This window comes from Bos grunniens, chromosome 21, assembly GCF_055505025.1.
Source record: "Bos grunniens cultivar Pamir isolate PY7600 chromosome 21, Bosgru_T2T1.0, whole genome shotgun sequence".
Classification (NCBI taxonomy): Eukaryota; Metazoa; Chordata; class Mammalia; order Artiodactyla; family Bovidae; genus Bos; species Bos grunniens.
The window spans coordinates 31395362-31539540 of NC_141185.1; the positions used below are offsets into that span (position 1 = coordinate 31395362).

General features: G+C 37.3%; 1 long non-coding RNA gene across 1 annotated transcript; it reads left to right on the forward strand.

The window, feature by feature from the left end:
- Positions 1-27172: 27172 nt before the first annotated feature.
- Positions 27173-109264, forward strand: LOC147349334 (uncharacterized). The gene is made up of 4 exons (XR_015150359.1): positions 27173-27632; positions 101650-101755; positions 102151-102300; positions 109151-109264. It is a non-coding gene; the product is annotated as an uncharacterized LOC147349334 (long non-coding RNA).
- Positions 109265-144179: the final 34915 nt, after the last annotated feature.

The window sequence follows — 144179 nt, forward strand, 5'->3', positions numbered from 1 at the left end:
ATGATCTTTGTTTTCTGAATGTTGAGTTTTAAGCCAACTTTTTCACTCTCCTCTTTTTCACTTTTATTGGCTCTTTAGTTCTTCTTAGTTCGTCTTTGCTTTCTGCCATAAGGGTGGTGCCATGTGTGTATCTGAGGTTATTGATATTTCCCCTGGCAATCTTGATTCCAGATTGTGATTCAATTAGTCCAGCATTTCTCATGATGTACTCTGCATATAAGTTAAATAAGCAGGGTGACAATATACAGCTTTGATGTACTCCTTTCCCAATTTGGAACCAGTCTATTTTTCCATGTCCAGTTCTAACTGTTGCTTCTTGACCTGCATACAGATTTCTCAGGAGGCAGTTCAGGTGGTCTGGTATTCCCATCTCTTGAAGAATTTTCCAGTTTGTTGGGATCTACACAGCCAAAGGCTTTGGTATAGTCAATAAAGCAAAGTAGATATTTTTCTGGTATTCTCTTGCTTTTTCAATGATCCAATGGATGTTGGCAATTTGATCTCTGGTTCCTCTGGCTTTTCTAAAACCACCTTGAACATCTGGAAGTTCATGGTTCATGTATTGTTGAAGCCTGGCTTGGAGAATTTTGAGTATTACTTTGCTAATATGTGAGATGAGTGCAATTGTGTGGTAGTTTGAGCATTCTTTGGCATTGCCTATATGTTCCTTTGTGTGTATACTTAAATTACATATTGGCTAATACATATTGATACCATTTATTTGCTCAGTATATCCTTTGTCATTTTTCAAAAGTCACTGGTAATAAGCTATTTTAAAATAGTAATTAAAAATTCTTCATCTAATATATTTGTTCACCACTTTTGAACTTCATAAGGTCCAAAATGACCAACTCACATGAAAAAGTGGAGAAAGTTTAAGTGGTTTTAAAAGTTGAAATCATTAGTTGGATTTTGTTGAAGAGTGGTGTTAATTTTATTTGGAATTCTGCATTCTTATATTTGCATAATGTGGTGCCTACTTTAGAGGAACATATCAGATAATTTCCCAGTGTAATATAATATCTGACACATACCAAAAAATCTATATAATATATAGTCAGGAAGGTAACCATAACAATAAAGAAACAAGAATGTAGCACCCTACTTAAAAACTAGATTATAATTAATATTGTTTTTTGGTAATATTTTATAGGAAAAATAATCCTTTTTGAATTTTTTTTGGTTAATGTCTACCTTCTTATATTTTAACTATTAACTATACAATATTATGAGTGTTATCTTAAGAAATATTTATTTTCTCCTTTTTTAAATACTAAAGATAAGCTTTATTTTGAAATAATTCCATATGGCAAGACCAGTATAAAGAACCTTTTGTCTGACCATTCGAAACTGAGTTATGATATGATACCTCATCATTCTGAAATGTTTATTGTGTAATCTCTACAAACACATTCTCCTACCTAACCACAATACAGTAATCAATGTCAGAATATTGACATTAAAACATCACTACCATTTAATCTGTAGTTCCAATTAACTGTTTATCATTGCCAATAAGAGTCAATCCAAGATCATGCATTTCCTTTAGCTGTCATTTTAAAAAATTTCAGAGCAGCTTTAAATTCAAAGCAAAACTAAGTGATAATATAGAGTTCTCATATATTTACTCCCTGCCGTCACACACTTAGACTTACAGGTTCCTCTTTAGCAACAACCCACACCAGGTTGGTTGTTGTTTAGCTGCTAAGTTGTGTCCGATTCTTTGAGACCTCACGGACTGCAGCCCACCAGATTCCTCTGTCCATAGGATTTCCCAGGCAAGAATACTGAAGTGGCTGCCTTTTCCTTTGCCAGGGAATCTTCCCAACCCAGGGATCGAACCCACATCTTCTGCATTGGCAGGCGGATTCGTTAATGCTGAGCCATCTGGCAGGCCCACACCAACCAGATTAGTACATTTGTTATCATTGATAAATCCATACTGGCATATCATTACCATTCAGAGCCCATTAGCATTGTACATCCTGTGGTTTTTAACAAATATATAACATATATCGCCACAGTATCCTATAGAAAAGTTTCACTGCCCTGACAATCCCGTGTGCTCTGCCTGTCTCTCCAACTAGCCCCTGGTAGTCATTGACATTTTCACTGTCTCTGGGGTTTTGCCTTTTTCAGAATGCTGTTTGTTATACTTGGAATCATAACAGTGTGTAGCCCTTTCAGATTGGCTTCTTTTACATAGAAAAAATGCATGAAACTTTCCTCCATGTATTTTCATGACTTGATAGCTCATTTCTTTTCAGCACTGAATAATATTTAATTGTCTGGATACAGTACCTCAATTTATTATCCATTCACCTATTGAAGGACATTTTGGTTACTTCTGAGTTTTGGCAATTATCAATAAAGCTGCTATCAACATCCATGTGCAGGTTTTTGCATGCACAAAGTTTTTCAGCTCCTTTGGGTAAATACCATGCTGGATGGTAAGAGTATATTTAGTTTTGTAAGAAACTGCCAAGCTGTCTTCCGAAGTGGCTGTATTCTCATCAGCAATGAATGAGAATTTCTGTTGTATCACAACCTCATCAGCGTTTGGTGGTGTCCTGTGTTTTGGATTTTGGTCTAATAAGTGTGTAGTGGTATTCCACTGTTGTTTTAATTTGCAATTACTAAATGATATATGATGTTGAATGTCTTTTAATATGCTTATTTACCATCTGTGTATATTATTTGGTGAGCTGTCTGCTTAGGTCTTTAGTCCATTTTTTAATTGAGTTGTTCATTTGTTTATTGTTGAGTTAAAAGAGTTCTTTGTGTACTTGGATAACAGAACTTTATAAGATCTGTCTTTTGAAAATACTTTCTCCCAGTCTGTGGGTTGCCTTTCATTTTCTTGGTAGTCTTTCACAGAGCAAAATTTTTTTTTAAATGTTATTTAAGTATTATAAAATTTTTATTGATGTATAATTAACATAAAACATTATATTTGTTTCAGAGGTATAACATAATGATTCAATATTTATATGTATTGTGAAATAATCACCATATAAGTCTAGTTAATATCCTTAACCAAACATAGTTACCAAATTATTTTTCTTGTGTTAAGAACTTTTATCTCCTGTTATTTAGTTCTTTGATATATTTCATCAGAACTTTGCAGTTTTCCTCATAGAGGTCTTCTGCATATTTTCTTTTTTTAATTTTCTTTTTTATTTATTTTGGGCTGTGCTGGGTCTTTGTTGCTACAAGGGCTTTTTCTCTAGTTTCAGCAAGAAGGAGCCACTCTCTAGTGGCGGTGCGTGGGCTTTTCGTTAGGTGGCTTCTCTTGTTGCAGAGCACAGGCTTTCGGTGTGCAGCCTTCAGTGGTTGTGGCTCTCGGCTCTAGCGTGCAGGCTCAGCGGTTGTGGTACACTGGCTTAGCTGCTCTGCGGCATGTCGGATCTTCCTGGACCACCTGTATCTCCTGCACTGGCAGGCAGATTCTTTACTACTGAGCCACGAGGGAAGCCCCTTCATATTTTCTAAGATTTATATATTTAAGTGTTTTATTTTGAGGGTGCTAATATAAATGATAATATGTGTTTTTTCCATTTAGTCATTTAATGGTTCAGAGTAAAATTAGTAGTATTACTGTTTTATTGTGTGTTGAAGTCATGTTGCCTCAGTGAAGCAATTACATTCCTAGCATATAGATTTTAGTTTCTAGTGATCATTTCTGACTAAAAGATGAAAATGAGACTGTCCATACCCTTATTTTCTACACTGTGATTTACTGGAACTCATTTTATATGATGTTGACCCTTCTACATTATTCTGCATTTCTCAATTGTTTTTCACAATTCATCGTTGAGTCATTTTATCTCATATTATGATAGAATGCTTCTGTCTTTAAAATATACGTATATATATATTTCAACAATATATATACATATATATTTTTTTCTCAGATTATTTTCCGTTATAGGTTAGGTAATGTGTTTTGAATTTCAATTTTACTTGTTCATTGATGATATCACTTTTTTTATCTTCTGTTTAACCGAAAGAGCCCCTGAGACTTCCCTTGACATTACGGACTTTCTTCACATTTTGAAATTTTCAGGCCGGTTGTTTAGTAGAATGTCTCTTTGTCTGATATTTTTTCATGATTAGATTCAGGTTGTGCATTTTGGGCAGCTAGTTCTCAGAGTGATATTGTGTTCCTCTCATTTCATGCTACCAAGTGGTACATGGTTTCCATTTGTCCCCTTACTGAAGACGTTAACTTTGATCCTCTTGGTAAGCAGGTGCCTGAGACGTTTCTTCACTGTAATTTTACTCTCTATCCTTTTATGTATTTTCAGGGAGACATTTAGATACTACACAAGTTTCCCATTTCCCATTAAAGTGTCACTGAATTTACTTTTCTAATTATCAGCTACTGTGTAACAAATCACTCCAGAACACAGTGATTTAAAATACCTATTTTATCTTTCGCATATCTGTAGGTGGATTGGGATATGTTAGCCCATTCTTGCTTGGGCCTCTCATAAGACTGGAGTCAAATAGCAGTTGGCCTGAAGTGACATGAATGCTTGCCTGGGCTGGATGTACAAGTTGCTCACCCACCCACTCAACATATCTGGGAGTTGAGTCTGGAGGTTAGCTGGATGATCAGCTGTGGCTGCAAAACAGAGTCCTCCAGCCATGGCCTCTTCATGTAATTTGGGTTTCTCATATCATGGGAACTGAGTTCTGAGAGTGAGAGCAAGAAGGGCAGGGGAGGAAGGAAGGAACATACACAAACATAGAATACATAGTTATGCACACACACATTTATCATTGATAGTTTGTGTTCTGCCCTGATAGGGGTATTTCCACAATGTAAAAATGCTCAGGGCTCTTTTTATGGCACCATTGTTTCATTACCATATCATCAAATCCATTTCTACTTTCTATCCCCTACCTCTTTCCACCCCTTCCCACCAACTTCCTGCTTTGAATATTGAACAACCTCCTATCACTAATATTTCCTTTTTCTCTCCAAAAATAACATTCTCCTTCTGGCTAGACTCCACCCAGAGCCACTGCCAAGCCACTTCCCCCTCTACACATGCCTTCTTCCCACTCAAGTGATCTGACGGCCTGAAACTGGGACATACAGGTACTGCTCTTACTTAGCCTCATCTATTGGCTTTCGTAGAGAATCATTCAAAGAGAAAGGGAAAATATAAGAAGAAACCTTTCTTTATTTTTCAGTTGAGACAATTATTTTCTACATGTCGATTTTAAAATTATTTAGTAAATAAGGCATATTGATAATGGGAGAGATTGACATAGAGACTTTGAAAGTCTTCAAAAGTAACTTGGAGGCTATTAGAAAAGTAGAAAGGGTAGCATCTGAAAAGTGAAAATTGTCATTTAAGAAAGAAAGGAACAAAGATTTCTATTGTCAGAAAGGAGCAAATATTTCTGTTTTCTTATTTTAGGGTGCTTTCCCCCCTATAATTGTATAATCTTTATCTTATACCAAACCGTCAAATTAGGAGAGTGATTTTTAACTTATTGAAACACTCAATAACATTTTCCAACTAATGTCTATGAATGGTGTTACTGGATAAGTATTATCATGTTTAAGCACTACTTAGAATGACTATTGAAAAAAGAAATATGGTGAATGCCATTGCTATTAATGTTCTTATGTTTATTTTTTATTTAAATGTAATTGCATGTGATATTGGATGCATTAAAAATATATAGCCTATTGATTTGAGACTCATATATATTGCAATATGATTAGCACCATAGTATTAGCTAACACTTCTGTCATGTCACATATTTATCATTTCTATTTGTGGTGGGAATAACTAAGATACAATCTCTTAGAAAATTTGAAGTTTATAATACAATATTGCTGACTATGGGCTTCCTGAGTGGCTCAGTGTTAAAGAATCCACCTGCAATACAGAAGACACAGGAGATGAGGGTTCAATCCCTGGGTCACGAAGATCTTCTGGAGGAGGGCATGGCAACCCACTCTGGTATTCTTGCCTGAAAAATCCCGAGGACCGAGGAGCCTGATGGGCTACAGTCCATAGGGTCTCAAAGAGTCAGACATGACTGAAGCGACTGAGCATGGTATGGTGTGGCCTTCTTGACTATAATCATAATGCTATGCTGTTGATCTCCAACATTTATCTTCTGTTTTCAAGTCTGTGCCCTTAGACAACAGCTCCTGAATTCCCCCACCCTCCTAGTATTATACTCTCTGTTTTTATGAGTTTGGTTTATTTGAATTCCACATATAAGTGATGTCATACAGTATTTGCTTTTTTCTCTCTACATTATATCACTTAACATAAGGTCTTTAAGGTCCATTCATGTTGTTGCAACTAGCGGCATTTCCTTCTTTCTCATGGCTGAATAATATTTTATATATATATACATATATATATCTCAACTCCTTTATCCATTAATCTGTTGACAGGTGGTTTCCATATCTTGACTATTGTGAATAATGCGGCAGTAAACATGGGAATGCGTGTATCTCTTCATTATCCTATTTTCACTTTCTTCTGGATATATACCCAATATTGGATGGTAGTTCTATTTTTAACTTTTTGATGAATCTCCATACTGTTTTCATAGTGGTTGCTCCAATTTAAATTCCCAGTACCAGTATACGAGGGCTCCCTTATCTCTACATCCTTGCCGATACTTTTTAGTCTCTTGTTTTTGAGATGATAGCCATTTGTATACACAATGTGCAAAATATTTTCTCCTATTCTGTAGGTTGCCTTTTCATTTTTAGTTTAATGTAGCCCCTCTTGTTCATTTTTGCTTTTTTACACTGGAGTGTAGTTTCTTTACAATGTTGTATTAGTTTCTGTTATACAACAACATGAATCAGGTATATACATACATCTATCCCCTTCCTCTTAAGCCTCCTCACCTCCCACCCTACCTCTCCAGGCCATCACAGATCACTGAGCTGAGCTCCTTAATCTATAAAGCATCTTCCCACCAGCTATCTATTGTACACATGGCAGTGGATATATGTCAGTGCTAATCTCTCAATTCATCCCACCCTCTCCTTCCCAAAACTGTGTCCACACATCCATTCTCTATGTCATTTCTGTACTTTTTAGTCTTTCTACCAAAAGTTGCAAAAGAATGAAGCAGGAAATTAGTCATTCATGAGAGAAATGTAAATAAGTAACTTTAATATATCTTACAAATACTAAAAACAGATATTTATAGACTAAACTTATAGTAGATACTGTTAGTGCTCCCCCTACATTTCATCAAGACTTACTACTAGATGAGTGCATGCTAAGTCTTTTCACTCGTGTCCGATTCTTTGCGACACTTATGGATTGTAGCCCACCAGGCTCCTCTGTCCTCGGGGATTCTTCAGGCAAGAATACTGGAGTGGGTTGCCATGCCCTCCTCCAGGAGATCTTCCCGACCCAGGGATCAAACCCACATCTCTTATGTCTCCTGCATTGGCAGGTGGGTTCTTTACCACTAGCGCCACCTGGGAAGCGCTTGCTATTCTATGGCCATTATCAAAAATCTAAACACACTAAATACTGGAGAAGATGTTGAGTGAAGGGAACACTCTTGCACTATTGGTAGGAAGGTAAATTCATAAAACCACTATGGTGAACTGCATGGAGGTTTCTTAGAAAACTAAAAATAAAAGCACCATATGACCCAGCAATTCCACTACTGGCCATATAACCTGAGAAAATTATAATTCAAAAAGACACATGTACTTCAGTGTTCATTGCAGCACGGTTTATAAGGGCCAGGACATGGAATCAACCTAAATGTCCATTGACAGATGAATAGATAAAGACAATGTGGTGGATATATACAGTAGAATATTACTCAGACATAAAAAGGAATGAAGTTAGGTTACTTGTAGTGATGTGGATGAACCTAGAATTTTCCCAACCCAGGGATTGAACCCTCAGTATATTCTAATTGCTTTTAAATGGTATCAAGTTTTCCTCCTGGTTTATTTAATTTTCAAGCTTTTTGCATTGAATACTAAGTTAATTTGTTTGTAATATTCATTGTTTTATTGATTAAAAAAACTTGAATGCTGTCCTCTCTCAATTTTGTACATACAAATGGAGGCACCTAAAACATATTACTATTCTACATTGTTATTTAGGAAGAACTAATTCTGTGTTTCTGGCATGCTTGGGATTGTCAACAATTCTGTATACAGAAAGGTTATTTTAGAATTCCATCCTGAATTCAGATTTTAGAAGAACCAGTTCATCAAGTAAAAGTCACAAAAGACATTTCAAGAAGAAAAGAAAAAAATCCACACAATTACCAGAATTACCAAAGTTTTATTAGGTTGTTCATGGTATAGTATAAAACAATTTTATCATATGATTATAATTTCTACATGGATAATTACATATCTTCAGACATCAGCATTATAAAGAGGTTAGTAATATGGTTATTATCATGGGGCGTCAGTAACTTATAGGAAGTGAAGATCTCATCTGTTCTAAGGAACTAGTTGCGTGTTTTTTTGGTTTATCTAAAATTGTAAAGTGTTTATTAGTTATGAAGTGCATTTTACATACTTATCCTCAGTAGCAGCAAGGTGAAGTACCAGTTTTACTGCCATAAACAGGAACAATGTCTTTATTATCTCCAAGTTCTTCAAAGTTCTTAGAATAGTGTCTTGCATATTGTAGGCTCTTAATGACTATTTGTCGTATTTGAAGCATAGTTGGCAAAAGAGTTATAAGGAAAACTTTACTGTGTTTGAACCTCTATACTTGTGTAAGTCTTAGAACAGGAAAATGAATTTCTGATTACAAAGTTTTAAAAATTTAATGAAGGTATTTAGGGTACATAAACTACGTTAGAGAATATGCATCTATTATAGCTAAGGAAGTACAAAGAGGTTTGTCTTACTTTAAAGGTAATTATGTGAAAAAAGTAGCATTCAAAGGTATAAGAATATCTTTTTCCACATCTGTAGTATATAATTAACAAACTTCTCTACACTGATTCAGGAAAGAAAGTAATAAACCACTTGTAAATAATGGTAGTCTTGCATTCTACATACTTAAATGTCAATAATCTGAACATAAATTTTCTCCTGTTCTTAGTGATACAGCTATGTTTTTAAGATAATGTAGAGACAGGTATCATTACCATTGCTGCAGTTCCATTTTCTATAGATGTAAATGTATTAATGTAAAACATGGAGGATAAATGAAGAGTTCTACTACTATTGAAAACCGGAGTGCATGGAAATTAAATCAATAGGCAGCTTTTAAAACCACAACATGGTGACAGCAGAGAAGTGAGATCTGACTGCATTCCAGGAAAAGAGACAAAAGTGGTAGGTGTCTATTAAAATAACAATCACAGGGAAAAGAAATAAGAACATATTCTTTCCATGTTTTGAATGCTTGATGTTCTGCCCTTTGATTTCTCAGGATTAATAACTCCAGTAAAAAGGAGGCTTTTGTAAAAATGTGTGAATAAGGACTGACTTTAAGAAAATACAGAGGGGGATTTTTCTCCATCATTTGAAATGGACTTGGTTTTACTTTGTAAATTTCTGAGTAACTGAAGTGACATATTCATGTCACATAGGTTAATTTAATGATCAATAACTAATGCCAATAATAGCAGTTTTCTTCTGAGGACCATTCAGATATTTAATAATACCATAGATAAACCATGAAACAAAACTTGTATCCAGACATTAAATAGGAAGAACTAAACTCAGTCCTCAGTATTTAGGAGTTCAGGTGATATCAGTAGTTATGTTACCAGCAAATCCCAATAGTCAATTTAAAGGCTGTAGTTGATGATGGAAGAGTGAGAAAAAAAGTTCAGAGAACAGTGTTAATATGAGTAAGGTTTATAGTAAAATTTAATAGCAAAGTACAATTTATCTAAATAAATCTTCTAACTGAATTATATTCTTAACAGCACTGCTTTAAGCGGAGTATCAGTAAAAAGGGAGATTTAGAATTCCTGTATTAAAAATTTGGTTAGATACTATGCATGATTGGGATTGAACCCAGATCTCCTGAATTGCAGGTGGATTCTTTACCAGCCGAGCCAAAAGGGAAGCCCATTATGCATGATTAATATACTTTTAAGGTACACTAGGGTACTTAATCGGAGAAGGCAATGGCATCCCACTCCAGTACTCTTGCCTGGAAAATCCCATGGATGGAGGAGCCTGGTAGGCTGCAGTCAATGGGGTTGCTAAGAGTTGGACACGACTGAGCGACTTCGCTTTCACTTTTCACTTTCATGCATTGGAGAAGGAAATGGCAACCCACTCCAGTGTTCTTGCCTGGAGAATCCCAGGGACGGGGGAGCCTGGTGGGCTGCCGTCTATGAGGTTGCACAGAGTTGGACACGACTGAAGCGACTTACAGCAGCAGGGTACTTAATATGTTTATACACATTGTATGCACAGTGAGGTATAAGGTATTTCTCAAATTACATTTGGTTATATTTGAAATTTTGAGGTTAAATTGGTTTGAAACCAATTGTTGAACAATTGAAAACAGTTGAAACCAACTGTTTGAAACTTACAGTATCCTTTTTCTCAAATTAAAGTATTATATTGAGATTTTTTATCTTTCTGCCTAATGCAGAAAATAATTTAGACCATAATATAGCTGCCGCCGCTGCCAAGTCATTCAGCCATGTCTGACTCTTAGAGACCCCGTGGACTGCAGCCTACTAGGCTCCTCTGTCCATGGGATTTGCCAGGCAAGAGTACTAGAGTGGGGTGCCATTGCCTTCTCCCCATAATATAGCTTGAATATTGTCAAATAGGAAACAAGTAAAAACAATAAAGTTGCAGAAGTGTAAATTAAAACTGAAAACTAAGATCATGAAAAATTGTTTTTTATTTACTTTTCATTTTAGTGCTCAAGGAGAAGGAATTTCCTTATACAATTAAGGGGAGAAATCTGTAGAATTTCTGAAGGAACTCATGTATATTTTAATAGACTTTTACAGATTTATTGAAGATAGCTATGTTTCTTTATGAATATATTATGCCATTTTCTAACTTATAATTCTCAAATTCTTTAAAACATTGCTAGAACGCTTTTACTCTGTAGTAATTTGCTAAGGTGGCCATAACAGAATGCTACAGACTGACTGAGTGGTTTAAACAACAGAAATTAGTTTTTCTGATGATTCCAGAGGCCAGAGATCCAGGGTCAAAGCTTGATTTCTTCTGAGGTCTTTCCCCTGGGCTTGCATATTGCTGCCTCTTCATATGTCCTTTCCCTGTGCATGCAAATCCTGCTGTCTCTCTGTTTCCACATATTCTCTTTTTATAGGGACACCAGTCAGACTGGATTAAAGTCCACTCTAATGACTTTAACTTAATCACTTCCTTCCATTTATTTGTGTCTTCTTCAGTTTCTTTTATCAATGTCTTATATTTCTCAGTGTACAAGTCTTTCACTTCCTTGGTGAAATTTACTCCTAAGTATTTTGTTCTTTTTGTAAATTGTAATTTTGTAAAATGTGTAAAAATTGCAATTGTAAATGAGATTGTTTTCTTAATTTTTCTTTGTTATAGTTTGTTACAAGTATTGGATTGGCCAAAAAGTTTGTTTGGTTTTTCTACACCATCTTACTGGAAAACCTGAATGAAACTTGAGCCAACTGAATATAAAAATGCACTGATATACAGATTTTTATATATCAGTTTTGTAGCTTGAAACTTTACTGAATTTGTTTATCAGTTCTAACAGTTTTTCATTGGGGTGTTTAAGGTTTTCTATATATATTATTGTTATCTGATAATGGTGTCAGTTTTACTTCATATTTCAATTTAGATGCCTTTTATTTCTTTTTCTTGCCCTATTTCTCTGTCTAGGATCATATATGTTGAATAAAGGTGGCAACAGTGGAAATTTTTGTCTTCTTCCTGACCTTAGAGAAAAAAAGCCTTCAGTATTTCACTACTGAATATGATGTTAGTTGTGGGCTTGTTACATATGACATTTATTAAGACATCATCCACTTAAGAAAAAAGCAAATCTTGCTGGAGCTGAGATTTTGGAAGCAGATGTACCTGTACTTTTGAAAGTTGATTTTGTTGCCTATTAGTCATGAAAACTTGGGCATGATTTTTTTACCTCTCTGAGTTTGGAAAATGTGGATAATATTGTATGTTAATTGTGAGGATTACAGGAGTAAAATATGCATAGAGTATCTGCATTATAGTGAGCCTTTATGAATGGTGGCTATACGAATAACACTGAAAAGATATTAATTAAATTCTTGTTTTGTTGTTGAATATCACACAAGTTCAGAGATATGGTAGACTGATCCTTAGAAATAAACAGACACAAACATAATGATGTGCATTTAATAGATGTGTTAGTTTCCTAGGAGTGCTTTTTAAAATAAATTAGTACAAACATGGTAGGGCTTCCCAGGTGGCTCAGTGGTAAAGACTGCCTGCAACGCACAATCCCTGGGTCTGGAAGATCCCTGGAGAAGGAAATGGCAACTTTTCCAGGGTTATTGCCTGGGAAATCCCAAGGAGAGAGAAGCTTGGTGGGCTACACTTCATTTGTCACAAAAGAGTTGGACATGACTTAGCTACTAAACAACAACGACAGACATGGTGGCTTAGTACAACAGAAATTTATTTTTTTTGGAGGCCAGAAGTCTGAAAAAAAATGTTGGCAACTTTGGTTCTTCTGGAAGCTCTGAAGAAGAATTCATCCCATGCCTGTCTCTTGGCTCCATGACTCACTGTAATCCTTGGTATTCTTTGACTTACAGATTTATTACTATTATCTCTGCCTCTTTCTTCATATCTGCATGTCTGCTCACTTATTCTTCTAAGGATACCTGTCATTGAATTTACAGCCCTCTGTAACTTAAGATGATCATCTCAGGATCCTCAACTTGCTTTGTTCTGCAAGACACTTTTCCAAATAAGGTCATGTTTACAGGTTTTAGGCAGATACCTTTTGGGAAGCTACCACTCAACCCAGTACAATAGATATAATTTAATGAAATTAAAGGATAATTTAGCTAACAATATCATATATATGACAAATTATTTATAACTCACTTTTTTTTTTTTAGCACATTTAAGGTTTGATATTTAAAATAAAGCCTAAAATTAATGAAGGTAAATCTCCTGCTTTTTCAAACATGAATACATTGGAGAAGTTAGACATTGAAATCCACTATAAGTGGGAGAAAGAATTAGAGTAATAATGGCTAGTGATAATGACAATTATTCAGTATTTACTACATGCTTAATACACATTTTTTTGTGAATAAAATGAATTTATATTATAATTATAAAATTTCTCTGAAATTCGTAGTGTCCAGCATATTAATTCTTACTAAATGTAAGGAAAATAGGTGTCAAATGTATTTTTTATAAATAGATTTGTATTATAGTACTGAGCCTGGTTGACACCACTAGCTGAATTATATGGGATTCAGATTTATGGCTGTTTTTTCTTTTTTTTAAAATTAATTTATTTTTTATTGAAGGATAATTGCTTTACAGAGTTTTGCTGTTTTCTGTCAAACCTCAACATGAATCAGCCATCAGCTCAGTTCAGTTCAGTTCAGTCGCTTAGAGTGTCCAACTCTTTGCGACCCCATGAATCACAGCACGCCAGGCCTCCCTGTCCATCACCAACTCCTGGAGTTCACTCGAATTCATGTCCATTGAGTCAGTGATGCCATCCAGCCATCTCATCTTGTCATCCCCTTCTCTTCCTGCCCCCAATCCCTCCCAGCATCAGAGTCTTTTCCACTGAGTCAACTCTTCGCATGAGATAGCCAAAGTATTGGAGTTTCAGCCTTAGCATCAGTCCTTCCAATGAACACCCAGGACTGATCTCCTTTAGAATGGACTGGTTGGATCTCCTTGCCAGTCCAAGGGACTCTCAAGAGTTTTCTCCAACACCACAGTTCAAAAGCATCAAAACTTCAGTGCTCAGCTTTCTTCAAGTCCAAATTTCACATCCATACATGACCACTGGAAAAACCATAGCCTTGACTAGATGGACCTTTGTTGGGAAAGTAATGTCTCTGCTTTTGAATATGCTATCTAGGTTGGTCATAACTTTCCTTCCAAGGAGTAAGCATCTTTTAATTTCATGGCTGCAGTCACCATCTGCAGTGATTTTGGAGCCCAGAAAAAATAAAGTCTGACACTGTTTCCAGTTTCCCCATCTATTTCCCATGAAGTGATGGGACCGGATGCCATGATCTTAGTTTTCTGAATGTTGAGCTTTAAGCCAACTTTTTAACATTCTTCTTTCACTTTCATCAAGAGGCTTTTTAGTTCCTCTTCACTTTCTGCCATAAGGATGGTGTCATCTGCATATCTGAGGTTATTGATATTTCTCCCGGCAATCTTGATTCCAGCTTGTGCTTCTTCCAGCCCAGTGTTTCTCATGATGTACTCTGCATATAAGTTAAATAAACAGGGTGACAATATACAGCCTTGATGAACTCCTTTTCCTATTTGGAACCAGTCTGTTGTTCCATGTCCAGTTCTAACTGTTGCTTCCTGACCTGCATACAAATTTCTCAAGAGGCAGATCAGGTGGTCTGGTATTCCCATTTCTTGAAGAATTTTCCACAGTTTATTGTGATCCACATAGTCAAAGGATTTGGCATGGTCAATAAAGCAGAAATAGATGCTTTTCTGGAACTCTCTTGCTTTTTCCATGATCCAGCAGATGTTAGCAGTTTGATCTCTGGTTCCTCTGCCTTTTCTAAAACCAGCTTGAACATCAGGAAGTTCTTGGTTCACATATTGCTGAAGCCTGGCTTGGAGAATTTTGAGCATTACTTTACTAGCATGTGAGATGAGTGCAATTGTGTAGTAGTTTGAGCATTCTTTGGCATTGCCTTTCTTAGGGATTGGAATGAAAACTGCCCTGTTCCAGTCCTGTGGCCACTGCTGAGTTTTCCAAATTTTCTGGCATATTGAGTGAAGCACTTTACAGCATCATCTTTCAAGATTTGAAATAGCTCAACTGGAATTCCATCACCTCCACTAGCTTTGTTCATAGTGATGCTTTCTAAGGCCCACTTGACTTCACATTCCAGGATGTCCGGCTCTAGGTGAGTGATCACACCATCGTGATTATTTTGGTTGTGAAGATCTTTTTTGTACAGTTCTTCCGTGTATTCTTGCCACCTCTTCTTAATATCTTCTGTTTCTGTTAGGTCCATACCATTTCTGACCTTTATCGAGCCCATCTTTGAATGAAATGTTCCCTTGGTATCTCTAATTTTCTTAAAGAGATCTCTAGTCTTTCCCATTCTGTTGTTTTCCTCTATGTCTTTGCATTGATGAGGTGGCTGAGGAATCATCCATAGGTATACACATATCCCCTCTTGAATCTCCCTCCCATCTCCCTCCCCTTCCCACCCCTCTAGATTGATATAGAGCCCCTGTTGGAATTTCCTGAGCCATACAGCAAATTCCCATTGCCTATCTATTTTACAAATGGTAATATAAGTTTCCATGTTACTCTTTATTTCCCTCTCCCCATGTCCATAAGTCTATTCTCTATTTCTGTTTCTCCATTGTTGCCCTGTAAGTAAATACTACAGTACCGTTTTTTCTAGATTCCATATATATGTGTTAGAATATGGTATTTATTTTTATCTTTCTGACTTACTTCACTCTGTATAATAAGTTCTAGGTTCATCCACTTCATCAGAATTGACTCAAATGCATTCCTTTTTATGGCTGAGTAATATTACACTGTGTACCACAACTTCTTTATCTGTTTATCTGTCGATGGACATCTAGGTTCTTCCATGCTCTAGCTATTGTAAATAGTACTGCAATGAACAATGGGATACATGTGTCTCTTTCAGTTTTGGTTTCCTCAGGGTATATGCCTAGGAGTGGGATTGCTGGGTCATATGGTGGTTTTATTCCTAGTTTTTTAAGGAATCTCCATACCATCTTCCATAGTGGCTGTATCAATTTACATTCCCATCAACAGTACAAGAGTGTTCCCTTTTCTCCACACCCTTTCCAACATTTATTGTTTGTAGACTTTTTGATTTGGAAAACTCAGCAGTGGCCACAGGACTGGAAAAGGTCAGTTTTCATTCCAATCCCTAAGAAAGGCAATGCCAAAGGAATGCTCAAACTACTGCACAATTGCACTCATCTCACATGCTAGTAAAGTAATGCTCAAAATTATCCAAGCCAGACTTTAACAATACATGAACCATGAACTTCCAGATGTTCAAGCTGGTTTTAGAAAAGGCAGAGGAACCAGAGATCAAATTGCCAACATCTGCTGGATCATCGAAAAAGCAAGAGAGTTCCAGAAAAACATGTACTGCTGCTTTATTGACTATGCCAAAGCCTTTGACTGTGTGGATCACAACAAACGGTGGAAAATTCTGAAAGAGATGGGAATACCAAACCACCTGATCTACCTCTTGGGAGAATGGCATTGAAATATGTATAATATCATATATGAAGTGAGTCGCCAGTCCAGGTTCGATGCACGATACTGGATGCTTGGGGCTGGTGCACTGGGACGACCCAGAGGGATGGTATGGGGAGGGAGGAGGGAGGAGGGTTTAGGATGGGGAACACATGTATACCTGTGGCAGATTCATTTTGACATATGGCAAAACCAATACAATATTGTAAAGTTAAATAAAATTTAAAAAAAAGAGAGAAATTTGTATGCAGGTCAGGAAGCAACAGTTAGAACTGGACATGGAACAACAGACTGGTTCCAAATAGGAAAAGGAGCATGTCGAGGATGTATATTGTCACCCTGCTTATTTAACTTATATGCAGAGTACATCATGAGAAATTCTGGGCTGTATGAAGCACAAACTGGAATCAAGATTGCCGGGAGAAATACCAATAACCTCAGATATGCAGATGATACTACCATTATGGCAGAAAGTGAAGAGGAACTAAAAAGACTCTTGATGAAAGTGAAAGAGGAGAGTGAAAAGTTGGCTTAAAGCTCAACATTCAGAAAACTAAGATCAAGGTGTCCAGTCTCATGACTTCATGGCAAATAGATGGAGAAACAGTGTCAGACTTTATTTTTTCTGGGCTCCAAAATCACTGCAGATGGTGTCTGCAGCCATGACATAAAAAGATGCTTAGTCCTTGGAAGAAAAGTTGTGACCAATCTAGATAGCATATTAAAAAGCAGAGACATTACTTTACCAACAAATGTCTGTCTAGTCAAGGCTATGGTTTTTTTCACTAGTCATGTATGGATGTGAATGTTGCACTGTAAAGAAAGCTGAGTGCTGAAGAATTGATGCTTTTGAACTGTGGTGTTGGAGAAGACTGTTGAGAGTCCCTTGGACAGCAAAGAGATATAACCAGTCCATCCCAAAGGAAATCGGTCTTGAATATTCATTAGAAGCACTGATGTTGAAGCTGAAACTCCAATACTTTGGCCACCTGATGCGAAGAGCTGACTCATTTGAAAAGACCCTGATTCTGGGAAAGATTGAAGGCAGGAGGAGAAGGGGACGACATAGGATGAAATGGTTGGATGGCATCACTGACTCGATGGACATGATTTTGAGTAAACTCGAGGAGCTGGTGATGGACAGGGAGCCCTGGTGTGCTGCAGTCCATGGGTTTGCAATAGTCGATCAGGACTGAACGACTGAACTGAACGGAATTGATTCTGACCGGTGTGAGGTGATATCTCATTGTGGTTTTGATTTGCATTTCCCTAATAATGAGTGATGTTGAGCATCTTTTCATGTGTTTTATAGCCATCTGTATGTCTTCTTGGAGAAATGTTTGTTTAGGTCTTTTTCCCACTTTTTGATTGGGTTGTTTGTTTTTCTGGTATTGAGTTGTATGAGCTGCTTGTATATTTTGGAAATTAATCCTTTGTCAGTTTTTTCATTTGCTAATATTTTCTCCCATTCTGAGGATTGTCTTTTCACATTGCTTGTAGTTTCCTTTGCTATGCAAAGCTTTTAAATTTAATCAGGTCCCACTTGTTTACTTTTATTTTTATTTTCATAACTGTAGGAGGTGGGTCATAGAGGATCTTGCTTTGATTTATGTCACTGAGTGTTCTGCCTATGTTTTCCTCTAAGAGTTTTATAGTTTCTGGTCTTACATATAGGTCTTTAATCTATTTTGAGTTTATCTTTGTGTATGGTGTTAAGAAGTGTTCTAATTTCATTCTTGCACATGTAGCTGTCCAGTTTTCCCAGGACCATTTATGAAAATGCTGTGTTTCCCCCATTGTATATTCTTGCCTCCTTTGTCAAAAATAAGGTGCCCATAGGTGCATGAGTTTATTTCTGAGCTTTCTGTATTGTTCCATTGGTCTATATTTCTGTTTTTGTGCCAGTACCATACTGTCTTGATGACTGTGACTTTGTAGTATAACCTGAAGTCAGGAAGCTTGATTCCTCCAATTCCATTCTTCTTTCTCAAGACTACTTTGGCTATTCGGGGTCTTTTGTTTTTCCATATGACTTGTGAAATTTCTTGTTCTAGTTCTGCGAAAAATGCCATTGGTAATTTGATAGGGATTGCGTTAAATCTGTAGATTGCATTTGGTAGTATAGTCATTTTCACAATATTGATTCTTCCTACTCAGGAACATGGAATCTCTCTCCATCTGTTTGTCATCTTTGATTTCTTTCATTAACATCTTATAATTTTATGTGTACAGTTCTTTTATCTTCTTAGGTAAGTTTATTCCTATATATTTAATTATTTTTGTTACAATGGGATTGATTGGGATTGATTCCTTAATTGCTCTTTCTGATTTTTCTTTGTTAGTATATAGAAATGCTGGCAATTTCTGTGTATTGATTTTGTATCCTGCAACTTTGATAAATTCACTGATTAGCTCTAGTAATTTTCTGATGCTATTTTTAGGGTTTTCTATGTATAGTATCATGCCATCTGCAAACAGTGAGAGTTTTACTTCTTCTTTTCTGATCTGGATTCCTTTTATTTCTTTTTCTTCTTTGATTGCTGTAGCTAGGACTTCCAGAACTATGTTGAATAACAGTGGTGAAAGTGGACACCCTTGTTTTGTTCCTAATCTTAGGGGAATGCTTTCAGTTTTTCACCACTGAGAATAATGTTTGCTGTAGGCTTATCATATATGGCCTTTACTATGTTGAGATAGGTTCCTTCTATTCCCATGTTTTGAAGAGTTTTAATCATACATAGGTGCTGAATTTTGTCAAAGGCTTTTTCTGCATCTATTGAGATGATCATATGGTTTTTATCTTTCAATTTGTTAATATGGTGTATCACATTGATTGATCTCTTTATATTGAAAAATTCTTGCATCCCATGAATAAACCAAACTTGATCATGGTGTATGTGCTTTTTGATGTGTTGCTGAATTCTGTTTGCTAAAATTTTGTTGAGGATTTTTGTGTCTATGTTCATCAGTTATATTGGCCTGTAGTTTTCTCTTTTTGTGTTGTCTTTGTCTGGTTTTGGTATCAGGGTGATGGTGGCCTCGTAGAATGAGTTTGAAAGTGTTTCTTCCTCTGCACATTTTGGCAAGAGTTTTAGAAGGATAGGCATTAGCTCTTCTCTAAATGTTTGATAGAACTCTCCTGCGAAGCCATCTGGTCCTGAGCTTTTGTTTTTTTGGAGATTTTTGATCACAGCTTCAATTTCAGTGCTTGTAATTGGGTTGTTCATAATTTCTATTTCTTCCTGGTTCAGTCTTGGAAATCGGAACTTTTCTATGAATCTGTCCATTTCTTCCAGGTTATCTATTTTATTGCCATGTAGTTGTTCATAATAGTGTCATCAGTCAGTCAGTCAGTTCAGTCACTCAGTCATGTCCAACTCTTTGCGACCCCATGAATCACAGCATGCCAGGCCTCCTTGTCCATCACCAACTCCTGGAGTTCAATCAAACTCATGTCCATCAAGTTGGCGATGCCATCCAACCATCTCATCCTCTGTCATCCCCTCCTCCTCCTGCCCCCAATCCCTCCCAGCATGAGGGTCTTTTCCAATGAGTCAACTCTTCGCATGAGGTGGCCAAAGTATTGGAGTTTCAGCTTTAGCATCAGTCCTTCCAATGAATACCCAGGACTGATTTCCTTTAGGATGGACTGGTTGGATCTTCTTGCAGTCCAGGGGACTCTCAAGAGTCTCATAATCCTTTATATTTCTGCATTGTCTGTTGTAACCTCTCCTTTTTCATTTCTAATTTTGTTGATTTTATTCTTCTCTATTTTTTTGTGATGAGTCTGGCTAAAGGTTTGTCAATTTTATCTTCTCAAAGAACCAGCTTTTAGTTTTATGAATTTTTACTATTGTTTCTTTCATTTCTTTTTCATTTATTTCTGCTTGGATCTTTATGATTTCATTCCTCCTACTAATTTGGGTTTTTTTTTTTTTCCTTCTTCTTTTTGCAGTTGCTTTAGGTCTAAAGTTAGGTTGTCTATTCAATGTTTTTCTTGTTTCTTGAGGTAGGATTGTATTTCTATAAATTTCCCTCTTAGAACTGCTTTTGCTGCAGCCTATAGGTTTTGAGTTGTTGTGTTTTCATTGTCATTTGTTTCTAGAAATTTTTTGATTTCTTAAGTAAGCTTTTGGTTATTTAGAAATGTGTCATTTAATCTCCATGTGTTTGTGTTTCTTATAGTTTTTTTTCTTGTAATAGATATCTACTCTCATAGCATTTTTAACACACATTTCTTTAAATGTGCTACTTCACTCCAACACCATAAAAATAAGGTACACAATAGTGAGCTCAGAATAGCTATACAAAGCTTCTCTAATTGGAAAATTATAGTAACTTTGACAAGTATACCAAATTTGGGATAATTCATAAATATCTTAAGTTTGAAATTTTTTTGAATAGTTGCTATGTGCTTAGTCACTCAGTCATGTCCAGCTCTTTGAGACCCCATGGACTGTAGCCCACCAGGCTCCTCTGTCCATGAGGATTCTTCAGGTAAGAATACTGGAGTGGGTTGCTATGCCCTCCTCTAGGGGTTCTTCTCAACCCAGGGATTGAACCCAGGTCTCCTGCACTGCAGGCGAATTCTTTACCATCTGAACCATAGGTTAATGCAAGCATAGTAAGCACTTATCTATAACTATGGCAGGCCAACTAATTGCATGGGGTTTTAATCTCTGGAAGAAAATAACAAGATGGTTTGCTTTGGAGAAAGTCTGATTTGGAGTTTCTGGAACATGAAGGCAATAAATTAAGATGATGCCTTGCTCCTTTTTTCATTTCCCAAGAGACATCTTGGAAGGCACAAGATTTCTTTCGGGCATTGGTTTTGTTGAGAAAAGCAGGGCACTTGATGAAATAATGACATACAAATTGTTTCTTGTCTAGTACCTGGTTGATATGATGAAACCACTAGCTGAGTGAAATATAATTGAAAGGACAATGGTATTATTATTGGTGTCAAATTAAAAGGTTGCAATATCTCTTCCTGTATTGAAATAACTATTCTACTTAAGAGGAAATGTCTTCTCTTTGGGAGATGGGAGAAACTGTGATTCCAGTGGTTAACTCTCAGTATTAGAAGTGGTGGTGGTGGTGGTAGTGGGGCAGCCACAGTAGAGAAGGGTCCTCAAAAGAGCAGTAGGATCAGGACCTGGCTTGGAATAACTAGTGCCTGCAGAGGTGTAGGAGTTGATGATTTGTAGCAGAGTGTTAATTAATAACAGCAGTATTGAGAGCCAACTGGAGTAGGATGTTAATTAGATAAATTGTGATTTTTGCATTACCTTCTTTGTGTAAGGAGGAAATTGTCACTTTCAGATTGTAGAATTGATCTTGGCAGAAAACTTTGGTGTCTGTTGGAGCCAAAACTCTTTTAATGTTATATACTTTTGAAAAGGGACCAGTAGGAGTAAAGACTACAGAAAAGTTTTTTTTTTTTTTTTTTTTTTAAGTCATGTAAGAAATACTTCTTTGGAAGGAATGATGCTAAAGCTGAAACTCCAGTACTTTGGCCACCTCGTACGAAGAGTTGACTCATTGGAAAAGACCCTCATGCTGGGAGGGATTGGGGGCAGGAGGAGGAGGGGATGACAGAGGATGAGATGGCTGGATGGCATCACTGACTCGATGGACGTGAGTCTGAGTGAACTCTGGGAGTTGGTGACGGACAGGGAGGCCTGGCGTGCTGTGATTCATGGGGTTGCAAAGAGTCGGACATGACTGAGCGACTGAACTGAACTGAAGAAATACTTTTCTCCTGAGGACTTGAAATTGGAATTCCCAAAATATTCATGACATCATATTATTAACATGTTAAAAATGATCATATATAATTACCAAAATTGGTGAAAAAACATGATCTTTGTCATTTGATTAGCTTATAATCTATTTGCAAAGTTATGAAGTACCACTTTTATCATAATATAAAGCCTCTTAGTAAATGAAAATGGTGTATTTTGGGGATATAATTTTTTCTTTCTTTCCTCTTATCAAAATATATTAAACTTGCAAATTAAAAAAAATAAAATCAATGAATTCTCTTTGGAAAATTTTGATCTGAGTAAAAATGGAAGGTAACAGAAAGATCACAATACACACCCACCTGGAACTCTAAAGAACAGCTTTACTTGTTCTTGTACATTTATTGCATTCTGAAACAATTCATCTCTAGGACTTATAACAGAAGACTGTTATAAAGGATAATTGTTGAGTAGCTATTTTAGGATAGAATAATTAATTGCTGACCCTACCACATACTTGTTTTTTAATTTTAGTGTTTTTCCTACTCTGTAGGAAAAATTAAAACACCTACAGATTCTTAGTTTGGTAAGAAAAACAACAAATAAAAAAACCCATAGTTATATAATCTACTAATTCGTTTTGTTTCATTTCTTTTTTCCAAGTTACTTCTGAATAATACCTTAATGATACTAATTATGAATCCACATGTAAATATGAAAGAGGGATATATGAGAAAGGGTATTTCCTGAATTCAATTTTGGAATCTTTAAATTTTTATCTGGGGATCTAAGAGGAAAGTCTGATATTAGAGAATGGATATCTTCACTTAAGTCTGAGATATTGTATATAAATTTGTGCAGGGAAACAGGATTTATCATCTATCCCCCATTATCTGGGATAGATGATTTTCTTTACAAAATTGTCAGCTTCCTCCTGTCTTTTCTTTTGTTTGGCAACATGCCACAAAAATCTTGATGTGACCAACCCAGTGTATTCAAAGAACATTGCTGTTGTTATTTAGTCAGGACATCGTGTCCCACTCTTTGCAACCCCATGGACTGCAGCCTGTCACGGTCCTCTCTCCATGGAATTTTCCAGGCAGGAATACTGGAGTAGTTGCCATTTCCTTCTCCAGGGGATCTTCCCAACTCAGGGATCGAATTCGAATTTCCTGCTTGGCAGATGGATTCTTTACCGCTGAGCCACCTGGGAAGCTCCATTCAAAGAACACTACTTGTTCACAATATCTATATATCTATGAATGAAAACTGTGTGGCAGTGGCTGCTAGTTTATGAAAATGGGTCACTTATTGCACTTCAAGTGTTTGTCTATGGACCTTGAAATAAGTGTGAGGGAAAATAACTGATTTTGAAATCGTATTTTTTTTACCAAAAAACCTTATATAATATATTCTATTAGAATAAGGGAATTCTTAAAAATGTTTCCTATAACGAAATTTCAGAATCTCAAGCTTAAGAATCTTTGGAGCTCAGTACAATTTTTTAATACAGAGGAAAAACTGTTCATCTTACTAAGCAGACTTAGAAAAACAACTCTGATGACAAGATATATAGAGTTAGTATACATTTAGTTTAAATCTTAGATGGCAGAGTATATAAGCAGTTGCTAGACAGTCTTTCTCAGTCAGGTGACACCAGCATATTATTAGCCCTAGTGTCTAAACACCTATTGTCTCAAAAAGTCTTGATGGAATAGAAGGACCTGTGCTTATCTTCTCCTGTGAGAACACCAAAATGGCAACTAGCTGTTGAACAACTACTGACAGAAAGATGTTGGAACCCGTCAAAAAAGATAACCCATGTCCAAGGACAGAGGAGAAGCCACAACGGGATGATAGGAGGGGTGTAATCATGATAAAATCAAATCCCATACCTGCCAGCTTGGCGATCCATGAACTGGAGAACAATAATACCAAAGAAATCCTTCCACTGTTATGAAGGTTCTAGGCCCCACATCAGACTTCCCAACCTGGGGATCAGGCAAAGGGACTGGAATCCTCAGGGAATATGACTTTGAAGGACAGCAGGATTTGACTACAGAACTTCCACAGGACTAGGGGAAGCAGAGACTCTTGGAGGGCATAAACAAAACCTTGTGGGTACCAGGACCCAGGGGAAAGAAGCAGTGAGCCCAAAAGAGACTGAGTCAGACCTGCCAGTGCGTGTCTGAAGGTTGGTAGGTGTCCAGTATGCTACTGTGGAAGAGCAGAGAAATAGCTCCAGAAAGAATGAAGAGGCTGGGCCAAAGACATCCCCAAGAAAAGGAAATGCAAGAAGGCAAATTGGTTATCCGAGGAAGCCTTACAAATAGCTGAGGAAACAAGAGAAGTGGAAGGCAAAGGAGAAAGGGAAAGATAGGCTGAACTGAATGCAGAGTTCCAGAGAGTAGCAAGGAAAGAAAGCCTTCCTAAGTGATCAGTACAAAGAATTATAGGAAAATGATGGAATGGGAAAGACTAGAAATCTCAAGAAAATTAGAGATACCGAGGGAACATTTCATGCAAAGATGGGCACAATAAAGGACAGACACAGCAAGGACTTAACAGAAGAAGAAGAGACTAAGAAGAGGTGGCAAGAATACACAGAACTCTACAAAAAAGGTCTTAATGACCCCAATAACCACAATGGTGTGATCGCTCACCTAAAGTTAGACATCCAGGGATGTGAGGTCAAATAGGACCTAGGAAGCATTACTATGAACAAAGCTAGTGGAGGTGATGTAATTTCAGCTGAGCTATTTCAAATCCTAAAAGATGCTGCTGCATTGAGTGATGCTGCACTCAATATGCCAGCAAACTTGGAAAACTCAGAAGTGGCCACAGGACTGGAAGAGGTCAGTTTTCATTCCAATCCCAGAGAAAGACAATGCCAAACCATGTTCAAACTACCAGACAATTGTACTCATTTCACATGATAGCAAGGTAATGCTCAAAATCCTTCAAGCTAGGCTTCAACAGTCAGAGAAGGCAATGGCACCCCACTCCAGTACTCTTGCCTGGAAAATCCCATGGACGGGGAAGCCTGGTGGGCTGCCGTCTATGGGGTCTCATAGAGTCGAATACGACTGAAGAGACTTAGCAGCAGCAGCAGCAGGCTTCAACAGTACATGAACTGAAAACTTCCAGATGTATAAGCTGGATTTAGAAAAGGCAGAAGAACCAGAGATCCAATTGCCAACAATTGCTGGATCATAGAAACGGCAAGGAAATTCCAAAAAAGCATCTGTTACTGCTTCATTGACTATGCTAAAGCCTTTGATTGTGTGGATCACAACAAACTCTTAAAGAGATGGGAATACTAGACTCCCTTACCTACCTCCTGAGAAACTTGTTTGCAGAACAAGAAGCAACAGTTAGAACCTTGCATGAAACAACTGACTGGTTCAAAATTGGGAAAGGAATACATCAAGGCTGCATATTGTTACCCTGCTTATTTGACTTCAATGCAGAGTACATCATGCAAAATGCTAGGCTTGGTGACTCACAAGTTGGAATCAAGATTGCTGGGAGACTGAAGACTAAGGAAAAAAAAAAAAAGATTTCTGGGAGAAACATCAACCACCTCAGATATGCAGATGATACCGCTCTAATGCAGAAAGTGAACAACTAAAGAGCGTCTTGATGAGGGTGAAAGAGAAAAGTGAAAAAGCTGGCTTCAAACTCAACATTCAAAAAACTAAGATCTGGCATTGGTCCCATTACTTCATGGCAAATAGATGGGGGGAAAGTAGAAAACAGTGACAGATTTTATTTCCTTGGGGTCCAAAATATCACTGCAGACAGTGACTGCAGTCATGAAATTAAAAGATACTTGCTCCTTGGAAGAAAAGCTATGACAAACTTAGCATATTCAGAAGCAGAGACATAGCTTTGCTGACAAATGTCCGTATAGGCAAAAGTATGGTTTTTCAAGTAGTCATGTATGGATATGAAAGTTGGACCATAAATAAGGCTGAGCATCGAAGAATTCATACTTTTGAATTGTGGCGCTGGAGAAGACTCTTAAGAGTCCCTTGGACTGCAAAGAGATCAAACTAGTCAATCCTAAAGGAAATCAACCCTGAATATTCATTAGAGGGACTGATGCTGAAGCTGAAGCTCCAATACTTTGGCCAGTGGACGCAAAGAGCCAGCTAACTGGAAAAGACCCTGATGCTGGGAAGGATTGAGGGCAGGCAGAGAAGAGAGCAACAGAGGATGAGATGGTTGGATGGCATACCAACTCAATGGACATGAGTTTGAGCAAACTCCGGGAGATAGTGAAGGACAGGGAAGCCTCATGTGCTGCAGTCCATGGAGATGCAAAGAGTTGGACAGGACTTCATGACTAAACAATAACAAACACCTATTGTGGGAATTCCCTGGTGGTCCATTGGTTAGGAGTCTGTGCTTTCACTGTGGAGGGCATCCATTCCATCCTTTGTTGGGAGCTAAAATCCCACAAGCCCTGTGGCAAGGACAAAAAAGGAAAAAAACCGGAAACCAAAACACAAGTTGTGTATCAGAAACTATAGAAGATGCTAAGTCATTTCTTAGTTTAGTGAGAAACCAGATTTCTAGATAACCATAAGAGAGACTCACTACATTTATTATATAGCAGCTACTAAAGTAGAAATATGAATATTTAAAATAGATATTTTGAGCCACAAGCGTAGAAACAAAAAGTTTTCTAGTTAGATGTGGATTTGGGGGGAAATTGTTAGAGATTTAATACTTTACTTCCCTTTTTGCATCATCTAGAGTTTGGAAACTGTTGACAGAAGTAGAGTTGGGAAAATAGAAATCAAATGTATCTTTATTACCAAAACTGCTTTTGGTATGAATGTTTTTGTTTTGACCACCACAGAGAATATCCATTGGCCTGGCAGGGGCGTGGTCTGGTTTGTGGAGTGTGGGTTTTTTAGGGAAGCTAACCAGGTGCAGGTGGAGTCCACGAGGTGTGCTCTGTGATTTCAGGTGTCCGTATGTAGGATGTGTGGGTCCTGATGGAGAAGAAGAGAATGGGCTGGGATGGCCTGAGGGCCAGGGGCAGCTCAGTGAACTGCCTGAGTTGTTGCAGCTGCAACCTCTCTTCTCAGAGGAAGCCTGGTCTCGTGGGATATCGTGAGATTTACCAAGGCTGGCAGGGGAATCCTGGAATGGAGACCTTTGGGTCCTGGGTGTTGGAGGTTGCTGTTCTGGACTTACTCCTGAAAGAGGAAATGAGCTCTGGCCCAAAAGCTATGCCGAGTTGAGATCCACTGAGGTCAGGAATCATGTTCACTGGTGGGTTTGCTGTCCTTTCTGCTCCACAACTTTAGACCTTAAGACAGCCATTGAAATGGAAAGATTGAGTGTGATAGCTTGTTGCTAGTGGAAGGTGAGTCAGCAAATCAAGGAGAACTCAGAGGGATCTTACCAACCAATCAGAAAACCACCGAGAAGTGAATTGAAGGTAAGTTCAACTGAGAATTGCTAAATTAAGTGGGATATGTACTATACGAGTAACGGTTTTCATCCATAAATGTTAGTTAACCATGTAGGAAAAGAAGGCTGTAATGTGTAGGAAACAGCCAGTAAGACAAAACAAGATATGAGTGAATTTTAGACTGTGTAGCTTAAAGCATCAAATATATGAAATTTCAAGGAGTGGTGGAATCAGTGATAAAGAGAATAATACCAGATTATAATAAAGATAAGTTAGTGACTGTCTACTCTATTAGATGATTTCCATAGCTTTTTTCTGTCATTAAAACAACAACACCTTCTTTCATTCTCATGACAGCAGAAAGGAGATTTTCTATTCCCATTTTTTTTTTTAGATGAAGAAACAGTACCAGAAATTGTAAGTGAATTGGGAGATAATATACAGTGGCAGATAAGATCTTATCTGTAGATTCAGACTGCCTGGATTCACAGCCCAGTTCAGTTCAGTTCAGTCTCTCAGTCGTGTCTGACTCTTTGCGACCCCATGCAGCACACCAGGCCTCCCTGTCCATCACCAACTCCCAGAGTTTACTCAAACTTAGGTCCATTGAGTCACTGCTGCCATCCAACCATCTCATCCTCTGTCATCCCCTTCTCTTTCTGCCATCAATCTTTCCCAGCATCAGGGTCTTTTCAAATGAGTCAGTTCTTCACATCAGGTGGCCAAAGTATTGGAGTTTCAGCTTCAGCATCAGTCCTTCCAATGAATATGCAGGACTGATTTCCTTTAAGATGGACTGATTGGATCTCCTTGCTGTCCAAGGGACTCTCAAGAGTCTTCTCCAACACCACAGTTCAAAAGCATCAGTTCTTCGGCTCTCAGCTTTCTTCACAGTCCAACTCTCACATCCATACATGACTAGTGGAAAAACCATAGCCTTGACTAGATGGACCTTTGTTGGCAAAGTAATATCTCTGCTTTTTAATATGCTGTCTGGGTTTGTCATACCTTTTCTTCTAAGGAGCAATTGTATTTTAATTTCATGGCTGCAGTCAACATCTGCAGTGATTTTGGAGCCCCAAAATGTCACATCCCAAGTTTGTTAAAAATATATTGAGTCACTTTGAGAAATTTAGTTCGCCTCTTTAAGCTGCAGTTTCCTTACTTGTGTTAACACACGTTTGAATGCTGACATGCAGTGTGGTGAAACAAATGGAAACATTGGGGTTTGGAGCAGAGTAAGGGTCATTGTAAGGCCATGCAGGTAGATGAGGTTGCTGCTGCTGCTGCTAAGTTGCTTCAGTCGTGTCCGACTCTGTGCGACCCCATAGACGGCAGCCCACCAGGCTCTGCCAGCCCTGGGATTCTCCAGGCAAGAACACTGGAGTGGGTTGCCATTTCCTTCTCCAATGCGTGAAAGTGAAAAGTGAAAGGGAAGTCACTCAGTCGCGACCCCATGGACTACAGCCCACCAAGCTCCTCCATCCATGGGATTTTCCAGGCAAGAGTACTGGAGTAGGGTGCCATTGCCTTCTCCCAGATGAGGCTGGTTATGCCCTAAAAAATCTTGAGCTTCCCGAAGGTGTTGGCTAAGCATTTTTGACAGCCAGGGGAGGGGAGGGATCACAGAGTAAGTGGTCAGATTTTGCACAATTCTCTGACTGGCTGATGATGAGGGAACAGGGTGAGGTCACAGGGGTTAACTTTATTCCTTCATAGACTCCAGGAGGCTTGGGGCTCTGTGCTCATGGTCACCAAGTAGTTAACATATTGCATTTGGTGGGGCGTTTGCATATTTGAAAAACTGCCCAGGAAAATTTGCACCGAGTACTATTATCGGGTACTTTAGTGAGCAGCTAAAGCACAGGATATGTGGGGAAGTTCTGTCCTGGGAAGGCCCATAGGGTCCTGCTTGGTTACATTTATGCAAGGGGGAAATCTATGTATTGTATATTGATACCTGGGGTGGAAAAAAGTAAATTATAAAAAAAATAACCTTTGGTTATAAGGGAGATCATAATCACAGTATCTGTCTTATTAGTTATGAGGGTTACTCTTAGCACAGGGTCTGGCAAATAGTAAATAGATATTATTATTATTATCGTTACTATCATATCAGAGCTCCATTCTGGGACTGTGTTAAGGCATGGATAGAAGCCAAAATTTGTATCTGTACAACTACCTAGCCCACATTGCTGTCATACACAGCTGCTTTAGTGTATACTACGGGGTAGATGATCAATAAATATTTTTTTGAGCTGGATTAAACTCAGGAGACACTGGGAACATAAGTTGAACATTCCATTGCAGCACCTTTCCATACATTGTGAACACAACTGAGGATGCCCTTCACATTAGGGTCTCTTGCTCTGATGGGCAGTAGCCCTTTCTGAGCTGCATTGTCTATTGCAAAATATATAACCTCATTTACGAGGGCAAAGAAGGCACAAAGGTATGATGTCTGATTCACAGCAATGTTTCCTTGAAATTTCTGAGACAGCTCTTGGCTCTTCTCATGTAGGGGATATCTCACACATTACAGGATGCTTCACTGTCTTAGCCTGTCATTTAAACACCAGGGACATGACCCTGTCAGTGTGACAAAAACACTCCCATACATTTTCAAATACACCCCAAAACAATGGCACTGACCCCAGAAGAGAATCTCTGGTCTAGACCAGTGACTCTCAACATTTTTGTTCATTGTTGTCCCTCTAAGCCGCCCTTCTAGACCATTTATGAAATTATTTTGATATCTTCTAAGAGTGACCAGTTTCCATTTATAATTTCAATCTGTATATGTCTTTATTATGAATCTCTTTTTGTGCTATCTTAAGTTTATACATTGAGACTATGCTTAAAGAAAAACAAAACTGAAACTTTGTGGCTTAAGACATAAAAATTTCTCTTTCACCTAGTCTGCCTTTATATGGGATGGCTCCCTTCTAAGGGCAGACTTAGAAATCTAGGCTGTTTAAATCTTGTGGCCTTGGCTTCTCAATAAGTAGACTCCACTACTGCAGCAGGTGAAGGGAGAGCAAAAGCTTTATATGTCGGCTTTTAAATGCTTCAGTCTAGGATGCGCACACATTAGTTAGATGGACAGTCTGTTGGCCAGAACTAGTGCAATGCCACCACCAAAGTACAGGGTGGGCACTGAAATGTGGGTGAGCATGTGAATAAACAATGTGTAGTAAATGCCTCTGTCATGCAAACAAATGAGCCTAAATAAAATAAAACTATTGATACAGATTATTATCAGCATACACTGTACAATATGGAGATGGATTATAGTCCTTCATTAATCGTGTTGAAAGAATCTGGCCCTTGTACTTGGTCATATTGAATGTTCTTTCAAGAATATCATCCCTTTATTTAGCTATTATTTCTTTCTTTTTTTTTAAACTTTTATTTATTTATTTTACTTTGGGGAGTTTTTTAAATTAATTTATTTATTTTACTTTACAATATTGTATTGGTTTTGCCATACATTGACTTGAATCTGCCATGAGTGTACATGTGTTCCCCATCCTGAACCCCCCTCCCAACCCCCTCCCCATCCCATCCCTGTGGGTATCCCAGTGCACCAGCCCCGAGTACCCTGTATCATGCATCAAACCTGGACTGGCGATTCATTTCACATATGATATTTTACATGTTTCAATGCCATTCTCCCATATCATTCCCACCCTCATCCTCTCCCACAGAGTCCAAAAGACTGTTCTATACATCTGTGTCTCTTTTGCTATCTCGCATACAGGGTTATTGTTACCTTCTTTCTAAATTCCATATATATGCATTAGTATACTGTATTGGTGTTTTTCTTTCTGGCTTACTTCACTCTGTATAATAGGCTCCAGTTTCATCCACCTCATTAGAACTGATTCAAATGTGTTCTTTTTAATGGCCGAGTAATATTCCACCATGTATACATACCACAGCTTTCTTATCCATTCATCTGCTGATGGACATCTAGGTTGCTTCCATGTCCTGGCTATTATAAACAGTGCTGCGATGAACATTGGGGTACACGTGTCTCTTTCCCTTCTGGTTTCCTCAGTGTGTATGCCCAGCAGTGGGATTGCTGGGTCATATGGCAGTTCTATTTCCAGTTTTTTAAGGAATCTCCACACTGTTCTCCATAGTATTATTTGTTTCTTTATAGGAAGTAACATGAGGAGAGTTATAATAATGAAAGTGGGGCCAGTGGGTAAGGAACACAAAACTAACTACTTAAGGGTGTCATAAATTTTATTGTGTGTTTACTTATAACCTTAGATTGTTGTTTTGTTGTTTAGTGTCTTGGTCATATCTAACTTTTTTGAGACCCTATGGACTGTAGCCTGCTAGGCTTTTTAGTCCATGGGCTTTCCCAGGCAAGAATACTGGAATGGGTTGCTATTTCCTTCTCTAGGGCATCTTCCAGACCCAGGGATCGAACCTGGGTCTCATGCATTGCAGGCAGATTCTTTACCATCTGAGCCACCAGGGAAGCCTGTAAGTTTAGATGCTTATTAGAAATATAATAATAAAACACTCTAATTCACACTCAATGTATTTAAATATTTATGTTCTGCTTTATTTTCTACAGGGGAAGACATTACATAATTTTAAAAAATTGCTATCTTATTTTATTTGTTGAATGTGTATTATTGATCAAAATAAAAATATAAAGTTTAAAGCAGTTAGATGAATTTGTTGAAAAATGCAATAAATAAAATGTTTCAAATATTTTTTTAATAAAACTAGACTTTTGAGTTAAGTCTTACAGATGATATTGAAAATAGTGATGATGATACTAATCATAATTAACACTTACTGAATATTTGTAACCTGCCAAACTGTTCCAAGCAGTTTATATGTATTTATATCTCTTAATTTTTACTAATCCCTCTGGGTAGGTTATTTAGTATTTTAAAGATAAGGACATTGAGGCACAGCCATGGTAAATGATTTGCCCAGGGAACAGTGCTTATGTTTATTTATGGAAGGGAATTAAAATTACCTGTCTACCTCTCCACTCTCCTTCTACTGATAAGGCCCCAACTTACTCAAGTTTCCAAAATAGAAATTCAGAGCAATGACATAAGTATCCTGACTCCTTGCTGTTCAGTTGCTAAGTCGTGTCCAGCTCTTCAAGACCCCATAGACTGCAGCACACCAGGCTACCCTGTCCTTCAGCAGCTCCCAGAGTTTGCTCAAATTCATGTCCATTGAATCAGTAGTGCTGTGTAACTATCTCATCCTCTGCTGCCCTCTTCTCCTTTTACCTTCAATCTTTCCCAGCATCAAGACCTGTTCCAATGAGATGCCTCTACACATCAGGTGGCCAAAGCATTGGAGCTTCAGATTCAGTCCTTCCAATGAATATTGAGGGTTGATTTCCTTTAGGACTGACTGGTTTGATCTCCTGGAACTCCAAGAGACTCTCAGGAGTTTTCTTCAGCATTCCATTTTGAATGTATCAATTCTTTGGTACTCAGCCTTCTTTATGGTCCAACTCTCACATCTGTACATGACTATTGGGAAAACCATAGCTTAAACTAGGTAGCCCTTTTCCCGCAAAGTTATGTCTCTGCTTTTTAATACACTGTCTAGGTTTGTCATAGCTTTCCTTCCAAGGAGCAAGCTTCTTTTAATTTCATGCCTGCAGTCACCATCCACAGTGATTTTGGAGCCCAAGGGGAAAAAAAATCTGTTACTGTTTCCACTTTTTCCCCTTCTATTTTGACATGAAGTGATGGGACTGGTTACCATGGTCTTAGTTTTTTTTATGTTGAGTTTCAAGCCAGCTTTTTCTCTCTCCTCTTTCACTCTTATCAAGAGTTACTTTTGGAACTCTTTGCTTTCTGACATTAGAGTGGTATCCTGACTCCTAGATCAGGTTAAAAAAAATCAAGCTTTATAACCAAATAGCTATTATTTAATCTGAAGAAAATGTTTAAATTGCCCTTTTAATTCTTTGAACAAAAATTTTTTTTTCTGAATTATAATACCGCTATGGAATAGGAATTAAGGTAAGGTGTTAGGCTTTCATGAGGTGTGAGCTCTACAGGCAAATTATCAGCCAAAAAAGATGCTAGCTCTAGTGTGATATTTCACTTTGCTATATTTAGAGGAATAAGAAATCCATAACTCATATAGACTCTTGTAAAGGCTTATATTTTTAAAAGATAAAAAAATGTCAAGCTTTAACTGGTTCTCTGTGAAAGTGCCTTGTATCATATCAGTTCAGTTCAGTTCAGTGTCTCAGTTGTGTCCGACTCCTTGCGACACCATGGACTGCGCACTCCAGGCCTCCTTGTCCATCACCAACTCCCAGAGTTTACTCAAACTCATGTCCATTGAGTTGCTGCTACCATCCAACCATCTCATCCTCTCTCGTTCCCTTCTCCTCTCGCCTGCAATCTTTCCCAGCATCAGAGTCTTTTCAAATGAGTCAGTTCTTCACATCAGGTGGCCAAAGTATTGGTGTTTCCGCTTCAGCATTAATCCTTCCAGTGAATATTCAGGACTGATTTCCTTTAGGGTGGACAGATTTCCTAGGGTGGACAGGAAGAGTGGATCTCCTTGCTGTCCAAGGGACTCTCAAGAATCTTCTCCAACACCACAGTTCAAAACCATCAATTCTTCGGTGCTCAGCTTTCTTTAAAGTCCAACTCTCATATCCATACATGACTACTGGAAAAACCATAGCTTGGACTAGACGGACCTTTGTTGGCAAAGTAATGTCTCTGCTTTTTAATATGCTGTCTAGGTTGGTCATACCTTTTATTCTAAGGAGCATTAAACTGTCTTTTAATTTCATGGCTGCAGTCACCATCTGCAGTGATTTTGGAGCCCAAAGTAAAGTCTGTCACTGTTTTCCCACCTATTTGCCATGAAGTGACGGGACCAGATACCTTGATCTTAGTTTTCTGAATGTTGAGTTTTAAGCCAACTTTTTCACTCTTCTCTTTCACTTTCATCAAGAGGCTCTTTAGTTCTTGTTCACTTTCTGCCAAAAGGGTGGTGTCATCTGCATATCTGCGGTTATTGTTATTTCTCCTGGCAATCTTGATTCCAGCTTGTGCTTCAATCAGTCCAGCATTTCTCATGATGTACTCTGCGTTCAGGTGAGAGGAGAAGGGAACGACAGAGGATGAGATGGTTGGAGGGCAGCAGCAACTCAATGGACATGAGTTTGAGTAAACTCTGGGAGTTGGTGATGGACAAGGAGGCCTGGAGTCCTGCAGTCCAAGTGCATAAGTTAAATAAGCAGGGTGACAGTATACCATCGTGACGTACTCCTTTTCCTATTTGGAACCAGTGTGTTGTTCCATGTCTAGTTCTAACTGTTGCTTCTTGCCTGCGTACAGATTTCTCAGGAGGAGGGTAAGGTGGTCTGGTAGTCCCATCTCTTGAAGAATTTTCCACAGTTTGTTGTGATCCACACAGTCAAATGCTTTGGCCTGGTCAATAAAGCAGACGTAGATGTTTTTCTGGAACTCTCTTGCTTTTTCCATGATCCAGCGGATGTTGGCAATTTGATCTCTGGTTCCTCTGGCTTTTCTAAATCCAGCTTGAACATCTGAAGTTCTCAGTTCACATACTGCTGAATCCTGGCTTGGAGAATTTTGAGTATTACTTTGTTAGCATGTGAGACAAGTGCAATTGTATGGTAGTTTGAGCCTTCTTTGGCATTGCCTTTCTTTGGGATTGGAATGAAAACTGACCTTTTCCAGTCCTGTGGCCAATGGTGAGTTTTCCAAATTTGCTGGCATATTGAGTGCAGCACTTTCACAGTGTCATCTTTAAGGATTTGAAATAGCTCAACTGGAATTTCATCACCTCCACTAGCTTTGTTTGTAGTGATGTTTCCTAAGGCCCACTTAACTTTGCATTCCAGGATGTCTGGCTCTAGGTGAATGATCACACCATCATGATTATCTGGGTCATGAAGATTTTTTTTGTATAGTTCTGTGTATAGTTGCCACCTCTTCTTAGTATCTTCTGCTTCTGTTAGGTCCATAGCATTTCTGTCCTTTATTGTGCCCATCTTTGCATGAAATGTTCTCTTGGTATTTCTAATTTTCTTGAAGAGATCTCTAGTCTTTCCCATTCTGTTGTTTTCCTCCATTTCTTTGCACTGATCACTGGGGAAGGCTTTCTTGTCCCTCCTTGCTATTGTTTGGAACTCTGCATTCAAATGGGTACATCTTTCCTTTTCTCCTTTGCCTTTCACTTCTCTTCTTTTCATAGCTGTTTGTAAGGTCTCCTCAGACAACCATTTAGCCTTTTTGTATTTCTTTTTTTGGGGATGGTCTTGATCACTGCCTCATGTACAATGTCAAGAACCTCCGTTCATAGTTCTTTAGGACTCTGTGTATCAAATCTAATCCCTTGAATCTATTTGTCATTTCCACTGTATAGTTATAAGGGATTTGATTTAGGTCATACCTGAATGGTCTAGTGGTTTTCCCTACTTTCTTCAATTTAAGTCTGAATTTGGCAATAAGGAGTTCATGATCTGAGCCACAGTCAGCTCCTGGTCTTGTTTTAGCTGACTATATAGAGCTTCTTCATCTTTGGCTGCAAAGAATATAATCAGTCTGATTTCAGTATTGACCATCTGGTGATGTCCATGTGAAGGGTCTTCTCTTGTGTTGTTGGAAGAGGGTGTTTGCTATGACCAGTGCATTCTCTTGGCAAAACTCTATTAACCTTTGCCCTGCTTCATTCTGTACTCCAAGGCCAAATTTGCCTGTTACTCCAGATATTTCTTGACTTTCTACTTTTGCATTCCAGTCCCCTATAATGAAAAGGACATCTTTTTTTAGGTGTTAGTTCTAAAAGGTCTTGTAGGTCTTTATAGAACCATTCAACTTCAGCTTCCTCAGCATTATTGGTGGGGGCATAGACTCAGATTACTGTGATATTGAATAGTTTGCCTCAGAAATGAACAGAAATCGTTCTGTCATTTTTGAGATTGCATCTGAGTACTGCATTTTGGATTCTTTTTTTGACTTGATGGCTACTCTGTTTCTTTTAAAGGATTCTTGCCCACAGTGGTACATATGGTGGTCATCTGAGTTAGATTCACCCATTCCACCTCATTTTAGTTAGCTGATTCCTAAAAGGTCTACATTCACCCTTGCCATCTCCTGTTTGACCATTTCCAATTTGCCTTGATTCCTGGACCTCACATTCTAGGTTCCTATGCAATATTGTTCTTTACAGCATTGTACTTTACTTCCATCAGCAGTCACATCCACGACTGGGTGTTGTTTTTACTTTGGCTCCATCTCCTCATTCTTTCTGAATGAATTTATTGAATATTCAATCACTCAGCCATATTCCTTACAGCAATACTTTGGAAATGTATTAGTTTCTACTATTAGTTGGTAATTTGGATGGGTACACTAAATAATTATGTTTTATAGCCCCATTTGTATTGATATTATTCCCCCGCTTTTTTAACAGTTACTTATTTTACAAATTAGGAATATATAGTGTAAAATATAACTCACACTTTTGTATTATCAATAAAGATTAACAAGATTAATATTTCCCATTTTTTTTCAAAATCATAACCTTTACTGAGAGATATGAAGTCACCTTTCTACTCCTTCCCAGCACTATATTCTCATTTCCTCTCCAGAGTCAACCTCTATTTTGAATTTGGAATGTGTTTCCAAATTCTTTCATTTTCTCATATTAAATCTTAACTTCTTATGTTTATGCATGAATAATTTAAAAATTATATACATGGTAACATACTACATGTTGATATGTTGAAAATCTATTTGTTTTCATACCTTTCGATATAGTGCCTACATTTTAATTGACCTTTCCTTGAATATATCTCTTTGGAACAAATGGAATTACTGGGTTGTATAATTGTGCTTTTAAAAACTTCATTAGGTAATACTGAATTGTTCTCCAAAGTGGCAGTAGTAATTTATTCTCCCACTAGCATATAGAGAGTTCCTGTGATTTCCAACATATTTGGCAATATTTTGTTAGTAATACACTTTAAAAATTGCATTTCCCCCCCAACTTTTAACTGTTTTCAATTTTTTAATTGATTTATTATATTCAGTTAAAAATCTTTTTCTTGACAACCATATAAATTTGTCTGTTTTTTACCAGGCAACATTTTTATTATGGTAAATGCATGGCAGATATGTTTAAGAAAACTATTCTTAAACATGTTATCCTCTCAAGTTATATAATTAAATTTGATAAATATTTTATAGATAAAATTACCATATCTATTTAAGATTGTGCTGTGCTTAGTCACTCAGTTGTGTCCGACTCTTTGCGACCCTATGGACTATAGACAGCCAGGCTCCTCTGTCCATGGGATTCTCCAGGCAAGAATACTGGAGTGGGTTGCCATGCCCTCCTCAGGGGATCTTTTCAATCAAGGGATTGAACTCAGGTCTCCTGCATTGCAGGCAGATTTTTACCTGAGCCACCAGGGAAGCCCTATTTGAGATTAATTTATTTCAATTCAGTGACCTACATTAAGTCCAAGCTATAGTCTAAATAAATTATATTCTTGCATATTATAAATGAACTTGTTTATTGTGCATATTATCTATAAAATCAATCCATCTATCCATAATTTATAATGAATAATATAGGCAGGTTCAACTTCCAGAATGTTTATTTTGTGTTACTTGTATACTTTGCTTCCTATTGCTGTCCTTCACATTATTACAGTTTGCCCTGAAGATAAATTCACAGCTTGAACTTTTCATTTAGTTAATTGGTACTTGTTTTTGCCACTGAGTTGTTCTCATTCAACTGGGTAATGAAACTGAAAATTGCTTCCTTGCAGAATCTCATTTAATGAAGACAAACCATAAACATGTCAGTACTTTGCTTAAAACTGATATGGAGATAAGATAGCCCTTGACCTTAGATCAAAAAGTCAGGCCTGAGAGTGAACATTTTGCTATGGCAACATGAGGAGGTCAGCAAATTCTTTCCTTAAGAAGCAACTAAAAAGTCAACTAGACATTTTGTCAAAAACAACCATTTCAGGGCTCTGGAAATCTACCAAAGGTGTGCAACAGTGAGAAGTGTTAATTCATGAAAAATGACTGAACTTCAGGAGAGTTCAGTAGGAAGTAGTGACATTCTTGCCTGGGGCTATTCCCCTTGCTTCCCAGTTGGATAATGCAATTATTGTACCAGGGTGGGGCAGGCTAGGAAAACCAGAAACTTCACTTTTGGATGGGTCTTTTTTGATTTGGAATGGAAGGTGAAAAACCTGTACTCAGCAGTGTTGTCAGTAAAAGTAGTGAACTTGATAGCAAGTCACTGGGCCAGCAGCTTGGCTCGACTGAGGTTGTCATTCTGGTTTTAGCAAGAGGCTACCATGACCTAGACAAAATTCTAATGAGAGTATCCAAGAAATGAGGTAGAGGAGGGTTTGATAACTTTCCTCATATCCCTGGCTAACTGGAAGTCTGCATAAATGTTCATGAAAGACTGAACAGAATCCAGACTTTTTATATGTTCATCCACAGATGACAATCAAGATAGTCTGATGTTAGGAAAACCTGGAGCACACCTGAAAACTACTGAACTTTTAATATGCTCCCCAACTTGCACACAGACCCTTGGGCAGAGGTTGAAAGTATTTCTTGGATTAAAGTGTTTGAGTACAACCTATAACCAATATCTGGTTGGTCACAATCTATGTAGATACAAGGCCAATCCCTAGCAAGCCAACCTTAAAAATTAAAACAAGAATTTGAAAATCTCCCTAAGTTTAGACATCAGCAGTGGCATACCACAACTGAGACATATTCAACAGATTTAGTTTAGGCAAGTTACTAAAGCAAAGGATCTTTGAATCATGATAGACCTTGAGCTTACCTGGTATTTTTTTCAGAAAAAAATCAATCCTTGCTAGAATTAGTGAGAAAAATGATAATGCTTTTCCTAATAGACCAATCAGAAGGTGCTGGACTTTTATTCCATTTGAGTAGTAAACTATAAATTCCTATAAAACCCAAAAGATTAATATGGAGACAGATGGAGAACCATTACCATTGCTTTTAGCTACAGAAAGTACTCAATGTGGGGCTTCCCTGGTGGCTCAGCAGTAAAGAATCCACCTGCCAGTATAGGAGACGTGGGTTTGATCCCTGGGTGGGGAAGATCCCCTGGAGAAGGAAATGGCAATGTATTCCAGTATTCGTGCCTGAAAAATCACATGGACAGAGGAGTCTGGTGTGTTACAGTCCATGAGGTCTCAGGAGTTGGGCATGACTTAGCCATTCAACAACAATTACTCAGTGTACAAATTTAGTAGTTAAATTATATTCTTTTCTGCTTCTATATATAAGTGCCATTTGTCATAAGCAGTCATACTGACAATCTGCAAAATTGATTAGAAAGTCACTGGGCTGGCAAATAAGAGTACATGCTTTAGCCTAGATATATCAGTACATGGGCAAAATAGTGCATTGCTAAAGCTTCAGTACTTTGACCACCTCATGCAAAGAGTTGACTCATTGGAAAAGACTCTGATGCTGGGAGGGATTTGAGGCAGGAGGAAAAGGGGACGACAGAGCATGAGATGGCTGGATGGCATCACCGACTCAATGGACGTGAGTTTGAGTGAACTCTGGGAGATGGTGATGGACAGGGAGGCCTGGTGTGCTGCGATTCATGGGGTTGCAAAGAGTCGGACACAACTGAGCGACTGAACTGAAATGAACTGAAGCTTCAGTTCTATATTACAGGGGTAAAAACTGTTACCTATGACCAACTGAAAATAAACAATTTTAAAAACAGCTAGAATGGACTTCCCTGGTGGTGCAGTGAATAAGAATCCATCTGCTAATGCAGGGGATATAGGTTCGATTTCTGGTCCCGGAAGATTCCACATGCCATGGAGCATGTACCACACAGGCACCACAACTACTGAGTCCATGCTCTAAAGCCTGTGACTTGCAACTACTGAAGCCCTTATGCCTAGAGCCTGGGCTCTGCAACAAGAGAAGCCACCAGCAACGAGATGAGCCCATGCACTGCAATGAACAGTAGACCTGCTCACTGCAACTAGAGAAAGCCCTCTCAAAGCAACAAAGACCAAGTGCAGCCAAAAAAATAATTTCTTAAAGTGTTTTAAAAACAGCCAGAATAGAAACAAAACATATCAAAATCCTGATGCCCAGACTTGTAAGGTGTACATGTACTAACAAGATGCTATAGACTGCACATTTGCGTCCTCCCAAAATTTATTTGTTAAATCCTAACACTCAATGTGATATTTGAGTTGGAGCCTTTGGGAATTGATTAGATCATGAGAGTAGAGCCCTCATGAATAGGATCAGTGCCTTTATTAAAAAAAAAAAAAATCCCATAGCGCTCCTTTTTGTTCCTTCTACCATGTGAGGACACAGTAAGAAGATGGCTATCTATGAACCAGGAAGTGAGTTCTTACACTGAATTGATCTTGATTTTGGACTTCTCAGCCTCCAGAATTATGTTAAATAAATTTCTGCTTATAAGCTGCCCAGTCTATGATATTCTGTTATAGCAGTCCATATAGTCCACATGGACTAAGATGCAAGGTACATAGGAAATTTGAAGATTTTGACTAATTTAAAAGAAATACTTAGATATAGGAGATATAGTACAATTTTATTATATGTGATACCATTTGTGATAGGCAGAATTCTAGATGGCCTTTAAGATCTGACCCCTGGTAAACACACACCTTATCCCAATTATTCAATCCAACAGTAATCTAGGTGCTGCTGTAAAGGAATATTGCAGATACAGTTAATGCCCCAAATCAGCTGACCCTGAGATTGAGAGATAATCCAGGTGGGACAACTTTAATCAAACAAACTTTAAAGCAAAGATTTTTCTCTGGCTGGTCACAGAAAAGGAAATGAGAGATATCAGATATCAAGCAGACTTGCTGTTTCTGATTGAAGATGAAGAAGACTGCGTGGCAAGGAATGTGGGCAACCTCTAGGAGCTAAGAGTGGTCCTGGCTGATCAGAAGCAAGGAATAGGACTTCCATAGGAGGACTTCCAAATAGGAGGAATTTTGCCTCCTCCAAGGATAAACTGGCTTTTCCCCAGATCTCCCATACAAGAACTCAGCTTGGCTTATATCTTGATATTCTGAGGAGAGAGCCCAGTCAGGCTAAGCTGGACTCCTGACCTACAAAAAGTAAGTTAGTAAATGGGTGCTGTTATAAGCCTCTAAGTTTGTGATAATTTTTTACATGGCAATAATAACTAACACTTCATTTAATTGGAAATAACAGTTACCATTTTATTTCCCTTTTTAAGGTCCAGGTCTGAAATGATTTCATGATATTTATTAGCCTTTATGAAATTTAAATTAAAATATTCTGTACTATAGTTCACTAATGGAGGGCAAATGGGGATATATAAACACATTTTATATCTCAACATTTCCTTCAGGGCAGTACACTGGCATTTTGTTCCCTTGGGAAATCTATTTTAATGAAGTAACCTTGGTACTAATCCTGAAATATTTATGTTTCAGTCAAAGCTTAATCTATAGACTCAAAAATATTTGATTGCTTATTCATTTGAGAAGGATTATAGCTATTTGAACAGGAAATACTCCCTATGTGCTCTAAATAGAATTGTAAGACCTGCACTATTTTCATGGATGACAACATCAATCTGATTAACTACTGCAACTTACCCTGGGTGTGTGACACTGATTATTCATCCAGGGTCTGTGTTGGTGACATTGACAGCCCTTACTCATGATGACTGATATGAGTCATGACACTGTGACTGATGGAGAGCACTGCCAGAAAGTTTCTCCATGGATCCATAAAGCCTGTAGTTACTGCCAAACACGTTTTTGATTTAAATTTGGAGGTGACTCATTTGAATTAGTGCATGACTACCAATGACTCTCAGGGAAGAGCATGGAAAAGTACAGGACTGTCTATAATCTAATTTAGCCTCAATCAAAGCAACAGTTCTCGTTTAGTCTCAATTAAGGAACTCTCCAATGGTTAGCACTCATTTCCAGGACCATGAAGTTTTGGTTTCCTAGGCTGATTTTTGTAGCAAATTGCTTTGTGACCTTGAACAAGTTAAGTATCTTTTCTTCTTTTAAAATAGTAACAAAATTGAAATATCTGAAGCTCTCTCATGAAGTGTTCTGGGAATTCATTTTTTAAACAGCAGTGAGAGACTCAGAGGGATGAGATGGAAAGCCAAATCATCACAAATAATAAAATTAATAGCTCACCAAATGTTTGTTACTTTTCATGTTAAATCAGTACTTAAAAATAACATTCTTGGCAATAAATGGTGACGGTATCTCTCACAGTGACTGGAAAGAAGGTACTAAAATATCAAGAGAGTTAGCCTGACAGGAATTTCATAATCCATTTAAAATTTTTTAAAACTTTTGTTATAAAAATTTTCAAGTGTAACATTGTCAAGTAGAGGAATAGTATAATGAACTGCAAGCACTCTTAAACCTTAGAAACTCTTCAAGTTTCAATAATTATCAGCTCATTTCAGATCTTGTTGGGAGTATATAATCATCTCAGATTATTTTGAAGAAATTCCTACATGATATCAATTTATCTCAGAGTCCAGCTTGTTAGATAAGATACAGTAAATTCAAATGTGTTTCCAAATGGGTTTCAATATAAAAAAATTATTGCACTCATTAATCATTACTCACTTGAACCAATAAAAATCAATAAAAATAAAAATTCATTAAAAAAAAGTACAGAACCAAGAGATTCTTTTGAAATGTAGAAAATAAGTAGGCAGTACTAAAGATTTATTTATCATGTCATAGTGTAGAAACCACTACTATTCAAGGGAAACCACTAAAAAACCAAATAAACTTAAAAAATTTTTTAAATTGAAGGATAATCGCTTTTCAACACTGTGTTTGTTTCTGCCATACATCAAAATGAATCAGGCATATGTCCCCTCCCTCGTGGCCCTCCCTCCCACCTCCCACTCCATCCCACACGTCTAGGTTTTCACAGAGCACCAGTTTGAGCTCCCTGAGTCATACAGCAAATTCCTACTGGCTATACACCAAACAAAATTTTCAAGGCAAGAAGTAACATCTATTCCAACTATTGCAAGAAAAAATACAATGCTTTTAGTAAATTTTAACTAATGAGACTTTGCTTTGAATTTTAGCATTTGCTTCTTAGATCATACACTTATTTGCTTGCTTACAAACATCCCTGACTTATTTTTATCCACTCTAACTACATAACTTTTAGAATCATGTGGTTCCAAGTTAAATTAAATTCATCCCATATATGTGGACAATAGGAGCTACATACTTTCTATGTTGCATTGCTGTGTTTTCACAGCACATTTTAGCCTGACTTCTCTATCATTAATAAAACATATTTCAGAGTGGTTTCAATGTTAAAAAATTGTTACTAAAATTTTATGTACTTAAATATACTCTTCCTATCTTTATGACAGTTTAAATATTCCTTTTACAAATGAGCACCTTACTAAGATTTCCAAAATATGAACTCAAATCAAAGTCTTAGGAAATAGTTAGGACTTTTATGATGAAGAAGTCTAGTGTACAGGAGATTGCTGGCTCATGGACAAAGTGCCAAAATAGCATTTAAACTAGAAGATAGATCATGGTCAATATTGGGCTAGTTAAATGACATGAAACTGAAATCAAATCCACGTAGGTACAGAAATGAAACTTTCTTTACTCTTCTATAGAAATTTCACTTACTGAATGGAAGGAAATTAGAGTAATTGACCTGCTGTTTGTCCTGCTTGAGTGCAGAGAGGGAGACCCTTTAGGAAAGAGAAAAGCATCAGGTGACCTGATGTAATTTCAGTTGAAATTCTGAAAAATATACTAATGTATTTTTATCTCTGAAATGCTCTTAGCAGAATGTCCCTCACTAAGGATTAACTATCTAAGTAGAACCCAAGGGCTAAGACACGGCTTCCTGGAGAATGTTACCACAAAGGCTTTTCAATACTCTGAAGTGTAGAATGAACTTGTTTTATAATCTAAACATGTTCTTCAATGAAGAACTCCCCAAATCTCATCTATTCTGGGCCAGTGACACATGTCCTAGATGGGGATGGAAAGACATAGGGAACTGCCTTTGATAATTTAGATTTCTGTTTGCTTTAACTGAACCTCATTTAAAACTTTTTTACTTTTGTTGTTATGGTTGACCTAGTCGTAAAGAAGCCCACCTGCCAATGCAGGAGACATAAGACACTTGGGTTCAATCTGTGAGTCAGAAAGATCCCCTGGAGAAGGAAATAGCAACCACTCCAGTATTCTGGCCTGAGGAGTCCCCCAGACAGAGGAGCCTGATGGGCTATAGTCCATGGGGTCGCAAAGAGTCAAATACAACTGAATGACTGAGCACACAATTTTTTAATGCACGTATGGTTGATTTACCATTTTTTAATTTAAGTATGGTTTATATTAGTTTTAGGTATACAAAATAGTGGTTCAGTCCTTTTGCAGATTATACTCCATTACAGGTTATTGCAAAGTAGTGGATATAATTTCTTGTGCTACAGTATACTATCGTTGTTTATGTAGTTTATATTCAGTAGTTTATATCTGTCGGGCCTCCAACAGATTTGGCCCTTCCTGCCCCCTTTCCCCTTTGGTAACCGCACATTTTGTTTTCTGTTTGTGTGTCTTTCTGTTTTGCATGTACACTCATTTGTATTATTTTTTAGATTCTGCATAAGTGACGTCTCTAGGCATAATATTCTCTAGGTCCCTTCATATTGCTGCAAAGGGCAGTACTTCTTTCCTTTCTTTGGTTGAGTTGTATTCCAGTGTGTGTGTCTGTGTGTTTGTGTGTTTGTGTTTACACACTCCACATCCTCTTAATCTATTGGTCTGTTGATGGGCACTTGGGTTGCTGTTGAGTCTTGGCTATGGTAAATAGTGCAGCTACGAATTTGGTGTACATCTTGTCAAGGGCTTCCCAGGTGGCTCAGTGGTAAAGAATTCACCTGCCAGTGTAGGAGATACAGTCGATGCAGGTTCGATCTCCGGGTAGGGAGGATTCACTGGAGGAGGAAATGGCAACCTACTCCAGTATTCTTGCCTGGAAAATCCCACGGACAGAGGAGCCTGGCAGGCTCCAGTCAATAGAGTCACAAGAATCAGATGGGACTGAGCATGAATTCATGCGCAGACCTTTTCAAATTAGAGTTTTTGTTTTTTTCTAGATATACACCCAGGAGTGGGATTGCTGGATCATATGGTAGTTCTATTTTTAAGTTTTTGAGGAATTTCTATATTGTTTTCCACAGTGGGTGTACCAATTTATATTCCCACCAACAGTGTACAAGCGTTCCCTTTTCTCCATATCCTCTCCAAAATTTATTTGTAGGCATATAAATGATAGCCATTCTCATATGTATGAGGCATTATCTCATTGTTTTGATTTTAATTTCTTTAATAACTAATGTGTGCGTCCTAAGTCACTTCAGTCATGTTCGACTCTTTGCGACACTATGAACTGTGGCTCACCAGGCTACTCTGTCCATGGGGATTCTCCAGGCAAGAATAGTGGAGTGGGTTGTCATGCCCTTCTCCAGGGGATCTTCCCAACCCAGGGATTGAACCTGTGTCTGTTAGGTTTTCTGTATTGGAAAACAGTTTCATTACCACTGGTACCACCTGGGAAGCCCAATAACTAGTAATGCTGAGCATTTTTTCACATGCCTGTTAGCCATCTCTGTTTTTTGGGTGGAAATGTCTGTTCAGGTCTTCTACCCATTTTCTGATTTTTTAAAAATATTGAGTTGTATAAGTTGTTTGTGTATTTTGAATATCAATTACCTGACAGTTGCATCATTTGCAGACATTTTTCTCATTTTGTAGGTAGATTGGCTTTTTGTTGTTTCAGTGGTCTCCTTTGCTGTGAAAAAGCTTTTACATTTAATTAGATCTCACTTGTTTATTTTTGCTTTTTTTCTTATGCCTTAGGAGACTGATTCAAGAGAACATTGCCACAATTTTATGTCCAAGTGTGTTCTGCCTATGTTTTCTTCTAGGAGCTTTATGGTTTCAGGCCATATGTTTAGGTCCTTAAACCATTTTGAGTTTATTTTTGTATATCATATATCCCTTATAAATAAGGAAAGTTTCTAATCTCATTGTTTTACATGTGACTGTCTAGTTTTCCCCAGAGAAGGCAATGGCACCCCACTCCAGTACTCTTGCCTGGAAAATCCCATGGGTGGAGGAGCCTGTTAGGCTGCAGTCCATGGGGTCGCTAAGAGTCGGACATGACTGAGCGACTTCACTTTCACTTTTCACTTTCATGCATTGGAGAAGGAAATGGCAACCCACTCCAGTGTTCTTGCTTGGAGAATCCCAGGGACGGGGGAGCCTGGTGGGCTGCCGTCTATGGGGTCGCACAGAGTCGGCCACGACTGAAGCGACTTAGCAGCAGCAGCAGCAGTCTAGTTTTCCCAGTGCTACTTGTTGAAGAAACTGTCTCCATTGTGTATATTCTTGCTTCCTTTGTAATAGATTGGTTAACCAAAAGCGTGTAGGTTTGTCTCTGGGCTTTCTATTTTGTTCCATTGATCTATGTGTCTGTTTTTGTGCTAATATGAACTATTTGCTTACTGTAACTTTTTTGTTTTTAGTATAGTCTAAGTTCTGGGGGGTTTAACCTGCAAATTTGTTCTTTTTTTTTTTTTTTCAAGACTGCTTAGGCAATTTGAGATCTTTTTTGTTTCCATGTGAATTTTAGGATTATTTGTATTAATTTTCCAAAAAATGTCATGGGTAGTTTGATAGGGGTTGCATTAAATCTTCAGATTACTTTTGATAATATGGCCATTTTAACAGCATTAATTCTTCCATCTGAGAATGCAAGATACCTTTCCATTTCTTTGAATCATCTTTAATTTCTTTTATCAATGTTTTATAGTTTTTCAGAGTATAGGTCTTTCACTTCCTTGGCTAGGTTTCTTCCTAGGTAATTTTTTATGATTTTTAAATGGTATTTTTTTTTTTAACTTTCCCTTTCTGATATTTCATTATTAGTGCATACACATGCAACGTATTAATTTTGTATCCATCACTTTGCTGAATTCATTTATTAGTTTCAGTAATTTCTGGGGTGCAGATTTTAGGGTTCTGTATGTAGAGTAGCATATTCAAAAGCCGAGACATTACTTTGCATTGCAAGGTCCGTCTAGTCAAGGCTATGGTTTTCCAGTGGTCATGTATGGATGTGAGAGTTGGACTGTGAAGAAAGCTGAGCACCAAAGAATTGATGCTTTTGAACTGTGGTGTTGGAGAAGACTCTTGAGAGTCCCTTGGACTGCAAGGAGATCCAACCAGTCCATTCTAAAGGAGACTAGTCCTGGGTGCTCTTTAGAAGGACTGATGCTAAAGCTGAAACTCCAATACTTTGGCCACCTTGTGCGAAGAGTTGACTCATTGGAAAAGACTCTGATGCTGGGAGGGATTGGGGGCAGGAGGAAAAGGGGACGACAGAGGATGAGATGGCTGGATGGTATAACTGACTCGATGGACATGAGTTTGGGTGAACTCATGGGAGTTGGTGATAGACAGGGAGGCCTGACGTGCTGCAATTCATAGCGTTGCAAAGAGTCGGACACGACTGAGTGACTGAACTGAACTTATGTAGAGTATCATGCCACCTGAAAATTGTAACAGTTTTCCCTTTTCCCTTCCAATTTGGATGCCTTTTATTTCTTTTTCTTGTCTAATTGCTGTGGCTAGAACTTCCAATACTATGGTAAGTGGAAGTGGTGAGAGTAAGCATTCTTTCTTTCTTCCTGAATTTAGTGGAAAGGCTTTAAGCTTTTCACTACTGAGTATGATGTTGGCTGTGTTTAATAGCCTTTGTTATGTTGGGATATGTTCTCTTTATACCTGCTTTGATGAGAGCTTTATCATGAATGTGTGTTGAATTTTGTCAAATTCTTTTACAGTGTCTACTGAGATGATCGTGTGATTTCATCCTTTTACTAATGTGGTATATCGCCTTGATTGATTTATGGATGTTCAGGCCTTAGAATAAAATCCAACTTGATCCATGGCATATGATCCCCAACCCCCCTTTTTAAATGTATTACTGGATTTGGTTTTGCTGATATTTTGTTGGGGATTTTTGCATCTATATTCATCAAAGATATTGGCCTGTAACTTTCTTCTTTCATAGTGTCTTTGTCTAGTTCTGGTTTCAGGGTAATGGTGGATTTGTGGAATGAATTTGGGAGTATTTCCTCCTCTTTAATTTTTTGGACTAGTTTGAGATAAATAGATACTGGCTTTTCTCTAAATGTTTGGTGGATTCCCCTGTGAAGCCATCTGGTCCTGGACTTTAGTTTGCTAGTTTTGTTTGTTTGTTTTTTTTAATTACAAATTCAATTTTCTTTCTAAGGATTGGTCTGTTCAAATTGTCTGTTTCTTTTTGACTCAGTCTCTTGGCAGGCTGTATGTTTCTAGAAATGTGTACATTTCTTTTAGGTCATTCAGTTTGTTGGCATGTGACTGTTCATAGTATTCTCATGATTTTTTTGCTATGAGTCATTATTTCTTCTCTTTCAGTTATTATTTTATTTGGGTACTCTCTCTTTGCTTCTTGGTAAGCCTGGCCAAAAGCATGCGGCTGTGAACTTCCCTTGAACTGCTTTTGCTGCACCCCGTATATTTTGGAAAGTTGTATTCCCATTTTCATTTGCCTTGAGGTATTTTTAAATTTTCTCTTGATTTCATTATTGACCCATTGGCTTTTTAGTAGCCTTTTGTTTGGTCTCTGCATGTTTGTTTGTTCCTGTTTTTGTTTCTATAGCTAATTTCTACTTTCATACCATTGTAATTTGGAAAAAAATGTTTGATGTAATTTCTATTCTCTTAAATTTGTCAAGGCATTTGTAGAGTGGGGAAGGAACAGAATAATCTCTCTCTTTTTCTTATATGTAAAAGTTAGAAATATGTACAGAGACCAGCATAAAATAGGTTCATTTCATGTTGCCATACTTTCTCAGAATGCTAATCAGGTAGTTACCCTTTTCTCATCCTTTTCTCTCTAAAGACTGGAGACCCAATCATGCGTGTCCAACTTTACCTGAGCACGAGTTCAAGAGAAAAGATATTTGGTGGAACAAATCCAGATTTAAGCATTTCTTCTTTTAGTGGTAATTAATGCTTCTTAGAAAGTAAAGCAATGTAATTGAAATTTCAAACAAAATGAGTTATATGAATAGTCCTCCTATTTGTTTGGGATTTAGATAATCAATTTCTAAGGATGTGCTGCCCATTGTACAAATTTTTATAACTGAGTTTTACTTTTTCCCTGAACTCTTTCTTTGTAATATATACATCCTATGGGTTGTGCAGTTTATTGTGGGCTATTTCCTGCAGAATACACTTCTAGGTATTGCACCATACTGAGCTTTCTCATTTCCTACTTGCCTTTTCTGCCAAACACACCTTTCTCATATTACAGCTATCTACTGCCATTGGACTTCTCCTTTCTCTTTGTGTTTCTATCTTCTGTGCTAAAAGCTATTTTTACTCTTAGATTTTACTATTCCAGAATTGATGCCTAAAGGCCGTTAAGAATAATAATTATTTCTTAATATATAATCCAAGAAAATGACAATTCTAGACTTTATAACATTTTGTCTTAAATCTTTTTCTGCTCACTAGAAGTGAGTTATACAAACTCACGTTCTTTAAAATGAGATGAAATCAATTGGAGGAAGCAATCCCTTGCTACTAGGTTTTGTTTTTAGAAAATTCATGAAGGATACAATCTTCCTTTCTATTGTCCTTTCCACCTCTAGTCCTATCCTCATTAATTTGGACTGCTTTGCTAGGTTAGTTTTTCTAAGGCTCAGCTGTGATTTTCATTTTCATGCACAAAAATGGAGAGCAGCTTCTCTGCACTGAATCAAGTCTATGCCCTGTGACTTGCCATTCAGGGCCTTTTATTTAACCTTACATTGACCTTAACCTTAACCTGCCTTTCCACTGGAACTTCTTTCTTCTCTCATGTATCCTTACACGAATTCACTGAATTACTCATTCTTTTCTGTACACACAATACATTCTTCAGCTCCAGGATTTTGAATTACTATGTTGGCTTCTGCCTGGATTGTCATTTTTTAAATCTCTTAGTGACCCATGTCCACTTTATATTTCATGATTTAATTAACTAATGATTATGATATCTCCAGAGACAAAATGTATTCTTTAAAGTTATTTTTGATTAAAGTATAATTGACACACAATATTAGTTTTAGGTGTACAACATAGTGATCTGACATTTATATACATTACAAATTGATCACCATGGTAAGTCTAGTAACCCTCTGTCACCAGACAAAGAAGCAGTATGACTGACTATATTTTCTATGCTGTTTTACATTCCTCTGACATTTTATAAATGGAAGTTTGTGGCTCTTAATTCCCTTCATCTGTTTCACTCTGCACCCCCAAATCCTGCTCTTTTGTATCTAAGAGTCTGTTTCTATTTGTTCGTTTGTTTTGTTATTAAGATTCAACACAAAAGTATAATCATAGGGTATGTGTCTTTTTATGTCTGACTTATTTCACTTAGCATGGTACCTCTAGGTCCATCCATGTTGTTTCAAGAGGTAAGATTTAATACTTTATATGACTGAGTAATGTTTCATTGTTTCTATATACCATATCTTCTTCATCTAGTTAGCTATTGATGGACATTTACATTGTTTCCATATCTTGGCTATTATAAGTAATGCTGTGATCAGCATAGGGGTGCATATATCTTTTCAAAATAGTGCTTTTGTTTTCATCAGATGAATATCCAGAAGGAATCACAGGTTGTACAGCAGTTATGTTTTTAAGTTTTTGAGGAAACTTTATATTGTTTTCCATAGTGGTGGGACCAATTTAAACTCCCACCAACCGTACATAAAAATTCCTTTTTCTTCATATCTTTGCCAACAGTTGTTCTTTGTCTTTTTGATAACAGCCATTCTGACAGATGTGAGGTAATACCTCATTTTTATTTGCATCTCTGCAATGATTAGAGATGCTGAGCATTTTTTCATGTGTGTATTGGTCATCTATATGTCTTCAAGGGAGAAATCTCTATTTAGGTGCTCTGCCTCTTTTTTATTTATTTTATGTTGAGTTGCATGAGTTTCTTTATATATTTTAGGCAGTTGGATGGCATCACTGACTCAATAGACATGAGTTTGAACAAACTCCAGGAGTTGGTAATGGGCACAGAAGCCTAATATGCTGCAGTCTGCAGGGTTGCAAAGAGTTGGACATGACCAAGAGACTGAACTGAATTGAACTGTGTTGACCACTTGTCAGATATATGATTTGGAAGTATTTCCTGCAGTTTGATAGGTTCTCCATTCATTTTGTTGATGGATTCATTTGTTATGCAGAAGTTGTTGGGTTTTATGTAGTCCCACTTTTTAATTTCTGCTTTTGTTGCCTTAGCTTTGGTGTCAGATACAAAAAAAATTATTGCCAAGATCAGCATCAAGGTGATTACCACCCATGTTTTCTTTAGGAGTTTTAAAGTTTTTGATCTTAAATTCAAGTCTTTAATTATTCTGAGTTAATTTTTGTGTGTGGTATAAGATGGTGGTCCAGTTTCATTCTTTTGCATGTGACTGCCCAGTGTTTCCAACACGACTTATTTAAGAGACTGTCCTTTCCTCATTGTATATTCTTTCCTCCTCCATTGTAAATTAATTGACCATATAAACTTGGGTTTATTTCTGGACTCTCTATTAGGTTCCATTGATCTATATGTCTGTTTTTGTGCCAAAACATACTGTTTCTACAGCTTTATAATATAGTTTGAAATCATGAAGTGCTTTGCCTCCACTTTGTTCTTTCTCATGAAGACTTTGCTTTTGTGTCAGTCTTTTGTGATTCCATACAAATTTTAGAATTGCTTGTTCTAGTTGTATGAAAAATGCTACTGTAATTTTGATAGGGGTTGCACTGAATCTGTAGATTGCTTTGCGTAGTATGGACATTTTAACAATATTCATTCTTCCAATCTATGAGCATGGAATACCTTTCTATTTATTGGTATCTTCAGTTTCTTTTATCAGGGTCATATTTTTCAGTATACAGGTAAATTTTATTCTTTTTGATGCAGGTGTAAATGGGATTGTCAGTCTTTCTGATAGTTTGCTGTTAATATAGAGAAAGAAATGTAACAAAATTTTGCATGTTGATTTTATAGCCTGGAACTTTACTGAATTTATTAGTTAAAATATTTTTTCTGGTATTTTTAGTTTTTTTTTAATATATAAAATCACAACATTTGCATATAGTGACAGTTTCATTTCTTCCTTTCCAATTTTGATGACTTTTATCTCTTTTCTTATCTGATTGCTGTGGCTAGGTCTTCCAATACTACGTTGAATACAAGTAGTGAAAATGGACATTGTTGTTCCTGATCTAGAGGGAAAGTTTTCAGCTTTTCATCATTGAGTGAAGTGATTTAAGCTGTGAGTTTGTCATATATGCTTTTTATTATGGTGAGGGATGCTCCCTCTTTATCTGCTGTATTTAGAGTTTTTATCATAAATAGATATTGAATTTTGTCAAACTCTTTTCCTATACCTATTGGGATGATCATGTGATATTTATCCTTTGTTTTGTTAATGTGGTGCAGATCACACCAGTCTGCAGATATTCAAGCATCCCTTGCATTCCTGAAATAAATCCCACTTGATCATGGTGTATAATTCTTTAAATATATTGTTGAATTAAGTTAATATTTTGTTAAGGTTTTTCATCTATGTCCAAAAGGATTTTTTTTTTTTTTGTACTCTTTTTTTGGTAATATCTTTTTCTGGTTTTGGTATCAGGGTAATGTTGTCTTCCTACAATAATTTTGGAAGCACTCTCCACTCTTCAATTTTTTGAGAAAGATAGGTATTAACTCATCCTTAAATATATGATAGAGTTCACTTGTCCTGAACTTTTATTCAGTGATATTAAATTACTGAACTTTTGTTTAGAGAGTTTAAATTATTGAATCGACTTCACTACTAGAGATTAGTTTGTTAAAATTTTCTTTCATCCTGATTCGTTCTTGGAAGATCGTATGTTTCTAGAAATTTATTCATTTTTTCTAGGTTGTCCCATTTTTTGGGCATATAATTGTTTGTTATAATCTCTTACCTAATGACTTGATCTCTATGATCTAGTCTTTCTTATGATTCTTTGGATTTCTTTGGTGTCAATTGTAACTTCTCTTTCATTTATACTTTTATTTATTTGGGTCCACTGCCTTTTTTCTTGATGGGTCTGGCTAAACATTTATCAACTTTGTTCGTCTTTCTTTTCACAGAAACAGCTCTTAGTTTTATTGTTCTTTTCTATTGTCTTTTAAGTCTTATCTTTTATTTATTTCAGCTCTGTATTTATTATTTCCTTCCTTCCACATCCAGGCATCGTTTCCACTTTGGTCCAGTCTCTTTATTCTTTCTAGAGCTATTTCTTTTCCCCAGTAGCATATTGGACACCTACCTACCTGAGGGTATCATCTTCTGGTGTTATATCTTTTTGCCATTTCATACTGTTCATGGGGTTCTCAAGGCAAAAATACTGGAGTGGTTTGTCATTCCCTTCTCCAGGGGACCAGGTCTTGTCAGAACTCTCCACCATGACCCATCCTTCTTGAGTGGCCCTTCATGGCATAGCTCATAGCTTCATTGAGTTATATAAGGCTCTGATCCTTGTGATAATTTTAATTAGCATTCTGTAATTGTGGTTTATGTTCTGGAGGCTGTGGGATGGTAGCTCTTGCTTCTATCTGCCCTCTGATTGATGAAGAGCCTTGTGCAAACTTCCTGAGGGGAGGGACTGGCTTAGGTTTAGGTTTAGGATTGTTTATTTAAAATTTTTCTTGTTTCCTGTGGTAGGCCTGTATCATTATAAGATTTTCTATTAGAGCTCCTTTTGCTCTGTCCCATAGATTTTGAAATATTGTGGGTCTACTTTTGTTCAAAATATTTTTTTTAATTTCCTTTTTGATTTTCATTGACCTAGTGGTTGTTTAGAATTAGCCTCCCTATGTTTGTGTTTTTCCCAGTTTTCTTCCTATAATTAATTTCTAGTTTCATACTCTTGTGGTCACAAAGAAATGCTAGATATGATTTCACTTTTGTTAAATTTATGGGGACTTCTTTTCTGTGTATCATATGATCTATTCTGGACAGTGTTACATGTTCACTTGAAAAAAATGCGTGTTCTGCTGTTTGGGGGTGGAATATTGTGTATATTTATTCAGTCTGCTATAATATGTCATTAAAGGCTGATGTATCCTTTTTGATTTTCTCTCTAGATGATATATCCATTAATGTCTACCATTGGTGGGTAGGTTGAGTGAGGTTAGTGCTCAGTACCTTACCAGGGCAAGCTACATTGTGTTAGCTAGATGTAAGAAGAATAAAAACACTTAAGAGAAACCCTTCAGCCCTTCCACCCCTGGAGAAAGTTCTACTAGATCCCTGTCTCTCCAGCATGTGACCTGAAATTAGTTAATCCGTCTCCTTGTTTGACCCAACTTGCTGCCTGTGCACTGGGACTTAGAGTTGGTGAGTTTATGTGTGATTCGTCAAGAGTACAGTCTTAGTACTCTCAGTACCCACAGCTCTTCAGCTGTCCCAGACATAAGCCTCATTGGTTTCCAAAGCCAGACATTATGGGGGTTTGTCTTCCGAGTGCAGGTTCCCTAAGCTTGGGGCTTGGACCCCTTGCTTCTCAGAGAGGACTTGGCTGCAGTTGTGATATCTCTTTTGATTGTGAATCACTGCACTGGGGGTATGGATTCTGAGTAGCCTGTGTCTCTGCCCCTCTTACCCATCTCAATGTGGCCTTTTATTTATATTTTTAGTTGTAGAAAATCTATTCTGCTAGTCTTCAGTTTGTTCTCAAAGATAGTTGTTCTATATGTAGTTAGAGGTTTGGCATGTCCATGGGAGGTGACCTCAAGATTTTCATACTCTGCTATCTTGATCTGGACATTTTATGATTTATCTTAAATATGTCTGTCTCCCTAAGCCTGAAATGTTTACAACTGTTTTCTCCAGATACTCAAAGTAAACCATCCTCATTCTAAAAATCAGTGGCACTTATTATATTTTATCTTGAGCTTAGTCACATTAAAAATTGAACATCTAACCCATGTCAAACACAATTTAGGCCCTAGGGATGTAGCAGTGAACAAAGTAGACAAAAATTCTTGTCCTCATGGAGCTTATTCTGAAGTGTTATAACTGCCTAGGTGAGTTTTAAAATACTGATTTTATAATTACTTACATTGATAAGTGAAGAGAGAAGATCAAGTTTCAGCACATTTACATACTACTCATGTTTTTACGAAAGCAAAGATAAATGTTTTCATTAATAAATGCTGCTCTGTGACTGGAAAACGTGTGATCTTTCTTGCTATTATTCTACTTTGTTAAAATAAGAAATATAGTTGTTCTTGGGATATTGAGCAATAAGTGCTATTTAGGAGAGATGGATTAGTGAATCACAGGCTCTCCACTGTGACAGAAAAAGAGAGAATCCACATAAAAGAACTGCCGAATCCACCAGGCAGACCTACTCTTTCTGGTGTGCATCCTGTTGTTTCAGGTTTTTTTTTTTTTTTTTTTTTATGAGATTGATTTGACTCCTCAGCTCTCCCTGGATAAGCAGTAGAGATGAAAGCCCATACATACCCTTACCATGACCCAAGAGGAGTCATGGCATCATTTTTATTATCATCGTTTTATTCCCTTTTAGCCCTGGTACCAAGGAATAGTTTGGTGGCTTCTTTGCTAATAGCAAGCTCAACAACAAACACCTTTCTCAAGAAATTGGTTGAGAATTAGGATGAATTTCTCTCCCTTCTGCTTTTCTCTTGTAAAGTCCATTGCGACCCCATGAATTGCAGCACCATCTATTTCTTCATGTCTTACAGTGAGCTTGTACTAATGATTATATCAAAATTTCACTTTGCTCATGCTTCAGAAGTCTCGTAACTCCAAATATATCTTGGAGTTCCTGATGAATGCTTCAGATATTTTCATCAGTAAGTTGGTTGAATGACCACATATTTTAGTAGGCAAAGTTGTTGCTTTTACTGAGTTATACAGTATCTTCTGAGACCTGTTAGTCATCTGAGAACCATTTTTGTTTCTTATGGGTACCATGGTGCTTACAGGTGCTGCTGTTGATTGCATCCTTGGGTATCAACACATACTGCAGGTGGCATGTCCATGTCACGCCTTGCTGTTCTAGTTCACTGGGCATCAAAACTAGCTACCAGGCAATGTCACCATGGTTTTCATCTCCAATTAGGTGCCACACTGATAAACTTGAATTTTTCATGGAACAAAAACTGCTTAATGGTCCATGGAGAAGTTAGGAGAGAGATTCTCTCCCTTTCCTATGTTTTCTTCTTTTGTAGGGGAGCAAGAACAAGCCTTCTACTCTTACACGTTTCCAGGATAATTTGACGATACTTAATTTTCTGTTTCCCTTTCCTTTTTTCTTTCTTTCTTTTCTTCCTTCTTCTCTCTTTCCATTCTTACTTTTCTTCCTTCCTTCTTCTCTTTTCCCCTCCATCCCTCCCTCCTTCCTTTCTTCCTTCTCTGTCTGTCTCCTTTTTCTTCATGTTCTCTTCTTAAGAAATGGGCCTTAGTCCCTTTATTCTCTGCGTATAAATTGGCAGAACTTTAAAAATATTCTCCCTGTTCTTATGGCATAAATCATTTCCCAGAAACTTCTAAACTTCTCAAGTAAAGAGATCATGGAAGTCAAGCTCAACTGATTCAGCAGGTTCTATAATATAGAAAGAGCTCAAAGAGCAGCTGTTGATGAATGAATAAAATAAACACAGCATATCAGCTAAGTGCTATCTGAAATTACTCTACAGAGTTACTTTGGTGCATATTTTATTTCTTCTAAAGTTCATAAAAACTAGGTTGATTTTCATTTAACTTTGTACCTTCTAAGGCTCCTCATTTAGTATTTTGCATGTAATGGCTTAAACAATTTTTAAGTAATGGATAATGTTTCTTCTACATTTGCACTAAATTTCATAGGAGTGAGATGTATTACAGAGTAAAATATAGCTGATAAGTAGGATGTAGTCCTGGAGAAGGCGATGGCACCCCACTCCAGTACTCTTGCCTGGAAAATCCCATGGATGGAGGAGCCTGGTGGGCTGCAGTCCATGGGGTTGGGATGAGTCTGACACGACTGAGTGACTTCACTTTCACTTTTCACTTTCATGCATTGGAGAAGGAAATGGCAACCCACTCCAGTGTTCTTGCCTGGAGAATCCCAGGGACGGGGGAGCCTGGTGGGCTGCCATCTATGGGGTCGCACAGAGTCGGACATGACTGAAGCGACTTAGCAGCAGCAGCAGCAGCAGGAGGATGTAGTCCAAAGTTCAGACTTGGGTTGCTTTATTATTGCTTGAATCCTATAGGTTGTGCTAATGGGCTCAGTCGTGGTCAACTCTGCAACCCCATGGACTGTAGCCTGCCAGGTTCCTCTGTCCATGGAATTTTTCCAGGCAAGAATACTGGAGTGAGTTGCCATTTCCTTCTCCAATATTATAGGTTAATCTTTGTTAAATGGTTACCTTTAATCTTAAGGGATAGGTATCTCTGTAGCCTTCTAATTTTAAAGTTTCTATTTTAACTAACTGTTCACATTTGACATTTGCAAAGTAGTTTTTTGCTTATGTGATTCCTATTGTCAGGTCTGTTTATTTCTCTCCCTTGGTTCTTGCCTCATTGCAATAAAAGTTTGGAACAGTGGACTAAAGGGTTTAAAACCACAGACAAGTTGCAGCGCAGTTACAGCCCAAGCGGACAGATCTTTTATTAAGCAGCCACTCCCAAGACATGGGAGCAAGTCAACCCCAAAGAAGTCATCATAAGGATTCCTTTGGCTTCCCCCTTTTTATACTTCCTGTCTCCATGCTTTGGTTCTGCCCTGGGTAAAAATAGAGCTTGTACTCACCACCAGTCAGGAGAGGGAATGCAAGTGGGCATAGGCTCAAGGCCAATTGACAGTTGCAAGTTACGTGACAGGCTCTGTTGTGCATGTCTTCCCATAATTCAGTCTGTTATAATAAGATGCATATATGCGTAGAATATTTATGAACCCTTAATGGGCTCCTAAGGCTGCCTAAGGTTACTTAAGGAAGCCCCTGTGGTTAGTGTGTATCCACTTTGTGCTCTCCTGGGCCTGTCTGGGCTTAGAGATCAGCTTGCATCCTTTTCCCTTAGGCCACCCCTTGTTGCTCATGCCTAACTTCCTACCTAACACTATCATAATGAACAATTTTTTTCCCTAAACAAATGAAAAAAAATTAGATATTAAGTCAATATAATACAAAGCCAACAGTCACAAAACGTTATCATCATTTTAAAAGAAAATAAATATTTTTGCCCAGGGTCTTTATGCTAAATGTTACTTATATTCTGTGTTTGTTATGATTATTTCGAAGCTAGAAATATTATTTAAATATTATTTAAAAGCTAGAAATATTTAAAATTTCTCCTAGTGGCAGTAGATTATTATTTTGTTTAATAGTTCATCTAATAATACATGGATGCTGTTAATGTGGATGGGCTACAGGAACAGCAATAAAGATGACCTATAGGAAAGTGTCCACTTGGTGACAAGAGAAGCTGAGTTTTAAAATTCGTGAAAAGAATAAGACCCATAAATGGGCTAAGTTGTTTACCTGGAGCTGAAGTTATGACAAGTTAGGATGGGAAAATTTGAGGTGAGACAAGTGTGACAATATTAGCATGATTCTTTATAATCATGATTTGAATGGTATACCAGACAACTGGAATGTCTTTGTCTTATGTATCTAATCAGAATATTCATGTTATTTTTTGAAATCAAGGGTTTTAAAATTATAAAGAGTATTTCACTTGAGGATTACATTACAAGGAGATATGAATGAAAAAGTAATGAATGTATGGTGTGGAAGTTCCATAGTTTAGTGAATGGTATCCTTATGTTACTCAGGCCAGAAGAAAAAAAAATTTTTTTATCCTGAACATCAAATCCATCAACAAAGCCTCTTGATTTTACTTCTTCAATATCTTATAAATCTTCCTATTTCTTTCACCAAAATCATTGTAGTCCACATTACCATCATTTTCGTCTGAACTACTGAAATAGCCATTAAACTCATCTTCTTAAATATATTTTCTCTTTCCTCCAATCAGTTGTTTTGCAGTATAGTTATTGAACTTTTCAAATGGCAAGCCCTACAATGTTATCTTCTTGTATAAAATCTGTCAGTGACTTCCAATGCTCTCAGAATACAAATTTATTTCACATGTCCTACAAAGGTCATCAGGATTTGGTCTCTTTATCCAGTATTATCTAGCTAGTGATAACTCAAATCTATAAATACAGCCCTGATTTGTCCCATAAACTTCCAGACACATGTGCAATTGCCAAAATGCATAAAACTGATTATTCTCTTGTCCCAGATTTTGGAGACCTTTGTAATATATTTCTTTCAAAGTATATGGCCATTTTGCTTAGGCTGTCACTTTTTTTTGGCATCCAATTTCTTATAATTTTTTTCTTATTGCTTTTAAAAATATCTCTAGGTTTGATATAACATGAAAGTCATTCTTACAAATGACTTTTGCACACCTTTCAGGAATTTCAATGGTTGAAAATCAGTCATCCTATACAATAATCCCATTAGAGGAGTGATAATCCCATTGCAAAATATTATCAGTGATTACCTGGAGATAGTTACAAGTAATTTTCCTTTTTATTTCTTTGCACATTTATATTTTCTAAATGTACTGCAATAAACATGTTTTGTCTCTGATGATAAGTAATAACAACTCTTTTTAAAAGGTCAATGTTTAAACTGAATTAAGAGTATTGGCTTGGGTGTGTGCTAAGTTGCTTCAGTCATGTCTGCCTCTTTGCAACCCCAGGGGCTGTATCCCACCAAGCTCCTCTGTCCATGGGATTCTCCAGGCAATAATACCGGAGTGGGTTACCATGGACTCCTCCAGGGGATCTTCCCAACCCAGGGATTGAACCCATGTCTCCTGCATTTCCTGCAGGCAGGTTATTTACCACTAGCGCCACCTGGGATAGAATTAAATATTAACGCAAACTCTGAGGATAGGTAGCCATTATAAAGTCTGTATAAAATATGAAAAAACATAAAGGAACTAGAAAGCATCTAAAATTAGAATCTGTAGGCAGTTTTACTCTTGAAAAACTATCCATAGAGGGTAAAAACAGAGTTTGTAGCTATTTTTCCTGTAGGTTCTTGTCAGTTGCTATCTACAACAGCAGAAAACTACCTACTTATAGGTGTAGGTGAAAAAACAAAACAGCTTAGGGCTGGAAGGATTTCTGGAAGTTTAAGAGAATGATCTGTGAGAGAGCTACAGAATGCAAAAGACCTCAGACTGAGAATAACTTGCCTAAATCTCTTACTGACAGCTAACTTATATATCTTTGGGGAAGGATCTAGTGGGATTATCCCCAAAGAGGTAGAGATCAGGGAGAAAACTAGCCTTGAAAATTAGAACTCCTGTGGATGGGATTTGTGAATTTGCTGGTATTTTTGTTGTTGTTCAGTTGCTCAGTCATGTCTGACTCTTTGCAACCCCATGGACTGTTGCATGCCAGGCTTCCCTGTCCTTCACTATCTCCCAGAGTTTGCTCACATTTCATGTTCATTGAATCGGTGATGCCATCCAACTGTCTCATCCTCTGTTTCCCCCTTCTCCTCCTGCCTTCAGTCTTTCCCAGCATCAGGGTCTTTTCCAATGAGTCGACTCCTTGAATCAGGTCACCAAAGTATTGGAGTTTCAGCTTCAGCATCAGTCCTTCCAATGAATATTCAGGGTTGACTTGCTTTAGGATTGACTAGTTTGATCTCCTTGCAGTCCAAGGGACTCTCAAGAGTCTTCTCCAATACCAGAGTTTGAAAGCATCAATACTTTAGTGCTCAGCCTTCTTTATGGTTCAACTCTCACACATCTACATGACTACTGTATAAACCATAGCTTTGACTATTACGGACCATTGTCAGCAAAGTGATGTCTATTTTTTAATATGCTGTCTAGGATTGTCATAGCTTTTCTTCTAAGGAGCAAGTATCTTTTAATTGCAGGGCTGCAGTCACTGTCCACAGGTATTTTAACTGAATATATTTCCAAAACAATGTCCAGCTTGGTGGTAGACAGCTGAAGCCTTATGGGTTTGAGGTATCAGAGAACAGATCTTGAAGCTGGAAGAGAAGTTAAAACTTAAGGGGAAAATTCCACAAATAAGGTGACCCTAGAATAAGTCCCCAAATCTGAGTATATACTCTGCTCAAATATTGGTTACCTGCTGAGCTGTGCAGATGTAGGGGATACTCTCAGGGTTCCAGGCTATGAAATGTAGCACTGGGAAGTTGTAAAAATTAAGCAGAGATTTGTAAAATTCAAGGTAGATAGAATTTGCATTTTAACTCTGGAGTAGGTAATTCCCTATTATAGTAACATCAATGAAACACAGTAGAAAACAAGAAAACAAAAGCAAAACAGTAATAAAAAACAAACCTCAGAAGAACCCAACAGATTACATCTACACAGTCTTAGTTTGCATCTTAAAAAACACTAGACCTGCCAAGAAGCAGGGAAGAATGACCTGCATGTAGGGGGGAAAATGCAATCAATAGAAATTGACTTTGAGTCTGTCCAGAAGTTGTATTTAGAAGATAACATATTCAAAACTGCTAGTATAAGTGTGTTCAAAAATTAAAAGTCACATGATTAAATAATAAGAAAAAGTGAGTGAAGAATTGGGGGAAAATCAAGAGAGAAACTGAAGCAAAAAAAGATATTCTGGAGCTGATAATTACATTAACTAAAAGGAAAAATTGACATATAGTCTCAACAGAATTTGGGAGTGGGAAGAAAAAATAGTAAGCTTGAAATTAGATCTATAAAAATTATTTAATATAACAAGGAACGTTTATTTATTTAATTATTATTATTATTTTTACAAAAACTGAGCAGAGAAACTTAGAAGGCTGTGGGACAATATCCAGCAGCCCAATATATGTGCAACTTATATTCCAGAAGCAAAGAAGGGAGAGAAAGGTCAACAACCAAGAAAAATCTTGAAAGCAGATAGAAAAGAATAAGACCTTACATTCAAGGGAATAGCAGTACAATTGATGATTGACCTGTCATCAGAAAAAAAGAATCTGGAAAACATTAGGGTAACATGTTCAATTTGATGAAATTGTCCACCAAGAATTATATATCCAATAAATCTAGCATGGCTGCTGTAAAATTTCCAAAGAAAGTTTTTTAGACTGGAGGGAAAGGACACAGATGGTAACTTAGAGCTACACGAAGAAATAAAGTACACAGGAAATGATAAATAGGTTGATAAATATAAAACAGTAGCACTTTCTTTTTCTATCTTTAATTCTTTAAAAGACATATGGTGACTCAGAGCAAAAGTTAAGACACTGAGTTATTGGGTTTATAATATATGTAAATATGATACTGCACTGGTGGTGTAGTTGCTAAGTCATGTCTGACTCTTGCAACCCCATGGACGAGAGCCCACCAGGCTCCTCTGTCTGAAATAGATCATAACAATAACACAGGGGATGGAGCTAACTATAGATATACAGCTGAAAGTTTCTAGTATTTTGTGTTAAATAATTAAACTTAAGCTCTAAGAAGATTGTCCTGACCTGCCTCTTGAGAAACCTGTATGCAGCTCAGGAAGCAACAGTTAGAACTGGACATGGAACAACAGAGTGATTGCAAATAGGAAAAGGAGTACGTCAAGGCTGTATATTGTCACCCTGCTTATTTAACTTCTATGAAGAGTACATCATGAGAAATGCTGGGCTGGAAGAACCACAAGCTGGAATCAAGATTGCCGGGAGAAATATCAATAACCTCAGATATGCAGATGACACCACCCTTATTGCAGAAAGTGAAGAAGAACTAAAAAGCCTCTTGATAAAAGCGAAAGAGAAGAGTGAAAAAGTTGGCTTAAAGCTCAACGTTCAGAAAACAAAGATCATGGCATCCGGTCCCATCACTTCATGGGAAATAGATGGGGAAACAGTGGAAACAGTGTCAGACTTTATTTTCTTGGGCTCCAAAATCACTGCAGTTGGTGATTGCAGCCATGAAGTTAAAAGACGCCTACTCCTTGGAAAGAAAGTTATGACCAACCTAGATAGCATATTGAAAAGCAGAGACATTACTTTGCCAACAAAGGTCCATCTAGCCAAGGCTATGGTTTTTCCAGTGGTCATGTATGGATGTGAGAGTTGGACTGTGAAGAAAGCTGAGCGCCAAAGAATTGATGCTTTTGGTGTTGGAGAAGACTGTTGAGAGTCCCTTGGACTGCAAGGAGATCCAACCAGTCCATTCTGAAGGAGATCAGCCCTGGGATTTCTTTGGAAGGAATGATGCTAAAGCTGAAACTCCAGTACTTTGGCCACCTTGTGCGAAGAGTTGACTCATTGGAAAAGTCTCTGATGCTGGGAGGGATTAGGGGTGGGAGGAGAAGGGGATGACAGAGGATGAGATGGCTGGATGGCATCACTGACTTGATGTCCGTGAGTCTGAGTGAACTCCGGGAGTTGGTGATGGACAGGGAGGCCTGGCGTGCTGAGATTCATGGGGTCGCAGAGTCGGACATGACTAAGTGACTGAACTGAACTGAACTGAAGAAGATTGTGATGTGTTAAAGATGAATGTTATAATTTCTGATAGAGATTAAAATGAAATAAAGAGATAGAGCTGGGAAAAGAGAAGAATACTAAAAATAAGTCTGAGTAACAAAAAACAAAGCAGGAAAGGAGGAAAAAAAGAGCACAGGTTCAGTAGTTGTACCTCACAGGCTTAGTTGCTCTTCATGTGGGATCCTCCCGAATCAGTGATGGAAACCATGTGCCCTGCACTGGCAGGCAGATTCTTCATCATTGAGCCACCAGAGAAGCCCCAAAACTGACAGTCTAAACACATCTCTCTCAGTTAGCAAGAGAACAATTTCACAACAAAGAATTAACAAAGGACATAAATTATTTGACCAATTCTGTGGAACATCATGGGCTTTCCAGGTGGCTCAGTGATAAAGAATCCACCTTCCAATATAGGAGTCATGGGTTTGATTCCTGAGGGGTGGGGAAGATCTCCTGGAGAAGGAAATGGCTACCCAATCCAGTATTCTTGCCTGGGAAATACCATGGATGGAGGATCCTGGTGGGCTAAAGTCCATGAGTTTGCAAAAGTGTTGAACACAACTTAGCAACTGAACAGCAATAACAACATGAAGCACCATAATGCTGTATAGTTTTAGGTTTTTTTATTTGGTCTATGATGCAGTTTGGGTACACTTTTTGGTATAGAATATGAGCTATGAAGAGAAATTCAATCTTCTGCATATGCTGGAAACATGTGGAAAAGAAAACCATTTCTACATAGAATTGACTTTGCATCTTTATGTAAATTAAGTAACTATTTATGTGTAGATCTTTTCATACTGTTCATGGGGTTCTCAAGGCAATAAAACTGAAGTGGTTTGCCATTCCCTTCTCCAGTGGATCACATTTTATCAGAACTCTCCACCATGACCCATCCACCCATCCATGTGGCCCTACATGGCATGGCTCATAGTTTCATCGAGTTAGACAAGGCTGTGGTCCATGTAATCAGATTGGTTAGTTTTCTGTGATTGTGGTTTTCAGTCTGTCTGCCCTCTGATGAAGAAGGATAAGAGGCTTATGGAAGCTTCCTGATGGGAGAGTGAGCAGGGGGAAACTGGGTCTTGTTCTGATGGGCAGGGCCATGCTCAGTAAATCTTTAATCCAATTTTCTGTTGATGGGTGGGGCTGTGTTCCCTCCCTGTTATTTACCTGGGGCTAAATTATGGTGGAGGTAATGAAGATAATGGCAACTTCCTTCAAAAGGTCCCATGCCTGCACTGATACACTCAGTGCCCCCAACCCTGCAGCAGGCCACTGCCAGCCCACACCTCTGCAGGAGACTCCTGGACACTCACAGGCAAGTCTGGGTCAGTCTCTTGAGGGGTCACTGCTCCTTTCACCTGGGTCCTGGTATGCACAACCTTCTTGTACCCTCCAAGAGTCTGTTTCCCCAGTCTTGTGTAAGTTCTGGTGGCTCTATGGTGGTGTTAATGGCAACCTCCTCTAAGAGAACTTATGTTCCACCCAGGTCTAATGCACCCAGAGCCCCTACCGCTGCAGCAGTCTACTGCTGACCCATACCTCCACAGGAGACACTCAAACACAGTTCTGTCTCAGTCTCTGTGGGGTCTCTGGGTCCTGGTGTGCACAAAGTTGTTTGAGCCCTCTGAGCGTCTCTGACGGGTATGGGGTTTGATTCTAAATGCAATTTCGCCCCTCCTACCATCTTGCTGGGGCTTCTCCTTTGCCCTTGGACATGGGGTATCTCCTCAAAGTTGCTCCAGCGCCACACAGCCGCTACTCCATTGCCTACCTGGATCCATGGCAGCTGCTCTGGGGTCCTGGGCGGGCTGTGAGAGTTTCCTGACAACATCCATTGGATCATCAAAAAGCAAGAGAGTTCCAGAAAAACATCTACTGCTGCTTTATTGACTATGCCAAAACCTTTGACTGTGTGGATCACAACAACATGTGGAACATTCTTAAACAGATGAGAATACCAAACCACCTGACCTGCCTCCTGAGAAATCTGTATGTGGGTCAGGAAGCAACAGTTATAACTGGACATGGAACAACAGACTGGTTCCAAATTGGGAAAGGAGTATTTCAAGGCTGTATATTGTCACCCTGCTTATTTAACTTCTACGCAGAATACATCATGAGAAATGCTGAGCTGGGTGAAGCACAAGCTGGAATCAAGATTTCTGGGAGAAATATCAATAACCTCAGATATGCAGATGACACCACCCTTATGGCAGAAAGCGAAGAAGAACTAAAGAGGCTCTTGATGAAAGTGAAAAAGGAGAGTGAAAAAGTTGGCTTAAAACTCAACCTTCAGAAAATGAAGATCATGGCATTTGACCCCATCACTTCATGGCAAATAGATGGGGAAGCAGTGGAAACAGTGACAGGCTTTATTATTTTGGGCTCCAAATCATTGCAAATGGTGACTATAGCCATGAAATAAAAAGACGCTTTCTCCTTGGAAGAAAAGTTATGACCAACCTAGACAGCATATTAAAAAGCAAGATATTACTTTGCCAACAAAGGTCCATCTAGTCAAGGCTATGGTTTTTCCAGTAGTCATGTATGGATGTTAAAGTTAGACTGTAAAGAAAGCTGAGCACTGAAGAATTGATGCTTTTGAACTAGGGTGTTGGAGAAAACTCTTGAGAGTCCCTTGGACTGCCAGGAGATCCAATCAATCCATCCTAAAGGAGATCAGTTCTGGGTGTTCATTGGCCACCTGATGCGAAGAACTGACTCATTTGAAAAGACCCTGATGCTGAAAACAATTAAGGGAAGGAGGAGAAGGGGACAACAGAGGATGAGATGGCATGAGATGCATGGCGTCACTGACTCAATGAACATGAGTCTGAGTAAACTCCAGGAGTTGGTGATGGACAGGGAGGCCTGGTGTGCTGCGATTCATGGGATTGCAAAGAGTTGGACACGACTGAGCGACTGAACTGAACTATGTGTAGATCTATTACTGGACTTTTTATTGCACTCCCTTCACATATAATCTTATAGGCAATTTTTTTTTTTCTCGAAAACCACATACTACATGTCTACCTTCTGATAAGTATGGAAATCAGGTTGTGTACGTCATTCAAATTATTCTATTTCAGAATTGTTTTGACTATTGTAGTTCCTTTTCCTGGACATACAGATTTTTGAAACAACTTGTTAAGATCTAAAACAAAACAAAACAAAACAAATACATAAAAGAATTGTTGCAGTTTTTATTGGAAATACATTGTGTGTGAGTTTGGAAAGAATGGACATCTTAACAATATTGAATTTTTCAATGCAGGAGTATGGTATATATTGTACCATTAATTTAGGTCTTATTTAATTTCTTTAATTAGTGTTTTATAATCTTGTACATAAATACTGCATGCATTTTATAAGATTTTTGCCTGTGGTATATGACCTTTGGTGTCATTGTAAATTATAATTTTTATTTCAATTTCCAGTTATTCATTGCTGCTATATAGAATAATATTGATATTTTCATATTGTCCTTGTTTTTTTTGCAGTCTTGATAAGCCTGTTTTTTAGTGCTAGCTTTTTTTTTTAAGATTCTTTTGGAATTTTCCATGTAGACAATGTTGTTTTCAGAGAATGGGGACAGTTTTCTTTCTTTCTTTCTAATCTGTTTCTTTTTCTTTTTGTCTTATCAATACTCTGAGTAGGACAACCAATGAGATGTCGGCTAGGACTGGTGAGAGCAAAAATCCCTGCCTTTGTTCCCAATCATAAAGAAAGGAAGCATTTGTCTTTTACTATTCAGTATAATTTTAGCTGTAGGTTTTTTTTTGTAGATGCCCTTTAAAACTTGGTGATGATCCCTACTATTACCAGTTTGCTCAGAGCTTTATCAGGAAGGGATGTAGAGTCTGTCAAAGAGCTTTTCTGTGTCTATTGAGATAACTATTGGCTTTTTCTTCATATTCTATTGATATGGTGAATTACAGTCAATCTTCATTATTCATAGATTCTGTATTTCTGAATTTGCCTACTTCTAAAAATTTTTCTCTAATCCCCACATCAACATGTGGTGATTTTGCAGCATTTGTAGATGTACACAAAGCAGCAAAAATTTGAATCCCCTAGTGTGCATGGTCCCAGCTATGGTCAAAAAAAGTGATGCCTTACCATTTTTTCAACTGTCATACTGTAATTAAGCATCATTTTCATGGTCTCTTTATTGCCACATTTTCCACTTTTTTGAGCTCTTTATTGATAGTTTTACTTACAAAAATGGCTCCCAAGCATACTGCTCAAGTGCTATCTAGTGTTCCTAAGTGTTATGCAGTAAAGAGAAAAATACACGTGCGAGATAATTTTTATTTCAGGCATGAGCTATAGTGCTGTTCACTGTGAAGTCAGTGTTAATAGATCAACAACATACTAAGTAAGAGGTCTTAAAACAGAAACACTCATAAAGTTATATATTAATTTGTTGATAAATATTTACCAGTGAAACCACATGGGTCTTTAGATTGCTTTGCTGGAGAGTTTTTAGGTATAAATTGAATTTCTTTAATACATCTAGAAATATTGAGTTTATTTCTTCTTCAGTGAGCATTGGGAGTTTGAGTCTTTCAAAGAATTTTACTATGTAAGTATTTGAATTTATGGGTGTAGAGATGTTGGTAGTATTTTCTTGTTAACATATCACAATATGGTCTTTTTGATTTCTGACATTTGTAATTTGCTTATTTTCTCCTTTTTCTTGGTTCGCCTGACTAGAGGCTTATCAGTTTTATTGAGTTTTTTTCCCCCAAGGAACGTGCACTTGGTTTTATTTATTTCCTCAATTTTTTTGTTGTTCTCAATTTCATTGATTTCTGCTTTTATTTTTATTTTCTTCCTTCTACTTGCTTGGAATTTAATTTTCTTTTATTCTAAAATTTCTTAAAGTAGAGATTTTAGAAAGTTGACTTAAGATATTTTCTATCACCTAATATATGCATTTAATGTATAAATTTCACTCAAAGCACTGCTTTAGCTTCCTGAATCTCCCACGTTTTAATGTTATGTAGTTACTGAATTTCTATTTGTTCTATTAATTACTGAGAGAGGAGTTGTAAAGTCTCCAACTGTAACTGTGGATTCTCGTCTTCAGTGTTATTAGTTGTACCTCATATTGTGAAGCACTTTTGTTAGGCCCATAAATATGTAGAATTATTACTTCGTTTTGGATATTTGCTTTTATGATATATAAATATAACCACTCTTTTATTCTGATTAGTGTGTACTAGAGATAGCTTTACCTATACTTTTACTTTAATGTACTTTAATGTGGCTGGATGAAAATCTACCATCCTTTTAACAGTTTTTATTGGCTTAATTGGATACTGATTCCTTTTCCCCTCTTTTTCTCTGACTTCTTTTGGATTGAGTATTTTTATGATTCCATTTTATTGTTATTGTCAATTTATTCAAATGCCTTTTACATTTTTCCCAGAAGTTGCTTTGGAATTTACTATATATATATATATATATAAAATTAATCTGAATTTATCTTCAATTAGTATTAAACCACTTCACATGTAGTATACAGACCATAAAAGGGGATATTCTGAATTTCTTCCTTTGGTCCTTTGTACTCTTACTATCGGAGAAGGCAATGGCACCCCACTCCAGTACTCTTGCTTGGAAAATCCCATGGATGGAGGAGCCTGGGAGGCTGCGGTCCATGGGGTCGCTAAGAGTCGGACACGACTGAGCGATTTCACTTTCACTTTTCACTTTCATGCATTGGAGAAGGAAATGGCAACCCACTCCAGTATTCTTACCTGGAGAATCCCAGGGGTGGGGGAGCCTGGTGGGCTGACGTCTATGGGGTCGCACAGAGTTGGACACGACTGAAATGACTTAGCAGCAGCAGCTCTTACTATAGAAATGTGTACATATGCTTGTACAGTTCAGTTCAGTTCAGTTGCTCAGTCATGTCCGACTCTTTGCGACCCTATGAATCGCAGCACGCCAGGCCTCCCTGTCCATCACCATCTCCCGGAGTTCACTCAAACTCATATCCATCGAGTCGGTTATGCCATCCAGCCATCTCATTCTCTGTCGTCCCCTCTTCCTCCTGCTCCCAGTCCCTCCCAGCATCAGGGTCTTTTCCAGTGAGTCAACTCTTCGCATGAGGTGGCCAAAATACTGGAGTTTCAGCTTTATCACCATTCTCTCCAAAGAACACCCAGGGCCGATCTCCTTTAGAATGGAGGTTGGATCTGCTGGCAGTCCAACGGACTCTCAAGAGTCTTCTCCAACGCCACAGTTCAAAAGCATCAAATCTTCGGCACTCAGCTGTCTTCACAGTCCAACTCTCACATCCATACATGACCACTGGAAAAACCATAGCCTTGGCTAGACGGACCTTTGTTGGCAAAGTAATGTCTCTGCTTTTCAATATGCTATCTAGGTTGGTCATAACTTTTCTTCCAGGGAGTAAGTGTCTTTTAATTTCATGGCTGCAGTCACCATCTGCAGTGATTTTGAAGCCCCCCCAAAATAAAGTCTGACACTGTTCCCACTATTTCCCCATCTATTTCCCATGAAGTGATGAGTCCGGATGCCATGATCTTCGTTTTCTGAATGTTGAGCTTTAAGCCAACTTTTCCACTCTCCACTTTCACTTTCATCAAGAAGCTTTTGAGTTCCTCTTCACTTTCTGCCATAAGGGTGGTGTTATCTGCATATCTGAGGTTATTGATATTTCTCCCAGCAATCTTGATTCCAGCTTGTGCTTCTTCCAGCCCGTTTCTCATGATGTACTCTGCATAGAAGTTAAATAAGCAGAGTGACAATATACAGTACTCTGTCCTTATTTTTGTTTGGTCAGTAATTTATCTTTTAGAACAATGGAAAATAAGAAAAAAAAGAATTTTATTTTTATCTTCATTTATGACATTTCCAGTGTTCTTTGTTTCTTGATGTGGATACAAGTGTTTCTCTAGTATCATATTTCTTCTGCCTGGAACATTTCCTTTAACTTTTGTTACAGTACAAATCAGCTAGCAGTGAATTTTCTAAAGCTTTCTTTCTCTGATCATGTCTTATGTTTGAAAAATATTTTTAGAAGATAGGATTCTTAGTTAACAGTTTTTTTTCCCTTTCATCACATTAAAGACATTACTGTATTGTTTTCTGGCTTGCATGGTTTATAATGAGAAGTTTACTGTAATTCTCATCTTTATTCCTCTGTTATGTGCCTTTATTTTATTTAAAATTGTTTTATTTTATATTGGAGTATAGTTGATTAACAGTGTGTTAGTTTCAGGTGGATAGCAAAGTGATTCAGTTGTACATATACATATATCTATTCTTTTTTGAATTATTTTCCCATTTAGATTATTACAGAGTATTGAGCACAGTAATTTATTTTATGCAGTAGGTCCTTGTTGGTTATCTATTTTAAATATAGTAGTCTGTACATGTCAATCTCAGACTCCCAATCTATCCCTCTTTTCCACTGTTACCCCCTGGTAAACATGTTTGTTCTCTAAGTCTGTGAGTCTGATTCTATTTTAAAAATAAGTTCATTTTATCATTTTAATATTTCACCTGTAAGAGAGATCATATGATTTTTGTGTGTGTGCCTTTAATTTGGCTTTTCTCAAGGTATTCTACTTCTCATCTGAGTAGTTTGAATATGAAAAGTCTAAGTGTGCATATATTTTATATTCATCCTGCCTAATATTCATTGAGATTCTCAGATCTGTGTTTTGGAAAATTGTCAGCCATTATCTCTTCAAATATTTACTTTTCCTAGTTTTATTTCTATCTTCTTTTAAGATTTTAATAACATAGATGCTAGGCTATTAATATTGTCCCATAGCTCTGGTTTGTACTCCTCTGTTATTGCTGTTCTTATCTCCTGCTTGTGGTTCAGTCTGGATTATTTCTATTGATTTGTTTTCAAGTTCACTGATTCTTTTCTTGTATCAAATCTACTGATGAATTTATCAAAGGCACTCTTCATTTGTTTCCATTATTTCATTTCAAGCATGTCCATTTAAATTTCTTTTAATTTCCTTTTTCTGCTGAACTTTCTTAACAGATAATGAATGTCCTCTACATTCGTATTGAAGCTTTTACATACTAATCATAGTTATTTAAAATTTTCTGTTACACTTCTCATATTTAGGAAGCCTTGTTTTGTTGATTGTTTTGTCTCTTGAAAATGACTTTTTTGTTTCTTCTTATATCTTTACTTTTTTGTTGAAAACTGATACCCTGTGTAGGAAAATATAGATAGAAGTGAATAGATTTTTATGCTTTAAAAAAAAAAAAAGGTTTCTGAAACTGAAGCCATGTTTATTGGGAGACCGGGGCATGCCAGGATCGGGGGTGTGTGTCCGTCGGGGGAGGGAGGTGTAGAGACTGGTACCTAACACCTCCTCGGGGACTCATTCCTGGATGTAGAGGTTGCTGGGGGCAGTGGGATCATTTGCTGGGCGTGTCTCTACCACCACAGGCCTGGGGGAGCCAAGCAGACAGAAGGTGAGAGTGGGGTCTCTGAGTTCCTGCAGCAGCTGGTCTGAGCCTAGAGCCCACACCTGCACTCCATGCTTCCGAAGGCCTGGAGCCAACTGCCGACCATAGCCACAGCCTCCACTGCTTCAGTCATGGTGATCTCTGGAGTTCGAAGCCCCCGGACCGGGGCCCCCTCTGGGGTCACCAGCTTCAGGGACCCGCCCATCAACACCATCAGCTTGTCTTCCTCGACCTGAGTCACCCATACTGGTCTCTTGTGCTCTGCTTGAGAGACCGGGGTTCAGGCACCAACTCCACCGCATTACGCCTTCCTCCGCTAGGCGCCCTCTCCATTCCCAAGCAATCCTGCTAAACCGAACCCATTACAGAATTCCCCACCTATGGTTAAAAATGAGTGCTTTTTTTTTTTTTTGTCTAGGCCTCTGGTACAAAGGGTTGAGTCAGTTAATCAGGAGTTGTGGTGGGTTTGGTTTATTTTGTTGCTATGGTTAGCCTCTGTACACCACAAGCTTTAAAGTCCTCTCTCAGTTCCTTGTGTTTAAGGTGGGGTTTGTCTTGCCACAGAAATTTTCTCAATATTTGCTTTTTTCTCAGCTTCAGGTCTTCCCTTTGAACTTATGCATCAGACAGGGACTTTCTTTACCCTTTTGTGCTTTTTCCAGACAGAAGACTGCTGTTCCTTGATGTTTGCTAGTCTGGTGGTGGGGGCAGAAAGACACAGGCATTCTCCATTGTTTTGGTTTAACATCAGTCTTCCTTAGGAACTGTGTCCTCAGCTCTCCCTGGGGGCAAGAGGGTCTTCTTACTGATCCACCCCTCTTTCCTCTACTTGTTCATTATTTTTGCTGAAGAGAATATAATTTATCAGTGCTCAATATACTGCTATTTTTGAAATCTATTCTATTGAATAGATTTTATTGGAAATTTGGGGTGTTTCCAGTTCAGGTCTGTTATGAATAGAGCTGCGGTATATATTCTTGGACATGACTTTTGGTGAACATATGTATGTTATTTCTTGAGTATAGGTGGCACTCAAAGTGGAAGTTGCTCAGTTGTGTCCAACTCTTGGCCCCATGGATTCTAGCCTGCCAGGCTCCTTTGTCCATGGAATTCTCCAGGCAAGAATACTGGAGTGGAGTTCCCTCCAGAATACTGGGGTTCCCTTCTCCAGCAGATCTTCCCAACCCAGAGATCAAACCCAGGTCTCCCACATTGCAGGTGGATTCTTCACCATCTGAGCCACCAGGGAAGCCCTAGAGTTTGCCTGTCAAAGCAGGAGACACAAGAGACATGGGCTTGATCCCTGGATCAGGAAGATCCCCTGGAGTAGGAAATGGCAACCCCACTCTTAGTATTCTTGCCTGGAAAATTCTATGGGCAAAGGACCCTGGAAGGCTACAGTCCTTGGAAATGCAAAGAATAAGACATGACTGAGTGACTGGGCTCATATTTATATCTATGAGATAAACTACTGAATACTTTGCTATGCGTATAACTTGGGACTTCAGGAAACCCTGCCTAACAATTTTCAGAGTCCTTATACTGATATATACATCTATTAGCAATGTAAACTAGTTTAAGTTTCTCTAAATTCTTACTGTACTTGGAATTTTCTCTTCTTTCCATTAAGGAATTCTGGGGAATGTTAAATTGCTTTAGGCTTATCTCCTGACTCATGAAGTTGGCCACTTTTTCACATGTTGGGTATTTGGTTAGCCTCTTTTCCAAATTGCCTAATCAAGTCTTTTATTCATATTTCTACAACTGACATTTTGTTTATATTTCCATGACTGGTGCAGAATACAAAGATCAGATATGGACTGTATACATATGTCAACTAACTTAAGATTCTACAGTATAGTAGAGGGGCTGTCTTTTTCAGTAAATGTGGGTGGTAGGATTATGGATGACTTTAATTCTTTTATCTTTCAATTTTCCCCTAAATATTCTATAACGAATATATATAACTTTAATTAACATAAAGATTTAAAAACTAAAAATTGTCTTGTCAAATATTGTTTGCTGATATATATTGATATGTACACTCTGGTTTTGATCCATGAATTGACTCAATCAGCAGCATCATAAAACTGGGCTAGAGATTTAAAATTTTTAAGATGACAAGAGGAGTAATTATGTATCTTTTATTCAGTATTCTTTTTACAGTGTGATAACATGAATGTATGAATGCATGGGTAGATAATGACTTGGAGAAATCCCCTTTTGTGATTAATGAATAATCTCAATATTTACTACCCATAAGTACTATTATAATATTTATTTTTAATGTACTGTTAAATCATTGGCCTCAGATCTGTGTTAGCTTAATTGTAAAGGTTAAATATATGGGTTATATAATTTTTAAGGGCATTAACTGAAATGGTGGTTGTATTCTTGGAAAGAAATTATGTCCTTGTTGAGTCCCTCCAGATGTTAAGTAGTATAGCATTTTAAATAGAGAAGAGATTGATTTTTAATTGCTGATGGCTTATCATTTTTATTATCATTGTTCACCTTACTATATCTCTTTTAAATATGTGATTTTGCCTTTTGGGAATAGAATTTACTAGGATTCATATCAGATGTTATGTAGGGTTTAAAAATAGTAAACTTTGAATATCAATTTTACAAAATATGAAACTCCTTTACAAAATTTTTATTTAGGACAGGACATAGCTTTGTGAGTCTAATACAAGTATTATGCAATTTTAAAGCTAATAGTTGTTATATCATGAGAGATGTTTACTATAATGTTCTCTCCAAAGTCAATTAAAAAAAAAGTTTTATATTAGAATAGAATTGGGTACAAGTTAGCAACTGAACAACAATATTAGAATAGGAAAGGTCATGAGAAAAGTGGTTGGATTTGTTACTTACAAGTTATCTAAATGAAACACATATATACTATCCCACCAAAATAATTTATCTGATTTGGTTACTAATTAGCACACCCTCAAATATAACTCACTAAATAATATGTCTGCAAACCCACTGATTGTAGACATTGACAATGCAAAATGTAAAGCTAACAGTAACTAAAGCTCTTCAGAAGTATGGTAGCCTTTGCAAATTGTTTGGAATTAATTTGTTTTGAGTAAACGGAAATTAGTCTGTTAAATGAAGCATGTAAAAAAGGATTACAAAGGGGTAGGAGACCATCTCACCAGGATAGCATAAAACCCACACATTTGTATGAGTCAGAAGAACTGTCCTTTAAAAATGATCTGATTCCTTCCAATTGCCTGAGCTTTGTGCCTCCTGATGTGATCCAGAGATCTGGCAAAGTAGAAACATATTTAGAGTCTAACTCATTAGAATATTGAACTCATCCGTCAGCCTGATTGACAAGGTCTTAGACAAAGCATTTTGCCTGGCACATAACCTGCACTGAGGTTTTCCTATGGCTGTAATGTAGCACACCTGACAGATGTTTGAGTCATTTAACACAGCAGGAGGTACTCATAAACATCACAGCCTGGCATTCAACACGATATGGATTATTTTTCTTTTGTCTGCCTGAACTTATATGGCTTATAATCGACAAAGGATTTAGGCATAAGGAGCTAAAACACAGGGTGTGATATCATTTATATGCAATATTTCTCTTGCTATAACTTTTACCAAATGTCCCATAAACTGAGATACTTTTTGGCACAGGTTAAACACATTTCACATGTTTCCCTTTTCATGATCAGAATTGGTTTAAAAAAGTGTCGAGGGCACTGTCTGAGCATTATTTGCTCATGGAGTAAAGATAACACATCGCCTATTTATTTTCTTGATAGTTCCTTAATGATATGATGGGTGTTCTTAAAGCCATGTTAATTTTTCACTTCAACATGGTGGTGATGGAGTAGAACAGCTATAATGACACTATCTCAAAATTTCCAGTAACTGTGTCTGGATCAGAGGAAGAAAGGCAAAAAATAAATATACACCATTTGTAGTTTAAAAGTTATATGTCCTAAGGGATGGAGATGGATGCTATTAATTTAAATGTCATACTTGCATAGAATGAAGCATGGTGGTTTTAAATTTGGCTTTATTAAAGTTTCTTTTTTAGCTCAAGTTTCACATTTGGTAAATAGCAATTGGAAAAAGTGTTCACTGATAAAGTTTATTTAGGTCCTTTGGGGAGCAGTAACAGGCAGGGTGCACAGTACTTTCAGAATAGCATTTTATTGCATTTACAAATTATTACATAATCAAAATAATCTTGCAGTCTACAACTACATTGGGACCTCAGAAATAGGGAAATTAATAATATCTTAAAGGAACAAATAAATACCATAATTGAACCATGGCATGTCCCTAGCATATATCACACTTATTTTAGAAGTCATTTTTTTTTTTGTACCTTGTTTTATTGTTTTTTATTTTATTTTTTTATTTTTTTTGTTAGAAGCATCATTTTATTTATTTTTATTATTATTATTTTTTTTATTCAATTTTAATTAAAAAAAAATTATACATGTATTCCCCATCCTGAACCCTCCTCCCTCCTCCCTCCCCATACCATCCCTCTGGGTATAATATAATCCCTCTGGGTCGTCCCAGTGCACCAGCCCCAAGCATCCAGCATCGTGCATTGAACCTGGACTGGCATCTCGTTTCATACATGACATTTCACATGTTTCAATGCCATTCTCCCAAATCTTCCCACTCTCTCCCTCTCCCTGTATACGAGACAGGAAAAGAGACACTGATGTATAGAACAGGCTTATAGAAGTCATTTTTTGTAAGTCTTTTTTGTTGGAAAAAGATTCTAGTTTTGTTCTGCAGAGGTCATGGGTTTTTTTTTTTTTCAGTTTGCTTTAGGGTTCAGTGATTTGCTGGATACAGCTGCACATGCAGATGCAAAGGCTGTTTCATCCTGGAAAATAACCATGGTTTAGTATTTGTGTGTCAGGATAAGCTTGTAGAAGTTAATGAAAACATTCTTTAAGGCTGTGTTCCAAAATGAGGCATAGCTGAAATTCAGAAACACATATATTTCAGAAAGACTGAAATTAATCAAACAACTTATCTTCCAATGTTTTATTTATTCCTGTTGGTAGCTACAGCATTCTGTTTTCCTAACACTCATACTCTAACCCCTGTAATTCCAGGCCGCTGACCCATACTGACATTTGAGTTTTTGGTCTTTCGATGGTGATATTTTGAGTAAGACTTTTTCTTAGCTAGCTTCAAGATTATATGTTCTGCCTTGCTAGCTCCTTTGGGAAGGAACTTCTAAAGTCCTATGTGATCTGTATACATATATCTCTGCTTTTGTTTTCATTTTCAATGAATTCATACAGAAGGGAAGAAATCAGAACTTTGAAATAATATAAATGGAGTCTACACTCTGGGCATTGACTGTATGCTAGTCCCCTCAAGTGGAAAGATTTTCCTTCAGATTCGAACTCCATTTCTGTTTCCTTAGGAAGGTGTGATGGAAAGAGCAGACTCATGAGAAAAGACCCAGATTCTGGGAAAGATTGAGGGCAAGAGGAGAAGGGTGTGATGGAAGATGAGATACTTAGATAGCATCACTGACTCAATGGACATGAGTTTGAGCAAACTCTGGAGATAGTGATGGATAGGGAAGGTTGGCTGCAGTCCATGGGGTCACAAAGAATGAAACATGACTTAGCGGCTCAACAACAAAGGGAGACCTAACCTGATCTTTCTGACTACCTCAGGTCCCCCTCTTATGTGCTTTCAAAATACAATATAACACTCCTTTTTAATGAGTGTCTCCATTACAGTTTCACATTTATTTTTGGTTATTTGATTACTGTTTGCCTTTCCCACTAAACAATGGGGATTGTGTCTGTTTTTCTCATCCTTGTATCCTTGATGCTTCACAAGTGGTGGGGACTCAGTGAATGGTTGTTGAACAAATACATTTTGTAAACCACCTACTTGATTTTATTTATATAATTTTAAAATGTTTAATTATAATTTTGAAACATCCTTAAAACATGTAATATTCTTCCAATATTTTGCTTGCTGTATATTGTATGGTTTTGGCAGACCAATCACAGACTCTTTCCTTCCCCACTATAAATCGACTGAGAGATATACATCCAAAATTCAGACATGGATTGGAGGACATGGCTTAAATGTGTGGCATGGTGGTGTTACTAATTCTTTGTCTTTGCTCATTTCAACCTCATTGGACTGTTTTTTCCCAAGTAGCAACAGTCAGGTTCCTACTTGGGAACAAAGGGCAGTAAAAATTACCTTTGATCAAAGGATAACTAAGGCATGAGAAACACCTCAAAGGGGAAAATGCTAGGAAAGGGTTTAGAGAGGATTCAAGAGATCTTGAAGGTGAAGGAAGTAAACAGGGTGCAAACAATAACCCTCAGTAGTCATTTACTCTTTTCACCTGATTGAAAAATAAGAATCATTGAGCAAGAAGAGAAACTCTAGATTCTTGCTCCATTTTCCTATGTTCAGGCATTAAGTTAGAAGACTGAACTATCTGTGAAGTTTTAAAAATACATCATCTGGAAAAATGAAGTGTCCTTCTGTGAACTTTGATATTTGAGGCTTAAAATTTTCAGATATGGTATTCGCTTTTTTGGTATTACAGCAGATCCCCAACCATTTCTCTAGTGTCCTTCCTCATCACCATGACACTGAAGTCATCATTATAAAGCAAGCAATATATACACCAGAGCACTGTTAATACTTTACATCTGCAGCCTCATTTCATCTGGGAGAGAGTAGAGTGCAGATGCACACTGTTTGCTTCTAGAACCCCTGTCTCTGAATCCCTCCATTTCTTTTCCCGGCTATCACCAGTCTAGCCCAGGTCATTCCCATCTTCTACCTTGATTTTTGTCACAACCTCCTCTCATGACCCTAGTTTCCTCTCTTGGCTTTCTGCATTCTATCCTCAACATTGAAACTGGAGTGATCTTTCAAAACTTTCAATCAAATGGTGTCACACCTTTTCCTAATATCCCCAGTGACTGATTAGCCCAACTGCATGATGCAGCTCTGTCTTCTCTAGCATTGTCTCTTGTCACGTTACCCTGTTCTTTTCTCACTGATTCAATTCTTATGATGTGTCTTCATCCCATCTGATGTAAATTATTGTTTGTTTTTCATTTGTATCATTATTTTTACATGTTGAGTCTTAGAGTTTTTATTTAAATATAACTTCCCGCTGGAAGTGTCCCTGACCCCCACTCTTCTCTCAAATATGGATTAAATTCTCTGCTATACGCTCCCACTGAAACTTGTACTTCCTCTATCACAGTACATGTCCTGGAGCTTCATAATTTTCTGTTTATTTGTCGGAACCCCAGACTACAAAATATCAAGTCATGGTCCATTTCTGTTTTGTAACCAGTATCTCTTAGTGCCCAATAAAGAGCATATTATATAGTTGATGCTCTATTAATACTTTCTAAGGGAATTGAATGTTGAAGAGTTTGTACAGTATTATTCTATAAATATAAACAATTCTGAATGTCTATTATAGCCAATTTAAATTAAATGAAGAGCTTGACAATTTTATCAGTGTAAATGGCCAATTTTGATAATTTGACACATTAGGATCTTGCTTTTGCCCATCTGGAGTATTTTGACAATTATTTAAAATAATTTGTTAATAAAGATAGCATCTTCAAATTGCAGCCTTATCATCTTTTTCTAATCTGTCACAATATATTGAGATTTGAAAAAGCCTGAATTTCTAAAACTTTGATTAATACAAATATACCTTCTTCAAATCATATTTGCTCATGAGTATTACAGTGTTCTAAAACTAGACTCTTTTCTCCTTAGCTCTGACTAGTCATTTATCACTTTTTATCTGCAGAGCATGGTTCTCCATGCTTAAGTTAATTATAATTTTCTACAATTTGCCTGTAGCTGAATATCATCCCTGTTCTCTCTAGGTCACTTTGAATTCTTCTGTTATCTTTTAAAACCTTCTAATTGAAGCTATCCTGCACATGGCCATTAGAATAACCTTCTTAATGTATTCAGTGAATTTCTTTCAGTACTTATAGAGCTTGGTTTCAAAATCTGAAGCATAATATATTTTCCTTCCAATTAAATCATTGTAGAATCTCTGTTTTATAAATCAGATGTGTGTGGCTGTGGATGGGTGCTTGGCAAGTAGCCATCCCTGGAAGAAAAAGGTGATACTAGTTTTAAGAACAGGATAGTCAGGATAAAAAGAAGTCACAGTGTTTATAGAGTTAAGGCAGGGGAGATCTGAGCAAGAATCTTTAGACTTGAAACTATGGGAGAGGACAAAGATAAAGCTAATTTTCAAGATATTTTGTGGTTTTAGGCAATGAGGGACTCTCATCCTTCACTGTTTCTTCAAGAAAATATGTTGAACCAACAGATCTGATGGGATATGGATTATACCTCTCACTACTAAAAACACATGTTGAAGCTCCAATCTCAAGATCAGTAACAAAAACAGTCACCTGGAAAGTAGCTTTACTTTTTTCATTCACTTTCCCTTTAGTATTTATTCAGGAGAGGCAATTATTCCCTCTCATGAATGAAAATTCAGGCAGGCCCATGATTTTCAGCTCTGTTTTTGGGAAAAAAATCATGGTCATTTCAAATTTCAAATATAGTTGTTATCCTGTAATTGAAAGTAGCTGGTTGTTGTTGTGGTTCAGTTGCTAGGTCATGTCTGACTCTGCAATGCCATGGACTGCAGCACACCAGGCTCCCCTGTCCTTCACTATCTCCTGGAGTTTGCTCAAAGGCATGTCCATTGAGTTTGTGATGGTATTTAACCATCTAATCTTCTGTCTCCCTCTTCTTTTGTCTTCAATCTTCCCCAGCATCAGGGTCTTTTCTAAAGAGTCAGCTCTTCACATCAGGTGGCCAAAGTATTGGAGCTTCAGCATCAGTCCTTCCAATGAATATTTAGGGTTGATTTCCTTTAGGATTAACTTTGATCTCCTTGATGTCCAAGGGACTCTCAAGAGTCTTCTCCAGCACCATAATTTGAAAGCATCACTTCTTTGGTGCTCAGCCTTCTTTATGGTCCAACTCTCACATCTGTACATGACTGCTGGAAAAACCATAACTTTGACTAGATGGACCTTTGTTTGATTAGATGGAACTTTGTTGGCAACCTAGACAGCATATTAAAAAGCAGAGACATTACTTTGCCAACAAAGGTCCATCTAGTCAAGGCTATGGTTTTTTCCAGTAGTCATTTGTGAATGTGAGAGTTGGACTGTGAAGAAAGCTGAGTGCCGAAAAATTGATGCTTTTGAACTGTGGTATTGGAGAAGACTCTTGAGAGTCCCTTGGACTGCAAGGAGATCGAACCAATCCATCCTAGAGGAAATCAGTTCTGAATATTCATTGGAAGGACTGGTGTTGAAACTGAAACTCCAATACTTAGCCACCTGATGGGAAGAGCTGACTCTTTTGAAAAGACCCCGATGCTGGGAAAGATTGAAGGTGGAAGACGAAGGATATGACAGAGGATGAGATGGTTGGATGGCATCACTGATTCAATGGGCATGAGTTTGAGTAGACTCTGGGAGTTGGTGATGGACAGGGAGGCCTGGCGTGCTGCAGTGCATGGGGTTGCAAAGAGTCAAACATGACTGAGTGACTGAACTGAACTGAACCTTTGTTGGCAAAGTGATGTCTTTGCTTTTTAATATGCTGTCTAGCTGGTGCCATGTTATATTCAAACTTTGAGTTAAAGTTAAATTTCTCCCCAGTTGGGTCTTTTGCACGTAAGCCTTCGTTTTCACCCTTACTTTCTTGTTTTACTGACTTTTCCAACCCTGCTGAGGCAGGGGAAGAAAGGGTGAGGAAGAGAAGCAGGGGTGTTTTGGGATCTGGCTTTGGTTGTTGCTTCTCTTGGTGTTTACATTGATTGGTTCTTGGAAGACTGACATTCTGGGGGACACTCAATACCCATTTTTCTGATTAAGGTAGATGAACTCTCCGTGGACTTATCACTTATGCTTTTTCTTGGCCCTTGGGAATTTTGTGATTTGCTTGCATGTTCTCTCAGCAGAAGTCCTTTTGCCCCTTCTGGTATACAAAATACAACCTTTAATTCTTTAAGTTCCTCTTACCACGAAGCAGAATCTGCCTTCCTATTCTATGAATCTGGGTTGGCTTTGAGGTTTGCTTTGATAGAATGGAATGTTCTGGAAGTGACATTATGTGACTTCTAAGCTTTGGCTTCATTCTCTTGAAATACTTCTGTCATCATTTGAGGAAGCCTGAGAGGAAATACGTCTTGGAGAGAGGAAGACCAGGTCAGCCATTCTAACATTTCTGTCATTTCAGTTGAGGCTCCTTAGATGTGAGTGAGGCCACCCTTCCACTCTCCTGCCCCATCCAAGACAGCTGACTTTCCAGTCAGTCCACAAAGCTGAGGAAATAAGACTTAAAAAAAAAAATTCTTATTTATTTATTTCTTTTAACACCAAAAACATTTTGTATTGGGGTATAGCTGATTAACAATGTGATAGTGTCAGGTGAACAACGAAGGGATTCAGCCATACATATATATGTCACATACATACGGCTGTATTTAAAATGGATAACCAACAAAAACCTATTGCAAAGCACATGGAGCTCTGCTTCGTGTTATGTGCCGGCCTGGATGGGGAGATTCGATAAATGAAGATGTTATTTTAAGCAATAGTCTGGGGTTGTTACACACACACTTCCAGGTGATTTTGCTGTTTAGGCCTAGAAATATCTCATGTCCTTGTGCGTACTTTGTCCTGACACATTTGGGGGGTGCAGGCTGAATTCTATGCAACCACCTCTTCTGTTAGATGATTTAGCTCTTCCCTTCTGGGTTCTCAAGGCAAGAGTTAGGCACCAGTCCATCATATCCTCCTAAGGAAAGGAGCTTATTTCCTGAGAGTTGTTGTGGAAACTTCTCTGATTAGATTTTGATTTAGGAAGTATTATCCCATTTCTCTTGCTTTGCCAAAGAAACCATCTTCAAACTGTTTTTTTTTCTTCCTGTGTTGAAAAAAGATATAGTATTATATACGTGGCTTTAAAATACTTGTTTATAATTATCTATAATTCTGAAATTTAAGAAGTTGTAAAAAAGTAAAGGATGAACAAACCTCTCTCTTTCTCTCTCTCTCTCTCTCTCTCTATATATATATATCTGTATATATCTATATATACAAATATATGAGGTGGGCATGGCAATCCACTACAGTATTCTTGCCTAGGGAATCCCAGGGACAAAAGAGCCTGGAGGGTTACTGTTCATAATGTTGCAAAGAGTTGGACATGACTGAAGCAACTTAGCACAGCACATACAAATATATATAGATATAGATGTCTATCTGTCTTACATATTTATTTGGCAATAATACCCCTCTGATGCAGGTCAGGAAGCAACAGTTAGAACTGGACATGGAACAACAGACTGGTTCCAAATAGGAAAAGGAATACGAAAAGGCTGTATATTGTCACCCTGCTTATTTAACTTATATGCAGAGTACATCATGAGAAATGCTGGACTGGAAGAAACAGAAGCTGGAATCAAGGTTGCTGGGAGAAATATCAGTAACCTCTGATACGCAGATGACACCACCCTTATGGCAGAAAGTGAAGAGGAACTCAAAAACCTCTTGATGAAAGTGAAAGAGGAGAGTGAAAACGTTGGCTTAAAGCTCAACATTCAGAAAACGAAGATCATGGCATCTGGTCCCATCACTTCATGGCAAATAGATGGGGAAACAGTGGAAACTGTCAGACTTTATTTTTTGGGCTCCAAAATCACTGCAGATGGTGACTGCAGCCATGAAATTAAAAGACGCTTATTCCTTGGAAGGAAAGTTATGTCCAACCTAGATAGCATATTCAAAAGCAGAGACATTACTTTGCCAACAAAGATCCGTCTAGTCAAGGCTATGGTTTTTCCAGTGGTCATGTATGGATGTGAGAGTTGGACTGTGAAGAAAGCTGAGCACCGAAGAATTGATGCTTTTGAACTGTGGTGTTGGAGAAGACTCTTGAGAGTCCCTTGGACTGCAGGGAGATCCACCCAGTCCATTCTGAAGGAGATCAGCCCTGGGATTTCTTTGGAAGGAATGATGCTAAAGCTGAAACTCCCGTACTTTGGCCACCTCGTGTGAAGAGTTGACTCATTGGAAAAGACTCTGATACTGGGAGAGATCGGGGGCAGGAGGAGAAGGGGACGACAGGATGAGATGGCTGTATAGCATCACTGACTCGATGGACGTGAGTCTGGGTGAACTCCAGGAGTTGGTGATGGACAGGGAGGCCTGGCGTGCTGCGATTCATGGGATCGCAGAGAGTCAGACACGACTGAGCAACTGAACTGAACTGAACTGAAACTAACCTGAGGCTATTTATAATATATTCTACTTGAGAATATGCATACATTTTGCTGCAGAAATATTGATATATATATAATATACACCAAGGGTGTTATATAATAAAATACAGTATACTACCTTTTTAAGAAAAGGTAGTATAAAAATTATATATATAAAAAATTATGAAATACATATCTGAAATAGTTAATATTATGTATCATCTTGACTGAATCAAGCTGTCCACAGATTTCGCCAAATTTATCTCCTTGTGTGTGTGTGTGTGCGAAGTGTTTCTGGGTGAGATTACCATTTGAATCAGCAGACTGAGTGAGTGAAGCAGATCACCCTTCCCAGTTTGGGTGGAAATCATCCAATCCTTTAAGAGCTCTAGAGAATGAGACAGAGAAGGCAATGGCAACCCACTCTAGTACTCTTGCCTGGAAAATCCCATGGATGGAGGAGCCTGGTAGGCTGCAGTCCATGCGGTCGCTAAGAGTTGGGCACGACTGAGCAACTTTACTTTCACTTTTCACTTTCATGCATTGGAGAAGGAAATGGCAACCCACTCCAGTATTCTTGCCTGGAGAATCCCAGGGACAGAGGAGCCTAGTGGGTTGCCATCTACGGGGTCACACAGAGTGGGCCACGACTGAAGTGACTTAGCAGCAGAAGCAGAGAATGAAAAGGTGGAGGAAGAGAGTACTGGTTCACTTTGATTGACTACTTCAGCTAGATATCAATATTCTCCTGCACTTGGATCAGGCCTCTACTGTGGCTAACCTGGTTCTCAGGTCTTCAGACTTAAACTGAAAGTGTAGTACTGGCTTTCCTGGGCCTCCAGCTTGCGATGGTAGGTGATGGGATATCTTAGGTCCCATAACTGTGTGAGCCAATTCTGTATAATAAATTCTTTTCTCCATTCCTCCTTCTCTCTCTCTCCCCAATATATTCTGTTGGTTCTGTTTCCTTTGGAGAACCCTGACTAGCACAACATCCTTCCTGAAATATTTCAGAAAAGAGGCTTTGTGGCTGCACAGCAGCAATGATTTTTTTTTCTTTGAATCTTTGCATCCTGATTGAGCACCTCATTTTGATGTCTGATATCTATTGTCTTATTGTGCTGGTCAAAATTCCCCATTTTAATAATTTTTATATATAAATTAACATTTTTCTTCAAGTTCCAGCACTGGATTTATATTTCTTTTAGAAGAGTTACCATGTATATATGTTCAGTCACTAAGTCATGTCCAACTCTTTGTAACCCCATGAACTGCAGCATGCTAGGCTTCCCTGTCCTTCACCGTCTCCCAGAGTTTTTTTACTCAAACTCATGTCCATTGAGCTGACTGTGGCTTGGATCATGAACTCCTTATTGCCAAATTCATACTTAAATTGAAGAAAGTGGGGAAAACCACGAGACCATTTCAGGTATGACCTAAATCAAATCCCTTATGACTATACAGTGGAAGTGAGAAATAGATTTAAGGGACTAGATCTGATAGACAGAGTGCCTGATGAACTATGGATGGAGGTTTGTGACAGTGTATAAGAGACAGGAAGCAAGACCATCCCCAAGAAAAATAAATGCAAAAAAGCAAAATGGCTGTCTGAGGAGGCCTTACAAATAGCTGTAAAAAGAAGAGAAGTGAAAAGCAAAAGAGAAAAGGAAAGATATACCTATTTGAATGCAGAGTTCTAAAGAATAGCAAGGAGAGAAGCCTTCCTCAGTGATCATTGCAAAGAAATGGAGGAAAACAACAGAATGGAAAAGACTAGAGATCTATTCAAGAAAATTAGAGATACTAAGGGAACATTTCATGCAAAGATGGGCTCAGTAAAGGACAGACTTTGTATGGACCTAACAGAAGCAGAAGATAGTAAGAAGAGATGGCAAGACTACACAGAAGAACTGTACAAAAAAGATCTTCATAGCCCAGATAATCACAATGGTGTGATCACTCACCTAGAGCCAGACATCCTGGAATGTGAAGTCAGGTGGGCCTTAGGGAGCATCACTATGAACAAAGCTAGTAGAGGTGATGGAATTCCAGTTGAGCTATTTCAAATCCTGAAAGATGATGCTGTGAAAGTGCTGCACTCAATATGCCAGCAATTTGGAAAACTCAGCAGTGGCCACAGGACTGGAAAAGATCAGTTTTCATTCCAGTCCTTTAGAAAGGTAATTTCAAAGAATGCTAAAACTACCACACAATTGCACTCATCTCACATGCTAGTAAAGTAATGCTCAAAATTCTCCAAGCCAGGCTTCAGCAATATGTGAACTGTGAACTTCCAGATGTTCAAGCTGGTTTTAGAAAAGGCAGAGGAACCAGAGATCAAATTGCCAACATCCGCTGGATCATTGAAAAAGCAAGAGAGTTCCAGAAAAACATCTACTTCTGCTTTATTGATTATGCCAAAGCCTTTGACTGTGGATCACAATAAATTGTGGAAAATTCTTCAAGAGATGGGAATATTGGATCACCTGATCTGCCTCTTGAGAAATTTGTATGCAGGTCAGGAAGCAACAGTTAGAACTGGACATGGAACAACGGACTGGTTCCAAATAGGTAAAGGAGTACGTCAAGGCTGTATATTGTCACCTTGCTTATTTAACTTATATGCAGAGTTTATCATGAGTTTATCATGAGAAATGCTGTGTTGGAGGGAGCACAAGCTGGAATCAAGATTGCCAGGAGAAATATCAATAACCTCAGATATGCAGACGACACCACATTTATGGCAGAAAGTGAAGAAGAACTAAAGAGTCTCTTGATGAAAAGTGAAAGAAGAGAGTGAAAAAGTTGGCTTAAACCTCAACATTCAGAAAACTAAGGTCATGGCATCCAGTCCCATCACTGCATGGGAAATAGATGGGGAAATAGTGGAAACAGTGTCAGACTTTATTTCTTTGGGCTCCAAAATCACTGCAGATGGTGATTGCAGCCATGAAATTAAAAGACGCTTACTCCTTGGAAGGAAAGTTATGACTAATCTAGATAGCATATTAAAAAGCAGAGACATTACTTTGTCAACAAAGGTCCATCTAGTTAAGGCTATGGTTTTTCCAGTGGTCATGTATGGATATGAGATTTGGACTATGAAGAGAGCTGAACACCAAAGAATTGATGCTTTTGAACTGTGGTGTTGGAGAAGACTCTTGAAAGTCCCTTGGACTGCAAGGAGATCCAGTCAGTCCATCCTAAAGGAGATCAGTCCTGCATGTTCTTTGGAAGGACTGATGTTGAAGGTGAAACTTCATACTTTGCCCAGGTGATGCGAACAGCTGACTCATTTGAAAAGACCCTGATGCTGGGAAAGATTGAGGGCAGGAGGAAAAGGGGATGACAGAGGATGGGATGGTTGGATGGCATCACCAGCTCAATGGACATGGGTTTGGGTGGACTCCGGTAGTTGCTGATGGACCGGGAGGCCTGGCGTGCTGTGATTCATGGGGTCGTAAAGAGTTGGACACGACTGAGCGACTGAACTGAACTGAACATGTCCATTGAATCAGTGATGCCATTCAACCATCTCATCGTCTGTCACCCCCTTCTCCTGCCCTCAATCTTTCCTAGCATCACTGTTTTACATAAATGGCAGGACACAGAAAAACTAGTTTTATTAGACATTGTCTAGACATGATTTATTTTCCCAAAGAAATTGTCATCTTAATGGATCAATATACTCTTTTGCATTTCTTTATATCTGAGTCTATTTTTGCCCCAGATGTTAAGTAAAAATCATTGTGAATCAGATTAGGGTTTGTCCTCCTAATGCACATGAGAAGTAAGTCAGTGGGCTCATACTGCTTGGTGAACATGCTCCAGAGACCTTTCATGAAGGATGAGGCAGTATTTGCAAGTCTCTGGGTTCTTCAGTGCACCTAATCTAGTGCATGTTTTCCTTTAACCTGTGTTAAATACTGAAATTCATTATTTTCCCTGAAGAAAAAAACAACACTGATTACATGAAATACAAAGATGTTTTGGAATTTTTGCACAACTTGTAGAATGTGTAACCTTTTATCCCATTAGCATCAGATAGCCACAGTCAATATTTATTTCATGAAATTAATTCCTATGCCTTACTCCACAATCTAATATTCTTAATATATGCTTAGTTGTATCCGACTCTTTGTGACCTATGGACTGTCTGCCAGGATCCCTTGTCCATGGGACTTTCCAGACAAGAATACTGGAGTGGGTTGCCATTTTCTACTGCAAGCTATTATTATGATAAATTTAAATAAAAAAAATGATGAATCCATACTTATGTTGGAACCTCTCACTGAATGTTTATTCTAGCATTTTCATGTCTTTTTGTTACAATTTTTTTTAATTGCCTGCATCTCCCATTAGACTGTCAGGTGTTTGGGGACAGCTCTTCATATTTAAATTTTCTTCATACTTTCTCACATGACGGGTATTTGATATTTATTAGAAACAATCTATATCCTGAGCTGCTCTAATTCAGCTCCACACGAAGCAAAAGATCTCTCTTCAATTCATTTTTCTTTCCCCACTTGGGCACACATCCAACACTATTTTCTTCCTTATCTAGTTAGTTCCATTATCTTTTGATTTTTTAAACAGAGCTTTAGTTTTCTAAGTTTCGTATGTGTCAATTCATGTGACCTCACCTCAATGAAACAGATTCGAAGAGAAGGAAAGGTGTGTGTGTGGGCCTGTGCTCAGTTATGTCTGACTCTCTGTGATCTCCTGGCCTGTAGCCCGCCAGTCTCCTCTGTCCATGGAATTTTCCAAGCAAGAATACTGGAGTGGCTTGTTATTTCCTACTCCAGGGAATCTTGAAGGAAAGGTATGAACCACTAAATAACTTTCATTAAGTCACAGAGCTATTGAATACAAAGGTAAAGCTAGAGGTCAGTGTTTTAAGCACCATCATGGAGCTTTTCAAAGCATAAAGTCTCCTTATCTTATGCCCCCCAAATTTCTTGTTCCTGTTGCTTTTTCTGCCCCAGATTATGAAGTTGATTACAAGGAACTGTGTCATTGAAATGCATTTTTGCTTGGTTTATGTATTTTTGTGTAAACATTAAAAAAAAATACACTGGAATATGTGTTCCCTTAATATTTTCTCTACTTCATTACTAATGGAGTTGAAATTTAAATTTAATATAGAAAACATATAATTAAGTGAGTAGAATGACTTTGTAAGAATCCTTTATAGAAATTGTTTAGAGGAATATGTTTATAAAAATCTTTTGGAGAAGTGAAAATACTAAAGCATACTGTAATTTTCAAAGTTGCCACAAGATGGTAGCAAATTCCTTTGTTTCATTTTAAAAATTACTGTCTTTCCCTGGTTGAAAAATTAAACCTGTTCGTCTTTCCTGAACATTGCTGCAATAGATAATGAGCTAGTAGGAGATTGCAAATACAGATTTAACGTCCCTCAACCAGCCAGAACTCTCCTCTTCATTATCATTTGTGCCAACAACCTCATAGTTCTCTCTAGTGAAAACGTAGGCAGCATTATTTATTTTTCTCCTTCCTTTTCTGGATATAGCTCTAATCCTTACCTTGAAGCAAATTCTGTTTTTTTGTGTTTAATGTTAGAGATTAATCTCCTTCTCTGTCCATTTCATAGAAATTGCCTTTAATTGAACTTTGATCATTATGTGATTATTATACCAACCAGGTATATTAAATAACTGGCTTCTAGACTTCAAAAATACATTCAGAATGCATTTTCAAAATACTCTTGGAAAATATTATTACTTTGTAGTAAAGTAGTAAGAACTACTATAATTGTATCACTGTCTTGATTCAACCCAACCTCAAGGCCTTCCATTCTTTGTCCCTATGACTTTTTCTAAGCATTCTATTCACAATTCAATTAAGGTAAGTTTCAGTATCATTACTAGCATTCAGCTTATTTATTCTCTTGACTATCTTTACATAGGGCTTCCCCAGTGGTTCAGCGGTAAAGCATCTGCCTGCAATGTAGGTGACACAAGGGATATCGGTCAGGAAGATCCCCTGAAATAGGGCCTGACAACCCACTCCAGTACCCTTGCCTGGAGAATCCCATGGACAGAGGAGCCTGGTGGGCTGCAGTCCATGGGGTCACAAAAAGTTGAACACAACTGAGGTGACTTAGCACACATATTCACACATATAATTTTTAGAATACCATGCATTTCTAGCACCTCTTTGTCATTTCATCTCTTTCTTAAAGTTTTTTGAAAACTTGCCTTTTTGGAAGTAAATACCTTTCAATGTATACCCAGAGTAGCAAAATGTTACCTTATTGTCTGGTCCTAACCTCTCTAAAACTAGTTTGCTTTTAATATGTACTTCTGCTTACATAGAGTTTTATATATTTTATGATTTTTTTGAAAGTGTTTTCTAATCTTTTGTATTTTTAATTTAATTAGTGTGATTTGCATTGTTCAGAGGTACCAGGCATTCAGAGAAAAAAATTTACGATGTCTGTTGACTTCCACTTAATTCTTCCTCAGTATCTTCTATATACATCTGTGTACAGAGTAAATTGTTGTTCTTCAGTCCTTTAGTCAAGTCTGACTCTTTGAGACCCCATGGATTACAGCACAAAAGGCTTCCCTATCCTTCACTGTCTCCTTGAGTTTGCTCAAATTCATGTCCATTGAGTGGATGATGCCATCCAACCATCTCATCCGTTATTATCCCCTTCTCTTCCTGCCTTCAATCTTCCCCAGCATCAGGGTCTTTTCCATGACTCAGCTCTTTGCATCAGGTGGCCAAAGTATTGGAGTTTCAGCTTCAGCATCAGTCCTTCCAATGAATATTCAGGGTTGATTTCTTTTAGGATGCACTGGTTTGATCTCCTTGCTGTCCAAGGGACTCTCAAGTCTTCTCCAGCACCATGGTTTGAAAGCATCAATTTTTTGGCTCTTAGCCTTCTTTATGGTTCAACTGTCAAATCCATACATGACTACTGGAAAAACCATAGCTCTGACTATATACAGACCTTTGTTGGCAAAGTGATGTCTCTGCTTTTTAACACAGTTTAGGTTTGTAATATCTTTTCTTCCAAGGAGCAAGTGTCTTTTAATTTCATGGCTGCAGTCACCATCCGCAGTGATTTTGGAGCCAGTGTAAATTACTTAGTCCTTATTTTCACATATCAGAATATAACACAATAAGCTTTACAGAACATCCCCAAATCTCAATGATTAAAGATTTAACAGAGTGTTTATTATATAGCTTTGATTTTCTATCTATGAAAGCCTGAATACCACCTTTTGCCATAAAACCAAGCTGATTATACTTCCACAATATGACCTATAGATATTCGATATGAAGTAGTCCATTGATATCATACAGAGACACAGGGTTTTAGAGATTACCTAATGAGTCTATTATGGAAAATTACATCCAAACTTTCCATAGAAGATATGGCTTAATCTAAAATCAGTGGAAGACAGAGAAAACATATAATATCTCTGAGTTATAATTTCTGTTTCCTTCTTTGATACTTGCTGGCTAAATGTTCTTTGTTTTCGCTCAAGGCAGATGCTTTGGCTTATATAATAGTGTGTTAGAATTTACCCAGGGCTAAATGTGGCTTTGCCTTATTACAATTATTGTATTTGATCCAATACTTTGACAATTGGTCTGTTTTAATCCTAGGGACATTTTTATTCTTGTGATGGATAATGTTTCCACCTTTACTTTTTTTCCCTTTAGGAGTAGCAAATTTGGTTTACTTCTAATAACTGTATAGCAAGATACAGCATTGCATTGGTGTACAAATTTATCCTTGGATGTATTATTTTCCTAATTCCTTCTGTATTCCTTTTCTTAATCTTTCTCAGTTATTTTTACTTTCTCCTCATATGTATATTTTCTAAGTAATTTAAACTCTTTTATGTAATGAGAAAGCCACACATAAATACCCTTTTGACATGTTAAAATGTTCTAAGGCACAGGGAGGAGTGTATAGGTCCCAGAGTCCAAGGAGCTTTATAGATACAAGACATCTAGACATACACTGAGGAGCCAAGAGAATCAGGATCAGCTGTAATCTCCACTAAAACAAAACAGATGTAGTCCTCTGCATAAAGGCCCCATTGATAAATTAGTATTTAACCAAAAATTACATTTACTAAGCCAAAAGAACTAGTATGAAAAAACATCCTGGCCTTACACTTTCCCCAAAGTACAACATGCAACAAGCATATCCTCAGACTTTTGTTCTTGACAATGTGGTTGACTAGAGAGTCTGAAAGCTTTTAGCTATGAAACATTTAAAATATATATACATATATATTAAATATAAATAAGCTTATGGGAAAGAAAGGACCACAGGGGCCCAAGGAAAGCCAAAATATTATTATTGGAAAACCAAAATAATAATCTGTTCAACTTCAAAGACTGTTTTGAGGGTGTTGTCAGTCCACAGATGACTGGGTTTTGGTTGCTACACTTGAAAAGGAATCAAAGACTTAGGACTGAATGAGGTGACACTGGATCAAACTTAATAAAGTCTGTACCTTTAAGAGTGCTAATTTCTCCATGAAAGAAATGATCAGAAAAACAAAACGAAACACATTATGGGAAACAAAATCTTTATATGTTTGGAAAAAACACAGTTCTATATCACTCAGAAGGAATCATAATGGAAATTAGATAATATAACTAAAAATAAAGATAATACAGTATATCAAAAGTTATGGGATATGGCTAAACAATGCTCAGAAAGAAATTTATTGCAAAAAAAAGATTGAGAAATATGAGCTCAGTGTCCAACTTAAGTTAGAGAACCATAGAGTAAATCTAAAGAGAGAAGGCACAAATAAACAAACAACCAAGATGACATAATCACACACAAAGTGGACATTAAAAAATATAGTCATCTTATTGCAATAACTTTAAAACCTTGGGTGAAAGGGACAATTTATTAGGAAAATATAAATTGTCAAAATCTGACTCAAGAAATAGAAAGCATGAAAAGATCTCTGACTATTCAATAAACTGAAACAGTGTTTAAAATATCTACCACTAATTAACTTAACTCTCCCCCTTGCCCCTTCTACCCACCTACCAAGCAAACTAGTTCTACAGACAAATCAAATATTCAAGTAACAGATAACTGCAGTATTGCCATATGCATACTGTTTTACAAACTGGAAGAAACAAGAAGGTTGCCCAACTTTAAAAAATAGAATAACCAAATCAGATAAGATGGTAAGTGAAAAATTATAAGCTAGGCTATTGGATCAATTTAAAAGCAAATAATCTTAAATCAATGAAGTAATAACCAAAATTTTAAAATGTCTAAAAAATGCATCATGCTCATAAGAGTTTTAAATCAGGAATGCAAGAGTGATTTACTATTGATAAAAACATTAATGAAATTCATCACCTTAATATATTAATAAAGAAAAAAAACACAGGGTTATCTCAATAAAAACAAAGAGAAATCAACAAAATTCACTGTTCCTTTATGATAAAACTTTTTAGAATAGTTGGAAGAGAGGAAAACTTTCTTAATATCAGTATATCAAGTTTCACTCATAGTGGTGAAACATTAGAAGCATTCCTTTTGAAACCAGTCGTGACAAAAGCATGCCCTATTTTGCTTTGTACTGGCCAGTCCAGGAAGCCCAGAGATTGACATAGGCAAACATAATAATTAAAAAAGAAGAAATAATACTCTATATTTGAGAGTAGTAGGCAACCCAAGAAAATTTCTAACTACCTTATTAAAAATAATCAGCGATTTCTAAAGGTTTATTACATGTAAGATCTAGGAAAAAAAATTAAAAATATAATTTAAAAAAGATAGCATGTAGAGTAGAAACTAAAATGTAAAGCAGTAGAAATAAATCTACTAGAAGGTGTTGAAGACTTTTATGGAGAAAATTATAAAACTTTATTGATAGTCAATAAAAAACTAAATATATGGAGAAGATATTGCATGCAATAGAAAGTTAAAATACTAATGATGTGATTGATCTCCAAACTTGTGAATAAATTCATTGCAATATTCCAATAAAATCTTACCAATATTTTCTTGGAACTTGAGAAAGATTCTAACACTATGGAAGAACAAAGAGAAAACAGACAGTTATGAAGAAGAACCTGGGAGATATCTTACCAATATATCAAGACATTTTAAAGTAATAGAAATTAGGGAAAGGCAGTATTGATAAAGGCAAAGATTAATAGACCAATGGAGAAAAATAGAAAGCTCAGACACAGAGTTGTATGTATGTTTACATATCTGAAGTTGATAGATGAGAAATAAGGCTTATCAAATCAGTGAAGAATAATAGATTTTTAAAATAAATTACTCTCATGGAAAAAAATAGGATTCTTATCTTTCATTAGAGGCTGTAATAACAATAATTCTCTGCCAAATAAAAACAGCCACTATGGAGAACAGTGTGGAGATTCCTTAAAAAACTGGAAATAGAACTGCCTTATGACCCAGCAATCCCACTGCTGGGCATACACACCGAGGAAACCAGAATTGAAAGAGACATGTGTACCCCAATGTTCATCGCAGCACTGTTTATAATAGCCAGGACATGGAAGCAACCTAGATGTCCATCAGCAGACAAATGGGTAAGAAAGCTGTGGTACATATACACAATGGAGCATTACTCAGCCATTAAAAAAAATACATTTGAATCCATTCTAATGAGGTGGATGAAACTGGAGCCTATTATACAGAGTGAAGTAAGCCAGAAGGAAAAACACCAATACAGTATACTAACACATCTATATGGAATTTAGGAAGATGGTAATGATAACTCTGTATGCGAGACAGCAAAAGAGACACAGATGTATAGAACAGTCTTTTGGACTCTGTGGGAGAGGGTGAGGGTGGGATGATTTGAGAGAATGGCACTGAAACATGTATAATATCATATATGAAATGAGTCACCAGTCCAGGTTCAATGCAGGATACAGGATGCTTGGGGCTGGTGCACTGAGATGACCCAGAGGGATGGTACAGGGAGTGAGGTGGGAGGGGGGTTCAGGATGGGGAACACGTGTATACCTGTGGCGGATTCATGTTGATGTATGGCAAAACCAATACAATATTGTAAAGTAAAATAAATAAATAAATAAAGATAAATCAATAAGAAAAAAAAAACCTAAATAAAAACAAAACTTTAAGACTTTGTGAGGAAAACAGAAAAATCTCTCTTTATTTTGGAATAACAAAGAATATATTAAATAGGGAACAAAGCCTAGAACATATAGGATACAGTCAGTAAAATGGACTATGGCAAAGGAATATTTATATTTATTGAAGAACTGTGAAAAATAGAAAAAGAAAATGAACAGACTAGATGAAGACATTTGTAGGGCATAGAGTTGACAAGGATTGCTACCAAGAATATGTCAATGTTTTCTATAAATCAGTAGTAAAAGAGTGAAACATTCCAGTGGCAAATGAGAAAAGAATATGAGAAACAAGAAGATGACATCTCATAGGCCAGGAAATACATGAAATGACATGCAACTTTGTGAAAGTTTATTACATATAGGATGTATATATAAAATGCTGATTATTACCCAGATAAGATGTTGACAAAGATATGCAACAAGGTAAACTTGCACATAATACTATGACTGTAAATTAGTAAAATCATTTGAGAGAGAGAGCAATTGGTTATTACCTAATAAACTTGACCATGCTGGTACATTCAACCTATCAACTTCTAGAGGTAGGAATTTCCATATATGTACTCAAGAGACAATATTGTGTATGTACAAAAGAGATATGTACAGGGTGTTTAGAGCTCAGTGCTTAAAACAGAAAATATTGAGATAATATAATTATTTTCTGCAGGATAAATAAGTATGCTGTGGAAGGGGTCATATGACAGAATATATTAAAGCAACAAAAACAAATGAACTAGGCTAGAACCATTGGTATCATTATGGGTAAATCTTTCATACCTAATGCTGAGTGAGAAAAAGCTCCTTGGAAAAGAATACATCCAATATTATGACAATTGTTTAAGAATATATTGTTGTTGTTCAGTCACTAAATTGTATCTAACTCTTTGAGACCCCATGAACTGCAGCATGCCATGCTTCCCTGTCCTTCACTATCTCCGAGTTTGCTTAAATTCATGTCCATTGATTTGGTTATGCCATCCAACCATCTCATTCTCTGTTGCCCTTTTCTCCTTCTGCCTACAATCTTTCCCAGAATTAGGGTCTTTTCCAGTGAGTCAGCTGTTTGCATCAGGTAGCCAAGGTAATGGAGCTTCAGCTTCAGCATTAATCCTTCAATGAATATTCAGGGTTGATTTCCTTTAGGATTGACTGGTGTGAACTCCTTGCTATCCAAGGGACTCTCAAGAGTCTTCTCCAGCACCACAGTTCAAAGGCATCAATTCTTCAGTACTCAGCCTTTTTTTATTGTCCAGCTTCACATGCATACATGACTACTGTGAAAACCATAGCTTTGACTATACAGACCTTTCTAGGCAAAGTGATGTCTCTGCTTTTTAATACATTGTCTAGGTGTATATTCCTTACTGCCAAATTCAGACTTAAATTGAAGAAAGTAGGGAAAACCACTAGACCATTCAGGTATGACCTAAATCAAATCCCTTATGATTATACAGTGGAAGTGAGAAATAGATTTAGGGGCCTAGATCTGATAGAGTGCCTGATGAACTATGGAATGAGGTTCGTGACATTGTACAGGAGACAGGGATCAAGACCATTCCCATAGAAAAGAAATGCAAAAAAGCAAAATGGCTGTCTGGGGAGGCCTTACAAATAGCTGTGAAAAGAAGAGAAGCGAAAAGCAAAGGAGAAAAGGAAAGATATAAACATCTGAATGCAGAGTTCCAAAGAATAGCAAGAAGAGATAAGAAAGCCTTCTTCAGCAATCAATGCAAAGAAATAGAGGAAAACAACAGAATGGGAAAGACTAGAGATCTCTTCAAGAAAATCAGAGATACCAAAGGAACATTTCATGCAAAGATGGGCTTGAAAAAGGACAGAAATGGTACGGACCTAACAGAAGCAGAAGATATTAAGAAGAGATGGCAAGAATACACAGAAGAACTGTACAAAAAAGATCTTCATGACCCAGATAATCACGATGGTGTGATCATTCACCTAGAGCCAGACATCCTGGAATGTGAAGTCAAGTGGGCCTTAGAAAGCATCACTACGAACAAAGCTAGTGGAGGTGATAAAATTCCAGTTGAGCTATTCCAAATCCTGAAAGATGATGCTGTGAAAGTGCTGCACTCAATACGCCAGCAAATTTGAAAACTCAGCAGTGGCCACAGGACTGGAAAAGGTCAGTTTTCATTCCAATCCCAAAGAAAGGCAATGCCAAAGAATGCTCAAACTACTGCACAATTGCACTCATCTCACACGCTAGTAAAGTAATGCTCAAAATTATCCAAGCCAGGCTTCATCAATACGTGAACCGTGAACTTCCTGATGTTCAAGCTGGTTTTAGAAAAGGCAGAGGAACCAGAGATCAAATTGCCAACATCTGCTGGATCATGGAAAAAGCAAGAGAGTTCCAGAAAAACATCTATTTCTGCTTTATTGACTATGCCAAAGCCTTTGACTGTGTGGATCACAATAAACTGTGGAAAATTCTGAAAGAGATGGGAATACCAGACCACCTGATCTGCCTCTTTGTATGCAGAAATGTGTATGCAGGTCAGGAAGCAACAGTTAGAACCGGACATGGAACAACAGACTGGTTCCAAATAGGAAAAGGAGTACATCAAGGCTGTATATTTTCAGCCTGTTTATTTAACTTATATGCAGAGTACATCATGAGAAAAGCTGGACTGGAAGAAACACAAGCTGGAATCAAGATTTCTGGGAGAAATATCAATAACCTCAGATATGCAGACGACACCACCCTTATGGCAGAAAGTGAAGAGGAACTCAAAAGCCTCTTGACGAAAGTGAAAGTGGAGAGTGAAAACGTTGGCTTAAAGCTCAACGTTCAGAAAATGAAGATCATGGCATCTGGTGCCATCACTTCATGGGAAATAGATGGGGAAACAGTGGAAACACTGTCAGACTTTATTTTCTGGGCTCTAGAATCACTACAGATGGTGACTGCAGCCATGAAATTAAAAGACACTTACTCCTTGGAAGGAAAGTTATGTCCAACCTAGATAGCATATTCAAAAGCAGAGACATTACTTTGCCAACAAAGGTTCATCTAGTCAAAGCTATGGTTTTTCCTGTGGTCATGTATGGATGTGAGAGTTGGACTGTGAAGAAGGCTGAGCGCCGAAGAATTGATGTTTTTGAACTGTGGTGTTGGAGAAGACTGTTGAGAGTCCCTTGGACTGCAAGGAGATCCAACCAGTCCATTCTGAAGGAGATCAGCCCTGGGATTTCTTTGGAAGGAATGATGCTGAAGCTGAAACTCCAGTACTTTGGCCACCTCATGCGAAGAGTTGACTCATTGGAAAAGACTCTGATGCTGGGAGGGATTGGGGGCAAGAGGAGAAGGGGACGACAGAGGATGAGATGGCTGGATGGCATCACTAACTCGATGGACGTGAGTCTGAGTGAACTCCGGGAGTTGGTGATGGACAGGGAGGCCTGGCGTGCTGTGATTCATGGGGTCTCAAAGAGTCGGACACGACTGAGCGACTGATCTGATATGATCTGATATGATATGAGGTGTGTCATAATTTTTCTTCCAAGGAGCAAGCATCTTTTAATTTCATGGCTGTAGTCACCATCCAAGCGATTTTGGAGCCCAGGAAAATAAAATCTGCCACTATATAAGTGGTGACAATATAAAGGTACACATGGAAATGATAAACATTTGATTCAGAGTAATATTTACTTCTTAGGTGGAGGGAGGAGAGTATAATTTGGAAGAGGGGCACAAAGCATTTCAGCTGTATTTATATTTCATTTCTTCAGCTGTATTTTGAGTTTATAGGTTTTTATTCACTATTTTTATATTTTTAGATAAGTCTGAATTATTTAAGAAAGCCTTCAAAACAAAGACAAGTAAAACTGACACCAGTTACAATATGCCTGTTATGAATATCCAGCCCTTCTGAAAGGTGCTTATTTTTGATAAGTATATATCATATTCCAAATTAATATAAAATTATATTTCCAAGGAAAAACAAATACCCTAGCATCATGAATGCCAACTTCCTTTGAGAAGTCTACTTGAAGTAAAATAGAGACTACAGATGTTGGGTACCTTGTGTTTGTATGTGTGCACAGAGAGAGACAGAGATACAGAGACAGAGATGGAAGAGGCTGTTAGCTGATGAACAAACACCATCATATACTCAGAACTTTTATTTTTAAAAGACTCAAAATCAGCCACAAATATCACATTTAGATTGCATTTCTACCTGTTTATTTCTCTTTCTTTCTCTTCCTCTTTTGTCCCTGCTTGGCTCAAGTAATAATTTTCAAATATCTGTCCAATGTCTTGCATGTCAAAAATTATTGCTAGAGCCTTCAATGCTCAAGAAAAATGCTGCAAATCCTTTTTGCATTAACTCTTTAAATATTATATAAACATAAAATGACTAGGAACCCAAATGACTACTCTGCAATTTACAAATTTTTCTTTATTGCCAGATCCTTTATTTTTTTCCCTTAGTGCCTCCATTAATGTAGATTTAAAAATCCACTGATTGAACAAAAAAAGCCATACAGCCCCAACATATCTCTATTATTTTTTTTTAAGGATAGAGCTGATTGTAATTCAGCTAGGAACCTTTGTGAAGATTAGCTCTATTCCTGAAGCTACAATTTTCGCAGCAAATGCTTTCTTATTCTTAAGAATAATTTATCCAACTTCTGTTATAAATACAATATTTCTTTTCTTATATGTGTACCAAGGGCTTAACAAAAGCTTTTATTATCAGTTATTTTATCTAGATTCAAAGCCTTTAAAGAAATGCTTGATGCTTATTATTTTATATGAGACTTCCCATATATTAAATTAGGTTATTCTGTGTAAACATTTTTCATTTTAGTGAAGATTACAAAGCTGGACTGATTCCAACCCTGTATTAATATTCTTGTGACTTAGAATATATTTACCAAGGGCTAATTTCACTACATCTTTTAAGTATAAGGATTTTTTGTAATTTATATATTAATGATGATAGCAATATTATCACCAAATAATCCTTTTAGACTTATTATTAATTGCCTAGCTGAAGGCAAACACAAAGCTCATTGAAGAGGTAAACTTACCTATTAAATATATTATTGGATCCTGGTTCCTCAAGGTGAAAAGTTTGTGTGTGTGTGTTTTATGACAAATATCTTTTATGTGTGATTTTTGGAGTTTGGCTTTTTAAAGATATGGAGAGGTGGCTTAGTGGTAAAGAATCTGCCTTTCAGTACAGGAAATGCGGGTTGGATCCCTGGGTCGGGAGGATCTCTTGGAGAAGGAAATGGCAATCCACTTCAGTATTCTTTTTTTTTTTTATGTTCACTCCAGTATTCTTGCCTGGAGAATCCCATGGACAGAGGAGCCTGGTGAGCTACCATCCATGGGGTCTCAAAGAGTTGGACACGACTGAGTGACTGAGCACAGACACAGACATGTAAGTTCTAAGACACTCATTTTTTTTTCTGATCTATATACCCAATGATCAGGGCTTAACTATCCAACACTGCAGGAAGGTTTTTTTTTTTTTACAGAATTTTCCAGTTCACCCACTGGTGCAATGTTCAGAACTCATTATGCCCATCAAAATCACCTTGTTCAGGGACTGCAATGGTCCTTCCTCCTTAGGGTCCTAAAACAAATATGGAAACATCTCCCTTTCTTCTCAAGTCTGTATGTGAAAAGTCAGTGTCATAAATATGACCCCATAGTTATTGTTTGAAATAAGCTGTGATAGGGAGCTTTACTGAAGCACCTATAATTTCAGTCAGAGTCATTTTCTGAACCCTGTTTCTGAGATAAGGGTTCATTTCTGCATTTGCCTTTTCTCAGATTCTAAGGCGATTGAAGGCGATGGCACCCCACTCCAGTACTCTTGCCTGGAAAATCCCATGGGCAGAGGAGCCTGGTAGGCTGCAGTCCATGTGGTCACGAAGAGTCAGACACGACTGAGCGACTTCACTTTCACTAAGGCGATTGAAGGTATGGTGACATAACAACCTTTCCCTTTCACAACACAAGGTTGTGTGGTTAATACTCATTTTTGATGATCAAGTGGCCTCTAAATTACAAATAAGCCCCACTCATTCCCTAGTCTCTGTTTTATTTTTGACTTCAGGTTCATTTAATGGGGGTAGCAGTTAGAATTTCTGATTTGGTCTGGGAATGTGACCTGTATATATGAGGCTCCCCAAAGCATCTCCCCTCATGTGAGACTTCAGCCTTTTATGATTTGGAGCAGCCATCATTCCACATCCTTTTCCATGTAAGCTCTTTTGGGGATGTATTGGACACCCTCACTCTCCTCTTCAGTAAGACCAACTCTTTGGCATGTCCAGTCAAAGCTGTCTGTAAACTACAGCCCAGAATGGGCAACTCCTTTTCAGCCTTCTTGGAATTATGTGTAAAGCAGTTTCATTGCAAATGATCCTTAGTCATAACATAGATAGCTGGGGATTTAGTTTGCCCATCCTCTCTGCAGGTAGCCAATGAGTCCCTTATTTCCTGACTCTTTTAAAAAATTTATTGCAATATAGTTACAATTTTGTGTTAAAATGTACAGCAAAGGAATTCAGTTATATACATATTTGTCTATTCTTTTTTAGATTCTTTTCCATTATGATTTTGAGGATATTGAATATAGTTCCCTGTGCTATACAGTATGTCCTTATTATTTATGTATTTTGTTTATAGTAGTATGTATATTTTAATCCCAAACTCCTAATATATACCTTCCCCACCCCTTACCCTTTGGTGACCATAAGTTTGTTTTTTGTGTTTGTGAGTCTATTTCTGCTTTGTCAATAAGTTCATTTCTATCAGTTTTTTAAGATTCAATAAATACTAAGTGATATCATATGATATTTGTCTTTATCTGACTTACTTCACTTAGTATAATAAGCTCTAGGTCCAGTCATATTGCTGGCAATGACATTATTTCATTATGTTTTATGGCTGAGTAATATTCCATTTTGTGTGTGTGTGTATATATATATAATATCTTTATCAATTCATCTGTTGGTGGATACTTTGCTTTCATGTCTTGACTCTTGTAAACAGTGCTGCTATGAAAAGTGGGGTATGTATATCTTTTTGAATTATAGCTTTGTCCAGATATATGCCCAGAAGTAAGATCACTGGATCATATGATAGTTCTATTTTCAGTTTTTTATAGAAACTCTATACTTTTATCCATAGTGGCTGTTCCAATTTATAGTCCCATCAACAGTGTAGAAAGGTTCCCTTTTCTCCACGCCATCTCCAGCATTTGTTATTTGTAGACTTTTTGATGAAGGCCACTTTTATAGTTGTTAGTATGTTGACTGTTAGTCTAGATTCATTTCCAGATTTGTTCCTAAAATGTTTACTAGGCTGTAGAACTGTCTAAAATAGGTCACCATTAAAACATACACTTTGGAGAGTATCCCTTCCTATTAGACAATTCTGTTAACTACAACAGAGTTGTAGGTCACTTCAAGCTTTGTAGGTTTGGCAACTCTGTGTTGTCAAAAGAGAAAAAAGTCTGGAAATCATCTTGTAAAATATGACCATATGGAAAAGAATGAATGAGTACCTCAATGTAGGTATATGTAAAAAGAAATCAAGAAAAGAATGAGAAAGTAAACCACACACTCACACAATGAACGGTGAAATTGTGACTCAAGTATTCAGCAATGAGGAATTCCAAAACTGGCATCTCAGGAAAGAGAGACTTAATTTCCCTCTGATTTAATTTCCTCTTCATTAACTATGGGTTCATTCTGGGAGAACATTATTTTAAATTCTTGCCAAGTCTTAACTTTGTACCATGTGCATGAACTGACTACTAAAAAATGAAATAAGTACCACAGCTTTCTTATCCATTCATCTGCTGATGGACATCTAGGTTGCTTCCATGTCTTGGCTATTATAAACAGCTGTGGTACATATACACAATGGAGTATTACTCAGCCATTAAAAAGAATACATTTGAATCAGTTCTAATGAGGTGGATGAAACTGGAGCCTATTATACAGAGTGAAGTAAGCCAGAAGGAAAAACATAAATACAGTATACTAACGCATATATATGGAATTTAGAAAGATGGTAACAATAACCCGGTGTACGAGACAGCAAAAGAGACACTGATGTATAGAACAGTCTTATGGACTCTGTGGGAGAGGGAGAGGGTGGGAAGATTTGGGAGAATGGCAATGAAACATGTAAAATATCATGTAGGAAACGAGTTGCCAGTCCAGGTTCGATGCATGATGCTGGATGCTTGGGGCTGGTGCACTGGGACGGCCCAGAGGGATGGTATGGGGAGGGAGGAGGGAGGAGGGTTCGGGATGGGGAACACACGTATACCTGTGGCGGATTCATTTTGATATTTGGCAAAACTAATACAATTATGTAAAGTTTAAAAATAAAATAAAATTAGAGAAAAAAAAAATAAAAATAAAAAATGAAATAAAAAACAAGTGCCGTGTGATTAATACCTTATTCTTTTTAAGGAATAGAACCAGGAGAAATGAGTTATGGTTCTGTAGGGAATATGAATTTTAGCCCACAGATCCAAGTAGCAAGAACTGCATTACCTCATTTTCTTTAAATCAACTTAAATCTTTTCTGAGGGCAGTTTAACCCCAGTTGTTACTGAGATTCCCATTTCTCTGCAAAGCTATTCAAATTCTCTGGTTTCTGTGAGCTATTTAGACATGATAGAATCTCATCTTGTTGTCAGTGCCCTCCCCCGCACCGATTACCTCTGAAATGCTGATGGTGGCACCTGCATGGCCTCTTCAGGTCCCCCAAGGTTACATCTTCTCTCCCACTCTCATAGTGGGGGAATCTTGCTATGCACATCACAAAGCTGTCTCCTTCTAGAAGCTGTCACCTCCCCAATGGACTGGCACAGGCTTTCTATGGGACTGCACATTTCTTACCATTTCCTTATTTCAGGGCCATCTTTTTCTTCTCTCTTACAGTTCTCAGAAGAATCAATTTTCTCTCTCCCCTGTCTAGCACACTTGGGATAATCTCTTCAAAGAGTTTAGGTTTTTACAAAAGGCAGCAAGAAATGTTTATTCTGAGAAAAGCTTCTGCTTTCAGTCCAGCAAAAGTCCCTAAGCAAAAAAGAGCAACCTCATTGAAAAGGATGAAAAGAAATATAGAGGAATAACAAATGCTATTTCCTATTTTAATAAACCAATCTGCTATAAGTATATCTGGGATGTTTAACAATAGTCAGTGAGATTCCCTAATCAACTTGTTTGTGAAAGAGAGGCAGACATTGCTCAAAAGCGGTGATGGTTGTGATGTGTTGGTGTGAGTCTTCTTGAGAAGCGTTTATGGATTAACATCCCTAGAAGCCTATAAAACTGCAGTAATGGATTCAAGTTTCCATTTATCTTGTGTGTTAGAGTGTAAAGTCCTTGGGGGTAGGGTCGGGGAAGGGTCAATACAGCTATTTATTGCAGGCACCAGCTCAATGCCTGAGATAGAGCAGGTCTTCAATAAACCTTTGTTGAAAGAATGAATGAGTTAATGGAGCTAAAGATGGTAACCTACCGATATTAGTTTTCAGTTTACAGCAACTTATAATAATTCTCCTAAAGACTTCAAGATGATAAGCCCACGTCTGATTCATCAGTTTCAACTGTGAACAAGTTGTAAATTGTACATTCATTACATTTAATTCCTTAATTCATTTAAGTCCATTCATTTTATTTTTTTCTAATTGCTTGATATTGATCATCGATATTTGGTGGAGTTTTATGACATTTTGCAAAACACTTAGCTAATATTTCATTAATAACAGTGCTTCTAGGACCTAACTATACTCTTTTATTGCAACTTGTATCCACAAATATTTGAGATTCACTCTCAATAGGATTGAAAATACTAATATGCAATGGTGAAGGGACATTTGCACTCTCAGCAGCTTTTTTGTATTTACTTTTTAAAAAAAGTTCACTTAAATCTCATGATTATCAGTGAATTAGCAACTATTTAGTCACTATGATAATTATAATATATCACTATAACATCATAATAATTGTTTTTCAGATATTGCAAATCTCTTGGCCATCTTCACATGAATAAAGAATTATGTTTATTAATTCTCCTGCCTCTCTTTCAGAGTTTCTTGCAGAAGTTCTAAGTCTGTTCTATTCCATTCTATATCCTTGCTCACCTCATCATGAGGCATCTTTTACTTATGAAATGATCTACTGTTCTATAACAGTAAGCAGCATGTTATATAATCACATATTTCATATATTGGGTTGGCCAAAAAGCTCATTCAGGTTTTTCATAACATCTTATGGGAAAACCCAGATGAACTTTTTGGCCAACCCAGTACTATTGATAGCATCTTTTGTGTATTGCATTTAACGTGTGCTGTGCTTAGTTGCTCAGTCATGTCTGACTCTCTGCAACTCCATGGACTGTAGCCCACCAGGCTCCTCTGTTCATGAGGATTCTTCAGGCAAGAATACTGGAGTGGGTTGCCATGCTTCCTCCAGGGGATCTTCCCAAAGCAGGGATCAAACCCAGGTTTCCCGTATTGCAGGTGGATTCTTTACCATCTGAGCCACCATGGAAGCCCTGTATTAACATACTTTTAAATAAATTTAATTCTCTGAACAGAACACTTTTTCTTTATGTAAATCATTATTATTTTTAAGTGTTTGTAGTTTACAAATGATGTAATTGGAGTCATTCAGGAGTGCAAAGATGTCTTTTGATCTCTTTGGAGGTGTGGTTTATAAACCTGGGTTCTCTATTTTCATTCCTGACTTTCTTTAATTTGAGTAATAATACATATCTTCCACCAAGCCTACATTTGAGGCAGTGTTTAGTAATTTAGGCATGCTTCTCTACTAGCAAATGTGAGAACATCCTAACTGAACGGTGGGGCTTCTAAATATAGTTAGGTTGTTGTGAACATTAATGTGCTCGTGTTTTCGAATCATGTTTGCATGTTTGATAAATATTTAAATTAAAAATATTTATCATACAAGTCAGAACCTGGATAGCGCCAACCTTTCAAAACTGTGATTCTCATTCCTCACTTTCCGAGTATCTGTTAATTACTCTCCATATTTTAGAGGATATTACTTTTTCTTGACAAAGAGCATTTGATGAAAACTACAGCTTTGGTGTATATATATAATTAAGAGAGGCTGAATTGCAGGGTACTTTTTGTTTTGTGCTCTGATTAACCAAATTGTAGCACTTTCCTTTTATCACCCATGTAGGACTGCAAAAGGAAGATAGTTACACACTTCAAAACAAGGATTAGGCCAGGGCCTTGATGAGTGGCGTGGGTCCCACTGCTACACGTAATGTGCTGCTTCTACGTGCTAGGAGATGGAACGTAGTGCCAGTCTGTGGCATCACTCAGCAGGTGCAAATGAAGTATGAAATGAAAAATTCCAACCCACACAATGAACAGAGAAAAAAAAAACACAGCATTTTGTAGTCACTGCTGTGTCAGGCTATTTACTCTCATAGACAGCTCAGCTCCACCTAGGCAAGTGCCCCAAATCTCTCTGACTCTGACACCTGCTACAGAAACTGGGTTTTGCTTTGTGCTACTTTGGTTATGTTAATTCCCCTTCAAGAATCCCCATCCTTCCAGAAGAAGACCAGTTGAAGTCTTTAGAAGCTGGTTACTTTCTTAACAGGGAAGAATGATGTGAGGGTAAGGGTAAGTGCTATTGAGAAATGTGAATGATGCTCAAAATGGATAATAAGGTGATCCTGAAATTAAGTTCCACATGGAATTTTTATTCTTTTAACTTATGAGAAAATATTGTACCTAATATATTTGCTCGTTCCATTTTTTAAAGATCTGAAGGGAAACTGCCATCCATCACTGTTGATACCTGATGTAAGGATGAGACAAACATTTGGATAATAAAATTGTCTTAATTAATTCAGATAAATTAGTATCACCATGCTTTTAAAATATTTTTGCATATCTATCTATGTATCTATCTACCTACCTACCTATCTACCTAACTGATCTCAGTCTACTTATTTGATATTATCAGTCAGAGCTAAAACTTAACTGATAACTTTAAAGACTATAAATGTTAGTGCCTTCTGGGGACAAGGCTCGATTTTCATTAGAGTATATTGAAAATGACAATGTCCTACTTATTTTTGCCTTCCAGTTTTATTGAGATATAATTAACATACAGCACCATGAAACTTTAGGGTATACAGCATAATGATTTGATTTGCATACATCAAAATGATCAGCACAGTAAATTTAGTGAACATCCATCATCTCATATGTGTACAGAATTAAAATAGAAAAAAATATTTTCTTGTCATGCGATCTCTTAGGATTTATTCTATAATCATTTACAGACATAACACCCAGCAGTACTAATTATATTTATCATATTGTACATTACATCCTTAGAACTTATCTTATAGGTAGAAATTTGTACATTTTGACTAACTTTCATCCAGTTGCCTCTGCCCCACCTCTGATAACCACCTCTGATCTCTTTTTCTATGAGTTTGTTTCTAAAATATATTTGACCTACAACACTATGTTAGTTCCTGTTACATAATATAAGAAAATCACTATTTCTGTACATTTTAAGCTGATCAAGGTAAGTCTAGTTACAATGTGTCAACATATAAAGATATTACATAGTTATTGACTGTATTTCCCACACTATTCTTTTCATACTCTGACTCATTTATTTTGCAATGGGATTTGTACCTCTTAATCTCTCTCACCTATTTTTTTTTGCCTGCTTTGAGTTCTCTGCCCTTTGGCAAATACCTGTTTGTTCTCTGTATCGGTAACTCTGTTTCTGTTTTGTTACAGTTGTTCATTTTTTAAAAAATATTCTCTATATAAGTGGATGTGAGAGTTGGACTGTGAAGAAGGCTGAGCGCCGAAGAATTGATGCTTTTGAACTGTGGTGTTGGAGAAGACTCTTGAGAGTCCCTTGGACTGCAAGGAGATCCAACCAGTCCATTCTGAAGGAGATCAGCCCTGGGATTTCTTTGGAAAGAATGATGCTAAAGCTGAAACTCCAGTACTTTGGCCACCTCATGCGAAGAGTTGACTCATTGGAAAAGACTCTGATGCTGGGAGGGATTGGGGGCAGGAGGAGAAGGGGACCACAGAGGATGAGATGGCTGGATGGCATCACTGACTCGATGGACATGAGTCTCAGTGAACTCCAGGAGTTGGTGATGGACAGGGAGGCCTGGCGTGCTGTGATTCATGGGGTTGCAAAGAGTCAGACATGACTGAGTGACTGATCTGATCTGATCTGATATATAAGTGAAATCGTACAATATCTATTTTTCTTTGTCTCTTTCTCTAACATTTTTCACTCAGCATAATACCCTCTAGGTCCATCAATGTTGTCTCAAACGGCAAGATTCCATTGTGTATGACTGAGTAGTATTCCAGTGTATGTATGTGTATATATATACTACATCATCTTTATCTATTCATCTATTGAGGAACACTTAGTTTGCTCCCGTATCTTGACTTATTATTTACTATTGTAAATAATGTTGCAGTGAGCAGAGGGTTGCATATAACTTTTCTAATTAGTGTTTTTGTTTTCTTTGGATAAATACCCAGGCATGGTATTGCTGGATAATATGTTAGGTCTATTTTTAATTTTTTTGGAAGCTCTGTACTATTTCCCATAGTGGCTGTGCCAATTTACATATGCACCAAAGGTGCACAGGGTTTCCTTTTCTCCGCATCCTTGCCAACCCTTGTTATTTTTTGTCTTTTTGATAATGGCCATTCTGACAGGTATAAGGTGATGCCTCATTGTGGTTTGGATTTGAATTTCCCTGATGATTGTTGATGTTTAGACTCTTTTCATGTACCTGTTGGCCATCTGTGTATCTTCTGTGGAGAAAGGTCTATTTAAATCTTCTGCCCATTTTTCGACTGGGTTGTTTGTTTTTTTGATGTATGAGTTCTTTTTATATTTTGAATGTTAACTCCTTATCAGACATATCATTTGCAAATATTTTCTCTGAACCGGTAGGTTGTCTTTCACTGTTGATAGTTTCCTTTGCTGTGAAAAAGCCCTTTAGGTTTATGTGGTCCATAATGTCTCTGCTTATTTGGAGTCTACATTTTATTAAACTTGAATAGTTGATACCCCAAAAATAAGTAGCATAGTAATATACATAGCAAAATTTAACTAATTTTTTAACAATGAGGAGGCAATAAAGGAGACAATTAAAACATAAAAGCTAGCATGTTTTAATCAAAATAAGAACTATAAATAGTTTAAAAATCAACACTGTTTAATTATGCTAAGATGGTAAAGCCAATATAAAGTGAGTTAGGTAAATGAATATCAAAATATATGTGAGCAATATTGTATTGATAGATGCAGAATTGTTAGAACTTCACATCGAATATATATTGAGGAAATCTCTGGCTTCCTCTCTGAGCCTAAATTTCCTCATCTTATAAGGTAATAGTAATAAAATAAGAGCCATTAGGCAAGATTTTGTAGGGATTAAGGAAAATAATCCATGTATAGCAAAGTTCCTGGCCCATAAAAAGTACTGGAACAATAATAGCAGCAACTGGATTCGCTTATTAGTAGCTCTAAAGAAGTCTTAGAATACATAAGCTTAAATTTTACAGTTTATATTTGGCCTTAGTTATCATGTGTTATAAATCTGAATAAATTAGCATTTATAGATGTTATGCATACACAAGTCTAATTGGAAAAATTTATCTGGAATAGGGTCTTTAAAAGTCTAAAACTGAGATTATACATTATTATTGTTTAGTTCTTATATACAAAGTGAAAAACATAATCATTTTAAATAGTTTTGGGCTACCATATTTCTTTGTCTACAGAGATACACAATGCCCTTGAAGAATGATTTATGCCCATGGTATTTACTAAAATCTGGAATGTAATTCCAACAATTAATTGAAGATTTTCTTTTGGTGACCCTTTTATGCCAAATCCAATGGCTTCTTGTTACACAATGTTAAATACTTTTAACCTATGGCTTTGTAGGTGATGGTTCTTAAATTTTGGGTGGGCCGGCAAAAATAGCCTATGTCTAGCATAGTCAAACATTTTCCTGGTGGCCCAGTGATAAACAATCTGTCTGCAATGCAGGAGACCTGGCTTCAATCTCTTGGTCAGGAAGATCCCCTAGAGAATGGAAGAGCCACTCACTCCAGTATTTTTGCCTGGAGAATTACATGGACATTGGAGCCTGGCAGGCTACAGCCCATAAGGTTGCATGGAGTCGGACATGACTGAGTGACTAATGTACGCACACATGCAAAAGCATAGTCAAGCATAAGAGATACCAGTGAAGTCAAACAAACTTGGCTTGTGATTGGTTAGAAGTATAAAGGGAGTGGGAAATAGAAGTCTAGATTGACTCTCAACTTTTTAATTTTACTTCCTAGAGAAGTGGTGGCCCATTTATTAAGATAGAGTATATGGGAGGTAGAATAAATTTCGTAGAAAATTGGTTGAGTTCATTTTGGATATATTGTTTTTGAGTCAACTACGTACATGTATCTATTAGACACTGGGTCTAGGTATTAGATCTATGTTGTAGTAACGTTTATAATTATGAATGTGGGGTATTGTGTTTTGCATGAAGATTGTAAACCATATCCTTGGTAAGTATTAAGAACAGAGAAAGGACAGGCTGTAGATTTATGTACAATTTCTGGACAGCAGTTCTAACTTCATTCCTTCCTTGGGAACTCTTCCATGACTTATCTTGTGTCTTGGATACCACAGTGTCATTCAGAGAGAATCTTTAAAAATAAGATTACCTTAAGATTCTTAAGGTAAGAAGCAGCAGAACTCTGGTCATTATCAATACTAAAGAAAAGTGGATGCGTGCTAAGTCACTTTAGTTGTATCCAACTCTTTGTGACAGTATGAACTGTAGCCTGCCAGGCTCCCTCTGTTCGTGGGTTTCTTGGACAGGATTACTGGAGTGGGTTGCTATTTCCTACTCCATGGGATCTTTCCTACCCAGGGCCTGAACCCTGTATTGGCAGGCAGGTTCCTTACCACTAGTGCCACATGGGAAGCCCCAAAGAAAAACTAGAAAAAGATAAATTAGCAAAGGGAACTGTCAGAGATGGAGGAAAATGGGAGAGAGAAGCCAAGTGAAACAGAGTTTCAAAAATAGGGTGCTTAACTATCAAATATTCCTATATGGTTAAAAAAGCTAAATGAGAGATTTGTATTTTTCTTTTAACCAAGAAATTATTGGTGATTTTTTCCAGAGCAGTTTCATTATGCTGTTTTGGATGGAACCTCACTGTTGAAAAGTAGGTACAGTAATTCTTGATTATTCTAAAGAGGAGTGGAGTTATGCAAATGAAAAAAAGGGGTACACATACAGCTGGATGAAAGGAAACTGGAAGGAGAAATTCTATGAAGATGAAAAAGACTTGGCATATTTTTACTGTTTGTAGAAGTACCCAGAAGAGAATAAGAGAAGCTGAAAATGAGATAGAGAGGGCAGAGTGTGGGGGTGGGAGGCTGTGATTCAGGCAATATAAAGAGCAAGTGTGAAGAATGGGAGACATTAATCTGGATTGAAAGAAACTTTCTTTAGGAGGGAAGGAGGTGAAAATTTCTTTCTTTAGGAGGGAAGAAGGTGAGAGGATTTGTATCTGATCACACTGATTTCTAGAGTAATAAATGGGGTCATATCTTGAGAAGGTGGTGGTATCAGAAAACGGTACAAATTTCACTCTTGACTGGCTAAGAGGGAAGACAGACATGACACATAAATGTAGATAAATAAATGAAGATAGGTGCCTCATGGAGTACTCTGAAAGAGAATAACGTCACAAAATTCAGATTGAGATTTAGGGGAGGCTTTCAATTTAATGGATACCTGAGTACGTCAAGGCTGTATTTTGTCACCCTGCTTATTTAACTTATATGTAGAGTATATAATGAGAAACGCTGGGCTGGAAGAAGCACAAGTTGGAATCAAGATTTTGGGAGAAATATCAATAACCTCAGATATGCAGATGACACCACCCTTATGGCAGAAGGTGAAGAGGAACTAAAAAGCCTCTTGATGAAAGTGAAAGAGGAGAGTGAAAAAGTTGGCTTAAAGCTTAACATTCAGAAAATGAAGATCATGGCATCTGGTGCCATCACTTCATGGGAAATAGATGGGGAAACAGTGTGAGACTTTATTTTTTGGGCTCCAAAATCACTGCAGATGTTAATTGCAGCCATGAAATTAAAAAACGCTTACTCCTTGGAAGGAAAGTTATGACCAACCTAGATAGCATATTGAAAAGCAGAGACATTACTTTGCCAGCAAAGGTCCGTCTAGTCAAGGCTATGGTGTTTTCCAGTGGTCATGTATGGATGTGAGAGTTGGACTGTGAAGAAAGCTGAGCACCGAAGAATTGATACTTTTGAACTGTGGTGCTGGAGAAGACTCTCGAGAGTCCCTTGGACTGCAAGGAGATCCAACCAGTCCATCCTAAAGGAGACCAGTCCTGGGTGTTCATTGGAAGGACTGATGCTGAGGCTGAAACGCCAATATTTTGGCCACCTCATGCGAAGAGTTGACTCATTGGAAAAGACTCTGATGCTGGGAGGGATTGGGGGCAGGAGGAGAAGGGGACGACAGAGGATGAGATGACTGGATGGCATCACCGACACGATACACATGAGTTTGGGTGGGCCCACAGGGTGGGCTCCCTGTGATGGACAGGGAGGCCTGGCGTGCTGTGATTCATGGGGTCGCAAACAGTTGGACTCGACTGAGTGACTGAACTGAAGTGAAAGAATAACAGGAGTTGGAAGGAAAATGAGAAGGGAGAAATGTTGGAAGACAAGGAAATATATGTGTAAATTTCACTGTTAAGTAGATATTGTTAGGTCCATGTTATTTGTGTAGAGAGAGAAGCTCAGAGAGGTCCCTTCTCTGGTGTCTCAGGATTAGATCGTGTTAGATTTTAGGACCCAGGTCTATCTGATGCTACAGCCTGTACTTGATCCTATTTCCTAGGCTGCCTCACAAGTACAGTCTTTTAGGACACACTTGATTGAATGATGTCTTAGTTGCAGCTGTTATAACAGTGTATCATTGTGGCTGGATGGCTTATAAACAACATAAATTTATTCCTCACTGTTATGGAAGCTTGACATTCAAGATCAGGATGGCAGCATGGTCAAATTCCGATGAGGGATCTCCTTCGGGTTGCAGATTTTCAGCTTCTTGTTGGGTCTTCATATGGTGAGTATGGGGAGGGGAAGCGCTCTTGCAACTCCTATGTGTGTGTGCTAAGTCACTTCAGTCATTTCTGACTCTTTGCCACCCCATGGACTGTAGTCCATCAGGCTCCTCAGTCCTTGGAATTTTCTAGGCAAGAATACTGGAGTGGGTTGCCATTTTCTCCTCCATGGGATCTTCCAGACCTAGGGATTGGACCCACATCTCTTACATCTTCCACTTTGGCAGGTGGGTTTTTTACCACTAGTGCCACCTTGTAACTCCTAAAGTGAAAGTGAAAGTCACTCAGTTGTGTCCTACTGTTTGCGGCCCAATGGACTGTACAGTCCTTGGAATTCTCCAGGCTATAATACTGGAGTGGGTAGCCATTGCCTTCTCCAGGGGATCTTCCCAACCCAGGGATTGAACCAGGCTCTCCTGTATTGCAGGCAGATTCTTTACCAGCTGAGGTACTAGGGAAGCCCTAAGAGGGCATTAAATCCATTGAGGGCTCCACCTTCGTGACCTCATCTCATCCCAATTATACCCCAAAGGTCCCGCCTCCTAATGCCATCACATTGACCCAAAGGGTCTGAACATATGAATTTTGGGGGGATACAAACATTTGGTCCATAACAGATAATTTCTTCCCTTCCTCATTTTTGTCAGCTTTCTTTGTTTCTACTTTTAAGAGTGGATGTCACCAAGATCCCTGTCTATGGATTTATTATCATCTTCCCATATTTTACTTTGATGACATCATCTATGTTCACAGCTTTAACTATGGCACTCAGACTCCTCATTCCTACCGTTACATATTCAGCCCTCAGCCATGCTTTAAATGAGCCATGCTCATTTTTCAAAATATTTTCAGAAAAATCCAAGTGAATGATCTAGAATCACCTCAAATTTCGTGTGTTCTGAATTGAGCTTGACATGTCTTTGTATGCCCAAACGGCTCTCTTAATTTGTCATCAGTTTAAATGTCTTCAAACCATTTTTGTTTCTTTCTTCTCTCTTAAAAAACAAGTGAAAAAAACGTATCTGTCATAAAGTTTGCTAGTGAAATGGAAATTACATTTTTTCTCCTCTCTCTGTACACAAGTTGAGGCTGAAGGAATTACATGCTGCAACAGCTCTCTGCTTGCTGTGCTCCTTGGAGTTGTCATTATCAAATACAGAATTCTTAGGCTTTCATGGCAATTTGTCTTGTTGATGCCTTCCTCGCGCTGGTTTTTATATTTGCTTGCCACAAAAGTCTTTCATAAAAATTCTATATTCACATCGAGTGCTCATAGAAAATCTGTCTTCATAGATTTTCTATACAGTCTCGGGAAGATGGTATTCTTTGTCTATAATTATTTCATGCTCTTGCCGAGGTTTCTCTCTGGGTGGAGCATATGGCCTCACTCCACTGACTTTAAAGCTTATTGTGGCCACGTGACTTACTTTTTTCCAATGAAATACGGAGAAACGTTCAGTGTGCTGGTGCTGAAGAAACATTACATGTTTCTGCTCATTATCCTGTGTACCCATCTTGCATTGTGAGAAGACCAGTATCCTAGGTAGGTGTATTTCTTTGGCCGGGCTCCTGGAGTGAGAGACACTTGGACACAGATGTGAATTGAAACTTTAGAAGCAGAGGAAATCTGGGACATATTAGCAAGATGTGTATGTTTGCTATTTACACTCTACTGAGATATTATGGTTGTTATACATTGTCATCCTAGAAATAGCTGACAAATAATCATTCTGGAAACCAAATCTGTAATAATAAACCCAGTCATAACTCTGAGGTTTGCTTTCCTCCTAGCTGTTGAGCTTGGGGTTAAAAGTTTTGAAGAATTGTTGGTTCATAGTTATACTGTTTTTGTATGATGTGTTGGAAATGATGGGAATGTTTAGTTAAGTATCAGAATAATTTCAGGTTTGTTTTTGGTGGCATATATTACAGTTCTGAGTAAAACTGAAGTTAACAGAAGTAAACTATTAGAAATTAAATCTTTTAGTATTAGAAATTAAGAAGAAGTTGATTTGATAGAAATTAAGGTTTTTTTCTGAAAAGACTTTCTTATCAAGTCTTTTCTGCAGACATTTGGGGGATGTATTTTGCAATATATAGAAATTTCCTTACTCTTAACATGGGTTCTTTTGAGTTGACATTTTAAATATGAGGAATAGATCACAATGTTCTTAATAGCCCTTAATCAGCTTTCCTGAGTCTATTAAAGCCATATTTATGTTTGCAAAGACCCTCTGTTCTTTGTGACAGTGAAAACATTAGTCGCTCAGTTGTGTCCAAGTCTTTGCGACTCCATGGAGTGTAGCCCGCTAGGCTCCTCTGTCCATGGATTTCCAGGCAAGAATATGGAGTGGGTCGCCATTTCCTTCTCCAGGGGATCTTCCTGACCCAGGGATTGAACCCGGGTCCCCTGCATTTCAGACAGATTCTTTACCAGCTGAGCCACCAGGGAAGCTGTCTATTCCTTTATGAGATAAACAATTCATTCATTGAACACTTTTCAAAACATCTATTTTATAAAGACCAGTCCAGGTTCAATGCAGGATACAGGAAGCTTGGGGCTCGTGCACTGGGATGACCCAGAAGGATGGTATGGGGAGGGAGGTGGGAGGGGGGGTTAGGATAGGAAACACGTGTACACCTGTGGTGGATGCATGTTGATGTATGGCAAAACCAATACAATATTGTAAAGTAAAAAAATAAATAAAAAAATAAATTAAAAAAAAAAAAAAGAAACTGTTTCTTATCTCTCCTCTAGTCTTTCTAGGATCCTTTCTAAGGCCTGATTACCAGTACTTCAGAACATTGGTTCATTTTCATGTGCCCCTTCAAAGATCCGTGGCATGGTGTCATTATCTTTGATGTGTGACTATACGTTTCTAGAAAACCTTGCCAGGTTGTTGGCCTTATAAATAATTCTCTTGAACCAGTTGAGTTTCTCGTCTCCACTGGGAAATGGGCACAGAAAAGTCAAGGTTGCATGTCTGTGGATTTATTTTAGTATTATTTATTTTCATGGTATGTTGAGAAGCTCCCAAGTCATACACCAGACACCAAGTCTGATAAATTTAAAGTTGGAAAGTACTGATGGCCCAGTTGAGGTAATATAATTAGTTGCAAAATGTTAATGAGGATCAGATGAAAAACAAAACGAACAAAATCCAGGCATATTAGACTTCCAAAAAGGCATATGAAGTAGATTTAGGAAATGAATTGGAAATCAGTAACCCAAAGGACTTTCAGTAGGGAAAAATATAAATTATTTCAGGCATTCCTTGGAGGTTGGTGTGAAACATTCTGCCAAAGAAGGGTAAAATGGAAGATGAGAGGTAGAAAGCATATTAAGGCACTTAGAAATGTCACACTGCATCCCCATTTGTTAAATGTGAATCCTTTTGATCAGATTTTGGTGTCAAGTTAATATCTACTTTTTTTCTCATTTGTAGAGACTCTAAGTGGAAAGAGCCTCATTTCTTTTGATATTCTAGCCTCTGGGCCAGATCCACTGGTTGCCTGTTTCTGTAAAAATTGTTTTATTGGCACACAGCTACACCTGTTTGTTTGTGTATTGTCTATGGCTGTTTTCACACTAGAAAAGCAGAGTTGAGTTGTTGCAATAGAGATATTACGGCCGACAAAGGTAACATTTTTACTATCTGGATTTTTATAGAAAAAGTTTGCTGACCCTTGCTTAAGCCCCATGACTTTTATACTTTTTCGGATTGTGCCCTAAGGGAATAACTATATCTTCCATCCCTACCAATGTCTATGAGCACACACAGACGAGAGTATATCTTGGAAAATATTTCATGTAATAATTTTTAGTTGCTGTACTTCCCTCCCCCTCATTTAATCCTATTCTTTCAGCTTTTGAAAAATGATGCTTCAGTTTTTACTGTTCGACACTATCCTACCCATGCTTACGACTGTGAAATAATATTTTCTGTAAATACCAGGGTCACTCATCTGTTTAAGAGTTTTGAGTTCAGTTTAGCAATACATTTAACATAAAACAGAAATTGTATTATCCTGACTAATATCAGCAGGAAAAAGAAAAAAAATTAAGCCAGCCATCTGACATACTATTGTAGGGGAAAAGATTGTAAAGAACAATATACAACTCATGGGAATATTGGGATACTACCAACTTGACCTAAGTTTGTTTAATAGGCTGCCTCAAGAACTTAATTAATTTCAGATAGGTGTTTTACATTTCTGAGAATTCGGCTCAAGTCCATTTGTCATTCATATGTTCAATTTCTCACTTGTAGATTGGGAGCAAGAACTTATAATACATAACAACTTATAATACATAACAACACGAAGCCAAATAAGATGTACACTTGGATCACTGTCAAATTCTTTTCATTTCTTCTTTAATTCACTCACCTATGGAACATCCATCCATTGAGACCATTTTTTAAAAAATTCTGGACACGATGTTGCCATTCAAGCAGGAATGGTATCTTTATAAAGCCTACCATTTGATACGAGATAAAAATTAATCAAATAACCACATAAAATGGCATTTGTGATAGAAGCTATGAAGTCGAGATGCAGGTGCCACGAAGCATATAATAGGGCAATTTGACCTAGTAGGGGAGGTCAGTTGAGACTTCCAGGAGGAAGTAATGATTGAGCTATATGAGAAGGAATTCATGAGCTGAAAAAAGACAGGGATGAGCGGACCCTCAGAGAACAGAACGTCTTTGTAGAAATTTACTCTCACTCTCTCCTTGAACAGTGCTATTGTCCCATTTCTTTCATCTTTACTTCTGGTGGCATTTTAAATTACTTATCTTTCTCTCCACTGCCTTTTGTCTGTAGATGGAGAGGACATAGCTTAAAAACTCCATTATGTATCTGTTTATTCAAATAGTTCCATGTAAGATGCATTCACATTTGTGGAAATTGTTCTTCTTCATAGGGATAAGGTCCTAGACAGTTTTCTTAAATAGCTCTATAAATCGTCATGAAGACCTGACCTTGGTTTTCAATCAGCCTTTATTTATGGTTTGGAAATGCTTCCTTGTGAAGCTGATAGGTTCAGAGTCACTGCCCATGGATTTATGGTTGCATTTATTATGACAGGTTTGGACTCTAGAATGATAGCAAGGCAAGCCACTGCAATGATGGATTTTCTTGTTGAGATCTAAAACTTTTTATGTTTTTTCCCTCCTATTTAGAAATTTCTTTGGAAATGCTACTGAAAGACAAATAATATTTTATTTTTAACACATTTAAAAGTTACTTATCTGCTTAGTTCCTGTTCCTTAATATAATTGACATATCTAGGATTTTTTTTTGCTAACTTAGGAATAAGGAAATACCTAAATTTCAGTTTACACAGTCTATTTTTAAAAAACCATGCTTCTACATGATGGATGTGGAATAAGCGAAGCTATTGTTATAGTTGTTTTGCTTGAGGTGAAGAACAGACTTTTACTGTACAAAAAATATTGAAAATGAAAATTCAGTGCACAAAATTACAGCAGGACTCTCAGTGCAAAATCTACTATATAGGTAAAAGGATAAAATACCAAAATTAGAAAAGTGAAGTAATAGTACCAGTGAGACAGCATTCTGAATATTTGTTGTTTCTGTATAAAGTGGTGACATTCTAATGTTTTGTTTACTTATACAGTTAAAGAGATTTAAGAATGTGTGCAGAATGGGCTCCTAAGGTGAGAGTTATTATGTATCCACTTACATGGGGAGGAGGTTCCGGAAATGTGTTTTTCCTTCACACTGTACCCTGGAGAAGGAAATGGCAACCCACTCCTGTATTCTTGCCTGGAGAATTCCACGGACAGAGGAGCCTGGCGGGCTACAGTCCATGGGGTCGAACAGAGTCAGACACGACTGAGCGGCTAACAGTACACTATGTACCCGGACTGCCTACTCCTCAAAGGAAATTCAGAGAATGCAACTTCCAAATAGCTGAACTGCACTGAACAGATTCAGTGATCTAGAAATGTGCTGTGTCCTGGGATTATTGCACTTAGTGTTTTATTTCTCCAGATATGAAGTTAATGTTCAGAAAGTTTCACTTAAGTCAAGACTGGTTTTCGCTCCTGAAAAGAACAATGCAAAAAATCACAGCCGTTTAATTCTTTTCTGAATTACAAGATGCTAGGATGTCATGGAGGCATGAGACCAGCAGATGGCGCTCGGCTTCTGTCTCAAAAAATCCAAGAGTGGCTTGTTCTTCAGCCTCTACTTATTACCATTCATTTTAAGGGATGAAAATCTGTGTGCAGAGAAAAATCTTTGTTAGCACAAAGCCTCTGGTATTTGTGAGAGACAAAAGTACATTTCGAGTTCATTCAAAGACTAGTTGGTAATCTCTGAATTTTGCAAGTTAACTCATGAGAACGTAAACAAACAAACAAACCAAAAACCCCACAAAATCCATAACCCAAACCTTCTATTAACTGGTTAACTAGATGCACTCATTTGCTTCCTATCAGCCCACTGATGTTTTATATGGGAGCATGGAAAAGGCAGCTGATATTTTCATGCATTTTGAAGGAAGAATAAAAATGGCTGGTTCTCTTTGCCTCGCTTGTTCACAGATTTTGTAAGCCGAGGAAATAGATACTACGGTTGTTTGTAAAACTGAATCCAAACAAAGGAAAGAGAGCCAGGATGCTCTCCTATAACACTGACATGTGTACCACACTCTGGAAAAAAGATGAGGCTGCAAAAGAAGGTTTTAGCTTAGCATTTCAATTCTGAAATGAATGGTCCTATTTAATTTTCCACATACAATATCTTTCCTCACCAAAGAATAGATTAATATTACTAATCTCACTTATGTAGCAGCTTTAAAAGGCCGCAGCAACAAGGATATTTCAGAAGCAGATTGTAGTCATTTCTGCAGGTATAGAAAATTCCCTACCCACACGGAAAGCGATTGTGTTGGTAATCTCCTGCTATTGCTTAGGTGGGAGTCTGTGTCATTCTTCGCTCCACGTGAGCTATATAGACAGGCATAATGGATAGAGTGATGAGAGAGGGCAATGATGAATTAGTGTCCCAGAGGTCCTGAAACTAATAACAAGGAAGAGTTTTGTGTGTCTCCATGGCCACTGGGTTCCTGGAGTTGTGTTATAAAATGTGATTCTTGGGTTGTCTGCTTCCTGGTCACCCTACAGAAGGTTAGAAGGAAGAGTTCCCTCAACTTCAGGATTAAAAGAGCAAGAAAAAGCAAGATATGCATTTACTTGTACTATAATGGAATGAAGTCATGACCAAATATACAGTAGATTTCTGCATGGATAAATGTGAGGTTTTTTTCCTCTAGCATTGCATATATGAAATATCTACACTGGTTGCAGCTTTAGGGTTTGCATTTGGTTTGTATTTTTTCTTTTCTTTAAAGAAAGAGTATACATTGTCGTGGTATATTAAGCTGCTTCTTCCCACATGTGTGGATTAAGCATCAGAGATGGCCCAAAAGAGTACTCTTCTAGTCTTTGCAATCCTTGGAAGTGTTATTGAGGAAAATAGATCCAAAGTGGACATGATGAGCAAATGTAAATTGTGATTATACTTTATTCTACTTGCTTTTTTATTCGTTTTCAAACTCCCACTGAGTGCCACCTTACAGGGCCCTGAGGATAACAACAGGGGATAAAAGCGATTCCTTCTCACAAAGAAGCAGACATGAATAGTGCTAGTAATGGTGCAATATGGTATGTACCGTCAAACAAGCAGAACCATGGTCGTTGGCTGAATTATAGTTATTAGCCCAGAGGATTTGAACTAAAGATAAACCTACTGCCAAACACATGTAAATGTCACTTCCCTTACAGGGATGACGTAGCCAGGAAAAATGCAGGCTTAGAAAGAAAGAGGAGTTTTCTTTCTTTTGTCCACGAGATGATTCCTCATCTAACCATCACAGAAATGAGAAAGGAAGGGCAACGAGCCCGTGAACAAAAGCTGACCGGTGAGCTGCTGCCCTCACATCCTCCCTTTACACTGCCATTTAAACGTTCTGTTTGGCTGATTATGTCTCTCCAGAATGCAAATATTTTCAGCTCCAAACACCAAAGTTTTTAAAGGTTTCAAGGGAAATAGCAATACTTAAAACATTGTCAGTTTAGACATAATCCCTGCATCTTCTTTTTTCCATTTAGTATGTCGCAACTGATTTCACTACCCATATACTGAAGCAGAATCGTACATGTTTTAATGAAATATTATTAACATGAGACAATTGAGTAATGTATTGATATACATTTATGGTCTTTATAATGGAGAAATAACCATATGTTGTGATTTTATGCTGTGGTGTTGGAGAAAACTCTTGAGAATCCCTTGGACTGCAAGGAGATCAAACCAGTCAATCCTAAAGGAAATCAGTCCTGCAATTCATTGGAAGGACTGAGGCTGAAACTGAAGCCTCAATACTTTGGCCACCTGATGCAAAGAAGTAACTCCTTGGAAAAGACCCTGATTCTGGGAAAGATTGAAGGCGGGAGAAGAAGGGGATGACAGAGGATGAGATGGTTGGATGGCATCACCAACTCGACGGACATGAGTTTGAGCAACCTCCAGGAGTTGGTGATGGACAGGGAAGCCTGGCATGCTGCAGTCCATGGGGTTGCAAAGAGTTGGATTTGATTGAGCAACTGAACCAAACCATATGCTGTGATTTTATGACAGTTATAAATAGACCCTAATTTTTTTTAAATGAGGAAGTAACCATTGTAATGTGAACATTCAGCTAAATATATAGAACTAAATTTAAAAATATATGTATAAAGGGAGACAGAGAGAGACAGACAGACACAGAAAGAGGTAGATAGAGTTTAATTCATGAGTTGGTTTGGAATTTACTCCATGACTTTGATAAGTCACTTGTATGTATTTGCTCTTGTGTGAAATACTTTCAGTAACCCTTATTAGTAAAGCACTTGGAGATCATTGGTTGAAAAGCACAACTGACTTTGAGTACAGGATTTAGAGCCTTACAGTTGAGAGTCATCATAAATTTTATCTTTGCTGGCATAAGAGCAGAGATTATTTTTGTACAAACCAGTGGCTTTTTTATTTTGTAAATACTTTACAATAGGAGTTTCAGTCATGAATTAAGAATGTTTTCTACCTAGATCAGTAGATATATTGGTGACAACAATAACATATATGTGTTTATACCAGTGTTCTTGTAGCTTTCCCTTCTTGCCCTGAAATATGAAAACACTAAATTTTGAAACAATTCTTTATGTGTCTTCTATATTTATGGAAGACTATAGGAGATAAAAGAATCATACAGGTTTATTTTGGAGAAAAGGATGACACATTTGAGAAGTCTTCCCTGATAACACAGATTTCTACCAACTTTTTAAAGTTAAGTAGGTATTCTAGTATGATTGTGAATTTATCAATCACAGGAAGAGGAGATTTACTGTTGTGGGGAATATAGTTTTATCACCTATTAGCCAGAAAGAAAAGGACTCTTAAAGGATAAAAGTAGAAGTGAATTAAACTTTTCTCAGTATCAACTTAACTTTTCTGATCAGCTAAATTTTTCTGAGCAGGTGGAGAAAAGACACTGAGGGAATTGGAAATGGAAGAAAGAGCACTGATGAAAAACACATCACAAATGACTAACAAATTGTAAATGAAAATCGGGTGCCTTTCAGGTGGGAACTGCTAACAGGCTCTGAGGCAGCTTTTGGCCTCCTTTAATGGAAATTTTAAGAAAGGACTGGAGGTGATGAAGGTCATTCACCTGATGTCAGTGGCTCCTGAGTGGTATTCCAGGTGGACCCCTAGAATTGTGTTGAAGCATGGTGGGAAAGGTGCATCAATTCAAAGGGCAGAAGCTTCCTAGCCAACCTTTCCCTGCAGCAGATCAGAAGTAGAGGAAATCAGATCATTTATTTAATTTGTGTTTTTATTAAGATAGACTATCAAGATCTTCCATTTCTTTAGTGCATTATTGTAAAGCTCATTTCCCACATTAATCCATTAAGAATATTGAAGTAAAATATAGTTTCATCTTAAAATATATTTCTACGCTTGATGTGATAAAAAATTCACTTACAAGTCACCTGGGATCAGAGCAATAATAGAAACCAATCTTTTGCAAATATAGTTTGCTCTTATGGATAGGAAAAGTTGGAGGGAATAAAAACCATTAAGGCTGTGTATGAAAAATATATTAGAGTTACATTTATATCATTGATTACACTCTTTCTCAATTATACAGTTCAGAAAAAAACATAAGCAATTAATCATGGTAGATTACACTCATTTTGTATTTGGCCAGCAGTAGCAAGTAGTTATTAAGAAGTCTGAGTTCCAATTGTTTCTCCAAATAATACTTTGTAATATCTTTTGCTTATGTGATTTCTGTAATACCCTTTGGTAAATGTGATTATTTATACCTAGAAAAGATTTTTAAATAGCTCTCATTCCCTTTTTGCAATTATACTTTTAAATAGATTTTTAAAATATATTTACATTCTTAAATATGATGCTGTTACCAGCCCTGCCATTTGTCTTATTTAATCTGGATATGCCTAATTATAAACCACACCAATTACAACCACTGAACATGCATTATCAACTGCATAGACATTTAGTAGTAAAAATAGGATTAAAATATTCAGATAAAATAAGTAGACTCCTAGTTTATATAAAATGATAATTATACATTGAAAATTATTTATTTTATAGGAAAGAATTGTTTATATATGTTATACAATTCAGTATTGATAAAGAGGAAATCTTCTATCAGTAACTTAATTTCTTGGATGTCATTTTCTTAAACAATGGGAAATACTAAGAATAATCTTTTTGAGATACTGACAGGACATTTAAAATTTATGCCACTTACTTGCAATGACTCACTCATAGCCAAAGAAGATGTTGCTGTTTATTTTTTTATAAGAATTTAGTATGCTAATACCTTATTATTCTCTATTTGAATTCAATATAAAATAATTAACAAGCCTAGAAATTATTATTTTTTATTTTTTAATAAATTTATTTATTTTAATTGGAGGTTAATTATATTACAATATTGTATTGGTTTTGCCATACATCAACGTGAATCCGCCATGGGTGTACACGTGTTCCCCATCCCGACCCCCCCACCCTCCTCCCTCCCCGTACCATCCCTCTGTGCCGTCCCAGTGCAGCAGCCCCAAGCAACCAGTATCCTGCATTGAACTTGGACTGGCGATTCGTTTCATATATGATATTATACATGTTTCAATGCCATTCTCCCAAATCATCCCACCCTCTCCCTCTCCCACAGAGTCCAAAAGACTGTTCTATACATCTGTGTCTTTTTGATTAAAGCAATATGAAACAAATGTTTTTGTCTTAGAGGAGCTATAAACTATTGACGTATGGTTTGAAATGACGGTATTCATGATAAAATGTTTCCCTTCATGTCCATGACATTTAGGAAGCAAAATTTAGCCATACATTTTTGCACTGACTATGAACTTCATCAAATTGTATTCCTCCAGGTGGTATCCTGATATGTCTGTTGTTGTTCTTCAGTTGCTCAGTCATGTCTGATTCTTTGTGACCTTATGGACTGCGGCAAGCCAGGCATCCCTGTCCTTCACTGTCTCCTGGAGCTGTTCAAACTCATGTCCATTGAGTCGATGATGCCATCCAACCATCTCATCTTCTGGTATGTCTAGCCTTCTTTATCTGTTGACCGTACTGTTTTCACAGTCATATCTAGCTGATGATTTAAATAGTGTCCAAAAAAATGGAATATCTTATAATAAACAGAGCTCCTTAACAGTGACTGTTTTTCTATAACATAGTTTAGTACCTCTGTGTTATAAGTAGTGTGCTCTGAACACATGTTCTTTGAATGATTTTATCCTAGTTGATTAAAATTATTCTACCAAAATTCAAATAGTCAAAGGAACACATGAAAGTGATGGAAGCAACCTAGATGTCTTTCAGCAGACGAATGGATAAGAAAGCTGTGGTACATATACACAATGGAGTATTACTCAGCCATTAAAAAGAATACATTTGAATCAGTTCTAATGAGGTGGATGAAACTGGAGCCGATTATACAGAGTGAAGTAAGCCAGAAAGAAAAACACCAATACAGTATACTAATGCATATATATGGAATTTAGAAAGATGGTAACGATAACCCTGTATGCGAGACAGCAAAAGAGACACAGATGTATAGAACAGTCTTTTGGACTCTGTGGGAGAGGAGGGGGGATGATTTGGGAGAATGGCACTGAAACATGTATAATATCATATAAGAAACGAATCGCCAGTCCAGGTTTGATGCAGGTGCATTGGGATGATGCAGAGGGATGGTATGGGGAGGGAGGAAGGAGAGGGCTTCAGGATTGGGAACACGTGTACACCTGTGGCGGATTCATGTTGATGTATGGCAAAACCAATACAATATTGTAAAGTAATTAGCCTCCAATTAAAATAAATAAATTTAAATTAAAAAAAAAGGAAAAAAAAAGAGAAAGTGATGGTAAATGTTACTAACCCTTACTCTGATCATAGAAGAGACTTGAAATAATATAGGATGGAAAGAGGAAAGCACAAAGAGAGGAAAAAGAGAGAAAGAGGAACAAGGGCAGATAAGCAGGCTGACTGGGAGAAGTTGAACATGTCCTTTAGGAAGAGGTGAAAATTAAGTTTGTTTAGCTGGTGACCAGTGATCAGGCTAAAATGGGGAGCTGGGTGTTTGGAGTTTTTAGAATGAATTTAGGGTATTTTTAGTGTATGCTTACAGAAGGAGAAACTTCCTTAATTAATGGAAGGCATTCAATAATTTTTATTTAGTTTTATTTTAATTTGCAGTGAGCAAATATGACTTGGAAAATCCTTGGCTTACATATGTCCAAATCCCCTTAGGCTTAAAAAAAAAAGAAAACATAGATCTTGAGTGCTAAAACTAACGGAGAAGCTCTGCAAATGTCAGACCAAGAAAAATGGACAACTGTTAACTAGACATTTTAGAGAAAATAAGCAATTTTGTTTTCATCCAGTTTTCAGATTTTCATCTGCTCATTTCTACGTTGCCTAGTTTTAGAAACATGAAACAATGCAAACCAAGGCAGTGAGAAGTCAGGATTCCTTTCGCTTTTGACTTGATTCCCTCTTTCTGCTCTTGCTGTGGAATGTTGGTACCTTTTGAACCTTAGTCCAAGCACTTCTGCTCTCACAGCTCTTTGTAGCACCAGTTATCACCTCTGTGCAGGGTATTTCCAAGTCTGCATCTCAAAATTATTCTATCTCCCAATCTATTTTGAGATGCTCTTGTTATGTATTTACAGATTGACTTTGAAAGAACATAAAATAGAATTATAAATAGAATTCATTTTTGTAGCTCAATCTCTATTTTCTGATTTTTCTAATTTCACCATTCTAGCCATTTAGACTTAAACCTTAGATTCATTTTTGACACAATTAGTTCTTTTGACATTACCATTTCTTTTATCCTCTTATTCACTACTTTGTGCCTGGTTAGCAAAAACAATTTTAATTTGAATCCTTACCTCTTTCAAGTATCATCTATGTCATAGACAATTAGTCTTCCTAAAACTTTTATCAGAATATTTAGTCATTTTCAGTTTGACTTTGACTTCTTTTTTAGTCTTAAAATATGTTTTAAATTCCTCACTCCTGAGAGAGTAGCTTGTTTACTTAATCAGTACATTTTTTTCCCCATATCTCTGTCTTTATGTGCATCAATCCTCTGTGTAATTATCCTGACACCCTTCTCTTCTTCTGTTAACACTAATAGTTTTTTAAAAGTTTAGATCATTTTTTGACTCCTCGACTTTTCTATGTATGTTCAACCTAGAGATACTTATTTTCTGTATTTTGACACTTTTGACATTAGGCAGGTTGGTTTATTTTCAGTTCTCCAACTACTATTGTGTAAGTCTCTGTAAAATTTCTTTTCTCTTTCCTGCCTTTATGGTTCCTCCAACCTACCAAAATTAAAATTATGGACACAAGTTTGAGTAAACTCTGGGAGTTGGCGACGGACAGGGAGGCTTGGCGTGCTGCAGTCCATGGGATCGCAAAAAGTCGGCCATGACTGAGTGGCTGAACTGAACTGATGAAGCACTGTGGTCTAGGCAAGTTACTTGATGTCCAGGACTGTGTGTTATTTATCTTTAGGTCTCTAGAATTTAATATAGATTCTAACATGCCAAGACTGATTAGTGAATATTTGTAAAAAAAAAAAAAAAATTAACAAATGGATCTTCAAAGGAAATCTTTCAGAATACTGTCAAACAATACTGTTTTCCCCACTCTAAACATCATTATATTTTCACAGATTACATGACTCATTTAGCTTTCAACATACGTAACTATATAGAATTACTTCTGTTTTCATAAAAATGTAATTATCTTGACAAAATTATAGAACTTGAGAACCTCATTATTTTATGTGTTCCATAGTATGTGCTCTGCACAGAGTAGGCTCACAAAAAATATTTTGGGAAAATTATTTTTTCATAAAATTCATTTCATGTATTTTAGGTTTCATTAGACTTTAATATGTCCAGAATTTTGGACACACAGATTTATTTATTTTAAAACTGCTAATCCATGAAAATTATTCAGGCACCCTCAAAACTAAATAAGATATAAACAGAGTGATTTAAACACTGAAGAAATCATAACCAGATAAAAGAATTAGGGAAAAGCTACTATGAAAGTGAAAGTGTTAGTCACTCAGCTGTGTCTGACTCTTTGCAACCCATCAAGCTCCACTTTCCATGTAATTCTCCAGGCAAGTATACCAGAGTGGGTTGCCATTTCCTTCTCCAGGGGATCTTTCTGACCCAGAGATCGAACCTGAGTCTCCTGCATTGCAGGCAGATTCTTTACCATCTGAGCTACCTGTGAAGCACTGTAGGATGAGTTTCTTATTGAGACCTGAATTTAGCATTGATTCATGAACTAAAACAAAAGGAGAAAACTAGAGGGCACATCGTTATTTTATTCCAATAAAGTAACTTTAAAGATACTTTATTTCATAAAATAAAGCTTGCATGTTCTGAGAGAGTTATTTCCTAGGCAGGTTGATAAGAAGTCTAGGGGTCCCCAGGGAGAGAGGGGTCTGAAATTCTCAAGGAGGAAGAAAGGACAAACTTTTTTGTCTCTCTACATTCCTTAGGATTGCTGCAGTAGCAGCAATGTATCCTGCTTGAGGACAGTCTCTGGAAAAAACCTTCTGGCTAATCCTGTTATCTTAAGGTGTAAATTATGGGAGTAGGTCTAGTGAGGTCTTTACAACCTCCAGACATTCTTTTGATTCACTGTAATAACTAGAGAGTATATAACTCCATGGCTAATACCAGCAAGGGGGTACTTTTTCTGCCCTCTTCTGATGCCTATGTAAGAAGCTTTCTCTGTCTTCTTTATACTTTAATAAAACTTTATTACACAAAGCTCTGAGCTATCAAGCCTCGTCTCTGGCCCCGGATTGAATTCTTCTCCTCTGGAGGCCGAGAATCCCGGCGTCTTTTCTGTGGTTCAGCAACAACCTTTCAGTTCTTCTGGGTATTTTATTTTTTATCTGTTACTGAATTCAGGATGGTATTTGTATTTATAAAGACATACAAGGGGTAACATAATGGATAATGTGATTTTCAACTATGGTTTGTCAAAAGATACAAGTATTCAAAAAATTTCTTGTATTGGTCATCTAGAAAACTTGAGGGCTACTACAAATGTGTGGAAAAGCCTCATTGAAAGGGTTGGTTTGAAAAGGGTGCTGACTAAGTAGCCCTGGAGATGAGTGAGGACTATAGGGCTGGTGGCAAAAGCATTCTAAAATAAGCACTTCACAAGCACGTAAGCTCTGTACTGTAGTTGGTAAAGTTACGTCCTGTGGGAGTGGAATTATCTGAAACCTCTATATGTGTCTGCTGGCATTGAAAAATGAAGTGGTAGATGCCTGAAGGTGGGAGCCGGGTTTCTTACTGTTGGAGTGGGAGACTATAGACAAACACATGGAGAAGGATTGAATGAACTACGAGGTAGTGAACTGGATTTGGAGGCATCGATATGAACTCATGTTTAGCGTGATATACATACAGATGGGTTTGTAAAAAAAAAGATATGGTTTATTTTGACTCAGTTGGTAAAGAAACTGCCAGCAGTAAAGGAAACCCGAGTTCGATGCCTAGGTTGGGAAGATCCTCTGGAGAAGGGAATGGCAACCCACTGCAGTATTCTTGCCTGGAGAATTCCATGGACAGAGCAGCCTGGTTGGCTACAGTCCATGGGATCTCAAAGAGTTGGACACGACTAAGTGACTAACACTTTTACTTCACTTTCATATGTGTGTGTGTATGTAACAACAAACATATTAGGGCAAAAATATTGGCTTCTAATGCCATCCTCCAGTAGAAGGAACCAGGACTCCTTGGAGAAATGGCTAATACTGGGGCAGAGAAAATATAAGATGAGCCTGGATCATGTTGCAGTGCTGGAAGTTAAGAAAGTGCCAGTACACACACATACACACATGTACTCATGTAATCATGGGAACATGCCAAAGGGGCACAGGAGCTTCTGAAAGACCTCCTAATCACCAGTGCTGGAACATAAGCATAATGCAATGATACAAAATAAAGTGATACTAGATCATACTGCAGAGTAGAAAACAAATATCTATGAGTTTATCCCGATATAAGTACATGATTAAATAAATAAGTTAATGAAAGATAATAGATAAATGTTTTCTTGCAGGAAAAAAATCCCAGATAATTTATTAGATACTCTGCTCTTAATGAGGTGGAACATAGCTTAATGCTTCTTACATATGGAATTGATTTCTTTTCTAAGACTTCAATATGAAAAAGGCAGGTTGGACAGGGGGGAAAGTAACTATAGCACAGAAACCTGAGCAGGAACGTTACCTCAGGCAGGTGATCAAGGTCAAAACATCAACAGTGATGCTATGTTGATAGTATTCTTAATATGATGCAGCTGGAATGGCAGCTTATCTCTGTGGTTTTCCCCCTCACTACCCATGACCTCAGTCTAACTGTAAGGAAAACATCAGGCAAATCTCATTTGAGGGTTATTTTACTTATTCAGCATGTCTAAAAACTGCCAAAGTCATCCAGGGCAAGGAAAGTCTGAGACACTGTCATGGACAAGAGCCTAAGGAGTTGTGATGACTAATTATCATAATGACTAGTATCAATACTGATTCATTAATTAGGACAATGCAGTAAATTAATGTAAGATGTTGTAGGGAATACTGAATGTGGGATATGTGGGGACTCTTTGTACTATGTTTGTAATATTTTCTTAAATTTAAAACTATTCTAAGAGGTGGTTGGGAGAAGGCAATGGCACCCCACTCCAGTACTCTTGCCTGGAAAATCCCATGGATGGAGGAGCCTGGTGGGCTGCAGTCCATGGGGTCGCTAGGAGTCGGACACAACTAGTGACTTCACTTTCGCTTTCATGCATTGGAGAAGGAAACGGCAACCCACTCCAGTGTTCTTGCCTGGAGAATCCCAGGGACGGGGGAGCCTGGTGGGCTGCCGTCTATGGGGTTGCACAGAGTCAGACACGACTAAAGTGACTTAGCAGCAGCAAGAGGTAGTTAAAAGATAAACCTTAAAAGATAAGAGTAATTCTGATGGCGAGAACCTTGAAACTTGAGAAATCCTATGTTATGATTCAGATTTGCTAATTTATGATTATTGTATTACAGATAATATCATAGGGAACAAATTGATATTTACCATGTCCATAAGACACTCTCAAGAATTCGATGCATTAAGTGATTTTTTTTCCCCAGGGCTGGATTCCAGTCAACTCATGGTAAATTTGACTGTTGAATTTCCCTGAAGACATTCTAATCTATATTATTTTTGAGGAATCTAAAGGGAAAGATGGGCTTCCTAGGTGGCTCAGTGGGAAAGAATCTACCTGCCAATGCAGGATACATAGGAGACATGGGTTCAGTCTTTGGGTCAGGGAGATCCTTGGAGTAGGAAATGACAATGTGCTCCAGTATTCTTGCCTGGAAAATTCCATGGACAAAGGAGCCTGGTAGGAGTCTATGGGGTCACAAAGAGTTGGACACGGCTGTGCACACATGCGTGCAAAGGAAAAGATAGACAAATTGATTACACAGACATTTTTAAAAAGTCAAATAAGATGATAAAATGCTAACGCAAAGGAGAAAACTAGCAGAACAAATGAGAACGTGTGAGATAAGAAAACAATTAAGTTGCTTAATTTATGGAATATTCCTAAAATTGATACAAAGATTCTGTTAGGAAACGGTGTGAAGAATATGATTAGAAAATTCATAAAATAATAATCAGTCTAAAGCCACAAAAATATATTTAACTCTGCCAGGAATTTAATAAATGTGAATCTGAAAACACAAATATAATTATTTGTATTCAAATAAACAAAGATTAAGACTCAACACTGATAAGTATGCATTGAAATATATAAATTCTTATTCTGTACAATTCTAGAAGGCCTTCTGTTGATTCCATAACAAAAACAACTACTGTGTTACTGGTACTAATACTGCTAATACTCTCCCAAGTATCACATAGTCTTTTTCTTGCCATAGCTCTTCACTGTTTAGAAGCATACACAAACTTTTGGAATTTTTATCGTGTATTTAGGAGAGTTTTGTTGCCTTTCTTTTGCTAGGCTTTTTGGTACAGAATGTAGACGTCCTTCAAATCCCCCTAAAAAGCCATTTTAGTATGAGCCACACATCTCAGAATGTTAAGGCACTGCTGAGTCATTTCCAACTGCGGCTCAGTTGGTTTCTGGCAGACTTTTTTGGGTATAGTCCCTTGCTTTCTGCAACAAAGGTGAACAGATGAAGCGGTGTGTACTGGCTTCCTTCCTTTTCCTAGATTGTCACTGTTGCTTCATTAAATGAAAACTGGCTGAATTTTTAAGCCAAATAAACTATCTTAAGCTTCGTGAAGACTTCGAACCCTTTGCTCTTTCCTTAGGCAGCTCAATCTTAATTTTTAACTTGAATGTAAGTTTTTGTATTTTCCTGCATCCTCACAGGCATATGGTAGGAACTTCAATAGGCTGCTTTAGGTACTGCCAGCAAGATGCTGTTATGGCTTGGGTGGCTCGTCTAGGTAGTTTTGTTTGATTCTGAATGCTTCTGCCTATAATCTATCCAAAATAGTTCATAGAAGAAATCTAACTCCAAATTCACCTCCTGCATCCTTGCCAAATACTTCAAAAACACAAAATCTTTCAGTTCCAGATTGCATCTTCCTTATTTGTGAGTTGACCCTATCTTCACCTTAGTACTCACTCTGTTTGGCATCTCTCCCAGACCTATTTTCCTTTTGCCCGTTTGGCTTGCCATAGATCTTAACTTTTATAATCGACTCCAAGAACTATCCCATCAATCTTTGAAAGTTGCTCAGTCTGCACTTTCCGCCAAGCCTGTTCCATCACATATTCCCACCAGACTGTGATTTCAGTTCATCTTATGGGAAAAATCTATTGAATTAAATAGGAAATGTCATTTGCAAGGATTTAGGCCTCTCTGAGGTATATATAGGCTTCCTTATCCATGCTCTTTTGTTACAGTAGTTAAACCAGAAAATTATTGAAAGGTCATTTAGGTATTAAAACCCAATGACAATTTTTTCTTTGTATTCAAAATAATTACTCTGATAAATAATTTTCAAGACATTTTACTACTTTTCTTTTGCGATCTCTTTAGTATTGTGCTAAAGGAAAACTAAAAGATGGTATTTTTTTAATTAAAAAAAAATCATTTTAGGAAATTCGAAGTCCATAGCTTCTTACTAGAGACTTCTTGAATATTTTTTGTCTCTTTGAATATTTCAAGAAAGATAAATAATAGAAATAAATCACTTCAACTTACACCTAACCACAATATATCCTGCCCCGAAGGGAATCAGATTGAATTTTGTAGCAAAATACTTTGATGGGCTTTGCTTGTTGCAAAAGATAAGGTCCCATGGAATTATCTGTAAATTCACTGAAAACAATGAGAAGGCTAAACAGACTGCCTACAGAATAAATTGGATGTTTCAGGATTGTGAGGTTTAAAAGAAGAGAACAAATGTGAGAAAACTCTTGAGGGATCAAGAGGCCAAAGAAGATTGGAGAACATCAGGAAAGAAGGAGATCTATGAGAAATTGTCCATACTGGCTATGGCCGAGGGTATTTTTGTTTCAAGATCAAGAATGTATGACATCCCATCTTAAGTTATCCTCTGTGCCAAGTAGTGATTTATTCTATTCAGCTTTATTCATTAAAGCTGAAGGAAATATTACTAAACATAATTTTTATGTGAATCTTTAGGGCAATTTAGAAAAAAAGGTAACTATCATAATTTAAGCCCATAGAAATTTTTGGAAACATTGTGGAGGATATGAAAATTTTTATTAATATTTTAAAAAAGCAGAAGAAAACCTGAAGACCCCTCCAAAGTTCAAAACTGGAATAATTTAACACTAAAATAAATATTGATTATACTCAATTATAACCCCCAAATATGAAAGATATCTATGAGTTCATATAATGAATGAGTAAATGAATAAATAAATAAAACAGAAGGAACCCAACTTCTTTAAAGAAGTATTCCAAATAATATATGTGTATACACATATCTGGATTCCTTGATAGCTCATTTGGTAAAGAATCTGCCTCCAATGCAGGAATCCCTGGTTGGATTCCTGGGTCAGGAAGATCCCCTGGAGAAGGGATAGGTTACCCACTCCAGCATTCTTGGGCTTCCCTTGTGGCTCGGCTGGTAAAGAATCTGCCTGCAATGCAGGAGACCTGGGTTCGATCCCTGGGTTGGGAAGATCCTCTGGAGAAGGGAAAGGGTGCCCACTCCAGTATTCTGGCCTGGAGAATTCCACAGACTGTATAGTTTATGGGCTCACAAAGACTTGGACATGACTGAGCAACTTTCACTTCATTCACTCATATCTAGGAAGAGAGCTTAATTTCACTCCCTTTGAGTGTAGGCTAGACCTGATGAACTGCTTACATAGCATAAGATAAGGAAAGGAAAACAGGAACTCTATAGTGTATAAACCTAGTAGACACCACTTTAACCAAGTGATTCAAGGTAACAACACTGGTGATGCATCACATTGATATCATATATCTCTTGATATGATGCAATGAGAAGAGGACCTCATCTCCGTGGTATTCTTTCCCCCCAAACCAATAAGCCCAGTCTAATCATGAGAAAACATGACAAACTCAAATTGAGTGTCATTCCATAAAATATCTGGTCGTGTGAGCATGCTAAGTTGCTTCAGTCGTGTCTGACTCTGTGTGACCCTCATGGGCTGCAGCCTGCCAGACTCCTCTATCCATGGGATTCTCCAAGAAAGAATACTGGAGTGAGTTGCTGTGCCTTCTTCCAGGGAATCTTCCCGACCCAGAGATCCAACCCATGTCTCTATGTCTCCTGCATTGGCAGGTGGGTTCCTTACCACTAGAGCCACCTCCGAGCCCCTAAATATCTGGTCAATACTCTTCTAAAGTACTAAGGTGAAAAATAAGAAAAGACTGAGAAACTGTTATAGACATGATGACATTGATGGTTAAATGCATTAATGGTATTCTGGATTAGATCCATGAGAAGAGACATTAATAGAAAAACTGGTAAAATCTGAGTTAGTCTATATATTTTTGTAGCATTGACAAATGTATCATGGTTATATAAAACATTAACATTAAAGAAGGCTGGTTACAGTGTATATGGGAGCTCTTTATATCATTTAAAATAATATTTAACAATTGTTCCCAATTAAAAAGTTTATTTAAAAAATTATGTTACTCAGTATAAACTGCTTTAGATTCACTTCAGTAAAACTATTTTCATTCTAACAATTCAAAAATAAAAATTAACCTAGTGACTGGGGCACTAGTGATAGGCCTGGGGCAGGTGAGTGCAAAAAGACAAAAATCACCATCTTCATGGTGCTTATAGTTCAGTGGAGAGAGGCAAACAATAAAATAAGCAAACATAAATTTGATTGTATGTTAGGAAGTGATGAATTCTCTCAAATATGATTAAGCAGGGAGAGGGGGCCTTTGCAGTAAACAGAGTAAGGGATCAACTTTATAAATGTCGCTCTAATTGAAAGGTGATATTTCAGCAAAGTTTTAAAGAATGTGAGGTGATTAATCATACCAATATCTGGAAGAAGAGAATTCCAGGTCAAGTGAACAGACAGTGTGAAAGCCCAAGAGTGGAGACATCCCAGACACATGTTTAAGAAAAAGTGAATTGGCCAGAGTGTCTGTGGCCAGTGAGGAGAGAACCGGGCTTTAGATAAACGTGTTGTTTCTGAGTGAGATGAGAAACAGGGTCAGGGTTCTGAACAGAGGTATGTTGTGATCTGACTGTGGTCTGAAAGGGATTGCTGTGCCTGCTTTGTTGACGTTAGATAGTGGGTGAGAGAGGATGGTGGTGGCACATACTAGTTTTTTGTTCAAAGTATATTTTACTGAGCATCTACTATGTGTCAAGCTGGGGATACAAAGTGAGAAGGACCTTTACTCTCTCCTAGCCCTTATATTGCCCTTATAAAGAGAGTGATTGAGTCAAATACCAGCAAGTAAAAAGACAAAGCAAAGGACAATGCTTCTAAGACATACCAGTTTTTAAATTTTCCTTACAAAGTCACTTTTTGAATGTTCTCTCCTGCCGACTCAAACTTAACTTTTTTTTTTTCTAAAAGAAGAATAAATGCATTTGTTATTTGTTCATTTATTTATTTGTTGCATTATTGCCACTTCTCTTTCTTTAGGGGTCTGAGAAATTAAAATTATTTTTGTTTTAAAACAGAGGTGACCATCAAAAATCATCCCCCCAAGTTTACTGAGGTATAATTGACAATAAAATAGTAAGATATTTAAAGTATACAATGTGATGTTTTGGTATAAACATATATTGTGAAAGAATTCCTCCGAGTCATTTAACAAAGCATTTTCATAAAAAATTTAAAAGATAAAAACAATGGTTTAAAATTGTGTAAAATTTTACATTTGATTCAGATAAGATATTCTAAAACCTCTACTCCAGGGGAGAGAGGGAGGGAGAGAGAGCGTTGGATGGAATTTAATATCTGTATACGCGTGCTTAGTTGCTGCAGTCATGTCCGATTCTTTGCAACCCTATGTGCTGTAGCCCACAAGGCTCCTCTGTCCATGGGATTCTCCAGGCAAGTATACTTTAGTGGGTTGCCATGCCCCACTCCAGGGGATCTTCCTGACCCAGGGACTGAACCGCATCTCCTGTATTGCAGGCAGTTTCTTTACCTGCTGAGCCACCTACATCTGTTCAATTTGCAGTATGTCAGATACAAGAATATAATTTACTCATCATTTTGGGGTAAAGACATAATTCCTACTAAAATTAGCTGTTGGGATCAGTCATTACAACAACCTAATTTCTTTTTACACTAAACCTCAAAATAATACTGTAGAATTATATTTAATTATGAAATACAAAATCTGACTGCTATTCCATAGATTTAGAAATTAGTGAAAAGGAAACAAACATACATTTATTCTCCTCCTTTTCTTTGTAAATTTAAAGTCAGCAAAATTTAAGTTCTTTTATTGTGATTTGTTGGAACAATTTGGCCTTACAAATTCCAAAAATAATTTGTTCCATCTATAAGGAGAATTTAGGATGAAATACAAGTTATGCTCTGTTGCCCTCTCAATAACATTATGCTTCTCTCCCATTATTCCTTTGCCTTTAAAATCTGTATCACATTAATTGCCTAGATATTAATATTAACAAAAATTTTCCCCAAGTGATGATACCATATATGGAATAATCTTGTTATTATTTAAGTAAATTATGACTTAAATATTGAACTGTGTGCAAGAGTGGGATATGAACCCATTGAAATTTATTTTTGAATGTTCAGTATTGTCAAACTGTGCTTGTCATTGACCACTTGATAATCATTTTTAAATCAATAAAATGCTCTTGGGTTGCTACTTAACTGATTTTCAGTTAGCATTATTTTTAGTTATAGAATGGATTGGGAAAGCAAATACTTTTGTGTTCCACTTTCAAATGTGATACATCAAAATAAGAGTTGTTTTGACAGAAAAAAGAAATCTTGTTCAGCCCTTGTCAGCATCAGTCAATTCTTTCATTTATTGGAGAACTTGAGGAACGTTTAGTGAAATGCTGACGAATGGACTTCAGAGCATATCTAATTAGTATGTTTTTCTTCCTGGACTATGTGGAGAAGGGAAAGTAATTATAAAACCTAAAGTTTAGTCTTCAAACTGAAGCTCAACTTAAATGTAGTTTAAAACCTTTATCCCTTTAAACCCACTTCTCTTACTGCCTTTTGATTTCTGTGGTGGTTCATCCATATTAATGTGTCTAATGACAGCACCCTGAAAAGGTGAGAATGAATGCTTTTCCACTGACATATCAGCAGAGGATGATGGTACAAAGCGTGTCTTTCAGTGTGTATCTGCATGGACTCTGGGTCTCAGAGAATGATATATACTTCTACTTTATGCCTGCAAGATTCAAAAGGCCTTTTCAAATATTCATGTTCCTCTCTTTTTTTCTTTTTATTCTCTACTGGTATGTGTTATGTGATGAGAAGAATGTCAGAGTCTCAGGAGTTTTATTTTTAAGTTTTAGTCTTGCCTGAGGGGGAAAATATATTGAAAATTTGCTGGTCAAGCTGTTCACACTTTCTCATAACATGTCTAATAATTGCAAAGCAGTTTGTTCAAATAATTTAGGCAGGCCTTGTCTAATTACCATGATAGACTCTGAGTGAGTTATTGGACAGTGTCTGGTATTCCGTCGGTAACACCTGGGGATAACTTTCCCTTAGTGTCATCCGTTATAACTGAGGAGAAGCCAAAGGAGACACAGAGATGAGGACTTTTTTTTTTAAGCTGAATTCTGATCAGTCTTCCCTGATCTTGTTTCAGCTTGGGTTATAACTTCCTCATGTATGATGCATCGAGTTAATAGGATTTGTATTGCCACAGGCACTATTGCCATTTCCAGCACTATGGCAGGCAAGTGGAGATGCTGATGAGAAACATGAGAATACAGCCACCCCTACCTGCTAAACCCAAATTTGGAGTGAAAGGGCAGTGCGTTTGTGATTTTATTACTGTGCCTGTTAGTTGTTGCTGCTGTTTATTCTTTTTATGTTCCATTGGTTTGAAAACTTCATGTGTACATTCATATTTTAGTATGACATTTAGTCTTTTTCTTCCATCAGATTTGGACCCAGTTACTTTTTAAGACTTCACTTTTAGTTTTTATCAGCTTTTAAGCCTCATTTCTTTCTCCATTATCAACCAGGAAAAAAGAAAAGTATAAAATCACCAACTAGTGAAAAATACTTTTGAAGAATGTTAGCCAGATCAACCTTTACATAATCATTATGAATTGTTGAGGGCAGTAGGAGACAGGGCCAACAGAGGATGGGATGGGTGGATGGTATCACCAAGTCAATGGACATGAGTTTGAGCAAACTCCAAGAAATAGTGAAGGAAAGGGAAGACTGGCTTGCTGCAGTCCAAGGGGTCACAAAGAATTGGACGTGACTTAGCAACTGAATAGCAATTACATGAACTAATGATGTTTTTTATCCTCAGTAAAAATCCATGTATTTAGTTAGTTTCATGGAAAACAGAAGAGGAAAGAGAAGTAAACTCACAGCAACCCATTTTTCCTGCCCCTTACCCTCACCTCTTAACAATCATCATTCAATTGTTTGTGTCTATGAGTTTTTCTTTTTTAGATTTTTTTTTTAGTTTAAATAGAGTGAATAAATTTTTAAAAAGAAACATGTTTGAAAGCAGTGGAAGAATAGTAAATCAACTGAGATATATTTCTTGTTCATGATCAAATGGCACAATATTAGTAAGATGTCAGTTCTTTATAAATTGATCTAAAGATCCAGTGCAATATCAAAAAAAAAAAAAAAAAAACACCTCAGCAAGCTGCTTTGTAGTTACCAACAAAATTAAACATTGAGTAGCTTAGATAATACTAATGAAAAGCACATTGACAAACTCACACTTCCAAATTTCAAGATTTATTGTAAAGCTACGATAATCAAGAGAACATGATATTTAAAAGCGAATAGACACACATAAATGGAGCAAAATAGGAGTTCACAAACAGACCTATGCAAATACAGACAACTTGATCTTGTTCAGAGGAATAAAGACACATTATCACATAAAAGATAGTCTTTTTTTAATGTTTGATTATGATTTTATTTTTTAAATTTTATTTTATTTAACTTTACAATATTGTATTGGTTTTGCCATATATCAAAATGAATCTGCTCAACAAATAACAAGGGTAACAATGGGTGACCATAAGGAAATAAATGAACAAAGATACAAGCTTTGTGTCTTAGACATAAATTCACTCAAAGTCACTCACTGTGGTAATTACAAAATTAAAAACTATAAAAATTACAGTGGGATACCTAGGGTAAAATCTACATGAGTTTGAGTTTGATGATTAGTTTTCACAAGTCACACAAACAGTGCAATCCATGAAAGAAAAAAAAATGGATAAAGTGGACTTTATTAAAATTTAAATGCTCACCTGTGAAAGACAGTATTCAAAGAATAGAAAGACAAGCCACTGACTAGGAGAATCTATTTTCAAGACACATATTTGAAAAATATTTGTATGCAAAATATTCAAAGTACTGTTACAACTCCACAATCAGAAAACAGACTCCCCAAATTAAAATAAATAAGGCAAAAAATACAGTGAAATGCTTCACCATGTTATAACAAAAAGTCATGGACTCATGACCTTTACAAACTACCTAACACAAAAAGGAAGAGGAAACTATAATATAAATCTATAATTTCCCAATATTAAATATATCCACTACATTCTAAGTGGAGTAAATAACTCATCAACCCCCTCTCCATTATGGGAACAACCACACTGGGATATAACATGTGTTGGAAGAAGTGATTAAAAATGATCCAAACCAGTGCACTAAAATTTTAAACAAATTTTCACTATTGACACAGGAAGAGCATTCATTGGGAATAGCAATAACATCCACTTATGCAAAAATATCTTTGACATGCAGTGAAAACATAACCTCTGGATACACATTCCCTCTTTTAGGTTTTCAGTGGGAATTGTGCCTAAGTGATTAGGGCAGGATTTGGTCCAATAAATAAACTGAAAATTTGGTAACAAGTGGTAGAGTAATACATATTAATTCTGAACAGATTGACACTGTAATTTGGGATAAAAACCATAATGATTACAGAACGCAGTCAGTGTAAGTCAAGTCTGATGGACTGGAACAGATGCGTCCACCTGTTTAGAGCCCAGCTCTGCATCACTTGGGATGCATAATGTGACTGAGGTCTGCAACAGTAGCTATTTAGAAAGGTATGCAGGTTAGGAAAAAAGGAGAAATGTCTAATTCTGGATCATTCTTTTGTTTTCCTATGTAACTATTGAAGTTGAAAAGACAAGAGGGTACATGCAGGACAAAAATAAAAGAGCAAGTCCAGTGGAGAGATGTAAACCTCATTACATGTCTTTCATTGAACATAATTTGTAAAGCTTCATAAAGGGCATTTCAAGGACAGAGGGATGGTAGAGATTTAGTTTTCATTTTCTTACATTTTATAGATTCTGTATAAATTAACTCAACCTGAGTTTTTTGTTTTATTTGCTAAAGTAAATGAAGAAAGATGGAAAGAAACTGCTACGTTTCAATGTTGATGCCTAGGGGGCACTCCATATATCGAACACCAAGTAAGAGTAAGCTTTTGTGACTATTTATCATTTGAAATTGGAAGAAAAAGATTTTTTTGACAGAATATGCCCCACGTCTAAAGATTATAGTGTATGTCATTAGGGGGGAATTTTATTTTTTTCTTTAGACAGAATGACATATTTCTAGTATGATAATAAATGTGTCTGTATTATAAGAAAGTTTTAATGTGTGGTAATAAACATTGTTCATTTTAAAGACTGAATATTATGGGCATTACTATTAAAATATCCTTCTTTCTTTGTTCCTTAATATTTCTTACTTAGATTTATTAATGAAACCAAGTACATGGGGGCTATTCTGTGCCCTATTCTCCTTTCTTTTTCTGTCAGCCTCTGGGCATTTAACCAATCCTTTATCTATGAGTCTCTATTACTATAAGGATAAAAGAGACATCAAAAATTTTTAGTATATAGAAAGCAGTCTGCCAGGTCATTTATTATCTTCAACTGTGTTTGTTGGAGGTGTTTCACATTAAGAAATTTAAATAAATTTGACTTCCGGTAACATTATTTTCCTTGGAATGAGGTGTTCAAATTTAATGATGTGAAAGATACAAGTTAGTTTAGTAAAATAAAGAGATGTTCTTGGCAAAAAGCTATCAACTCAGTAAAACCTATTAGAAACAAGCTTTTTTGGTTTTACCTTCCCTTTCTGCCCGTCTTTACATGGAAAATCTAGGGGAAGATCATTTCAATCTGCTTTCATTACCATACTTGACGGAAGTGTTAACAAATCAAAGATCTCATTGGCTAAATGCCATGATAGGCTTCTAAAGAAAATGGTTTGACTGCTCACACACTAGGAGGTGTATAAGATCTATGGCCTATAACAAATGGAAAACAAAACATTGCAGGGGCAACAGAATGACTGATTTGGAAGTAACTATTTGCTTCCCAGGTGGCTCAGTGGTAAAAAATCTGCCTGCCAATGCAGGGGATGCAAGAGATGTGAGTTCGATCCCTGGGTTGGGAACATTCCCTGAAGAAGGAAATGACCACTGACTCCAGTGTTCTTGCCTGGAGAATCCCATGCACAGAGGAGCCTGGCAGGCTACAGTCCATGGGGTCGCAAAGAGTCGGACATGACTGAGCAACTGAGCACAAAGGAAATTGCTAGAGATGCCCGTTTAAGCTCAAAAAGTCGAAAGAATTCAGTACAGCTGTGTTTTATATATGCTTCTGTTTATTTATAAGGGTTACTGTCTTATTTTACAATATTTAATAAGCATATAGAAATAGATGCTATAAATCATGACCTAATGATTATAGTACTGCCAAATGACACATACAGTATATTGTGGTAGAAGATGACTAAGGCTTTTTTGTCTAAATTAGTAGTTTCCAATTCTGGCAGTGCATCAGCTGGGAAGTTTTAAAACAATACTGATGTTTCAGTCCAAAGCCTTCCCTCCTGAGATTGTGATGTAATTGACTAGAGGCAGGGGGCACAAATGGAATGTTTAAGATCTCTCCAGGTCACTGTATTGTGAAGTTAGTGTTAAGAAACAACTAATCTTGATTTATCTGTTTTTAAATCAATGAGTTCTTGTGAGGAAAAAAGGTAAATAAAATAGTACCTGCACATATACTTGTAAAACATCTTACAGCTATAAAAAAGGGTTTAACATCTAGTGGGAACATACTGACTAAATAAAGATTAAAATAGAGGTAAGTAATGTTTGGAGAAGATCATTGAAGCAAATTTGCGGGGGGCGGGGGGCGGGGAGGCGGTGGTTGGTGATGCCAAGAAATACTTTTTAGAGAAAGGGATTTTA